This window comes from Mobula birostris, chromosome 1 (genome assembly GCF_030028105.1).
Source record: "Mobula birostris isolate sMobBir1 chromosome 1, sMobBir1.hap1, whole genome shotgun sequence".
Taxonomy (NCBI): Eukaryota; Metazoa; Chordata; class Chondrichthyes; order Myliobatiformes; family Myliobatidae; genus Mobula; species Mobula birostris.
In genome coordinates, this window is record NC_092370.1 from 83423661 (window position 1) to 83567839 (window position 144179).

Consider the following 144179-nt stretch of genomic DNA (forward strand, 5'->3'; position numbering starts at 1 on the left):
AAGCATCAAGGTGGATAAGTCACCGGGACTGGATGAGATGTACCCCAGGCTACCGTGGGAGGCAAGGGAGGAAATCACGGAACCTCTGGCAATGATCTTTGCAACATCAATGAGGATGGGAGAGATTCCAGAGGATTGGGGGGTTGAGGATGTTGTACCACTATTCAAGAAGGGAGTAGAGATAGCCCAGGAAATTATAGACCATTGAGTCTTACTTCACTGGTTGATAAGTTGATGGAGAAGATCTTGAGAGGCAGGATTTATGAACACTTGGAGAGGCGTAATATGATTAGGAATCATCAGCATGGCTTTGTCAAAGGCAGGTTGTGCCTTACGAGCCTGACTGAATTTTTTGGGAAGGTGACTCAACATATTGATGAAGGTAGAGCAGTAGATGTAGTGTATATGGATTTCAGCAAGGCATTTGATAAGGTACCTTATGCAAGGCTTATGGAGAAAGTAAGGAGGCATGGGTTCCAAGGGGACATTGCTTTGTGGATCCAGAACTGGCTTGCCCACAGAAGGCAAAGAGTGGTTGTAGACAGGTCATATTCTGCATGGAGGCCAGTGACCAGTGGTGTGCCTCAGGGATCTATTCTGGGACCCCTGCTCTTTGTGATTTTTATAAATGATCTGGGTGAAGAAGTAGTAGTAGTCGTGGGATTTGCTGATGATACAATGGTTGGGGGTGTTGTGGATAGTGTGGAGGGCTGTCAGAGGTTACAGCAGGACATTGATAGGATGCAAAACTGGGCTGAGAAGTGGCAGATAGAATTCAACCCAGGTAAATGTGAAGTGGTTCATTTTGGTAGGTCAAATATGATGGCAGAGTATAGTATTAATGGTAAGACTCTTGGCAGCATGGAGGATCAGAGGGATCTTGGGGTCCAAGTCCATAGTCCACTCAAAGCTGCTGCCCAGATTGACTCTGTGGTTAAGAAGGCATATGGTGCATTGGCCTTCATCAACTGTGGGATTAAGTTTAGGAGCCAGAAGGTAATGTTGCACCTATATAGGACCCTGGTCAGACCCCTCTTGGAGTACTGTGCTCAGTTCTGGTCGCCTCACTACAGGAAGGGTGCGGAAGCCATAGAAAGTGTGCAGAGGAGATTTACAAGGATGTTGCCTAGATTGGGGAGCATGCCTTATGAGAATAGATTGAGTGAACTCTGCCTTTTCTCCTTTGAGAGACAGAGCATGAGAGGTGACCTGATAGAGGTGTATAAGATGATGAGAGGTATTGATGATGTCGATAGTCAGAGGCTTTTTCCCAGGTCTGAAATGACTAGCATGAGGGGGCACAGTTTTAAGGTGCTTGGAAGTAGGTACAGCGGAGATGTCAGGGGTAAGTTTTTTACGCAGAGGATGGTGAGTGCTTGGAATGGGCTGCCAGCGACAGTAGTGGAGGCAGATACGACAGGGTCTTTCAAGAGACTCCTGGATAGGTACATGGAGCTTAGAAAAATTGAGGGCTATGGGTAACTCTAGGTAATTTCTAAGGTAAGGACATGTTCGGCACAGCTTTGTGGGCTGAAGGGCCTGTATTGTGCTGAAGGTTTCTATGTTTCTAAGTAAATTAATTACAGTATATGTATATTGAATAGATTAAAAATCGTGCAAAAAACAGAAATAATATATATTTAAAAAGTGAGGCAGTCCAAGGGTTCAGCATTAATTAGTTTAGTACGACACTATGGGCTGCAGGTCCTGTCCTGTACTGTATTCTTCTATGTTCTAAATTCAACTGTGTTTTGAGGATTAATTCAGGAGAATGATTTTTACTCTGTGGAGTTTGAAAGCATTACATATATTCTCAATGATGCATAAGTTTCTCAGAGCATTGAGGGAATATGAGGTCATAGGATCAGAGAACAAAGGGATGCCCCTTTTCAGATGGAAATAAGGAAGAAATTCTTTTGTCAGACAGTTGTGAATCTTTGAAATTCTCTATTCAAGGTTGTTGTGTAGATTCAAGGCTTTGAGTGACAGGTGAGTCTGGGGTTATTGGGACTGGACCTGAGGCTGAGATCAGATCAGCCTTCATTTTACAGCAGAGCAGAGCAGGCTCTAAGACTAGCTCCCGTGCTTACCTCTTATTTATTATGTAGAGGCAAGAAATGAGAAAGAGGAAAAGGTCAACATCTGCCATAGAAGGACCTAAAGATGATGGAGGTCGTACCCAGAGGAAGAAGCAAATTCCTTTCAAAAGCAGCAAGTTTTCATGACAGCTGCTACCAGTCTTGTGTTCCTATTCCACTTGGGATACAGCCTGATCACTGGCAACTGCTCTAAACTATGATGCCAGCTAATGCTAACTTGAGTGAATTTGGTATCACTTACTAAGAGAATGCAGTAAGTTCTCAGGTACCAACTCCCTCCCATGGGAGCAAAGGGAGGAATCATCCATGTGGCAACATTTCACATGTTAAGTTCTGTTTTGTTCCACTCAGATGAGTTGGAAGGAGCAAACACAAACTGTCAGGAGCAATCGTATCCTTTGGAGGTCAGAGCTGAAGACTGTCGTTACTAATTTTCCTTCACTGGATACTATAACCTTAGTCTCTTCTAAAAATTTTCAGGCAGCTACCAATTTTGTTAGGAAAATTTCCAGTGCCAGCAATTGTCTGACTTTTTTTTTGTAATTAGGCAAAGTGGTCTTAACGAGCCAGGACTGCCTCAGAGAAGTATTATTAATGGCTGGGGTGAACATAGTGTGCTGAAGGACATGATTCCGTGCTGTGTGACAGTATGGGAGGGATGCTTCTTGCATTCCAACACTAGACTCATAGAGAGTCATCAAATCATATAGCACAGAAGCACGTCCTTCACTTCTTCATGTCCATACTGAGCATTGTACTCATTTATATTAACCCCATATCCCTTCATTTGATCAATAGGAAAGAAAATGGTATGTTGTCCTTAATTACAAAAAGATTTGAGTTCAAGGGTAGAGACATCACACTGGGATTATAATAGGCTCTGGGAAAACCACAACTGGAGTATTGTGTTCAAGTCTGATCGCCTTACTGAAGGGAAGTCATATGTGTGAACAAAGCTTCGTCAGACTAATTCCTTGAATTGGGTTTATCCCATGGGGTAAGATTAAACAGACTAGGCATATATATACACAGAATCAGGTTTATTGTCACTGACATAAATTGAAAAATTTGTTATTTTGGGAAGGCAATAGAGTTCAGGCATAGAAAATTACTATAAGCTACAATAACAAAACAAGTAGTGCAAAAGAGGAATAGCCAGATAATATTCATGAGTCTATGGACCATTCAGAAATCTGATGACAGAGAGGAAGAAGCTATTCCTAAAATGTTGAGAGTGGGCCTTGTCCCTATGCCTTGAAGAGGGCATGTGAGGATCCTTCATGTTGGATGCCACCTTCTTGAGGCACTGCCTTTTGAAGTTGTCCTCGATGGTGGGGAGGTTTGTCCTGTGATGGAGCTGGTTGAGTCTACAACGCTCTGAAACCTCTTACAATCCTGTCTATTGGTGCCTCCATATCAGACAATGGTGCAACAAATCAGAACGCACTCCACAGTACATCTGTAGAAATTTGCACGAGTCATTGGTGACATAACAAATTTTCTCAAACATCTTGAACTCTCTTGAGCTCTGTTCGCCTAGCTGGGGTGCCTGGAGTCAAGAGTCATAGTCACAACGTGTGTGGTTAGCTACTTAGGACAGACATCTTGTCACGTAGAGGACAATAAAACTTTGGAAATCTCTACCCAAGATGAATGTCAAGGTACAATTGCTGAGTGCAGATGACACTGAAAACCTTGTGAGAAATTAGGTGATTCTAGGAATATGGGGTTATGAAAGTCTCCAGAGAATACTGAAGATCAGTTATATCCTTAATGAATAGTGAAGAAGGTTCAAGCAGCCAAATGGCCCACATCAGCTTCTGTATCTTACGTTCTCATGTACCCAGCTGAACCCCACCTTCCAGCATTACGTCCACATCCCTGAAGGTCATCATTCTTCAAGTACACACCTAAGGAACATTTAAATATGATTAGTACTTCTGCCTCTACCACCCTTTCAGACAGTTACCTCAAGGCTCCCGCAATCTTCTTCATTGCTCCCATAGTCCTTCTACCCATTATGTTACATATTTGCCTTTGAGTTTTTGACCTCTGTGATCCTTCCAGACTACTCCTTGTAGACTGCTCATAGTTTTGTACACATCCAATAAGTTTCCCCTCCTCTGCCTGCTCCTTTTCAAAAGACAACAATCCTAGCTTATCCAGTCTTCTAGTTTTACAGTCTTAGCACCTTCTTTAAGTGCTTTGAACACTGGTGCTGGGGGGGAAGGGTGGAAGCAAATACATTTAGCAATGTTTAATAAGCGTTTAGACAGGGATTGGAATGGAAGGATAATAACTACGTGTAAGCAGATGTGCAATTTAAATTGGCATCATGGTTAGCACAGATACTATGAGGCAAAGGGCCCATTCCTATCCTGTACTGTTCTACGTTCTTTGTAAATCTCCCGGACATCCTCTCCAGTGCTATCAAAGTATCTGAAATTCTCTCTCTATCCTGCTCTCTCATTAACATTACTCCCTGCATCATGCCTTGAATTTAAGACCTAAAGTTCACAGAGTCATAGAATAACAAAGCATAGAAACAGGCCTTGTGACCCACTTAGTCAATGTTGACCCTGGTCCCCACCTAAACTGGCTCTATTTGCTCACATTTGGCTGTTCTCCCTCTAAACTTCTCTTATCTATGTACTTATCCAAATGAGTTACATAGAAACATAGAAAATAGGTGCAGGAGTAGGCCATTCGGCCCTTCGAGCCTGCACCGCCATTTATTATGATCATGGCTGATCATCCAACTCAGAACACTGCCCCAGCCTTCCCTCCATACCCCCTGACCCCCGTAGCCACAAGGGCCATATCTAACTCCCTCTTAAATATAGCCAATGAACTGGCCTCAACTGTTTCCTGTGGCAGAGAATTCCACAGATTCACCACTCTCTGTGTGAAGAAGTTTTTCCTAATCTCGGTCCTAAAAGGCTTCCCCTCTATCCTCAAACTGTGACCTCTTGTTCTGGACTTCCCCAACATTGGGAACAATCTTCCTGCATCTAGCCTGTCCAATCCCTTTAGGATCTTATACGTTTCAATCAGATCCCCCCTCAATCTTCTAAATTCCAACGAGTACAAGCCCAGTTCATCCAGTCTTTCTTCATATGAAAGTCCTGCCATCCCAGGAATCAATCTGGTGAACCTTCTTTGTACTCCCTCTATGGCAAGGATGTCTTTCCTCAGATTAGGGGACCAAAACTGCACACAATACTCCAGGTGTGGTCTCACCAAGGCCTTGTACAACTGCAGTAGTACCTCCCTGCTCCTGTACTCAAATCCTCTCGCTATAAATGCCAGCATACCATTCGCCTTTTTCACTGCCTGCTGTACCTGCATTCCCACTTTCAATGACTGGTGTATAATGACACCCAGGTCTCGTTGCACCTCCCCTTTTCCTAATCGGCCACCATTCAGATAATAATCTGTTTTCCTATTTTTGCCACCAAAGTGGATAACCTCACATTTATCCACATTAAATTGCATCTGCCATGAATTTGCCCACTCACCCAACCTATCCAAGTCACCCTGCATCCTCTTAGCATCCTCCTCACAGCTAACACTGCCACCCAGCTTCGTGTCATCCGCAAACTTGGAGATGCTGCATTTAATTCCCTCATCCAAGTCATTAATATACATTGTAAACAACTGGGGTCCCAGCACTGAGCCTTGCGGTACCCCACTAGTCACCGCCTGCCATTCTGAAAAGGTCCCGTTTATTCCCACTCTTTCCTTCCTGTCTGCCAACCAACTCTCCACCTACACCAATACCTTACCCCCAATACCGTGTGCTTTAAGTTTGCACACTAATCTCCTGTGTGGGACCTTGTCAAAAGCCTTCTGAAAATCCAAATATACCACATCCACTGGTTCTCCCCTATCCACTCTACTAGTTACATCCTCAAAAAATTCTATGAGATTCGTCAGACATGATTTTCCTTTCACAAATCCATGCTGACTTTGTCCGATCATTTCACCGCTTTCCAAATGTGCTGTTATCACATCCTTGATAACTGACTCCAGCAGTTTCCCCACCAGCGACGTTAGGCTAACCGGTCTATAATTCCCCGGTTTCTCTCTCCCTGCTTTTTTAAAAAGTGGAGTTACATTAGCCACCCTCCAATCCTCAGGAACTAGTCCAGAATCTAACGAGTTTTGAAAAATTATCACTAGTGCATCCACTATTTCTTGGGCTACTTCCTTAAGCACCCTGGGATGCAGACCATCTGGCCCTGGGGATTTATCTGCCTTCAATCCCTTCAATTTACCTAACACCACTTCCCTACTAACATGTATTTCACTCAGTTCCTCCATCTCACTGGACCCTCTGTCCCTTACTATTTCTGGAAGATTATTTAAGTCCTCCTTAGTGAAGACAGAACCAAAGTAATTATTCAATTGGTCTGCCATGTCCTTGCTCCCCATAATCAATTCACCTGTTTCTGTCTGCAGGGGACCTACATTTGTCTTTACCAGTCTTTTCCTCTTTACATATCTATAAAAGCTTTTACAGTCCGTTTTTATGTTGCCTGCCAGTTTTCTCTCATAATCTTTTTTCCCCTTCCTAATTAAGCCCTTTGCCCTCCTCTGCTGAACTCTGAATTTCTCCCAGTCCTCAGGTGAGCCACTTTCTCTGGCTAATTTGTATGCTGCTTCTTTGGAATTGATACTATCCCTAATTTCTCTTGTCAGCCACGGGTGCACTACCTTCCTTGATTTATTCTTTTGCCAAACCGGGATGAACATTTGTTGCAGTTCATCCATGCAACCTTTAAATGCTTGCCATTGCATATCCACCGTCAATCCTTTAAGTGTCATTTGCCAGTCTATCTTAGCTAATTCACGTCTCATACCTTCAAAGTTACCCCTCTTTAAGTTCAGAACCTTTGTTTCTGAATTAACTATGTCACTCTCCATCTTAATGAAGAATTCCACCATATTATGGTCACTCTTACCCAAGGGGCCTCTCACGACAAGATTGCTAATTAACCCTTCCTCATTGCTCAAAACCCAGTCCAGAATAGCCTGCTCTCTAGTCGGTTCCTCGACATGTTGGTTCAAAAAACCATCCCGCATACATTCCAAGAAATCCTCTTCCTCAGCACCTTTACCAATTTGGTTCACCCAATCTACATGTAGATTGAAGTCACCCATTATAACTGCTGTTCCTTTATTGCACACATTTCTAATTTCCTGTTTAATACCATCTCCGACCTCACTACTACTGTTAGGTGGCCTGTACACAACTCCCACCAGCGTCTTCTGCCCCTTAGTGTTACGCAGCTCTACCCATATCGATTCCACATCTTCCCGGCTTATGTCCTTCCTTTCTATTGTGTTAATCTCTTCTTTGACCAGCAACGCCACCCCACCTCCCCTTCCTTCATGTCTATCCCTCCTGAATATTGAATATCCCTGAATGTTGAGCTCCCATCCCTGGTCACCCTGGAGCCATGTCTCTGTGATCCCAACTATATCATAATCATTAATAACAATCTGCACTTTCAATTCATCCACCTTATTACGAATGCTCCTTGCATTGACACACAAAGCCTTCAGGTGCTCTTTTACAACTCTCTTAGCCCTTATACAATTATGCTGAAAAGTGGCCCTTTTTAATGCTTGCCCTGGATTTGTCGGCCTGCCACTTTTACTTTTCTCCATAGTACCTTTTGTTTCTACCCTCACTTTACACCCCTCTGCCTCTCTGCACTGGTTCCCATCCCCCTGTAGTGAACTAACCTCCTCACGCCTAGCCCCTTTAATTTGATTCCCACCCCCCAACCATTCTAGTTTAAAGTCACCTCAGTAGCCCTCGCTAATCTCCCTGCCAGGATATTGGTCCCCCTAGGATTCAAGTGCAACCCGTCCTTTTTGTACAGGTCACGAGTTGAATGATGTTCTTCTGCCTGCTTCAACCACTTTCTCTGGCAGCTAATTCCATATACGTACTGTCCTTGTGAAGTAGTGGTCCCTTGGCTCTCTTTTAAAAAATCACCTCTCACCTACCTTCATGTCCCTGACCCCCCATTCCCATTATTCCCTCCTCTTTTTCTGCCGTGCTTCTTTTTTCATCGAGGGGCCATTCCTGCAGAAGTCTAGTATCCCTCAACTCTAACTTGTGGTTGTGTGTCCAGTAGTCTTGCAGATTCTCTCTGCATTTTCCTCCTTTAAAATCTGTCTTTATGTCTGTGTTATAGATTGAACACCTCACGGCCTTCTTAAGTGGTTCAGCATCAAACCTGGGCTGCCTAACCATATAGGCCTCTTCATAACTGAAAGCTATTGTTGAATAGAAATGAGTAAGTTACAGAAGATTTCAGCATGAGTTTTGTCTAAATTATACTTCAAAGAAATAAAAAAAACCTATGCCAGCAGATTAATCTTAAATGTTTCCTACACTTCAGTTCATTTCTAATTTGAATCCACTCATGCATTTATCTTCTTTTTGCTTTAGTGCTTGGCAGCAATATATCTTGTTGAATATGTCTTATTATTCTTTAGAGAAGTACTTCCTGGGTTCGTTACACTCTTGACACTTTATGCTCACTGCGTGCTTTGAGACAGTTTGCAGCAGAGTTTTAGCTGAGTGACTGGAAATCAAAAACATTGCACAGAGCGAAATAACGTGGATGCAAGCCCTTCAGCTCAGCCAGACCATGCCAAACACAGTGCTCATCAAACTAGTACAAATTTCCTTTATTTGCCCACATCCCTCCATGAATCTACGGAAGTGCTTCTTAAATGATACTATTATACTTGTCTGGCAGCTCATTCCATATACTCACCATCATCTATATAACTCGTTTGCCCCTCAGGTTCCTTTTAAATCTTTTCCCTTTCACCCTAAACTTGTACCCTCTGACCTGTCTTGGAGAAAAGACTGTTACCATCCACCTTATTTGTGCCTCTCATAATTTTAAACACTTCTACAAGGCCTTCCCTCATTTTCCGACATTCTAAAGGAAAAAGGACCTAGCCTGGCTGAGCTGTCCCTATAACTCAGGCCCCCTAGTCCTGGCATCATCCTTGTAAATCTCTGCACTCTTAACCTCCTCTTTTGTTTAATCAGATGACCAGAACTGTACATGTACAAGATTGGGTCTCCCAATCTCAAAAGGAAAAGCCTGCTTGCATTTACCCTAACTATATTCTTCATAATTTTCCATATCTCTCTCAAATCTCCCCTCATTCTCCTACACTCTAGGGAATGATGTCCTGACTTATTCAATCTTTCCCTATAACTCAGCTGCTTAAGTCCTGGCAACATTCTTGTAAATTTTCTCTGCGCTCTGTCAATCTTACTGATATCTTTCCTGCAGGTAGATGAGCAAAACTGCACACAATTCTCCAAATTAGGCCTCACAACCCCCTTCAACAACTTCAACATAACATCCCAACTCTTGTACTCAATACTTTGGTTGATGAAAACCAATGTGCTGAAAGATTTCTTACAACACTACCTGGGACACCATTTTCAAAGAATTATCGATTTGTATTCCCATATCTCTCTGTTCTATGGCACTCTTTAGTGCCCTACTGCTTACTTTTAAGTCCTACCCTGGTTGGGCCTACCAAAGTGCAATGCCACAAACTTGTCTGCATTAAATTCCATTTGTCATTTCTCAGCCTACTTTCCAGCAGCTCCAGATTCCTCAGCAAGCTTTGATAGTCTTCTTCACTGCATACTGCACCCCCAACCTTGGTGTTATCTGCAACTTTTCCGACCCAATTTACCATATTATCATACAGGTCATTGATAAATTTGATAAACAGTGGACCCAGCACAAATCCCTGCCGTACACCACTTCCAGTTTGGTCGCCGGCCGATTGACCATGGTTTTCAGTGGGGCGCCGGACGCTTGGAGAGATTTGTTGGGGGGCGGGCGCCCAGCGCTCAGCCGGGGGCTGTGGTCGAGTGGTCGGCGAATTGGGCTGGCTCCCCCACTGGACTTAGTCTGGTGAGGAGGGTGTGAGGACACCCAGCAGGACTGAAGAAAACAAGACCTGACAAAGGGCAGATGAGCTCCTTGTGAGCCAACGGCCATCTTCTGTGGAAGAGATTAAAGCCTCACCATGTATCTACGAATCGTATGCTATGCACCCAGTTAGAAGAGATATGATGAACTTGGGTGTTGCACCGAGTGCCTGGACCTGCCCAAGGCCTCGGCCTAAAGAAGGGCCAAGCTCGAAGAAGTAGCCGTAACTGGAAGCTGACACAGCCCTGGGCTCGAGTTCGACGGGGGCGGCGGTGGTGCCAAGGCGGCCAGCGAGAACAAACTGGAGGAGAGGCTGTACTCAGTGCTGTCGCAAGATCAAAGAAGATGGAGGTGCATAGCCACCAACCCCGGATTTGGGACGGCACCCACTGACTGACTGACTGACTGACACAACTAACCACAAGCCTCCAGTCAGAGAGGCAACCACCTACTACCTCTCTCTGGCTTCTGCTGCAAAGCCAATGTCTAATCCAATTTCATAACTGGAATCAGGTTGAATATGTCGTGAGATTTGTTGTTTTGCAGCAGGAGTGCATTGCAATACGTAATAATATTTTAAAGAACTATACATTATATGAGAAGTATATATTTAAAATTATATTAAATAAGTAGTGCCAAAAGAGAGGCAAGTAATAGTGAAGTAGTATACATGGGCTCATTGTCCATTTATAAATCTGATGCTGGAGGGGAAGAAGCTGTTCCTGAAACATTGACTGTGTGCCTTCAGAATCTTGTACCTCATCCTTGATATTAGTAATGTGAAGAGGTCATGTCCTGGCTGATGAATTCCAACTTTTTGAAGTATTGCCTTTCAATGCTGGGGAGGTGAGTGCTAACGGTGTAGCTGGCTGTTTACAATTTTCTGCAGCTTTTTCCAATCCTGTACAGTGGCCGCTCCGTACCAAACAGTGATGCAACCAGTCAGAATACTCTCCCTGGTACATCTGTAGAAATTTTTGAGTATCTTTTGTGAACATACCAAATCTTCTCAAATCCCAAATGAAATATAGCTGCTGTCATGACTTCCTTGTAATTTCATCAATATGATGGGCTCAGGATAGATCTACAGAGATGCTGACACCCAGGCACTTGAAACAGCTCACCCTTTCCACTGCTGATTCCTCCATGGGGACTGCTGTGTCTTCCATCAACTTCCCCTTCCTGAAGTCTACAATCAATTCCTTTGACTTTACTGATGTTGAGTGCAAGGTTGTTGCAACACCACTCAACTTACTGATCTATCTCACTCCTGTACACCTCCTCATCACCATCTGAAATTCTGCCAACGATAGTTGTGTCATCAGCAAATTTATAGATGGCATTTGAGCTGTGCCTAGTCACACAGCCATGGATTTAGAGAGAGTAGAGCAGTGGGCTAAGTATGTATGCTTGAGGTGTACCAGTGTTGATTGTCAGCGAGGACGAGTTGTTATTTCAGATCAGCACAGACTGAGAGGAAGTCAAGGATCCAGTTGCAGAGTGAGGTACAGAGGCCCAGGTTTTGGAGCTTGTTGATTATAACTGAGGGAATGATTCTACTGAACGCTGAGCAGTAATTAATGAACAGCAGCCTGACGTAAGTATTCTCCTGGTGATCCAAGGTCAAGTGGAGGGCCAGTGAGATTGCATTCACTTAAACCTATTGTGGTGATAGGCAAATTGCAGTGAGTCCAGGTCCTTGCTTAAGCAGGAGTTGATCCTAGCCATGATCAACCTCTCAAAGCACTTCGCGGTAGATGTGAGTACCACTGGACAGTCGTCATTGAGACAGCTGACCCTGCTGTCCTTGGGCACTGGTGTGACTGCTGTCCGAGTAGGAACCTCTGGCTGCAGCAGTGAGGAACTGAAGATGTCCTTGAACACTTCCACCAGTTAGTCGGCACAAGTCTTCAGAGCCCCACCAAGAACACCATCAGGGCCTGGCACCTTGTGAGAGCTCACCCTCTCGAAAGATGTTCTGACATCAGCCTCTGACACAGAGACCACAGGGTCACCAGATGCTGTGGGGACTGGCATAGTGTATTCTTTTTCCCCCTTTGAAATGATGAATAAAAGACTGAGATCAGGGGTATGAAGCAACACAGCCATTGTTAGATTTTGCTTTGTAGGGCATACCCTGCCAGAGTTGATGTGCATCCAATTACATCTTTAACTTCAATCTGAATTGATTTTTTTTTTACAAGTAGCCTTCTAAAGGTCGTACCTGGACTTCTTGTATAATTCTGAATCACTGGTCTTGAATGCCACAAATCTAGCCCTCAGCAGACTATGAATCTCCTGGTACATCCACTGCTTTTGGTTGGTTATGTCCGGTATATTCTCAAAGGCACACAGTCATTCACACAGGTCCTGATGAAGTTGGTAAAACTGTGGCATATTCATTCTGACTTGAAGATGAATCCCCGAATATTGTCTAGTGCACTGACTCAGAGCAGTCCTCTAAGCACTACTACCTCATCTTGGACACCAAGCAAATGAACCTTCTAGACCAACCTCTCATGCGGGACCTTGTCAGATGCTTTGTTAAAGTCCATTTAGACAACATCTACTGTCTTGCCTTCACCAACTTTCCTGGTAACTTCCTCAAAAAACTATGAAATTGGTTACACACGACCTACCATACAGAAGGCCATGCTGACTATCCTTAATCTTTCCCTGTCTATCCAAATATGTTGTCCCTAAGAATACCTTCCAATAACTTACCCACTGACATCAGGCTCACCAGCCTATAACTTCCTGATTTATTCTTAAAGCCTTTTATAAGCAACAGAACAACATTGGCTATCCTCCAGTTCTCTGGCACCTCACCCATGGCAAAGGATGTTTTAAATACCTCTGCTTGGGTCCCTGCAATTTCTGCACTAGCCTCCCACAGGGTCTGAGGGAACCTCTTTTCAGACCTGGGGATTTATCCACCCTAATTTTCCTCAAGATAGCAAAGCCCTCTCTTCTGTAATCTTTCTGCTGTCCATGACCCTACTCTGCTTTGCCTCACTTCTATAGACTCTGTGTCTGGCTCCCGAGTAATACAGATTAAAACAATCCTTTTAAGATCTCCTCCGTCTCTTTTGGCTCCATGTATAGGTGACCACTCAGATCTTCCAGAGAACCCTTTTGTTCTTTGCTATCCTTTTACTCTTAATGTATCTGTACAAGCCCTTGATATTCTCCTTTACCTTCTTCCTCATACCTTCCTGTAGCCTTCCTTTCCTTAGGTGTTCTCTTACATTTCTTATACTCCTCAAATACCTAATTTGTTCCTGCTGTCTATAACTGCATTGCATCTCTTCTTCTTAATGACGGCCTCAATATCTCTCAAAATCCAATGTTCCCTAAACCTTTTATGAAGAAGATGAAGAAAGCCCTTAACTCTGAGTGGAGTCATCGGGACGCCATGATGACGGCTTTTTTTTCAGCGGGCTTTCTTATTTTTACGAGGCTGAGTTGCTAGCTCAACGCTCAACCCAACACGGATGGAAAGCATGCAAGGGAGCCAGCTGGATTCAAACTCGGGAGCCTTCACTCCAAAGTCCGGCGCTGATGCCACTATGCCACCAGCCGGTGCTAAACATTTTATACTTGCCTTCTATTCTGACAGGAACATACAAACTCAGTTTTGAGTGCCTCCCATTAACCAAGTACATCTTTGCCAGAAAACAATCTGTCCCAATTTACACTTGCCAGACCCTTTCTAATTCTCCAATTTATTTATGTATTTTGTTGTACTTACTTTATTCAGTAATACAGCATGGAGTAGGCCCTTCTGGCCTTTCAAGATTGGTTGCCCCAGCAGCCCCCAACAAACCTGATTAACCATAACCTAATCACATGACAATTTACGATGACCAATTAACTTGCCTGGTACTTGTTTGGACTGTGGAAGGAAACTGGAACACCCGGGGAAAAACCATACATTCCACAGGGAGGACATACAGAGTCCTTACAGGCGACATCAGAATTGAACTCTGAACTCCAATGCCCCAAGCTGTAATAGCATCATGCTAACTGCCGTGCCACTGCGGCACCCTCAAGAAGGATAAAAGCATTTAGAATCTCAACCCAAAGACCAGACTAATTCTTCTCCATAATTATCTTGAAACTAATGATATTATGATCACAAAATCCAAAGTATTCCCTTGCACAAACCTCTGTCACCTGCACTGTCACATTCCCTAATAGCAGATCCAATATCACACTTTCTCTGATAAATGAAACTTTCCTGAACACTTTTGACAAACACTGTCCCATCCTGCCCTTTTACAGGATGGGAGTCCCAATCAACATATAGTAAGTTAAAATCACCTACTAACACAACCTTATGTTTCTTGAAACAGTCTGTGATCTCTCAGTGGACTGCTGGGTGGTCTTTAATATATTGCAATAGCATAGTCAGCGACCTGACAGCTGTGGCTTTCAGGTCACCTCCCCTAACAGCATCCAAAGTGGAATATGTGTTATTGAGGGGAACTGCCACATGGCTACTCTGCACCGGCTGCCTATCTCCCTTCTCCCTTCTGACGGTCCATCAGTCACCTGTGTACTGTAGCTTGGATGTAACGACCTCCCTGTATGCCTCGTTGCTTAACCCCTCAATTTCCCATATAATCCAGAATTTGTCCCATTCCAGCAACCACTTGTACAACTACAAACACAGGGAATCTGAAATAAAGCCAGGAAATATTGAAAGTACTCAGCAAACATTGATTAAGCTGCTGAGTGTGTCCAGCATTTATTGTTTTTCCACCTATTAAGAGTTTAAACATGTTGCCAATGATTCAAGTCTTCAAACGTGCACCAAATAGTTACAGTATTGCTTCACCTTTTCCCTGTTCTTTAGTCAAAAGTTGAGCCATCTTCACTGTAGTATGGAGAGTCTTTATAAGGAAGAACGAGAGGAGGCAATGCAAATTAAATGGTGTTTTTTTAAAAAGGGGTACAAGGACCAGGAACTGTGATAAAATATTATAGAGATACAGGCCCTTCGATCCATCATGTGCATGCAGATAATTACTACCCATCTATACTAATCCCATTTACCAGCACTCAGTTCGTAACCTAATATACCTTGAAGTTTGCAGATAATTTGCAGATGTTGTGAAAGTACTTGTGTCCACCACCCCCTCAGGCAGAGATGCACTGGATAAAAAAAATTCTTCCTTAACATAGAACGTAGAACAGTACAACACCGGACAGGCCATTCAGCCCATGATGTAGTGCAAGTTTTGATGCCAATTTATTCTAAATCTCCTCCTCCTGTGTATCATCCACATCCCTTTATTTCCTTCATATTCATACGTCTATCAAAGACCCTCCTAATCTCCACCAAATTGTCTGTTTCCACTACTATCCTGGTAAACTATTACAGGCACCCACCTCTCTCTGTCCTTTATATCACTATTAAATTTCTCACAACTCCCTCCCCCCGCCACATTAAAAGTATGTTGTTTGATATTTGATATTTATATCCTGTGGAAAAGTTTCTGACTGTCTACCCTATCTATGCCTCTCGTAATCCTGCCACCGATCCCTGTCGTACACCAACAGCCGGAGATATCCAATCAGAAAAACCCTTCTGACACTACCTGCTTCTTCCTGTCACCATGTCAAAGCGGGCAAAGCACAGGCAAATGGGACTAGCTCACTTAGGCAAATTAGTTGGTAAGGCCTGTTTCCATCTGTTGACTTTAATAACTGTGACTCTATAATGAACAGGAATAGGCCACTTGGCCCCTCAAACCTGCTCTGCCATTCATTAAATGCATGGCTGATCTGATTGTAACCTGTCTTCAACAGTATCTTCACATCCAGCTTCTCAGGACCACGCAGGATTGTATATGTTTCAATCCTGTCTCTTCTCACTCTCCTAACCTCCAGCAGATACATGCTCACTCTGTCCAACTCTTCTTCCTAAGACAACGTACCCATTCCAAACATCACTCTAGCAAGTGTTCTCTGCCAAATATTTGCAGGACAATGGGATTAACTGGATTCACATTACTAACTTGTTACAACACATGCTCTCAATATTATTTTTATTTGCAGTTTATTTTCTTTTGCACATTGCTTATTTGTCAATCTTTGTCTAATCATGTATAGGTTTTCATAAAATTACATTGTGTTTCTTTCTTCCTGTAAATATCTGCAAGAAAATGTATTTCAAGGCAGCATATGGTAGCATATACACACTTCGATCATAAATTTACTTTGGACTTTGAACCTTAAGAAGGGTTAATACATTCAGGAAGGGTTGAATGGTTTTCTTCTGCACTGTTTAACTTTATGCTTGCCTTTCTTTGCAATTTCAACTTGCTTATCAAAGAAGATACATTTTCTTGCAGAGGACCAGATTAAGTTTGACCATCCTAAAACTATACTCTGTGAAGATTTATCATTTTAATTTAGCAGAATAATAATATCTAATGCCATGTTACTGGGATGATGATGACTTGGAAGAGTGACATTATGAGTGGTATGCAGTAAAATGGCAATCATGACATTGGGAAAGTCATCCAGAGATTTCAGCAAGTTCAATTCCAAGTGACTCAATCTCTCCTCAAAGGCTAACCCTTCCTCTCCAGAATCAACCTGGGAACCTCCTCTGTCACAACTCCAAAGCCATATATTTCCTCAAATAAGTCTAGCGATGTGCTACACACAGCGCTAGAATAACCACACGGAGTCGGTGAGTTGGAGTTGCGATACAGAGATTTATTCAAACTTCGTGGCCTCCTTTAAAGCCTTCCCATTCCCACCCTCCCTGGGGCGGGACTGCTGTGGGGAATGCCTATTCCCAGACCCTTTCCGTGACAGGATTTTCCCCCTGCTGGTGAAGATGGCCTGGCGCCCTTTTTGGGGCCAACTCTCTGCCTGCGCGCACTGTTTCGTGAGCCGGTTCGTGTGTGCTAGAAAGTGGGTCACCACATAACCCCGTCCCCCCGAGAACCAGCGATACCTTCCCCAATGTCCACAGTCTGTATCGGCCTCTATTTGGGAGGTCTGCCCCTGCGCCGCGGTGCCTGAGCCTGGACTGGCTGCGCCAAGTCCACATGGGTCGGTTTGAGTCGGTCCACCGTGAAAACCTCCTCTCTCCCACCAATGTCCAGCACGAACGTGGACCCGTTGTTTCTGATCACCTTAAACGGCCCCTCGTAGGGCCGCTGTAGCGGTGCCCTGTGTCTGCCCCGTCGTACAAGAAGAAACTTACAGTTCTGCAGGACTTTGGGTACGCAGGTCGGGCTCTGTCCGTGCTGTGAAGTGGGGATGGCGGCCAGGTTACCGAGCCTCTCCCGTAGTCTGTCCAGGACTGCTGCGGGTTCTTGCTCTTGCCCCTTTGGGGCTGGTATGAACTCTCCTGGGACGACCAAGGGTGCGCCATACACCAACTTGGCCGATGAGATGTGCAGATCTTCCTTGGGCGCCGTGCGGATTCCGAGCAGGATCCAGGGAAGCTCGTCCACCCAGTTAGGCCCCTCCAGGCGGGCCATGAGAGCCGACTTCAGGTGACGGTGGAAACGCTCCACTAGTCCGTTCGACTGTGGGTGGTAGGCAGTTGTGTGGTGTAGCTGCGATCCTAAAAGGCTGGCCATAGCCGACCATAGGCTGGAGGTGAACTGGGCGCCCCTGTCGGAGGTAATGTGGGCCAGTACCCCGAAGCATGCTACCCAGGTTGCGATTAGTGCTCGGGCACAGGATTCGGAGGTGGTGTCGGTGAGCAGGACCGCCTCTGGCCATCTGGTGAACCGGTCTACCATAGTTAGGAGGTACCGCACTCCTCGTGACACTGGCAGGGGCCCCACGATATCCACATGAATGTGGTCGGACCTCCGGCTGGTGGGTTTGAACTGCTGCTTCGGAGCCTTGGTGTGTCGCTGCACCTCGGCCGATTGGCACTGCATGCACGTTTTGGCCCATTCACTGACCTGTTTACGAAGCCCATGCCACACGAACCTGTTGGCGACCAGCCGGACGGTTGTCCTGATGGAGGGGTGTGCTAAGTTGTGAATGGAGTCGAAAACCCACCGGCGCCAGGCTGCTGGGATGACAGGCGGGGTTGGCCGGTAGCTACGTCACACATTGGGTCCTCTCACCTGGGTCTACGGGGAGGTCTTGAAGCTGTAAACCGGAGACCACAGTCCTGTAACTGGGGATCTCAGCGTCTGCCTGCTGTGCCTCTGCCAGCGCTGCATAGTCCACTCCCTGGGACAGGACCTGTATGGTAGGTCTGGATAGTGCGTCCGCCACAACGTTGTCCTTTCCCGAGACATGCCGGATGTCCGTTGCATACTCGGAGATGTAGGAGAGATGTCGCTGCTGGCGGGACGACCAGGGGTCGGACACCTTCGTGAACGCAAAGGTAAGCGGTTTCTGGTCTGTAAACGTGGTGAAGGGCCCACCTTCTAAGAAGTACCTGAAATGCCGGATTGCCAGGTATAGTGCCAATAGCTCCCGGTTGAAAGCACTGTATTTGAGTTCAGGTGGTCGTAGGTGTTTGCTGAAGAACGCCAGGGGTTGCCAGCGACCCTCGATGAGTTGTTCCAGCACTCCACCGACTGCTGTGTTGGATGCGTCCACCATGAGAGCAGTAGGGACCGTCCGTTCTGGGGTGCACTAGCATCGCGGCGTTTGCCAAGGCTTCTTTGGTTTTAACGAAAGCGGCTGCAGCCTCTTTGTCCCAGGTAATGTTCTTGCCCTTACCCGACATCAGAGTGAACAGGGGGCGCATGGCTCAGGCTGCTGAGGGGAGGAAACAGTGGTAGAAATTCACCATACCCACGAATTCCTGCAGGCCTTTGATTGTGTTGGGTCGAGGGAAGTGGCGGACCGCGTCTACCTTGGCGGGCAGCAGGGTTGCCCTGTCTTTAGTAATCCTGTGGCCCAGGAAGTTGATGGTGTCGAGTCCGAACTGGCATTTGGCCGGGTTGATTGTAAGGCCGAATTCGCTCAGGCGGGAGTAGAGCTGGCGGAGGTGGGACAGATACTCTTGATGACTACTGCTGGCTATGAGGATGTTGTCCAAATAGATGAATGCAAAGTCCAGGTCGCGTCCCACCGTGTCCATTAGCCGCTGGAACGTCTGTGCGGCATTCTTTAGACCAAACGGCATTCGGAGGAATTCGAAAAGTCCAAACGGGGTGATGAGTGCAGTTTTGGGGATGTCGTCCGGATGTACCGGGATTTGATGGTATCCCCAGACGAGATCTACCTTGGAAAAGATCCTTGCGCCGTGTAGGTTTGCTGCAAAGTCTTGAATGTGCGGCACAGGGTAGCGGTCTGGCACTGTAGCCTCGTTCAGTCTGTGGTAGTCACCGCATGGTCTCCAGCCCCCCTTTGCCTTGGGCACCATGTGCGGGGGGAGGCCCATGGGCTGTCGGACCGTCGTATGATCCCCAATTCCTCCATCTTCTTGAACTCCTCCTTCGCCAGTTGGAGCTTGTCTGGGGGAAGCCTTCGAGTACGGGCGTGGAGGGGTGGTCCCTGGGTCGGGATCTGGTTCTGTACTCTGTGTCTGGGCATGGCTGCCATGAACTGCGCTGTCAGTACTGATGGAAAATCGGCAGGACCCTGGTGAATTCATCATCGGACAGCGTGATGGAGTCCAGGTGTGGGGCTGGCAACTTTGCTTCACCCAGAACGTTTGAAAAGTCTTGGCGTGGACTAATTGCTTCCCCTGCAGTTCGACCAGCAGGCTGTGGGCTCGCAGAAAATCCCCCCCTCAGGAGTTGTTGGGCCACGGCGGCCAGGGTGAAGTCCCACGTGAACCGGCTGGAGCTGAACTGTAGCCGCACCGTGCAGGTGCCGTAGGTTCGTATTGTGCTGCCATTTGCGGCCCTCAGCATGGGTCCCGGTTCTCTGTTGCGGGTGTCGTAACTCGTTGGAGGTAAAGCGCTGATCTCTGCTCCGGTGTCGACCAAAAATCGGCGTCCCGACTGCTTGTCCCAGACGTACAGGAGGCTGTCCTGATGGCCAGCTGCCGTAGCAACTTGCGGTGGCTGGGCCTTGGCGTTTTCCGGGAGTTTGCAGGGTAGTCTACAGCGGCGGGCCTCTGTGCCCCACCGCTGGTGGTAGAAGCACCATTGTTCGTTGGGCTCTGCTGCTGGGCCTGGTCTGGTCTGCTGTTGGGCACGCGGCTTGGTGATCTGTGCGACGGATGCCCCTCTCTCCTTCTTGGCTTTCCACAGCACATCTGCCCGGGCTGCCACCTCCCGGGGGTCGCTGAAATCTGTGTCGGACAGCAGCAGGCATATGTCCTCGGGCAGTTGCTCTAGGAACGCCTGCTCAAACATGAGGCAGGGTTTGTGTCCTTCAGCCAGGGCCAGCGTTTCGTTCATTAATGCCGACAGCAGCCTGTCTCCTAAACCGTCTCGGTGCATTAAGCGGTGTGCTCGTTCGCGCCGTGAGAGTCCAAAAGTCCTTATGAGCAGGGCTTTGAATGCTGTGTATTTGCCGTCCTCCGGTGGCAACTGTATAAACTCCTCAACTTGTGCAGCTGTCTCCTGGTCGAGGGAGCTCAGCATGTAGTAGTAACAAGTGGACTCCGAGGTTATCTGCCTAATGTGGAATTGTGCTTCTGCCTGTTCAAACCACAGACGGGGTCTCAGCGGCCAAAAACTTGGCAGTTGTAACGAAACTGCATGAACAGATGCGGCGTCGGTCATCTCTGGCCCAAATATCGTTTGGGCCGTCGGGGTCACCAATTGTAGCGGTGTGCTACACACAGCGCTAAAATAACCACACGGAGTCAGTGAGTTGGAGTTGCGATAAAGAGATTTATTCAAACTTCATGGCCTGCTTTAAAGCCTTCCCGTTCCCGCCCTCCCTGGGGCGGGATTGCTGTGGGGAATGCATATTCCCAGGCCCTTTCCACGCGCGGGATTTTCCCCCTGCTGGTGAAGATGGCCTGGCGCCCTTTTTGGGACTGGCCCTCTGCCTGCGTGCGCTGTTTCGTGAGCCGGTTCGTGTGTGCTAGAAAGTGGGTCGCCACAAGTCCATAACAGCGCACAGTATTCCAGGTGTGGCCTCACCAGTACCCTGTACAGTTGCAGCATAACCTCGCGGCTCTTAAATTCAATCTCTCTAGCAATGAATGTGAACATTCCATTAGCCTTCTTGATGACCTGTTCCAACCTTTAGTGAATCATGCCCATGCACTTCCAAGACCCTCTGTACAACAGCTTATAGCAATCCTTCAGCATTTATATAATAATCTGATCTCCTACTTTTCCTTCCAAAGTGGATGACCTCGTATTTACCATCACTGCACTCCATCTGCCAGACCTCTGCCCACTTACTTAATCTCTCTGCATTCTCTCTAGGATTAGCGTTTCCACTTAATTTTGTGACATCAGCACACTGAGATACGTGACACTTGGTCCCTTTTTCCAAATATTGTGAACGGTTGTGAACCCAGAAATGACCCCTGCAACCCACCACTGACTACCAACCCAAGAAACACCTATTTATCCTAACTCTCTGACTTTTGTTGGTTAACCCGTCCTTTATCCATGCTAATACATTACCCCCAACTTCATATATCCTTATCTTATGGATAAGTCTTTTATGCAGCAGCTTATCAAACACATTCTGGAAATTCAGCTATACAACATCCACATGTTCCCCTCTGTCCACTGTTCTTATTATTCAGTTAAAGTATTCCAGTAAATTTGTCACACAGGAACTGCCCTTCACGAATCCATGCTGTGTCTAGTTTGTGATACCGCCTCTATCTAGGTATCTCACTATGTCTTTCTTAGTAATAGCTTCAAGCAATTTCCCAGTTATAGGTGTTAAACCAACTGGCCTATAGTTTCCCACCTTTTGCCTGCATCCTTTTTTTAAACAGTGGTATGATACTTGCTGTCTTCCAGTTCGTTAGGACCTGCCCAGAGTTCAGAGAATTTTGGCAAATTATCATAAGTGTAGCTACTTTAACCTCTGCCATTTCTTTCCGTACCCTGGGATGCATCCTGTCAGGATCAGGGAATTTTTTGCCTTTTTGCCCACTAGTTTGCTCTTCACAGTCCTCACCTCAATCTCATACATAAATCTCTCTTTGGCATGTTATCTCTCTTTGGCATCCAGCGCCATGAAGACCAACACTAAATGGTCAACCAGTGTCTCAACTATTTCCACATTAACCAATATTACTTCCTCTTTCTCATTTTCCAAGGAACCTATGTTCACTTTAGTCACTCTTTTCTGCTTGTTTTATATTTGGCACTAGTTTACTTTCATAATCTATCTTCCCTTTCCTTATTGCTTGCGTAGTGGTTCTTTATTGCTTTTTAAAGTTTTCACAATCTTCCACTTCCCCACTGCTCATGGCGACTTTGTATGCATGAGCTTTCGGTTTGATGTCTTCTATTATTTCCTTAGTCATCCAAGATTGGCTCTCCCTACTCTTACCGCCCTTGCTTCTAACTGGAATATACTTTTGCTGAGCAGTGTGAAAAATCTCCTTGAAAGTCTTTCATTGTTTTTCAACTATCCTACCACTTAGCCTTTGTTCCAGGTCTACACTAGCCAACTCCTGCCACATCCCATTGTAGTCTCTCTTGTTTAGGCAAAATACACCAGTTTTAGATCAAACTGCTGCACCCTGTATTTGTCTTATAACCATGGCGCTACCATATCCTTAAGACTAACTGTGCATGGGCCATATACACTAATCACTAAACTGCACAGATGCACGGCCACACAGTAACTGAAATGCTCCTGTGCACATAGCCTTTATTGTCACACTGCTGGAATTTTCTTTTATGTAATGTTAATATAATTTTGAAATTTATGTGTATCTTAATATAATTGTGAAATACCCTGCAATTAATTATGTGTTAATGAATATAATCCAGAAATTTTCTAAGTAATAAATGTACCACAACCTTTACATTGCAACATTTTAGAGCTTCAGCATACTTACATTGGCCAGTGTTTCAAGGAACAACACTGTTACAAATAGTAACAATGAACACAGAACGGAAGTCAGCAGCTCTTTGTTAATAAACCACTGGCTCACTGAACACCGACATTTAAACAAAACATTTAAATTACCACACAGTTTCCAGGCCATGTAAAAGTTTCCTACACAGGGCAATGGCTGCTCCATGCTGCTGTAACAAAAAATTAGAGAGAACTTTGGTCATAAATGATAAGCCCCTAGCCAAATGGTCTACATAGGAATAAATAAAGGAAGGGGGTCACAGACCTTCTGACAAGATGGGATTGTGTGGACATTGGAAGAGAGAGTTAAGAAGGGAGAACAGTTGTGTAACTTTTGAAAGTCAAGAGTCCTGCGAGCCTCTGCTGCTCGCTGTAGAGTGCTGTGCTTCTTAGGTTTCTCGAGCACGTGCATTTACTCATCGTTATCCTAACTAGAGTCGTCCTTAACTGATCCTGGAGTTGTGTCATTGTCGGCTCTTCCTGTGACTGAGGCTACCTTCCACTGCACCCGAGTTGAGTCGGTGCCAGCAACTGCTGTGACAGAGAGAGCCTGCCGTTCCTCTGCACTCAGGTCCAGTCCTGTGAGCGCACATCGTGACACTGAAAGATCAAAAAAAATATCCTGCTATGTTTGCCAAGGCTACAACTGTCCTCAGTCCAAATACATGAGAGGGTTTTCAGACTTCTGTACTGAAAATATTGCTCAGAACTCTGTGTGGAACAGCGTGAATAATTCAAGCATTTATCCCTGCCGGATATCATGAATATTTTCTGACAGCCTTTTAATATGAGTGTCCATTGTGGTGTAGTGAAGATGAAAACTGAGAATTCAACACAACAAAGCTCAGGCAGAAGATGAATTACACAGCAAGCCGACTGATGCCTGAGTTTCTAAATGGAGAGGGAAAAGCTGGAACATCACAATAATTCCATTTCATGCTCCTAATTGCACAGAACTGGCATGTGTGAACACCAAGTGGAAAGTAATCAGCAAGCTCTGTAAGAAGCAGTATTATATTTACTTGAGTTAAGGGACAATCTGGTTCCAATTATTTATTGGAAATGATAGGGCATACAGGAATAACTTTTTCTTTCAGAAATATACTTTATTTTTGCAAATATATAATTTATGTAATATATCACACTTCAGAGTATAAGAGAAACCATTCAATTAATGCACCTGAATTACTCCTCACTTCTATGCAGTCCATCTCCACAATGTATTGCTTCAGGAAGGCTAAAAGTATTGTCAAAGATAGCTGCCACCCTGGCCATTCCCCTTTTTCTCTTCTACCTTCTGGGAGAAGATACAGGACTTAGAAAGCCTGAGCACCCAGACTCAAGAACATCTTTGTCCCCACTGTTATCAGACTTCTGAACCAATCACCTTGTGAGTGGTGCTGCCGTGTTCTCAGATTCTTAATTCTACCTCATTCTATTATTCTATTTTTGTCACCTTGGCATTTCTCTTGCACTACTTTGGATTACAATACTATACCTTGTAATACTATACCTCAAACATAAGAAAATCTGCAGATGCTGGAAATTCAAGAAACACACACAAAATGCTGGTAGAACACAGCAGGCCAGGCAGCATCTATAGGAAGAGGTACAGCTGAGGTCACATTCCAAAGGTCACATTCGTCAGGACTAACTGAAAGAAGAGCTAGTAAGAGATTTGAAAGAGGGAGGGGGAGATCCAAAATGATAGGAGAAGACAGGAGGGGGAGGGATGGAGCTAAGAGCCAGGAAGTAGATTGGCTAAAGGGAAACAAAGCTGGAGCCACAAAGGGGGAGGGGAGCACCAGAGGAAGATGGAAAGCAGGCAAGGAGTGATTGTGAGACGGAAAGAGAGAGAGAAAGAAGGGAGGGGGGGAGTAATAAATAAATAAAATAGGGGATGGTGTAAGAAGGGGAGGAGGGGCATTAGCAGAAGTTAGAGAAATCAATGTTCATGCCATCAGATTGGAGGCTACCCAGACAGAATATAAGGTGTTGTTCCTCCAACCTGAGTGTGGCTTCATCTTGACAGTAGAGGAGGCCATGGATTGACATATCAGAATGGGAATGGGATGTGGAATTAAAATGTGTGGCCACTGGCGGACAGAGCGTAGGTGTTCAGCGAAACGATCTCCCAGTCTGCGTCGGGTCTCACCAATATACAGAAGGTGGCATACTATACTTCTGCTGCTTTGAACTTGTTGTGGTATTCATTGTTGTATTTATTATTATTATTATCCTATATACTGTTTACTCAATGATCTTCCTGTGGGCAAGGAATTTCATTCCATCCTGGTGTATATGACAATAAACTAATCTGAATCATGAGCATATCACCAACCTTTCTTTCATATAAATTGCGTGAGCAGTATGTTTGAAGATTTTCTACTACAATGATAACAGCCACATTGTTGGTAAAGGCTTTGGGCCAGAAATTGAGGCCTGTCGAACCTTTGCAAGATATTCCTTCAGGACATTTTCCTGTACTTTGGAATGTGACAGTTGGCAGCATTTGGTTGTGGGCAGTTCCTTACAGTGTTCTCCACTAAGCTGATGATCTTCCAGCAACATAGAACATCGAGTAAAAAACACAGTACAGGCCTTTCAGTTCATGACATTTTTCCGACCTTTTCACTACTCCAAGATCAATCTAAACCTTCCCTCCCACACAGAACTCACTTTTCTTTCATTTATTTGCCTATCTAAAGTCTTTTAAACGTCCTTCATCTATGTGCATCTACCACCATCCTTGACAGTGCATTCCACACCCAACCACTCTCTGTATAAAAAAACAACCTCTGACACCCCTATATTTTTGTCCAATCACTTTAAAATTATGGCCTCTCATATTAACCATTTCCACCCTGAGAATAAGTCTCTGGCTGTCCATTTTAACAATGCTTACTATCATTTTATACAGCTCTATTAAGTCACCTCTCATCCTCCTTCTCTTGAAGGACAAAAGCCTTAGCTTGCTCAACATCACCTCATAAGACATTCTGGTAAAACAACTGGTTCAAAGGTTCAATTTAATGTCTGAGAAATGTATACAATATACATCCTGAAATGACTTTTCTTCACAAAACATCCACGAAAACATAGAAGTGTCCCAAAGAATGAGCGAGTTAAACGTGAGAACCCCAATGTCCCCCCGCACCGCATATAGGCAGCAGTAAGGCAACGGTACCCTGCCCCGGAAAGAAAAGTGCACCCACAGTGTTTACTTTCTGAGGAACAGCTGTGGAGTCCTGTGTTACACCTGCTGTGAGCGTTGTCAAAGACCATTGCATCTCCTTCCAAATCAGAGTCAGAATCAAAATCAGGTTTATTATCACTGGTTTACATGATTTGCAAAGACTTAAAATTCTTGTAAAGCAAACAATAAATAAATTGTGCCAAATAAAGGAATAATGACGTAATGATTCATAGATTATTCAGAAATCTGATGGTGGAAGGGGAGAAGATGTTGCTGAACTTCTCGGCAAATGCACACTGCAGATTGTTTCAGCCCCACTGCAACCATGTTAGGGTAGTGTATGGTGGGCCTGTTGTGTGGATAGGATTGGGTAGGGAGCACCCTTCTACATAGCCTTGGTCAGGGGTGCAGTGCTAGCCGGAGCGCGTCTAGCACCTCTTTATGAAAAAAGCCGAAATAAACAAGCTAATTAATTAGGTGCCACCCTGGGTGATTTGAGTATCTCAGAAACTGCTGATCTCCTGGAATTTTTACGCACAACAGACTCTGAAGTTTACAAAGAATGGTGCCAAAAACAAAAAAAAAAATCCATCAAGTGGCTGTTCTGTGAGTGAAAACATCTTGTTCAATCCACTCTTGGATTTTTTTTGTTTTTGGCACCATTCTTTGTAAACTCCAGAGTCTGTTGTGTGTAAAAATTCCAGGAGATCAGCAGATTCTGAGATACCCAAATTACCCTGGGTGGCACCTAATTAATTAGCTTGTTTATTTCGGCCTTTTTCTTAAAGAGGTGCCGGGTGTGCTCCGGCTAGCACTGCGCCCCTGGCCTTGGTGCTGACTTGAATATTCTGGAGATCCTCAATGACTGTGGCAATGGGTTAAGAACACTTGGCAGTATCTGTGGAGAGAGAAAAAGAGTTAACATTTCATGTTGAAGACCTTTCATCAGATTCTCCTGACTTTGGCCTCTTTCTTTCTCCACAGTAGCTGCCTGAGTGTATCCAGTTTTTTCAGTTTTTGTTTCAAGTTACCAGTAGTTTTATTTATTGGAGTTGCACTAAATACTTTTTGCTCCTTCTGAAACCTTTCCCATCCTTTCTCAAGTAACTTGACCGGAAATGGGCAGAATGAATCCAGCTGCACCTTCGTTCTTTATCTGTTTTCCTTAGTCCACAGTGGAAATGTCATTCCTTTGACAGTGAGACTGGGAATTAACTTAAAACCCTAAGTATAAATGCCAAACATTTATTTCGATTGCTTACTCACCATATTATTTCATTTGGTGGCTGTCTCTACTGTAACAATTCAGTCACTCTATCCTTTAACCATATTCACATGCAGATTGATATGAAGGAGCTTGAGCTGCATATATATTCAGAGCCACTGAATAGCACAGAATGCAAATAAGGCATTCATGCAAACTCTTGAATGCACATTTTGTACGATAATGTGGACTCCTGGCCTCACAATCTACCTCGTAATGATTAAGGATTTTATTGTTTACGCGTATTATAATCTCTAGGTAGCTTTTACATTTTATTACACATTGTATTTTTTTTACCTTTTTTTTCAATGTACTGTATGATAATTTGTACTGTATGAACAGTATGCAAGGCACACTTTTCACTGTATTTTGCTACATGTGACAATAATAACCTAATACCAATACCCATGGATCATAGCTTGCTATGACAACCGCAGTGTGCATGATTTTATACACCCTATAAGTCACCCCTCAGTCTCCAATGGTCCAAGGAATAAAAACCTAGTTTGTCCAATCTCTTTCTAGAACTCAGACCTTCCAGTCCTGATAACATTTTCAGAAATCTTCTTTGAACTCTCTAGCTTAATGATGTATTTCCTGTAATTGGGTACCCAAAACCGAACACAATACTCCAGGTGTGGCTTCATCAACAACTGAGACATAACATCCCAACTTCTGTACTCGGTGCCTTGAGTGATGAAAGCCAGCAGGTCAAATACTTTCTCCATTACCCTATCTACCTGTGAGGCCATAGAACAAAAGCCTATTCAGACTGTCACATTTATTTTGCCATCACTTATTTATGACACGGCATCAATATGGACACGGGGCCAGCAGACACCAATTGTTGCTCCCTGTCCCCAGCCTTGTGAAGGATGGCTCTGCCTACATCACCATGAGTGTTTGATCCAACAGAATCATGCTTCTCCACCCTTCCCCGAGAGAAAAGTCTGTGGAGAAGAATGTCGTTGAATACAAGTCATTTGGGATCTGGTCACAGCTGGCGCATCAGCCACCTCCTTCCCATCTCCAAAGAGTGTATGTGTTGAAAGTGAGCGGGGAAATATTTAAAAGGGACCTGAGCGGAACTTCTTCACATAGAGGGTGGTCCATATATGAGTTGAGCTGTCAGAGGAAATGTTTGAGGCAGGTACAATAACAACTGAGATTTTATAAGGCATTGGTCAAATGTATTTGGATTTTTGTGAGCAGTTTCCGGGCTCATGTTTAAGAAAAGTTGTACTGGCATTGTAGCTTACCCAGAGGAGGTTTACGAGAATGATCCTGGGAATGAAGGAGTTAACATGTGGAGTGTTTGATAACTCTGGGCCTGTACTCACTGGAGTCCAGAAGAATGAGGAGGGGTCTCATTGAAACCTGCCGAACATTGAAGAGCCTAGACAGGGTGGATATGCAGCAAATGTTTCAAATAGTGGGTGAGTCTAGGATTAGAGGGCACAATGTCAGAATTGAAAGATATCCTCTTAGAAAAGAGAGGAGGAGGAATTTCTTTAGCTAGTGGATGGTGAAACTGTGAAATTCTTGCCATAGACAGCTGTAGAGGCAAAGTAATTGTGTATGCTTAAAGCAGAGGTGGGTGGGTTCTTGATTAGTAAGGGCATCCAAGATTATGGAGAGAAAGCAAGAGAATGGGGTAGAGAGGGAAAATAAATCAGCCATCATCGAAAGCAGGGTTAGTTCAATAGGGCAAATGGCCTAATTCTGTTTCTATGTCTTATGGTCTAACATTTAAAAGGTACTTTGACAGGTACATGGATAGGAAAGAGGTATATGGGCCAAACCCACAGAAATTCGATTCGCTTAGATGGGCATCTTGTTCAGCAAGGATAGGTTAAAACAAAGGGCCTGGTTCCATAACTCCCGCCTGCTGTAAAATTTTAAACTTTCAAATACAAAAGAAAATCACCCATAGAGAGTTAATAGCCAAGTTATTCCAGCTGTCCAGGAGAGAGAATCCCCTTCCTAAATTTTGACATCTGTCTTCTCTTTAGACATCACAAAAAAAACAGGACCTTTCACAAAGATTTTCATCTACTGCTTGAATATTTGCATGATGAATATGCCTGGGTAATTTTCCTGAGTGGTGCCCTGGGCTGCTCTTTGCTCTGTCTGCAGAGTGATAGATGTGGCAATGGGTAAATGCAAGTTTCTGTGGTGATGAACACCTACCTTAGAGCACAGAAGTCATTTGCAAAGTGTCCGATCATGCAATTCATTATGTCCAACACCCATCTCCCAGCCATCAAGAGCCACCTGCCTCTCCTGGTTTGGCTGCATCTGGAATATTGCATTCAATTCTGATCACCCCATTACAGGAAGGGGATGGAGGCTTTGGAGAGGGTGGACAAGAGGTTTAGATGTATTTATTAATCACATGTATAATGAAACGTACAGTGAAATGCATTATTTGCATTAACAACCAACACAATCTGAGGATGTGCTGGTGGTTGCCCACAAGTGCCAACACACATTCTGGTGCCAACACAGCATGTTCACCACAGCATATCCACCATGTTCAGCAGAACAACACATAACCAACATACAACAAACAACAACAGCAAAACAAAGCCCTTTCCCACTCCCCCACCCAGGACAGGTTGCCCCCAACCTCTAGACTTGTGGACCTTATGGTTTTGGCATCTGAACTTTCCAAACTGGCTTTTGACCTTTGGACTCTCCAACCTCTGGTTCACCAGAATATTGCCTGGATTAAAGGGCATGTGCTATGTGGAGAGGTTTGACAAACTTAAGTTGCTTCTTCTGAAGCTTCAAAGGCTGATGGAAAGCCTAATAGAGGTTTATAGGATTATAAAAGGCATACATAGACAGTCAGTAATCTTTTCCCAAGGCTGAAACATCTAATACCAGACCAAATGCATTTAAAGTGAGACGTAGGTTCAAAGGAGTTGTATGTAGCAAGATCTTTTTTACACAGAGAATGGTGGGTACCAGGAATGTGCTACCAGATGTTGGTGTGGATACAAGTACAATAGAAGCATTTAAGAGGATCTTTGATAGGGACATGAATGTGCAGGGATTGGAGGAATATAGACAAAAGGGACTAGTTTAGGAGGCATTTAATTACAACTTTAATCAGTTCAGTACAACTTAATGGGCCAAAAATCTTGTTCCTGTGCTGTACTGGTCTATATTCTATGTCCCCATGGCTCTGCACGGCATTTTGTCAGCTTATGAAGATCCTCAGGAATGTTCTGGAAACAAGTCACCCTGGATGTTAATTTGATTATAAACTGATCATGTTTAAAAATGCTAAAAGGCAATGTCATTTTGCCTTCCAATCCATTGGAGCTGGTTGTACAGAGCTGGAGCATGGATGATGGGGGTAGGGGGTGGTGATTAACCAAGGTAGGAACACTGATGCTATTTTAACATATCCTGCCAGTTGGTTTGGAGGAATTTTGTGAGGACAGCAATGGTGGCATCTACCCAAAACGCTGATGATTCTTCTGAATGGTGTCTCCATCTCTGACACATACTAGAGAATGGGGATCATGGCTGTCATTCAGGACACAGGTGAGGAGAATTTTTTTCACCCAGAAGGCAGTGAATGTTTGGAATTTTCTACTGAGAATGCTCATAGGTTCACAGATTTCTGGAGATATACATCATGGAAACAAGTCCTTCAGCCCAGCTTCTCGGTGCTAATCAAGGTTCTGTCTACATTAATCCCACTTACTCTAGTCTGGCCCTAGTTCCTCTAAAACTATCTTATCCACATACCTGTCCAATTGTCTTTCAAATGTTGTTTTTTGTATCCCCAGGCAGAGAACAATGGATTGTTAGAGAACCAAACAATATTGGGTTGGAGCAGAAACCCCATAATCATAGTGAAAGGCACAATAGCCGCAAGGAGCAGAATGGCCTTGGCCAAGCAGACTATCCTATTGGTGCTGGTCATATCACCAAGAAAAGCAGAAGCAGAAATTGACCAACAGGTACACCAAACCTGCCCCACCATTCAATATCATGATGGTATTGGTATTGGCATTGTTTTTTTATTGTCACATGTACCAAGATATACAGGTAGATTAGGAAAATTAGGTTGGTGCTGCATCCCAAGAGCAAGAATTTGTAAAATACCTACAAGATTCCCACTATGGGAAAGGCTATTCTGGATTGGGTGTTGTGTCATGAACTGGATTTGATTAGGGAACTTAAGGTAAAGGAACCATGAGAAGACAGTGGTCATAATATGATAGACTTCACCTTGCAATTTGAGAAGGAGAAGCTAAAATCAGATATATCAGTATTAAGGTGGAGTAAAGGGAATTGTAGAAGCATGAGAGAGGAGCTGGCCAAAGTTAATTAGTATGGGACACTAGCAGAGATGACAGCGGAACAGCAGTGGCTGGAGTTTCTGGGAGAGATTTGGAAAGTGCAGGATAGATACTTCACAAAGACAGGATGATGCAACTGTGGCTGACAAGAGAAGTCATAGCCAACATAAAAGCCAAAGAGAGGGTAGATAATAGGATAACAAATAGTAAGAAGTTAGAGGACTGGGAAGCTTTTAAAAACCAATGGAAGGCAGCTAAAAAGTCATAAGGAGGGAAAAGATGAAATATGAAGATAAACTAACAAATAATGTTAAACAGGATGGCAAAAGTTATTTCCGATATTAAAGAGTAAAAGAGAGGTGAGAGTAAAACCATAAGACCATAAGACAAAGGAGCAGAATTAGGCCATTCTATCATAGCTGATTCTGGATACCACTCAACCCCATACACCTGCCTTCTTGCCATATCCTTTGATGCCCTGACCCATCTGGAAACTATCAACTTCCACTTTACATACACCTACAGACTTGGCCTCCACTGCAGTCTGTGGCAGAGCATTCCACAGATTCATTTCTCTCTGGCTAAAAAAATTCCTCCTTATTTCTGTTCTAAAAGGTCACCCCTCAATTTTGAGGTTGTGCCCTCTAGTTCTGGACACCCCCACCATAGGAGACATCCTCTCCACATCCACCTTATCTAGTTCTTTCAACATTTGGTAGGTTTCAGTGAGATTCCCCGCCCCCCCCCGCATTCTTCTAAATTCCAGTGAGTACAGGCCCAAAACTGCCAAACAGTCCCCATATGTTAACCCCTTCAGTTGCAGAATAATCCTTGTGTAGAATAAGCTGTTTCATGGCCCAACTGGTGGAAGTTGCCTGAGCCTGCAAAAACCACTCGTGCCAACTTTCCTAGCTTCTCCTTCTCTGTTATATAATGTAAAATGAATAAGTCCCAACACCGACATCTGCAGAACAGCGTTAGTCACTGGCAGCCAACCAGAAAGGTTTCCTTTTATTCCCAATCTTTGCCTCCTGCCAATCAGCCAATGTTCTATCCATGTTAGTATCTTTGCTGTAATACTATGGGCTCTTATCTTGCTAAACAGTCTCATAATGGCACCTTATCAAAAGCTCTCTGAAAGCTGAAGGACATAACATCCAGCGATTCTTCTTGTTATTTCTTCAAAGAAATCCAACAGATTTGTCAGGTAAAGTTTTCCCTTATGGAAACCATGCTGACTATAGCCGATTTCATCATGTACCTCTACGTGTCCTGAGACCTCATCCTTAACAATCGAATCCAACATCTGCCCAATCACTGTGGTCAGGCTAACTGGCCTATAATTTCCTTTCATCTGCCTTAGTCCCTTCTTGAACAGTGGAATGGCATTTGCAATTTTTCAGTTCTCTGGAACCGCACCAGAACCTAGTGATTCTTGAAAGATCATTACCTATGCCTCAACGTTTTCCCCAGTAACCTCGTTCAGAACCCTGGATGTAGTCTGTCTCATCCAGGTGACATATCCACCTTCAGACCTCTCAACTTGCCAAGCACCTTCTATAATAGCAATAGCAATTGCAAACACTTCTGCCCTTGACGCTCCTTGAACTTCTGGCACACTGCTAGTGTATTCCACAGTGAAGATAAATGTGAAGTACTTATTTAGTTTGTCAGCTATTTCCTTGAACCCTATTACTACTGCTCCAGCACCATTTTCCAGAGGCCCGCTATCTACTGAAGAATGCAGGATTGAAGGTGCTATAATTAAAGTGCAAAGCATTTGGAATAAGGTGGATGAACTTGTGGTCAGTATGACGTTGTGGGCATCAGTGAGTCGTGGCTGAAAGAAGGCCATAGTTGGGAGCTTAATATCAAAGGATATACTTTGTATCAAAAGGACAGGCAGGAAGGCATAGATGGTGGTGTGACTCTGTTGGTAAGAGATGGAATTACTTCTTTAGAAAGAAGTAGGGTCAGAGAATGTTGAATCTTTGTGGGTGAACCTGCAAGGGTAAAAAAACTATAATGGGAATCATATATAGGCCTCCAAAGAGTAGACAAGCTATGAGGTTGAGATTGCAAAGGGAGCTGGAAAAGGCATGTCACAATTGTAATGGGGGACTTCAATATGCAAGGGGAATGGGAAAGTTAAGTTGGTGCCGGATCACAAGAAGAGGGAATTTGTTTAGTACTTACAAAATGGCTTTTTCAAGTAGATTGTGCTTGAGCCTACTCGTGGAAAGGCTATCTTAGAATGGATATTGTGTAATAACTCAGATCTTATTAGGCAGTTTAATGTAAAGGAACCCTTAGGAGGCAGTGATCATAATATGATTGAATTCATACTGCAGTTTGAGAGGGAGAAGCATAAATTGCATGTATCAGTATCACAATAGAATAAAGGGAACTACAGAGGCAAGAGAGAGGAGCTTGCCCAGGTGGATTGGAGGAGAATACTGGTGGGGATGATGTCAGAGCAGAGATGGCTGAAGTTTCTGGGAATAGTTCACAAAGTGTTGCTTAGATATGTCCCACAGAAGGAGAAGTTCTCAAATGGTAGGGATAGGCAAGTGTGGCTGACAAGGGAAGTTAAGGACTGCGTAAAACCCAAGGAAAGGGCATATAATGTAACAAAAGTGAGTGGGGAGTTGGATGATTGGGAAGTTTTAAACTCCAATAAAAAGCAACTAAGAAAGCCATAAGAAGGGCAAACTACCCAATAATATAAAACAGGATACCAAAAGTGTTTTCAGTTATATAAAGAATAAAAGGAAGGTGAGAGCTGATATCAGACCATTGGAAAATGGAAAAAAAGAGTAAGCCTGCAGATGCTGGAAATACGAGCAACACACACAAAATGCTGGAGGAACTCAGCAGGCCAGGCCGAAATGTCGACCTGGACTTTTTTCCATAGATGCTGCCTGGACTGCTGAGTTCCTCCAGCATTTTGTGTGTGTTTCACTGGAAAATGATGCTGGTGATGTAGTAATTGGGGACAAAGAAGTGGCAGATGAACTTAATGAGTACTTGCTTCAGTCTTCACTGTGGCAGACACTAGCAGCATGCCAGAGGTCGGTGAATGTCAGGGAGCAGAAGTGAGTGCCATTTCTATTACAAAGGAAAAAGTGCTAGGCAAACTGAAAAGTCTGAAGGTGGATAAGTCACCTGGACCAGATGGACTACATCCCAGAGTTCTGAAAGGGGTTGCTGAAGAGATAAGGGATGCATTGGTTATGATCTTTCAAGAATCACTTGATTTTGGCATAATTCCAGAGGACTGGAAAATTGTAAATGTCACTCCACACTTTAAGAAGGGAGGAAGGCAAAAGAAAGGAAATAATAGGCCAGTTAGCCTAACACCAGTGGTTGAGAAAGTGTTGGATTCCATTATTAAGAATGAAGTTTTGGGGTACTTGGAAACTAATGATAAAATAAGACAAAGTCATCATGGTTTCTGTAAAGGGAAATCTTGCTTGACAAATCTGTTGGAGTTCTTCAAGGAAGTAACAAGAAGGATGGACAAAGGAGAGGCAGCAGATGTCATTTACTTCGATTTTCAGAAGGCATTTGCTAAGGTTCCACACATGAGGCTGCTTAACAAGTTAAAATCATATGGCTTTACAGGAAAGATACTGGCATGGATGGAGGAATGGCTGAGAGGTAGGAGGCAGTGAGTGGGAATAAAAGGGGCCTTTTCTGGTTGGCTGCCAGTGACTAGTGGTGTTCCTCAAGGGTCAATAAGGGGACTGCTAATTTTCACTTTGTTTGTCAGTGATTTAGATAATGGAATTGATGGCTTTGTAGGAAAGTTTGCAGATGATACGAAGATAGGTGGAGGGGTAGATAGTGTTGAGGAAGCAATGCAATTGCAGAAGCACTTAGACAAATTGAAAGAATAGGCAAAAAAGTGGCAGATGGAATATAGTGTTGGAAAATGTATGATAATGCATTTTGGTAAAAGGAATAAAGATGCAGACTGTTATCTACACAGGGAGAAAGTTCAAATATCAGAGGTGCAGAGGGACTTAGGAGTCCTTGTGCAAGACTGCCAGGTTAATTTATAGGTTGAGTCCATGATAAAGAATGCAAATATAATGTTGGAATTTATTTCAAGGGGTATAGAATATAAAATCAAGGAGATAATGCTCAGGCTTTACAAGACACTTGCCAGGCCACACTTGGAGTATTGTCAACAGTTTTGGGCCCCATATTTCAGAAAAGATGTGTTATCATTGGAGAGAATCCAGAGGAGGTTCACGAGGATGATTCTGGAAATGAAGGGGTTAACATATGAGGAGCATTTGGCAGCTTCGAGCCTGTACACATTGGAATTTAGAAGATTGCATGGGCATCTCATTGAAACCAAATGCTGAAAGGACTAGATAGGATGGATTTGGAGAGGATGTTTCATATGGTGGGGGTGTCCAGAACAAGAGGGTACAGCCTGAAAATTGAGGGGTGACTGTTTAGAACAGAGGTAAGGAGGAATTTTTTTAGCCAGAGAGTAGTGTATCTGTGGAATGCTCTGACACAGGCAGTTATGGAGGCCAAGACCATGGGTATGCATAAAGTGAAAATTGATAGTTTTCTGATTGGTCAGGGCATCAAAAGATATGGCAAGAAGGCAGGTGTATGGGGTTGAGTGGGATTCAGGATCAACCATGATGGAATGGTGGAGCAGACTTGTTGTGCTGAATGGCTTAATTCTGCTCCTACATCTTATGGTCTTTTGGCTTAAGAGGAATTTCCTTAACTAGAGAGAGGCGAATGTGTGGAATTTGTTGCCACAGGCAGCTTTGGAGGCCAGGACATTTGGTGATTTTAAGGTGGAAGTTACTAGGTTCTTGATTAGTCAGGGCATGAAAGGTTATGGTGAGAATGCAGCATATTGGGGCTGAGAGAGAAAATGCATCAGCCATGATGAAATTGTGAAGCAAATTCATTGATCCAAATGACCAAATTCTTCTCCTATCTCTTAAGGACTTATGGCCTTAAGATACAGTGAAAAGTTTTTCTTGTACAGTATGCTGTTCATACAGATCAAATCATTACACAGTGTATTGAAGAATAAGGTATAACAATAACAATAAATTGCAAAAGCTACCAAAAATTGTAGTGCAGGTAAATGATAAATTGCATGATCATAACGAGGTAGATTGTGAGGCCAAAATCCTGGTTCCATATCTTCTTCTGTACACCACTACTCTCCTTGTCCTTGCTCTTTACCATCTGATTATCACACAGTTGTTTACCCATTGATCCCATGAGCAATAGCCTCCTCACTATAATCCACGCCAGGAACCAGCATTAACTGTAGTTACTGGAACAACTTGACCCACTGCTGTGTGATCTGAATGGAACCAAGATGTATTTCATTGAGGGGCTGGTGATCTTCTAAACCTTTCATTACTAGTTTGAAATTTTGCTGTTTTGGCCACACCATCCACCGGCAATACCATTAAAAAAAATAGAAGTCCATTACAACATAGCCCACACACCTCTGATTGTTCAATGTTTTTCCTGAGTAATTATGGTACTGTCCTGACATTTTGAATTGCTTCTTTTGTAATATCTTGGGATCATGAAATGCAGCAATCCACTTCTTTTGTTATCTCCACTCTCCCTTCCTTCATCCATCTATCACCCATTCTCATCCAGATCGACCTATCACCTCTCCTCACCTAGATCCACCTATCACCCCTCCTCATACAGATCCACCTATCAAGCCTCCTCACCCAGATCCACGTGTCACTTGTGCAACACACAGAGAATGCAGGAGTTACTCAGCAAGTCAGGCTGAAAGTAAAGAGGAAAATAAACACCTGCTGCTTTTGCTGAGTCCCTTCATCAGAAAAGGACTGTTTATTCTCCTCCATTGATGTGGCCTGACCTGCTGAGTTTCTCCAGAATTTTATGAGGGGTGATTGATAAGTTCATGGCCTAAGATAGAAGGAGATGAGTTATACGGCTCTCGTTACATGCACATACAGGTCAACTCTTTGAGTGATTATGCAGAAAGTTTAAAGTTAATAACTCATCAGGTGTGATTGATAAGTTCGTGGCTTAAGATAGAAAGAGATGAGTTATTAACTTCAAGCTTTCTGCATAATCACTCAAAGAGTTGACCTGCATGTGCATGTAACAAGAGCTGTATAACTCATCTCCTTCTGCCTTAGGCCTCGAACTTATTAATCACCCCTGCTGTGGACACTTTCTGGAGCTCCAAGATCTGTATGCTCCACGACCGCTGGTCTAAGTGTGTAAATGGAGGAGGGGACTATGTTGAAAAATAAATGTGCTAGGTTTTCTAAAATTGACTCCTTCTACCTTAGGCCACAAACTTATCAATCACTGCTGGTACGTGCTGCTTAAGATTTCCATCATCTGCAAAATCTGTACATCACTTGCCAGCTCTTACTGCATCCCTTCCCCTCGCTCTTTATAGTGATCATCTCTCCTCCAAACTTTCAATCCAGATGAAGGGTGTCAGTCCAAATCACTGTGTCCATTTTCCTCTGCAGATGCTTGGACAGGGAAAGAGAGGGGAAGATGGTAAGTATATTGGGTGCACTAAGGAGAGACAAACTGATGTTGTTTTCTCTGCAGTGGCAGTTAGAAGTTTATAAGATGATAAGAGGCATAAATTTGTGGACAGCCAGTAGCAGGGTCTTGATCTGCTGAGGTCCTCAGGTAGGTTGTTTGTTGATCATTTATTTTTTTTTTCTTTGCCTTAGTCTACAATCAAAATGTCATTTCTTTGACAGTGAGACTGGGAATAAACTTGAAGCTCAAGATATAAATGCCAAGCATTTATTTAAATTGCTCATTCTCCATATTATCTCATTTTTGGCTGTGTTTACTGCTACAATTTAGTCACTTTTTTAACCGAATTCATGTGCAGATTGGTGTGAAGGAGCTCGTTACATATTTATATGATTTTTTAGGGATGACAGAGTCAGAGAGAAAGTAATTTAATGCTTTGTTTCTGGAGTTTGGGCGTCACTGACATCAAAGTAATCTTTAAGGAAGATGTTGTGACATGATTGGGTTACTCTGGCTCCACAGGTCACTGAAGTAAACCTCTTCTTGAAGCTGAGGGAATTAAATTGAAGAGCTGGTCTCAACCCACAGATTTCAATTCAACACATAAAAGAAATGCACATAAGACGGGAGCTGATCAACTGTCTTTGAAAGTGCTATACTATCCATGCTCGAGGGGACAGAGCTTAGAAGAAAGCCAAGGCAGTGTTTTTGAAGAATAATTGAAAATCCATGCTGGGGATGTGTGGGAGGGAGTTTGAATTTTCCAGGAATTTTAGCCAGGTTTCAGAGTCTAAAGAAAAGGTCACACCATTTCTGCCCAGAATACCATTTGATCTGTTACTGTGGTAATGACATAGGTTATAGAACAGTACAGCATTAGAACAGGCCTTCAGTACACAATGTTGTGTTGAACTAATTAAACAAGTATCTAAGTGCCTAACTAAACTAATCCTTTCTATCTAAAAAACGTCTATGTGCCTCCATTCTCTCCACATCCATGTATCTCTCGAAAAGCCTCAAACATCCCTGTTGTATTTTCCTCCACTACCGCCCCTGCCAATGCATTCCAGACACCTATCACTCTGCGTTAAAAAACCTTGCCATGCCCTCCTCTTTTCAACTTACACTCTCTCACTGTAAATGCATGCACTCTCATATTAGACATTTCAATCTTCAGGGGAAAAAAAGAGACTGTCTGTCTGCACTCTCTATGTCTCTCCTAATCCCCAAGAAGATCGAATCTCTCCCAGCGTCCTAGTAAATTTCTCCTATGCCCGCTCCAAATCGCTTCTGCTCTCGAATCAAATTCCTTCTGGTATTTGGCTGGTGGGGGCGATCATGAATTTAATCAAGAGACTGGACCAATGGTCTAACTATAGGAGTTATAATCCAATTATGAAACAGTCAGGTTATTCAATAATTGGGGTATAGATCCAACAATTTGAATCAATAGTGGGGAACATGAAATCACCTGATTGTGGGTAAGAAAACCTATCTAGTGATTGTCATGGAAGACAATCTGTTTTGTCGTCGTCATGGCCCCTTGCACTTCATTTGTATACCTTCACTGTGCTTTCTTTGGGCCTGTAACACTATATCCTGCAGTCTGTTTGGCTTTTCTTTTGTACTTACTCAATCAGCTTACGTGAGAAATGGGTGCCACAACAAAAAGCTTTCCACTGCATCGCGATACATGTGAAACATCAAGCTATTTACCAGTGGCCAGTTATTGCTGTATTTCTTCTTACCATGAATATTGTTGCTCTGTGAGTTTCACACCAGCAAGGAATTTCTTTGCACCCTCATGTATATGACAATAAACTAATCTGAAACAAATATTATTCTTGGAACAATAATTGAACAACAACTGCTTACTCAAAATCACCAAAACCAAAGAGCTGACTATCACTTACAGGAGGAAGAAGCTGAAGGCCCATGAGCTATTCCTCATTTTGGGAATGGAAAGAATCAATAGTTTTAGATTCCTTTGTGTTATTGTATCAAAGGATCTGTCCTGGGACCGGCACATTAGTGCCATAACAAGGAAGGCACAACAGTGCCTCTACTTTCTTATAAGTTTGTGTAGATCCATCAGATCAGCAAAAACATTGACAAACTTCTATATACACACAGTGGGGAGCATGCCAGCTGGCTGCATTACAGCCTGGTATGGTACCATCAATACCCAGCAATGGAAACGGCTACAGAAAGTGGTAGATACAGCCCAGTCCATTCAGATTCATTTATTTATGGCAAATACGTTGAAGCATAAAGTGAAAAGTGTTGTTTGAGTGTACTACCAACATACGTAAGTATGTGCTGTGAGCACAGGCAAAGTCTTCCCCCACCATTCTCATCTACAAGGAGCATTGCCACAAGAAAACAGCATCCATCATCAAGAAACCCCACCTCCCAAGCCATACCCTCATCTTGTTATTACCATCAGGAAGGAGGTACAGAAGCTTATGTCCCACACCACCAAGTTTAGGAACAGTTATTATCCCACTACCAGCAGGCTCCTGAAATGGCCTACAGACTCACTTTCAAGGACACTTTCAAAACCCAGGTTCTCAGTATTATTTTTATTTGCAAAGCTTGTCTTCTCTTGCACATTGTCAGTCTTTATATATAGCCTATTGTATTTATTAATTTTCCCTGTAACTGCCTGCAAGAAAATGAATCACAAGGTAGCATATATGGTGACATATATGTGATAATTAATTTATAGAACTTTGAACTGAGAAAAGTTCTGCTTTGATAAGCCTCCAGAATGGGATTGGAATTTCCAACATCCAGGCTCACAGCTGAATATGTTCTACACTGAGCCACTGCTAACCCCAGGGATAGTCAGCACTACTGGAAGTACAACACCAGGGAGTGGACCATAGTTATGGTGGAATGACAAGAAATACATGTAAATTTGGAAGCAAAAGATCATCAGTGTAGCAGAGCTGTGACGTGGCATGATTTGGAGTACTGCTGAATGTAGCAGATTTGAGACAATGTGCTATTACTTTGCGGGTCAAGGCTGTGGAATTAAATCTGTGCTTAATGATATAATGAGTTCTCGAGAGCTGCACCAGCTTTTGTCCCTCATCCCATGGAGTCTCACAGCAGATGTGTGACACTGGTCTGTGTTCAGAGAAATGACTAAGCTATAACTTTTAAATGAAAAGTGTCTTGTTTCACACCATTATTTACCAGGAATGTGTCTGAAGACACGCTGTTATCCATCACTCTGGTCATCTTGCACTTATATTGCACTCTTATATCAATAAAACATTCAAGGACGTTCAAATAAAATTCAAAAACAAATTTTATACAAATTGGGATCAAGGCTGGTGACAAAAATGGATGGAGTTTATAAGGTGTAAGAGTAGCAATAAGTTATACTTCTTTAAGTCTTCAGCAAGATCATGTGTAAGCCCTTATAAGGACCATCCTTTTAGAACAGAGATGAGGAATTTTGTTAGCCAGAGAGTGGCGAATCTGTGGAATTCTTTTCCACAGGCAGCTGTGGAGGCCAAGTCTTTATGTACATTTAAGGCAGAGGTTGATAGATTCTTGATTGGTTAGGGCAAGGGCAGAAGGCAGGAGATTGGGGCTGAGAGAAAAATTGGATCTGCTATGATGAAATGGCAGAGCAGACTTGATGGGTCAGATGGCCTAATTTTGCTGGCCCTTATCCTTGCAAGCGGAACAAATGCTACACAAGCTCCTACATTTTCTCCCTCACTACCATTCAGGGCATCAAACAGTCCTTCCAGGTGAGGCGACACTTCACTTGTGAGTCTGGTGGGGTCATATACTGTGCCCAGTGCTCCCAGTGTGGCCTCCTATATATCAGTGAGACCCAACATAGACTGGGAGACCATTTTGCTGAGCACCTACACTTCGTGCTCCAGAAGAAGCAAGATCTCCCAGTGGCCATCCATTTCAATTCCACTTCCCATGCCCATTCCGATATGTCAATCCATGGTCTCCTCTACTGTCATGATGAGGGCACACTCAGGGTGGAGGAACAGTATTTCGTCTGGGTAACCTTCAACCTGATGGCATGAACATTGATTTCTCGAATTTCTGGTAATGACCCCTAACACCCCCCCCCCCACCTCCTCCTTCACTAGTTCCCATCTCATTTTCCCTCTCTCACCTTATCTTGCCTGCCCATCGCCTCCCTATGGTGCTTCTCGGCCCCTTTTCTTTCTTCCATGCCTTCTGTCCCTATCTGTCAGATTCCCTCTTCTCCAGCCCTGTATCTCTTTTACCAATCAACTTCTCAGCTATTTACTTCATCCATCCCCCTCCCAGTTTCACTTATTACCTTGTGTTTCTCTTTCCCCTCCCCCACCGTTTAAATCTACTCCTCATCCTTTTTTCTCCAGTCCTGCTGAAGGGTCTCGGCTTGAAACATCGACTGTACTTTTTTCCATAGATGCTGCCTGGCCTGCTGAAGTCCTCCAGATTTTGTGTGTGTGTGTTACTTGGATTTCCAGCATCTGCAAGATCTTCTCTTGTTAGTAATTCTACTCCTATATCTTATGATCTTATTGTCTTAACCCATCTACAAACGTGTACATGCCCATACAAATCCCTTATGTCTTAATTCCCAATTAATGTCTACAGACGTACAGTTGAAAGTATCCTGACTAGTTACCTCATGGTCTGGTATGTAATTTCAAATGAGTAGGAATACAAGAAGATGCAGTATGTAGTGGACTCTGCCCAAAACATCACCAGACCATCTCTCCCCACATTGGTTATATCTACTGGAGGTTTTGCTTCAAGAAGGCATCAAAGATCATCACTATCCTGGCTATGCTATCTTCTTGCAGCCACCATTGGGTAGGAGCTATAGAAGCCTCAAGTCCCACATCACCAGCAGCTACTTCTCTTCAATCAGTTGGCTCTTGTACAACCCTAATTACTTCATCAGTACAGCAACACTTAGACCATTTGGCACAGCAATGAACATTTTATTGATACTAATTGTGCACTTTCTTGTACAATTCTTGTATATTTTATGTTTAATTTATGTTTTCAGTTGTGAAAGTTGTGTCTATGTTTTGTGCCTATGTTTCTGGTGCAGGCAATTTTTTTATTACACCTATGTATGCATGTACTTGTACAAATGATAATGATAACAAATTTGACTTGACTATTGGTTACAGATGTAGTCAGTAAGATGAAAGAGCTGCTTGTGGACTTCAGGAAGGACAAGACAAAGGAACACATACCAATCCTCATAGAAGGATCAGAAGTGGAGAGAGTAGTAGCTTCAAGTTCCTGGGTGTCAAGATGTCTGAGGACCTAACCTGGTCCCAACATATTGAGGCAGTTATAAAGGCAAGACAGCGACTATACTTCATTAGAAGTTTGGAGAGATTTGGTATGTCAACAAATACACTCAAAAACTTCTATTGATGTACCATGGAGCGCATTCTGACAGGCTGCATCACTGTCTGGTATGGAGGAGCTACTGCACAGGACTGAAAGAAGCTGCAGAGGGTTGTAAATTTGGTCAGCTCTATCTTGGGCACTAGCCTACAAAGTACCCAGGACATCTTCAAGGAGTGGTGTCTCAGAAAGGCAGCGTCCATTATTAAGGACCTCCAGCACCCAGGGCATGCCCTTTTCTCACTGTTACCATCAGGTAGGAGGCACAGAAACTTGAAGGCACACACTCAGCGATTCAGGAACAGATTCTTCCCCACTGCCATCCGATTCCTAAATGGTAATTGAATCCTTAAACACTACCCCATATTTTTTAATATATATTATTTCTGGGTTTTTTGGACATTCTTTAATCTATACAATATATGTATACTGTTATTTATCTATTTATGTATGTATGTATTAATTAGTTATTTTATTTTATTTTTTCTCTTCTATATTATGTATTGTATTGAACTGCTCCTGTTAAATTATCAAATTTCACGACACATGCTGGTAATAATAAACCTGATTCTGATTCTGATAGTCAAACTGACTATGAATGTAGTCAATTTTAAGAGAGAGGGAGAAATCAAGAATTTGAGGGAAGGAATTCTGAAGCTCTGGACCCTGGTATTTGAGACTGCAGCCACTATTGAAGGGTTGGCAGAATTGGGGATATTTAGGAGAATAGAATGGAGAAACGTAAGCGGGCTCAGAAGGTGAAAGTAACCTCCTTACAGAAGCAGTGAGGGGAAATATTATAGATGGACTTGATCATGAGAATTATGGTTTTAACACTGTGAGTCGATGTTAGTCATGCCGGTTAAAGAGAGGAAGAAGGAGATGAAGAGAGGGGGAGCTAGAGGAACATGAGTTGCTCTAAGGAGAGAGTGGACAAATAGCTGTTGTTTTCTTTGCAGCAGTGTAGGCTGAGTGGAAAACTGATTAAAGTTTATAAGATTATGAGAGGCATATATAGTGTAAACCAGGGATGGAGAGCCTTTGAGTGTGTGCCCAAGTTGGTAAAAATCTTCCATAAATATACACTCACTTGCTATGGTAACTTTGAGCATAGATTATCAAAGGTTCAAAGTTTCATTTATTATCAAAGTATACAACTCTAAAATTCTTCAGATTTCCAGGTAGCCATGAAACCAAGATGAAGAGAAAGGCAGCTTGACCACCAACCCCCAAATCTCACCTCTCCACAAATAAAATTGTAGGGAAGTGGAACAGACGCATCAACCCCCAAATCCCTCGTCTCAAACAAAAACCAATCAAAATGGATCAGTCACATCGACCCCTCAATCCCTCCTCTCACACAAAAACCAGTTAAAGCTGATCAGGCACATGGACCCTCAAATCCCTCCTCCCTCACAAAAAAACGAACAAAATGGATCACAGAACATAGAACATAGAACATAAAAATCTACAGTGCAGTACAGGCCCTTTGGCCCACAATGTTGTTCCAACCATGTAACCTACTCTAGAAACTGCCTAGAATTTCCCTACTGCATAGCCCTCTAATTTTCAAAGCTCCATGTACCTATCTAAGAGGCTCTTAAAAGACCCTATTGTATTTGCCTCCACCACTGTCACTGGCAGTGCAATCCATGCACCCACCATTCTCTGTGTGAAAAACTTACCACTGACATCCCCTTGGTGCCTATTTCCAGACACCGTGAAACTATGCCCCCTTGTGTTAGCCATTTCAGCCCCGGGAAAAAGCCTCTGGCTATCCACAAGATCAATGCTCCTCATCATCTTATATACCTCTATCAGGTCGCTTCATGCTCCATTGCTCCAAGGAGAAAAGGCCAAGTTCACTCAACCTGTTCTGATAAGGCATGCTCTCCAATCCAAGCAACATCCTTCTAATTCTCCTCTGCATTCTCTCTATAGTATCCACATCCTTCCTGTAGTGAGGTGACCAGAACTGAGCACAGTACTCCGAGTAGGGTCTAACTAAGGTCTTATATAGCTGTAACATTACCTCAATGCTCTTGAACTCAGTCCCACAGTTGACAAATGCCATCACACCATATGCCTTCTTAACAACACTGTCAACCTGTGTAACAGCTTTGAGTGTCCTATGGACATGGACCCCAAAATCTCGCTGATCCTCCACACTGCCAAGAGTCTTACCATTAATACCATATTCTGCCATCATATTTGACCTACCAAAATGAACCACCTCACACTCATCTGGGTTGAACTCCATCTGCCACTTCTCAGCCAAGTTTCATATCCTATCAATGTCGCACTGTAACCTCTGACAGCCCTCCACACTATCCACAACACCCCCAACCCTTGTATCATCAGCAAACTTACTAACCCATCTCTCCACTTCCTCATCCAGATCATTTATAAAAATCATGAAGAGTGGGGGTCCCAGAACAGATCCCTGAGGCACACCACTGGTCACTGACCTCCATGCAGAATATGACTCATCTACAACTACTGTTTGCCTTCTATGGGCAAGCCAGTCCTGGATCCACAAAGCAATGTCCCCTTGGATCCCATGCCTCCTCACTTTCTCAATAAGCCTTGCATTGTGTACCTTATCAAATGTCTTGCTGTAATCCATATACACTACATCTACAGCTCTACCTTCATCAATGTGTTTAGTCACATCCTCAAAAAATTCAGTCAGTCTCATAAGGCACGAGCTGCCTTTGACAAAGCCATGCTGACTATTCCTAATCATAATCACAACACCTTCAACTTTTGTCATCAGCAAACGTACTAACCCACCCTTCTACTTCCTCATCCAGGTTAGTTATAAAAATCGCAAAGAGGAAGGGTCCCGGAACAGATTCCTGCAGAATAGCACTGGACACCGTCCTCCGTGCAGAATACAAACCATCTACAATCAGCCTTTACCTTCTCTGGGCAAGCCAATTCTGAAAGAATAAAGCAAGGTCTCCTTGGATCCCATGCCTCATTACTTTCTGAATGAGCCTTTCATGGGCAACCTTATCAAATGCCTTACTGAAATCCACATACACTACATCCACTGTAATGGATCAGGTACATTGATCCTCAAATCCCTTTCCCAGCACAAAAAAAATCTAAGAAGATCAGGTGAAAGAAAACAGAATGTAAAAACTATAAGACTGAAAAAGAGTATCTATATCCAAAGTCACATCCCAGATGCAGAAAAAGCCGGGGAATACTCTCCAGAGCCAGCGGCTGACCTTTCCCTCTCTGGTACAGAGCGATCAAAAGACAGGCAGTCAGCACTCACCCCTCCGCATTTGCTTCGATGCTTCAATCTCCCTCATCGCTTGAATCAGCAGACAATGGGAGCTTTAATCAGCAAAATGGAGCCAAACATCGGATTGTGCCCTATCGTCCAGCCTGCCCACCACGAGTTTCCTGCACACTGGATTATCAATGGTTAATGAATTATTAACAATAATTATGTACTTTTTAAAGGAAAAAGTGTGAGACCTGTTGCTTGATTATGTATATTCATTGTTTTACTATCAATAAAATTATGAGCGACATTAATAGAAATGTTCAAAAATTATTAATATTAATCCTTTGAAAAATAACATCTCTTCTAAATAGAGTTGTTATTATAAACATTTACAATCCAAATACTGATATGTACGCTAGGTCTGCAAAGCTTTCAAAGCACATCATCCAAAGTCACGTGTTCTCTCAGAATCAGAATCAAGTTTATTATCACCGGCATGTGTCATGAAATTTGTTCTCTCACGTATAGGTGGCACCAAGGTGGTGCGAAACATTTCCTCTGAAAATATCTTAGTATTTCCAGGTTGCAAAAACCATTCACTGTATCATAGCAATAAAGATAATCATTATGTGTCCTCTTATTATGGGTGGGTTTAAAGAATCGGCACTGCATGCCACATGGCAACAACATTTTTGTGTGTGTTATCAGTTCAGCACCCCAGGTGACAGCTGATACCTTTATATCAGGCTGAAAGTGTCTAACACTAGTCAGCATGCATTTAAGGTAGCTTGGGCAGTTTCAAAGTAGATGTTGGGGCAAGATTTATTTTACACAGAGATCTGTGGGTGCCCAGAATGTGCTACCAGGGCTAGTGGTGGAGTCAAGTACTACTATTAAAGTAACCCATTTTCCCGAGCTTTCAAATAAGTGAGATACCATGCAATTGATATTAGAGCTCGTGGTCAAGGACTTACATTACACAGAAACGTGCTCTTCATCCCATCATATCCATACTGAACTTTTAGTCCATCTACACCAATCCTTTATATGGCACGATTACCAGGAATAAGGATAAGCATCCTGCTGCCATGGTCTGGCAGCTCACTCATATTTTTTAATGTATAGCATGATTTGTTCCAACAGCCACACTAGCTGGCATACCTCCGTGCTACAATATGTGCAGGACTGATTCCTCTGATGCCTTACCCATTTATAGAGAACTAATGTGAATACAGAACTTCTCCAATATAATGAACAATATGTGAACAAGCGCACATTATTAATGATCAGTACATTTCTAACAATTTATCCATTTTCCTACCGGGATCAATAAGGTGCAGAACAATCTAATCTCATCTCTGGATAAATATGAATCCATCGTGATATTTTGCCTGGTTCAAAATGACCTTTTTTCTGTTTCTGTACTAAATGTTCTTCTCTTTCCTGAGTAGTCTTTCAGGAACGAGGACAATTTGCTCTCACTCCGGGTTTATGAATTCTGAAGTGGCTGATGTAGGGTCTGGAAACTCTTCCAAAGATGGTTAGGAGGTGCTTGATGAAAGCACCTACAAGAAGCACAGACTCAGGAAAGCAGCATCTATCATCCTGGAGCCCCACTGTCTGAGTCATGCTCTCTTCCTGCTGCTATCCTCAGACAGGAGGTACAGAAGCCTGAAGTCCCACCCTGTTAGGTTCAGAATCTGCTTCTTTCCTACAATTGTCGCATTCTTGAACCAGCCTGCACAACTGTAACCCTATCTCAGCCGTGGAAAACCACAGTACTTAACTTGCACTGTCATGCACTTGTCACTGACCTTGTTTTTTTTTCACATTAACATCCTGTTTTGAAGAGTTTTGTTTCTTTATTGTCTTTTATAATTTATGAATGATTTATGTATAATCTGTTGTGTGTTGCTGTCTGAGCCTATGTGCTGTTACAAGCAGGTTTTCACTGTAGTGTTCTTCACCATACTTGTGCATGTGACAGTACACTCAGTCTGACCTGGCAGGAGCTGGGATTGTTTGGGAGGTGCTTTCATCATTCACACTGGGCTTCTCTGTGATCTGGGCATGGGCTTGAGTTCCTCTGGGCCACCTTTAAAGTCTCTTCTTCACTTTGTGAGGTCATGTGCCAGCTTTCCAAGTTTAACAGCATAGAAACAGGCTCTTCAGCCCAACTGGTCCCTGCTGATCCTGATGCCCATCTGCTAGTGCCATTTGCCAGCATTTGACCCATGTCTCTTTCAATCCTTACCTCTCCAACCACAAATAAGAGCAAATCTGCAGATGCTGGAAATCAGAGCAACACACACAAAATGCTGGAGGAACTCAACAAGCCAGGCAGCATCTCGACTGTATTCTCTTCCATAGATGCTGCCTGACCCGCTGAATTCCTTCAGCATTTTGTGGGTGTTGCATGTACCTGTCTAAATGTCTTCTCAATTTTATTATTGTATCAGGCTCAACCACTCCCTTTGGCAGCATATTCCATGCATGGACCGCCATCCATGCGGAAATGTTAATGGTCAGGTTCCCATTAAATCATCCCTCTTTCACCTTAAACCTATACTGTCTAGTTCATGATTCTTCAACTCTGGGAAAAGGACTGCATGCATTCTTCTTCACAATGTTATACACCTTTTTAAGACTGATGCTTCAGGGAATTAAGTCCCAACCTGCCCAGCCTCTCCCTATAACCCAGTTCCTCAAGTCCTGGAAACATTCTCGTATATCTTTTCTATACTCATTCAAGCTGAATGGCATCTCTGCTGTAGTAGGGTGACCAAACCTGAACTCAACATTCCAAGTGTCACCTCAATTATATTTTGTACAAATGCAACATATCTTCCCATCTTCTGTACCCAATTAAGACCGATCAAGAACAGCGTGCCAAAGGCCTTTTTATCTCCTTTTCCCTCAGTGATGCCACTACCAGGGAACTATGTACTTATACTCCTTGGTCTGTCTGTTCTAAAACAATCTCCAGGATGTTATCATGTGCATTAATTATTGCACTGCATTAATGCACATGACAATAAACTTGACTTAATACATCCTTTAATAATCTCCTCTTTACACTCAATAGCCTCTTCCCAGGGCAAGACCTGGAACAGAATGTCTGTTTTAGAACTGGCCACTTGGCCTAGCTTGTCCATGCCAACCAAAATGTCAATCTGAACTGGTTCCCTTTGGCTCTGCTTGGCAAATATCACTCGGGGCGCTTTCTCTACATGTTGGAAATGGCATTGGTTTTGGTTCATTACTGTCACATGTACTAAAATACAGCGAAAAGCTTGTCTTCCATACTATTCAAACAGATCAAATAATTCCACAGTGGACTGAGATAGAACAAGGTAAACAACAACACAATGCAGAATAATGCATATCAGCTACAGAGAATGTACAGTGCAGGTAAACAGTAAGGTGTAAGAACATAACAAATTTGTTTGTGAGATCAAGAGTCACCTTACAGTACCTGGGAACCATTTAATAGTCTTATAACAGTGGGGTAGAAGCTGTCTTTGAGCCTGGTGACGTGTTCTTTCAGGCTTTTGTATCTTTTGCCCAGTGGTGGTGGGGATAAAAGACAATGTTCAATGTGGGTAGGGTCTTGGCTTATGCTGGCTGCTTTCCCGAGGCAGTGAGAAGTATAAATAGAGTCGCTGGAGGGGAGGCTGGTTACTCTGATGGGCTAAGCTGGGTCCATAGCTCTGCAATTTCTTGTGATCACGTGCAGAGCAGTTGCCATGCCAAATTGTTTCCATCCTAGTAGGATGTTGTCTATGCTGACTGATAAAAATCATTCAGGATCAACGGGGATATACTGCATTATTTTAGCCTCCTGAGAAAGCAGAAATGTTGGTGATATCAATGTGATTGGCCATGATATCAATGTGATTGTACCAGGACAAGAAGGACAAGATGATGTTCACTCCTGGGAACTTGAATCTCTCAACCTCAACACTTGTCTAAACAATATGTGCCTGTCCAAACATCCTTTAAACGTTTGGGGAGTGGTGTGTGAGGTAAACAAATTTTAGCATCACATTGAAGGAAAGCAGTTGTGACTGTGCGGCAACACTCACAACACGCTGGAGGAACTCAGCAGGTCGGACAGCATCCGCGGAAAAGATCGGTCAACGTTTCGGGCCGGAACCCTTTGTCAGGACTGTAGAGGGAAGGGGTAGAGGCCCTATAAAGAAGGTGTGGGGAGGGTGGGAAGGAGAAGGCTGGTAGGTTCCAGGTGAAAAACTAGTAAGGGGAAAGATAAAGGGGTGGGGGAGGAGAAGCAGGGAGGTGACAAGCAGGAAATGTGAAGAAGGAATAGGGGAAAACACAATGGGTAGTAGAAGGAGGCAGAACCATGAGGGAGGTGATAGGCAGCTGGGGGAGGGGCAGAGTGACATAGGGATAGAGGAAGGGAGGGGCAGGGAATTACCGGAAGTTGGAGAATTCTATGTTCATACTAAGGGGCTGGAGACTACCAAGATGGTATATTCTTCTGGTAATTCCCTGCCTCTCCCTTCCTCTATCCCTATGTCACTCTGCCCCCTCCCCCAGCTGCCTATCACCTCCCTCATGGTTCTGCCTCCTTCTACTACCCATTGTGTTTTCCCCTATGCCTTCTTTCCTGCCCATCATCTCCCTACTTCACCCCCCCCACCCCTTTATCTTTCCCCTTACTGGTTTTTCACCTGGAACCTACCAGCCTTCTCCTTCCCACCCTCCCCCCACCTTCTTTATGGGGCCTCTGTCCCTTCTCTCTACAGTCCTGACGAAGGGTTCCGGCCCAAAACGTTGACTGATCTTTTCCACGGATGCTGCCCAACCTGTTGAGTTCCTCCCGCGTGTTGTGAGTGTTGCTTTGACCCCAGCATCTGCAGATTATTTTGTGACTGTGCGGCATACTGACATTACTGCACTCAAGTGCTAGCTTAGGTTTTGGGCTCAGCTTCCTGCAATGTGTATTGAATCTCATTTAATTGTTGGTGTAACACCCTGGTAAAGATTTTACTGCTAACGCGGTAGGGTATTTCATGTAATAGTTTTCTATAGAAGCAGTGAGTTCTGCTGGTAGTGTTTGAGTTACTGTTAAAGATAAGGGATGCTTAGCAATGTTGTGTCATCTAATTAGGGTGGTGGATCTGGGAGAAGGTTGTAGAGAATGCTGGGGGGGAGGTTTTGTGACGGACACTGAAGTGGTCCAAGGTCTTTTTCAGCAGGAGATGGAGAGAGAACCTTGAGCGAACCGGCTGTAAGGTCAATCCGGTGGGAATGCATGATCCAATGGAACCCACGAGGGGAATTCTACCGGGGATCGGTAAATGTGAGTTGGCGCCATGAATACATTGGACACAACAGGTTTTGGAAGATTTGAGCTTCAACCTGTGCACATTTGACTATTTAATTATGATGGACCCTTTTGTTTTTTTTTCTTTCTCTTCTTTGACAACTGTTTGGTTAAGCTAACAATCATAAATATACTTTCTTTATAATTGTATGCTGTCAGATGATTGCATAGGGGTTGTAAATTACACAGTATTCACACAGATTGAGGTTTGGGTGGGTGAGACTTCCCAACCTCATGCGCTTGGCAGGACCCAAGTCATATCTACTCTAGAAGTACAGAGTCTGAGAAAAGTGGTTTTCTCACCACCAAGTCTGGTGGCTGTTAGCAAGGGGTTAACAGGCTGCACTTCTAGAGACGCCGAGTAAAAAGGGGTTTCATTGGTATTAGTTCTGTCTCTTGTTTTCCAGCTTAAAAGAGCTACTTCATTTGGAAATAATTTTTATATTGTATCATTGATAGTGTGCCTTGGAAAAGGTTGAATCAGTTACACTCTAAATTCTACTTTCCCCTCTCTGTGATGAACGCACCACTGTTAGTATTCACAGATAGACTAAAAGGAATTCATATTCCCCGAGAAATCTGCTAGAAGAACTCAACAGGTTGAGCAGCATTTCTGGGGAGGTAGGGAGGGTGTAAGGGACAAAAGCAATAATTGTAATTTTGACAGTTCCTGCCCCCACCACAGATGTCTTTTTCTGGATCACGTGTTGCTCCGGATTCTGTCATCTGCATTTTCTTAGGTCTCCATAATCGTGAAGACCCTTCTCTCAGACCAACCCTTTGAGGCTGTTCATTTTTATATTCAGAGAAAGCAGTCACAATTCAAAAAATAAATCTTTCGGAATAAGATACCTCATCAAATCAGAAGAAGTAAAGTGGATAAGGTATATCCAATGCCCTGGGAGAAATTGCAATAGAAAGGCATCAATTTCTCAGTCGTGTCTTCTTAAAAATCAATATATATTCTCAAAGGCAACAATTACTCTTTGACCTCAAATTCATTCTGACTTTCCAGTCTGAAGGAACAATTTACTGTACATTCAAGCAATTTATCCACTGGCTCATGCTTTTATCTCTTTAAATTGATCTAGGTTGAGGATATTTTCTCTTAAGAATCACTTTGGATTGTAGCCATTCCAGCTTAACTGCTTTTAGATCTTGATTGGCTTTTGCCTGCACAAGTTATTTAATTGCCAGCCTCCAGAAATTGCCAGAATAGTTTTACACTACACTGGAAATATGAGCTGAATTTACCTTCACCCTTATCAATGATTATTGCCTCTCTGAGTTCAGAATCCTCTGTGACATGAAAAGCAGTAGACAAATTATGGGCCACTAAAAATCAATGTGATAATACTTAGATCATTTGTATTTTAGCAATGTCAAATGAAAGATAAGTTGCGGGCAGAGTTTTAAAGATAATTTGCTATTGCTTTCAGTAGCTCAATGAGAATTAATGCCCAGAGAAGGAATTTCCTCATCTTTGTGGATCTGTCACCAGCAAGGTCAGTACTTATCCTCCATCTTAAATGATATACACACATCCTTGTGGTTCTCCGTGGATTGTCACTTTGTCGTGGTGGAGAAGCTTGTGTGGTCCTGTGATCCTGAGAGCAATGCTGTCTGGAGCTATGCTCCTGGTAGGGTCACCCATGGCAGTAAGGTTGAGGGTGAGGTCCCTGACAAAGAACAATCCAACCAAGACCTCAATGGTGGAACAGGTGGACGAAGTTACTTCGAACTCAACAGCTGTGAAGACGGATGAAAGCTGCAACAAATCCATCAGCTCCAATCGTTGTGGTTTCCATGCCATTGGAATCAGTTGGTTGATTTGTGAAGAATCATGTGCTTCTTGGAATGCAACATCAAGTACACATTAAACAAATACATGCATAGGCATCTTCACTCTGTGGGCCACTTCTTCAGAACGAAGACCATTATCCTCGACCTCGAGGGATAGAAACGACACACATACACATTCACACTCACATACACAGTTTTTAAGAGACATTCATTTATTCTGAGGCTAAACCCTCAAACCCTAGACTGTCCCACCAATGGAAACTCTATCCAGGCTATTCAGCATCTGATAGTTTTTAATGAGATTTCCTTCCCCCACCCATTGTTCTGAATTCTATCACTTACAAGCCCAGAGACATCAAATGTTCCTCTTATGTTAAGATTTTCATTCATTACTGGGATCATTGTTGTGAACTTCTTCTGGACACTCTGAAAGAAAATCATTTTAATTTATAAAATATAGGAGTTGGAAAATTTAATGGAACTGATAACTGATGAATCCTCACGTCCTGATGATCTGCAACCCAAGGTTTGGAAAGGAGTGGCTACATTAGGTTCAAAGTTCAATGATCTAGGTACATATATTATCAAAATATGTACTGTATTTGTTTCTATATTACCTTGAGATTCATTTATTTACAGGAATTTACAAGAAAACAAAACAATAGAATTTATGAAAAACTATATGTGAACAGATAAAGACTGACGAACAATCAATGTGCAAAAGAAGACAAGCTGTGCGAATAAAATGTAATACCTGAACGTGACTTGTAAAGTGGAAAGTGAGTCTGTAGGTTGTAAAATCACTTCAGAATAGTGCTGATTGAAGTTATCCACATGGGTTCAGGAGGAAGCGGATGCACTAGTTGTCATCTTCCAAAAATTCCATTGATTCTAAAATAATTTGGAGAGATCAGTAAATGTAAAACCACTAGTTAAGAAAGGATGGAGAGATAAAATAAGAAGCTATGCAGTTAATCTACAGATAACCTAGTCACATTTGACAAGGTGCCACTCCTGAGACTGTTAAACAGGATAAGAGCCCATGGTGTCATGGGAAAGACACTAGCATGGACAGATTAGCTGACTAGCAGAAGGCAAGGAGTGTGACTAAAGGGAGCTTTTTCTGGTTGGCTGCTGGAGTTCCGCAGGAGACAGTGTTGGGTCTGCTACTTTTCAATTTATATGTTAATCAACTGGATGATGGAATTCATGGCTTTTTTTTGGCAAAGTTTGTGGATAATTCAGAGATTGGTGGAGGGGCAGACAGTGTTGAAGAAGCAGAAAGTCCGCAAAAGGACTTGAACGTATTAGAAGAGTGGGCAAAGAAGTGACAGATGGAATACAGTGTAGGAAATTGCATTGCCATGCACTTCAGTAGAAGGAATGAAGGTGCAGACTACTTTATAAGTGGGGAGCAAATTCAGAAATCAGAGGTGCAAAGGGCCTTGGGAGTCCTTGTGTAAGTTATTCCCTAAAGGTTAACTTTCAAATTGAGTCAGTGATAAGGCAACTGCAAAGTTAGCATTCAGTTCAAGAGGACTTTTCTATGACTCTATGTCTATAATATAAAAGCAAGGATTTATTGCTCTGTTATTTTTGAAAACATTCAATGGAATGACCTAAGATTAAGTATAATGAGTTCTTTTGGGCCCCATATCTAAGGTATGATGTGCTGGCACTGGAGAAGGTCCAGAGGAGACTTGCAATAATGAACCTGGGAATGAAAGGTTTAACGTATAAAGAGCATTTGATACTCACGTGAGTTTACAGGAATGAGAGGGGATTTCATTGAAACCTACTAAATATTGAAAGGCCTAAAAAGAGTGGATGTGGAGAGGATGTTTCCCATAGTAGGCAATCTAGGACCAGAGGGCACAGTGTCAGAATAGAAGGACTTTACTTTAGAATGGAGATGAGGAGGAATTTTTTCGGCCAGAAGCTCGTGAAACTGGTATTCATTACCACAGATGGCTAAGAACATCAGGTCATTTGGTAAATTTGAAGCAGAGGTTGATTGGTAAAAGTGTGAAAGGCTATGGGGAGAAGGCAGGAGAATAGGGTTGAGAGGGATAATAAATCAGCCATGATCGAGTGGTGATCAGATTTGATGGGCTGAATGGCCTAATTATTTTCCTATGTCTTATGGTCATGTGGTCTTACAATTGGTGGTAGGGAAACTACTGGAACTTATTATCAAGGAAGAAAATAATTACAGAATTGGTCAGAATCAACATGGAATCATAAAAGGGAAATCACGTTTGACAGCTTTGTGGAGTTTTGTAAGGCATTGCCAAACTGAACAGATAAGAGGAACCCAGATGAAATAGTTACCTTTAGGAAGTCATTTATAAGATGCCACACTAGAGATTATGAAACAAAATTAAAGCTCACGATATTAATATTGGTGTTCCTGGGGACCAATTATTAGATTAGATTAGATTAGATTAGATTATGAGGACATGCAGTCCTCTTTTATTGTCATTTAGTAATGCATGCATTAAGAAATGATACAATATTTCTCCAGTGTGATATCACAAAACACAGGACGGACCAAGACTGAAAAAACTAACAAAACCACATAATTATAACATATAGTTACAACAGTGCAACAATACCATAACTTGATGAAGAACAGTCCATGGCACAGTAAAAAGTTCAAAGTCTCTCAAATGTCCCACATCTCACACAGATGGGAGAAGGAAGAAAACTCTCCCTGCCATGCCCGACCACAGTCCGACTCTGAGTCGTCCGAAAACTTCGAGCCTCTGATCAACCCTCCGACACCGAGTACCGAGCACCATCTCTATCTGAACGATTCGACCTCAATCTCGGTCACCAGCAGCAGGCAAAGCCAGGGATATTGGGGCCTTCCCTCTGGAAGATTCTCGATTGCCCAGTAACAGCAGCAGTGAACCTGCATTTCAGAAATTTCTCCAGACATTCCTCTTTGCTTTCACGACTGTCTCCATCAAATCAGAATTGTCCATGGCACCTATTTAACGGATACGATATCATTTCACCGGAGAGCTACGCGTGCTGCGCCGCGCCACCATCTTCTCCTCCCGCCATCTTCTCCTCCCGATTATCCTTGCATATGAATGACTGAAAACTAGCATGTAGATGGCAGCAAAGATTTAGGAAGGTAAATGGTATGTTTGTCTTTATTACAAAACAATGATTACAGGAGTACTGAAGTCTGATAAAACTGAATTTGAACATTTTGCACAGACCTGATCTGATCACTAGCCTATGGACAGACTTGCAATGGAGTAAGAACAATAACTATTTATCAGACAGATTCCTAGAATGACTGTTAGCAAATGATGAGATTCAGAAAATTCAGCCCACACACTAGGAAAATGAGAGGTAATTTCTTGGAGACATACAATCTTCTCTTAGGATTTGACAGGGTTGGTGCATCAATATGTTCACCTTAGCAGGGCTGTCTAGAATCAGGAGTCACAGTTTCAGAAAAAAAAACTTCACCATGAAGTGAAAATAAATAATACATTCCAGGGAGTAAATGTCCTTGAATTTCTCTAGCTCACACACAAAATATTCTGCAAATTAGGCAGCATTTATAGAGGGGTAAAAAAAAGTGAGCATTTCGGGACGAGACCCTTCATCAGGTCTAGGTGAAGACTAGATGAGCTCTGATGAAGGATCTTGGCCTGAAAGTTGATTGTTTATTTGCCTTGATAGATGCTGCCTGATTAGTTGAGTTCCTCCAGCAATTTGTACTTAAGAGTTCCAGCACCTGCAGAATCTCTTGTGCCTTGGAATTCTCTTCCCAAGTAGGATGTGGGGGTTCAGTGGATAAGCATGTTTGAGACATACAATTGATTGATTGGTGTTTAAACCATCCTCCCTCATTGACTTCACCTATACTTCCTGCTGCTTCAGGAAAGCAGCCAGCATAATCAGCAATGGCTCCCATCCAGATCATTCTCTTTTCTGCTCTTTCCCTTCGTCAGAGATACAAAAGCCTAAGAGCATACATCACCAGATTCAAGGACAGCTCCTATCTCACTTATTAGACACTTAATGGACCTCTCATATGCTAAAAGATGAACTCTCAAACTCTTGATCTGTGATGTCGTGGCTCTTGCACTTTACTTGACTATCTGTATCTGTACTTTCTCTGTAACTGTAACGCTATATTCTGCATTTTTAACTACCTCAGTGTAATTATGTATGAAATGATCTGATGGCACTCAAAAAAAAAGCTTTTCACTACATCTCGATAATTATCCAACGTGACAATAATAAACCAATACCAATACCAGATCAATGAATATCAAGCTAGTGCGGAAAAGTGGTGTTGGGATAAGAGATCATTATTAATTGATGGAGCAGATCATAAAAGGCAAAATGTCCAACTCCTGTTTGGGTTTTGACATTCTTATGCTTGTAACAGGACCCAGTTCAGTAATATTAACTACTATGTTACCGCAATCAGATGGCCTGCTTTTGTGCTAATACCTCAGTGTAAATAGCCCCATTACATTTATAGCAGGATAATATGTATGACATTTCTCGGTTCTACCATGCCTGATTCTTCTATACTTGACAATACCAGTGGAAATGCCCTACAACTTTTGATTCAAGAGCAGTTGTGAATGAAATGCTTTCTTGGCTGTCACACATTTTAATTGATGCACCACTGGAAGCATCCAATCCAGATGCAACACATCTTGGTATGGCTATTGATCTGCCCATGACCGCACGTAGCTGCAGAGAGTTGTGAACATAGCTCAGCTCGTCCCCTCCATGGACTATGTCTACACTTCCCACTGCCTCAGGAAAGCAGCTGACATAATAAACTGCCCCTCTTTCCCTGTTCGTTCTCTCTTCTTCCCCCTTCCATTTTGCAGAAGACACATAAACTTGGTAACGTGTACCACAGGTTCAAGGACAGGTTCTATCCTGCTGTTATCAATCTCTTGAACAGACTTCTTGAACTCTAAATTAATCTCATAGCTTACAATGAAGTGGGCTTTGCACCTTTGCATTGCACTTTCTCTGCAATTGTAACATTACATTCTGCATTTTGTTATTGTTTTTCCCTCAGTGCTACCTCAGGGTACTTACTGTATCCACAGAATGATCTGTATGGATGGCATGCAAAATGAAGTATTTCAGTGTACAGTATCATGTTACACATGGCAATAATCAATTAATTACCGATTAGATTCAACTCCTCACCACCAATCCTTATTTTAAAATAGAAGTCAGTAGTGATGAAATGTGAAAATTCTCCAGTATATTGAATGAAAAGCTGACGAGTTGTCATTAAAGTGCAGCAGATCATGAGGGTCAGTCTATATCATGTGGCTTAATGTTACATCTGCATTGACTTTGAGTAGGTATGTGACGAGTGACCGCTAATAGTGTAAGAATCATTTACTATAACTGCAATTTAGCAAGGCTGTGCTGTTATCTTTCCCCACTGAATGCATGGTTGAACTTAAATCAAGTGCTATATGAAAAAAAAGAGACTACAATTTAATTGCTCCTTATTCTCCATCTCAGAAACACCTCAACAGTATTGACCCACTATTAATTGCTGTCAAGAACAGCCTCTGTTCAAAAGTAAATGCCAAGCAATAACATAGAGAACAGAAAAAGACCAATCAACCTTGTCCACAGTGCCCTACAGGGAAACCTCTTCCTACCTTCCCTCAACTCACCACATCCATGCTTTGATTAGTTAGCAGCAAAAAAAAAGCCTGACTGCTGGAAGTACTCAGCGGCTTGAGGAGTGGCTGTGGAGGGAGAGAAACTGCCGATGTTTCATATGAGACCCTGTATCAAGACTGAGTGGAGGGTAGGGGTGAGACAGAACTCAGTAGGTGATGAGTGGACCATGGAGGGCTGAGTGATAAAGGAGAGGTTATCTGGAGGAGTGCGGATACAGAGGCAAATTAAGGATAGGTGCAAGCAGACAAGGAAAAATGAGGACAGATGCATCCAGATGCGGAGAAGGGAGGGTGAATGTGGAGCCAAGAGTTCAAGTTCAATTATCATTCAACCGTACATGAACATAGGCAAGCAAAACAGTGTTCCTCCAAGGCCAAAGTACAAGACACATCACCAACAGCACACAGCACACAGCACACTGCGCATAACACATTGGCTAAGATTTCAGAAAAACAGTCACAAAAAGAAAAAAAAGAGCTACCAGTGGTGGAATCTGATAAATAAGGAAAGTGATAATGGGAACAACTAAAAGGAAAGATGAAGCCTTACCAGAGCAATTGTAACACTATATTCTGCATTCTGTTTTTCTTTACTTTAGCTACTTCAATGTAGATATGTGTGGAATGATCTGTCCGGATGGCATGCAAACAAAAACTCTTCACTGTGACAACAATAAACCGATTACATACCAGATGGAATCAGGTATGGAGAAGATGTTTCCGATAGTGGGAGAGTCTAGAACTAAAGGGCACAGCCTCGGAATAGAAGGACATCTACTTAAAGCTGAGATGAGGAGCAATTTCCTTAGCAAGAGGATGGAAATGATTCACTGGAGATGATGGCACCAGCAAAGAATGCAACCAAGGGAGACAGCCTTCAGACACAAAACAGCTTCTTTCACTTCTTATGCCTCTTCTTCATCTTTCAAATGTGATTATGCTGCTATTGAAGCCTGCAATTGACATTTTGATTGTGTGGTCTCGGGCTGATTGAGTGGTCCGGTGCTTTGCTGTTTCCAAGCATGGAGGTGGGGAGGAAGTCCATGATCAACTCTATTTCTCACCGATCTTACTGATTAAATTGTTGAGGAAGGCACGCTCTCTCTCTCTCTCTATCTCAATCTCTCTCTCACACACTCGCTGCTACTGGAATAAGGTGCCTTTGTTTGTTTGATCATCCTCTCCCTCTTGCTCAATGCTGTTGGAACAAGGTCTCAGAGACTTGGGTCTTAGACAAGGTTTAAACACTGCAGTTTGTGGATTGGACTCTGTGGCTCACGTTGTGATGTGTTTCTGGCTTGTGGTTGCTCCTTTTTTTCACAATTTTGTGTGGCTTTGATCAGGGCAGACTGGTGTTGCAGCCTGCAGTCAATGAACAGCATGATGCTGGATCGAACTGAACTGAGCTGAATTGAATATTTCTGGATTTTTTTGATGACTGGTTTGATAATTTACATTGTGTTTTTTGCTCTTTTTTGTGCAGATTGTACAATTTGTTCTCTGCACATTAGGGGTCTGATGTTTTTCTTTGAACAGGTTCCATGGTTTTCTTTGTTTTGTAACTGTCTGTGGGAAGACAAATATCAGGGTTGCAGACTGCATACATACTTTGATAATAAATTGACTTAGAATCTTTGAAATGCATGACATGATCAAGAAAGAAATTTTGTTTCATAAATTAGCTTCAACAAATAGAGTGGATAAAGGTGAACTGGTGGAAGTAGTATGTTTGTATGGGTAGATGGTCTTTGACAAGATATCCACAGAGATGTAGGTGGGGGCTAATGGATTGTCATGGTAGGGAATGGATTGTCATGGTAGGGGATTGATTAACTAAATTGAGATTTGAGATGCACATGCTGGAGTCCAGAACAAAAACAAGCTGCCTGTGGAATTTAGTGGATCAGGCAGGATCTGTGGAAGGAAATGGACAGTCAACATTTTGGGCTGAGACCCTTCATCTGGATTGAAGGAGTCGAGGGGAAATCATCTATATATAGAGATGAGAGGAAGGGATAGAACAAGAGCTGGGAAGCGTTGGTTGTGTCCAACCTCCATCCCTCATCACCCTGTTCCCACACCTACTCCACCTGCCCTCAGCCCAGTACTTGTCCATCTTTCTTCCCTATTCCCACAGCCCACCTCTCTGTTCCCATTTGTCCACTGCTTTGTCTTATCTGATTCCACCATCTGCAGCCCTTTGTTGCCTCCACCTTTCACCTCCCCATCGCTATCCTTCCTACCCCAACCTAACTCACTTTGCCAATCCCAAGAAAGCAAAGAAGTAAATGCACATCTGATCTTGCTTGCTTGCTTTGTTTCCCTGTGGTTTTCCTGCTTTATTTGTTTCTCTCACGATCTCTCTCTCTCTCTCTCACACACACACACACTCTCTCTCTCTCTCTCACACACACACACACACACACACACACTCTCTCTCTCTCTCTCTCTCTCTCTCTCTCTCTCTCTCTGACACACACATACTCGTTCTCACCTGCTCACTCACTCTCTGTGCTTCTCTATATATATATCAGCCACACACACATCTCTGCAGGACTGAATAGCCCCAAAGTGTCCTATCATTAGTGTAATTCTGCAGATTAAACATTCAGTGCAGCAGGGTCACTATGTGTGACTTTGAACCAGTGGTGAAGTGGATTTGGAACCTCTGCAACCAAGCTTCAAGTAGCTGCTGCTCCCTGAAGTTTTTAGTGTGTATATTTATTTTCCTAAATGCTTAGATCCCTTACAATAGTTTCAGTCTTTTGGAGCTAAACTGGAGGTCATGGGGTAGGGAGACCTATCAAGAATGGTAGCAGAATAGGACTGCTGATTATTGAATGCTTCATTCCTAAGGAATAGCTTCAAGATGGCATAATTAGGTTCCTTTAACAAATTTATCTATCAAGCTTATTCTATCTTCATTCAAGACGTGTGGGCGTTGCAGGCTGAGTCAGCATTTAATTACCCTTTCTCTGGAGTGGAGGACATTGAGGGGATCCTGATAGAAGTTTATACAATTTGAGAGGCATAGGTAGGGTAGACAATCAAACTATTTCTCCTTGAATAGAAATGTCAAATACCAGAGGGCATACATTGAAAGTGAAATAGGGAATGTTGCTGTTGTTTATTTTTAAACAACAAAAGTGGTGGGTGCTTGGAGCAGGCTACCAGGAGATTGGTGGAAGCTGATCTGACAGTAGTGTTCAAACGGCTGTAGATGGACACATGAATGGCAGGGCATGATGGGATATGGATCATGTACAGGTCAAAGAAAATGAGTTTAATTTAGCATTGTGTTCAGCATAGACATTATAGGCCGATGGGCATAATCATCTCCTGTACTGTGTTTATTCTATCTCTTCTATTTGTAAAAAGCAGAACAAAATCAAACAGAGCCATATGCCATCTCATAAGTCAGCTCCCAATCAACTGCGCTGTCAAGTGGCAGTGATAGTCAACAGTTCAATAACCCTCAGTTCAAACCAGCACACTCAGACCCAGTTCCAATGTCAGACAAAAGAAATGAATTCCAGATGTGAAGCGTAAATTAGTGGCTCTGACAGGAGTTGATAGTGTGTGACATTGAGGATGGCTGGTCTGGTAAGAGGAGGCATTGGAAGTAAGCACTGCACTGACTGGGGTAGTACCTCAGGGAAAGGTTGGTGAAGCCATTAATCACTGTTCCAGGAGGAATTGCCGGTGCTAGCAGCTGTGGCTTAGTTAGCAATGCCATGATCTCTGAACCAAGTAGGCTTATACTCCATTCCGAGCTTTGTTTTCCTCCAATCTGGTTATCCTCTGACCCATTCTCTTCTCCTCTCTCACCCTTATGGCATGCTCATCAGCTCCCTCAGGTTCCCCAGCTCTTTCTCTTTATTCCAAGGCCTACTGTCTTCTCTTGTTAGATTCCTTCTTCTTCAGCCCTTCACCTCTTCTACTGTTCACCTCCCAGCTTCTTAAGTCATTCACCCACCCCCCCTCACCTTATTCCCCCTCATCTCATATATCACCTGGCAGCTTGTATCCTCCGTCTCCCCTCCACTTCCCTCTCCTTCTTATTTTGGATTCTGCGTCCTCTCTTTTTAATCCTGATGAAGGGCCTCAGCCCAAAATGTTGACTGTTTATTCCCCTCCCTAGATGCCACTCGATCTGGTGAGATTTTCCAGCATTTTGTGTGCATTTCTCAAGATTTCTAGAATCTGCAGAATCTCTTGTCTCTGATTTGCTGCATCATTATGCCACTCAATTCTAGAATTCCCTCCATCCTTCGGTCTCCTCTTTCAAACCTCCTCAATCCAATCCTCCTGTGATATCCCCTGATGCTGTTCAGGAAAGCGAGATTTGATACACACAGCGTGCTGTTGCTGGAGAGCTGAAATGACTTTAAACTAAGGGGAGAACATCTGGATCAATGGGGAAATGAACCTATAGCCAGGCGTCTAGAAATTAAATTGCGCAGCTCAAGTAAACAGCACGGAATTGATTTACCTTTCTATACTCACTCATACCTTGCCTCTCAGACCCTGGCAGACAGCATATTGCTTGGATCTACTGGGATAGCTGCACATCAGTCAGAACCCAATCAAATTCAGGAGGAATATACAGGATCAAGAACTGAAGCATCACCAGGAATTAGTATAATGAGCACGAAAGACAACATAATTCTTAAAATTAGGATGTCATATGAATCAATATCTGTCTGTAAAATGCTTCACATTGTCCTCGGTACAAGCAGCACTGAAGTATATTTTTAGACCATGTTTTGTTGAGAATGATCACAGTTGGTGATGTGAGTCTAATCCTTTGCTGTAATATAGTGAGACTGGTTAATGAATGGATTAAGCATGGAGCACAGTGATTATTTGATGCCAGGGAAAGCTAGATCAGGGTGCACTGAGTTATGTTGTACAAATTCATACTCCCTCACTCTGCAGAAGCCTACTATAAAATAAGCATTCACTACTTTGACCTAATCTCTGATTTCAAGCAACCTACAGCCAAACATCTGGCAGTGCAGTGCCTAACAGCTCCAGTGTTCCGCCTTTATTACTGACCTCCAGGTTTGACTGTGTGGAGTTTGCATATACTCCCTTTGACTGTGTGGGATTTCTACAAATACTCTAGATTTATTATGCACCCTAAAGATAAAACCATAATATATAGGAGCAGAATTACAAACACGAGTAAATCTGCAGATACTGGAAATCTAAAGCACCACACACAAAATGCTGGGGGAGCTCAAGCAGGCTAGGCAGCATCTATGGAAAAGAGTAAATTGTTAATATTTCAGGCCGAGGCCCTTCATCAGGACTGGAAAAAAAGATGAGAAGTCAGAGTAAGAAGGTGGTGGGGGGGGGGGAGGTAGCGGATGAACAAGTACGAGGTGATAGGTGACAGGTGAAACCGGAAGAGGGGGAGGGGTGAAGTATATTGTTGGGAAGTTGATTAGTGAAAGGGATAAAGGGCTGGAGAAGGGGGAAAGAGATAGGAGAGGATAGAAGACCATGGATGAAAGGGAAGGAGGAGGAGCATCAGAGGGAGGTGATGGGCAGGTAAGGAGATAAGGTGAGAGAGGGAAACGGGAATGGGGAATGATGAAGGGGAGGGGGAATGGCCCATTGAGTCTGTTCCACTGTTTAATCATGGCTAATTATTTTTCTCCCTCAACCCAATTCTTCCACCTCTCCCCTGAGCCCTTAACCCTTTTACCTAGGAAGCTGTGCTGCTAGGTTAATTATCCATTGCACAGTACTGCGCAAAAAAATTTAGGCACATTTAAAAAACAAATCTGTGAAGTGAAGATATTTTCAAAAGTAATGAAAAGTTCCTAAATATCAAAAAATTACTATAAAGATCATGAACAGTAAAAAAAACCTAAATTAGATCACTATTTGGTATGTCCACCTTTTCCTTTTAAAACAGCATCAATTGTTGAATACACTGTTGTGCAGTTTTATAAGAAAATTGGCTGGTAGGTTGTTCCAAGCATCTTGGAGAACTTGCCATTATTCTTCTGCAGACTTTGGCTCTCTCACTTGCTTCTGTCACTCCAGGTAATCTCAGACAGACTCAACGATGTTGAGATCAGGGCTCCAAGGAGGCTATATCATCTGCTGCAGAACTCCTTGTTCTTCTTTATGCTGAAGATAGTTCTTTATGACCTTGGCCATGTATTTGTGGTCATTGTCCTGCTGCAGAATGAAGTTGGGACCTATCATATGCCTCCCTAATAATATTGTGTGATGAATGAGAATATGCTTGTACTTCTCAGCATTGAGGATTCCATTGACTCTGACCAGATCATCAACTCCATTTGCATACAGTCCCAAACCTGCAAGGAAACTCCACCATACTTCATTGGTGGCTGCATACATTCATCCATGTAGCACTCTCCAGCTATTCTACAGACAAACTGCCTCCTGTTTGAGCCAAAAATTTCAAATTTTTTCTTATCAGTCCAGAGCACTTGCAGCCATTGTTCAGCATCCAAGTCCTTATGTTTTTGTGTTTAGGTGAGCCTCTTGGTTTTGTTCCCACTTTGGAGTAATGGCTTTTTGGCAGCAACTCTTCCATGAAGACCATTTCTGACAAGACTTTTTTGGACTGTAGAGGGGTATACATGGGTTCCATTGAGTTCAGTGTCAATAGCAGTGCTGGACTACTTCCAACTTAGAAGGGGTGTCAGTTTGATGTATCTCTCATCTGCTGCACTCAGTTTTCATGTCCATTCACTGCATTTCTGGTCCTTAGTCTTGCCCATTTCTTTATACTTTATCAGAAGAGTCTGGTCAGCACATCTTGAAACTCCTGTCTGCTGCAAAATTTCTTCTTTGGAGAGACCTTGCTGATGGAGGATGACCACCTTGTATCTTGTTGTTATGCTCACCCTTCCCATAGTGTAAGAATTGATGATTTGAAGGTTAAACTGACACATCTGTTACAACCTAACCTGTTAGTTTTTTTTGTCCTTTGCTCAGATTGATTCCTTCCACATCCATTTCTGTTTCAGTTCATCAGTTTAGTCCATTCAACTCATTATGTTATTGATCATTAGTACCTGTTTGTTATCTTTGTTTAATCATGCAGTGGGCTACATACCTACAAAGTAAACAAGTTTTTGTTTGAATATGTTACTTTCTTTAACAAAATAAAAAAATCCTCTGTAACATTTCATATTTTGGAAAATGACTGGAAACCTAAAATTTACTCTTTTCTACTGACACACTAATGCAGAAGACAAAAAACTCTAAAACAAAACTTACATTAAAAAATCTAACGTGCCTAAGACTTTTGCACAGTACTGTAAATTAACATTGTAGGTCAGCGGTCCCCAACCACTGGGCTGCAAAACATACGCTACCGGGCCGTGAGGAAACGATATAGTTTGGCGATAGGAGTCAGCTGCACCTTTCCTCATTCCCTGTCACGCCCACTGTTGAGCCATTACGCATGCGAGGTTATTACCCGCTCATCATCCATGTCAGCGCGGGAAGATCAACTCCTCGAGCTCGCAAATGATGGCGGGCTGAAAAGTATGTTTTACATAACATCTCTGCCGGCATTCCGGATCAAAGTCAAGTCTAAATATCCTGAGATAGCCACGAAAGCACTGAAAAAGTTGCTTCCAACATATTTCTGTGAAGCGGAGTTTTCTGCAATGAATGCAATGAAAACTAAATTGTGGAATAGACTGGACATAAGGAACCCCCTTCGAGTATCGCTGTCTCCCATCACCCTTCGATAGGACCATCTTGTTGCAGGGAAACAAGCCCAGGGCTCCCACTGATTCAGCGATATTGGTGTGTTGCAATGATTTTATATGTTCATACGGGGAAACTATGTGCTGTGCATTTAATATCCAAACGTTACTTAAAATGGTATGATGCTATTGACTTACTTATTTAACCATATAACAATTACAGCATGGAAATAGGCGATCTCTGCCCTTCTAGTCCGCGCCGAACGCTACTCTAGTTCCACCAACCTGCACTCAGCCCATAACTCTCCATTCCTTTTCTGTCCATGTACCTATCCAATTTTTCTTTAAATGATAATATCGAACCTGCCTCTACCACTTCTACTGGAAGTTCCTTCAACACTTACTTCAAACTCCCCTGTCCTCCCCTGATAATTATCACTATATTCATGCAAGGAAAATATGCGTTGTGTGTTTAATATTAAATTCGTTAGATAAACCCTTTTAGAAACGAAACTGACGAAGGGTCTCGGCCTGAAACGTTGACTGTACCTCTTCCTAGAGATGCTGCCTAGCCTGCTGCGTTCACCAGCAACTTTGATGTGTGTTGCTAGAAACGAAACTGAGTGTATTAGCCACTTATCACCGATATTCCGGTCGTGATTAACACACTACCACCGCCCCCCCCCGACAAGAATCGCCAAAACAATTTGCAGGAAAAAAAGGGGAGGCGCACGCATGCGCACTGGTGCCCGCGCAAAGCTTCATGGTCATTGTAGTCTTTCTCTTGGTAAACACAACGTATTTGACTGCTACTCTTGTCCGTTGGCAACCCTACCCCCCCCCCCCCCGGGTCGGCCGGAACGCAAGAATATTATCAATATTAAACCGGTCCACAGTGCAAAAAATGTTGGGAACCCCTGTTGTAGGTGGCTGGGCAGGAGCATCTGAGGGGAAGTTGATTAGAATGTCTCATTTTAGGTTACAGGAAAATTGTTATGGAGGTCAAAATTGGTCTGTGAACCAGCATTGAGTTGATGGGCCAAATGACAGGTACTTACGTCATAATGAATATGGACATATTGTCTTATGGATACTGTAGATGGGCCAAATCCAGCTGGACCTTGCCCAGTATTTGAACTTACTGCCCATGATTGTCACCCATCAACACACATCTGCGCCAGATGTGGAGGTTGAATGAGGTGGCCTTCTGAATCTGGAGCTGTCTGGTGGCGCAGTGAGGCCACAGCTGGTGTAACCCTGAAACTCCTCGACAAACTTTGACACAAGGCAAGGTTGGGGGTGGGTATTTTTTAACGTGGAATTGGTTTATTATCATCACATGTACTGAGATACAGTGAAAAGATTTATTAGTGTACCATCCAGATAGATCTTTCCATACATTGGACTGTGATGTAGGAAATAAAAATCAGAATGTGGTGTTACAATTGAAAGTAGAAATAAGGTACAGGCGCCATAAGATTCAGTGATCAATAGATCATCTTTTAAGTACAAGAGGTCCATACAAGAATCTTATCACAGTGGGTTAGAAGCTGTCCTCAAACCTAGTAGAATGTGTTCTAAAACTTTTGTATTTTCTTTCTGATGGGAGAGGGGAGAAGAGAAAATGACCGTGGTGGAAGTGGTCTTTGTTTATGTTGACTGCTTTTCTGAAGGCGGTAGGAATTGGTGTCATTGAAGGAGAGACCAAACTTCAAACCTGTAAGAGCATTCAAGGCCACGCATCCTCTTCTGAGGTGACATGGTCAACCAATGACTGTTGTAACTCCTCACTGCCCAACCCGAAGTCTGCACTGCTGTAGCCACCCATAAGGGGAGAGGTCCATAATTGATGACTAGGCATCAGGAGACAGATCCAAAATTCCCTGTGACCTCTGAGCAGATGCAAGCCTAAGGCATTTCTCACCTCCTGCCTAAAGTGGTGATTCAATGCATTTAAAGACTATTAAGTTGCTTTAAGTAAACACTAATGATAATAACTATTACAAAATTACTCTCCAATGGCCATTCTAATTTTTCTGCCTCTCCAGTTTCAATTGTCTTCAAGGCCTTGTTGCTATGGTGATCCTTTGCTGGCACTAACTGGTCCTCAGGCATTATCCTCATGTCCACAATGTCATTTCAATAGCTTGTGTTGTCAACGACATTACAAACTATTTCTGATGATTAGAGACCTTTGCAAACAGTTGCAATGGAATAAATAAGCAAAAGAAAAAATAGTTTCAGGTAAAGAAAACAAAATAATACATTTTTTTGAAAAACAGACCTAAGTATGTACAGGTCGACCTTCACTAATCTGGCACCATTGGGACCTGAGGAGTGCCGGATTAGTGAAAATACCAAATTACAGAAGGATCACATTAAGTATAATCAGTGCCAGATTATCGAAGGAACCGGATTACAGGTAGTCGGATTAGTGAAGGTCGACCTGTATATGTTAATTGAACACTATTGGAATTAAAATTAAAAAAAAAGAGTTACTCATCTTTTCAATCCAGGTTGGTAGTGAGTGAGCAACTCAGTGATGTATAGGATCTGGATGAAGTGCTTCTGAATACACAGCTCGGTGTCATGGATCATTCACTGGGACCAATGGTGGAAGTCAGGTAGAAGTGTTTGGGAGAGTGGAGATGGAGTTTTGGGAGGGAGCAGCTTGAGGTGGCATGTTTGGGTGGGTAGAGGTGTGGGTGGAGGTGTGGGAGGGAGGAATGGAGGTATAGAAGAGCGGTGTGGGATGAAAGGAAGTACCTGTGGCTGAATGTGTGGATCGTCCCCATGTGGAAGAAGTCTTCAGTGTCCTGCCTCAACGACTACTGTCCCGTTGCACTCACATCCATCATCATGAAGTGTTTCGAGAGGCTCGTCGTGCGGCACATCAAGACCCTGCTGCCCCCCTCACTGGACCCCCTGCAGTTCGTGTACCGACCCTACTGCTCAACAGACGACGTCATCGCTAGCACCCTCCACCTGGCCCTCACCCACCTGGACAAAAAAGATGTACGTTCGAATGTTGTTTATAGACTTCAGTTCAGCATTCAACACAATCTTTCCTCAGCACCTGATTGGAAAGCTGAAACTGCCGGGCCTGAACATCTCACTTTGCAATTGGATCCTAGACTTCCTGATTGGGAGACCTCAGTCAGTCTGGATCGGGAGCAGCATCTCCAACATCATTACCCTGAGCACGGCCCCCCCCCCCAGGGTTGTGTGCTCAGTCCACTGCTGTTCACTCTGCTGACCCACGACTGTGCTGCAACACACAGCTTGAACCACATCATCAAGTTCGCCGATGACACGACCATGGTGTGTCTCATCAGCAAGAACGATGAGTCAGCATACAGAGAGGAGGTGCAGCGGCTAACGGACTGGTGCAGAGCCAACAACCTGTCTCTGAATGTGAACAAAACAAAAGAGATGGTTGTTGACTTCAGGAGAGCACGGAGCGACCACTCTCCGCTGAACATTGACGGCTCTTCCGTTGAGATCGTTAAAAGCACCGAACTTCTTGGTGTTCACGTGGCGGAGAATCTCACCTGGTCCCTTAACATCAGCTCCATAGCCAAGAAAGCCCAGCAACATCTCTACTTTCTGTGAAGGCCGAGAAAAGTCCATCTCCCACCCCCCATTCTCACCACATTCTACAGAGAATGTATCGAGAGCATCCTGAGCAGCTGCATCACTGCCTGGTTCAGAAATTGCACTGTCTCAGATCGCAAGACCCTGCAGCGGATAGTGAGGTCAGCTGAGATCATTGGGGTCTCTCTTCCCGCCATTACAGACATTTACACTACACGCTGCATCCGTAAAGCCAACAGCATTGTGAAGGACCCCACACACCCCTCATACAAACTCTTCTCCCTCCTGCCATCTGGCAAAAGGCATTCGGGCTCTCATGACCAGACTGTGCAACAGTTTCTTCCCCCAAGCCATCAGACTCCTTAATACCCAGAGACTAGAGTGATATTTACATAATTTATTATTATATTGTAATTTGTTCTCTACTGTGCCTATTCTCTTGTTTATTATTTATTGTACTGCCCTGCACTGTTTTGTGCATTTTATGTAGTCCTGTGTAGTTTTTTTGTTGTCTTACGTAGTCTAGTGTAGCCTTGTGTTGTCTCACTTAGTCTAATGTGGTTTTGTGTTGTTTCATGTAGCACCAGGGTCCTGGAGAAGTGTTGTTTCATTTTTACTGTGTACTGTACCAGCAGTTTATGGTCAAAATGACTTGACTTGACTTGGATGGAGGTGTGGGAGGCTTGGGTGGGTGGAGGCTGACTCAAGATCTCCAGCATCTGCAGGATCTCTTTTGTTTATAATGAGACCATCGTATGTGTAATGCGTTGCTTATAGCAGGACTGTGGGATAAGGTCAGCCGTACAGTTACAGTATATTTAATGTGAACCATAGCCTTGGTAATTTTGATTGACCCCTCAATCTCAGTAGCACTTTGGGCCCCTTCCATTGCCTGGTAGCTATTATCCAAGGTGTGCAATACATCATGACATCATCTCTGCACACATGAGTTGCAAAGTAATACAGACAAGAACAGGACCGTTAGCTTAACTCACACATGCTGACCAGGATGTCGATCTAAGCAAGCCCCATCTCCCTATATTTGACCCGTATTCTCTAAACTTTATATTGATGAACCTGTGCAAATGTTTTTTTAAATGTTGCAGTTGTATACATTTCTACCACTTTCTCTGGGCAGTTCATTCCATATTCTCATCACTCTGAAAATCTTGACCCTCAGGTCTCATTTAAATCTATCCATTCTCACGGTAAGCCTATAATATCTAGTTTAAGACTACCCTGTGGAGAAGACTGTGACTGTACACCTTATCTATGTCCCTCCTGATTTTATATACCTCTACACGGTCACTCACAGCCTCTTGTGTTTCAGGGAAAATAACCCCTACCTATCCAGTCACTCCTTAAATTTAATGCTAAGGTAACCCTCTTTTTCAATAGATTTCACGCATCAAAGGACCTGTTTACAGTCCAACATTTCAACCAATTTAAATATCTTAATCAGGGAGAATGCTGATTATTTTCACCAGCATAGCTGTACTTGTGTAATAGTTAGAAAATATACTAATGTCACTTGTCCAGACAATGCTGACAGCAAACTCTCAAACCTGCAGTTTCTACCATCAAGGACAATGACAGTAGACACATGTGAACATCATGATCTGCGGGCTCCCCTTCAAGTCATAAACCAGTCTGAGTTGGAAATGCATCGCCAGTCCTTCGAAGTCGAATCCTGGAAGGAGTGCAGTGGTTGAAGAAGGAGGCTCATCACCACCTTCTCAAAGGCAATTAGGAATGGCTGATAAGTGCAAGGCTTGTGAGCGAAAACTCATGACCCGTGAATGATAATTGAAGATGCATAACACATTGGCACTGCACATTATAAGTGATGACACGCAAATAATGGATCAGCTTAGAATCTCATTTTATCTTATTGGTACGAAATTCAAATGAGTGTTCAACAGTTGTTTCATTAACAAAACCATTTACAGCTTCGGTTAAATGTATTAAAAAGGATCACATTTTAATGACATTAAATATATATTTCTGGTCGAGTGAAATTAAACTCTAACTTGCTCTTTTCCATCATTGCTACTACTTTCAGGCATGAGGTTGGGATACATCATTGTTTGGCTACATTTCCAGTCAGTCTAACCTTAATGTGGTTGAGAGTTAACCTATTTATTCTGAAGCTAGATGTGGTGCCACCTAGTATCAATTTATGTACATACATTCAGTCTGTGCACAGTATATAACGGTTGCTTATACATTGTGTTTTATAGGATTGCTGTTATATTTCAAAATCAGGTTTAAATTCACTGGCATATGTTGTGGAATTTGTTGTTCTCAGCAGCAGTATAATTAGATTAGATTATGAGGACACGCAGTCCTCTTTTATTGTCATTTAGTAATGCATGCATTAAGAAATGATACAATATTCCTCCGGTGTGATATCACAGAAACACAAGACAGACCAAGACTGAAAAACTGACAAAAACCACATAATTATAACATATAGTTACAACAGTGCAAGCAATAACTAGATGAAAAACAGGCCATGGGCACGGTAAAAAAAAGTTCAAAGTCTCTCGAAAGTCCCACATCTCACGCAGACGGGAAAAGGAAGAAAACACTCCCTGCCATGCCCGACCAGAGTCCGACTCTGAGTCATCCGAAAACTTCGAGCCTCCAACCAGCCCTTTGACACCTAGCACCAAGCACCATCTCTGCTGTGCGCTGCGACCCCAGCCCCGGCCACCAGCAGCAGGCAAAGCCAAGGATTTGGGGCCTTCCCTCCGGAGATTCTCGATCGCACAGTAGCAGCGGCAACGAACCGGGCATTTCAGAAGTTTCTCTAGATGTTCCTCCGCACTTCTCACAGCTGTCTCCATCAAATCAGAATTGTGCACGGCCCTCTATTTAATAAATACGATATCATTTCACCAGAGAGGCTGTGCGCGCTGCATCGTGCCGACATCTTCTCCTCCCGTATAATGTAATATATAATACTAAAAATGCTATCTATTACAATAAGAAATACACAGAGTATATAAAAATTAAATTAATTAAGTAATGCAAAAAAAAGAGAATGAAAATAGTGAAGTAGTGTTCATGGGTTCATTGTCCATTCAGAAATCTGTTGGCAGATGGGAAGATGCTGTTCCTGAAACGTTGAATATGTCTTCTGGCTCCTATACCTTTTCCTTGATGGCAGCAATGAGAGGAGGGGATGGGGGTCCTTAATGATGGATGTCACCTTCTTGAGGCATCGCCCTTGATGCTGGGAAGGCTGGTAAACATGATGAAATTACAACGTCCTGCAGTTAGTTTTTTCTGATCCTGTGCAGTGGCTCCTCCATGCCAGGCAGTGATGCAACCAATTAGAATGCTCTCCGTGGTATACCTGTAGCAATTTTTGAGAACCTTTGGTGAAATATCAAGTTTCCTCAAATTCCAAATGAAATATAGCTGCTGCCATGCCATTGTAATTGCATCAATATGTTGGCCCCAGGATAGATTTTCAGAGATGTTGACACCCAGGAACATGAAACTGCTCACCTTTTCCACTGCTGATCATTGATGAAAACTCGTGTGTGTTCACTCAACTTCCCTTCCTGAAGACCAAAACCAGTTCCTTGGCCATACTGACACTGAGAGCAAGGGTGTTATTGCAACATTACTCAAACAGCTAATCTGCTTCACTCCTGTCGTGTATATATTTATTGTGTTTTTTAAATGTTTTTTAATTCGATTATGAAGACACGCAGTCCTCTTTTATTGCCATTTAGTAATGCATGCATTAAGAAATGATACACTATTTCCTCCGGTGTGATATCACAAAACACAGGACAGACCAAGACTGAAAAAACTGACAAAACCACATAATTATAACATACAGTTACAACAGTGCAACAATACCATAACTTGATGAAGAAGTCCACGAGCACAGTAAAAAATTCAAAGTCTCTCAAATGTCCCACATCTCACGCAGACGGGAGAAGGAAGAAAAACTCTCCCTGCCATGCCCGACCACAACCTGTCTCTGAGTCATCTGAAAACTTCAAGCCTCCGAATCAGCTCTCTGACACCGAGTACTGAGTGCCATCTCTGTCCGAACGATTCGACCTCAATCTCGGTCGCCAACAGCAGGCAAAGCCAGGGATTTTGAGGCCTTCCCTCCGGAAGATTCCCGACCCAGCAGTAATGACAGCAGTGAACGAGCGTTTCAGAAATTTCTCCAGATGTTCCTCTGTGCTTTCACGTCTGTCTCCATCAAATCAGAATTGTCCACAGCCCCTATTTAACAGATACATTATCATTTTTCACCAGAGGGCTGCGCATGCGTGGCGCGCTGCTCTCTCTCCTCCTGCCTTTTGGGTTCCTAATGCCTATTGTGAGCAATTAATGCTGTCTAGAATCTGGAGTAACAATATTTTCATTCTCTTTTACACCCTGTGTACTGGAGAATGACAATAAACAAGCTTGAATCTTGAATCTAGTTCAGGAACATGACCACATTGTAACAGCTCTCAAGCAGAATCTATGGAAATGCTATTTCAAAGGTTCCAGTGATCCAACGTAAGCAACAAAGATTCCAGTGATCCAACAAAGACATTGGGAAAGGAGGAAACTCTTCATTTCCTATCAGAGATACTGCCTGACCTGTTAAGTTCCTCCAGCAATTTTGTACATTTTGATGAAGATTTCCAGCATTTTCAGGATCTCTTGTATCTCTGTGTAAACCTTTCAGTCTTCTGAGCTAGTTCCACTAATCAATAACAGCACAGCTGGATGATCCCCTAACTCCCATCGTCTGCCATTCTATTACTCTGCTCTGACTGTCTTTTATCTGGCAAAAGCCTTCATATTTCCTTATATCTTTGTGTAAGACCATTTTGGCCCATTGAGCCCATGTTAGCTCTGAGAGCATTTCTACCACACTCCTAACAATTTTCTCTGTGACCTTTTCCAATTAACTCTCCTGTTGCCCTACCTCTCATCTGTGCCAGGAACAATTTTCAGAGGCCAATTAACCTTGTGGGTTTCCTTTGGATGCACCAGCGTTTTCCTGTGATGTGCTACTTAAATGGAAGTGATGCAACACGATCCCATCCTGGGTAATGCTCAGGAGGGATATGGAGAGTATCAAGACACACAGTGCACCACAAGGAAGTCTAAAGGCATGGACCATAAAGGAAGTGCATCAGCCAATGAACCACTTCTCGGAAGCACAGTTCTCAGGTGGGTTGGGGCAGTCAGCTGACTGAGGAGATTGTTTTCACCCTCACTCAATTGGAATACATTTGCAATCACTTCTTTCTGCTCTCTTCTGATTGTCAAGGTTATTCATGCTCGGACAATCAATGAATCTGCCTTGTACCGGATAATGTGTGCAGAGGGTTACATTTCATTTATCTTTCTGATGATACCGGAGAGAGTTTCTTCTTTCAATGCATTTTCTGAGCAAAATTGCTTTCAGTGGTGAGTATAACATAATCATTGTGTGCAGCTGTATTAACACAAAATCACGGAACAGTCGCTGCCATACTGGATGCATATAACTGTAGTCCAGCTAGTCTGCTCCCTGCCCTGTCCACAAAGCCCTGCAAGTTCTGATGCAATCCATCTGGCTTTTAAAGCCATAAATTAATCTGCCTTCCTTGACGCTGCATTCCAGGACACAAACTCTCACTATGGAAGGACACGGCTCCTGTTGTCATTTTCAGTTCTATTGTGGTTCACCTTCATTCTACATCCTGTGGTTTTGACCCTCTGCCAATAGAAACACTTCCTCTCAATTGAAAGGATGGGTGGTGTGCTTGAAGGTAGAGGATGTAAGCCTCATCTTAAATGAGTACTCTGTGTCAAGGAAAAGTATGTTGAGGATAGTAAGATCAGTGTGGAGCATGCTATATGCTCAGCTGTTTTGAAATAAAGAAGGATGTAGTTGAGTCTGTATCCCAGGTTATTGAGAGAGGCATTAGATGAGATTACTGGGGTCATGGCCAGTACATTTGTGTCTTTCCTAGCCACTGGTGAATAACTAATTTTGTTCAATTATTCTAGTAGGGGAATAGGGACAATCCTGGAAACTATAGACTGGAGAGCCTCACGAGAGGATTCTTAGGAATTAGACTTCTAAACATTTGCAATATTAATGGCAATCAGTATGGCTTCATGCAGTGCAAATCCTTTTTTACTAACTTGATTGAGATTTTCAAGGAGGTGACAAAGATGATTGATGAAGGTGAAGCTGTGCTCTACATGGACTTTAGTAAGCCGTTTGAAAATGTCTCTCATGGGACGCTCATCTAGACTGTTAAGGTGCATGGTATTCACTGTGACATGGCCACTTAACCTGAGAGTGGCCTCATTGTAGCAGTAGAAATAGCCTTGGACTGACATGTCAAAATGGGAATGAGGATTAGAATTAAAATGACTGGCCACCAATAAATCTTGCTTGTTGCAGATGGAGTGAAAGTGCTTGACAAAGCAGTCCCCCAATCTATGCAGGTCTCAGCGATGTAGAGAACCTGCACCAGGTACAGTAGTTGACTGCAGCAGATTTGCAAATGAATTGTTGCCTCACTTGGGAGGACTGTTTGCGACTCTGAATGATGGAGAGGGAGGGGGTAAATCAGCAGATGTCCCACTTATAGAGATATGTGTCAGGAAGGAAATTAGAGGGAAGGAATGAATGGACACAGGAATGACAGAGGCAGTAATCCTTGCAGAAAATGTAAAGTGGGATGGGGATAAAGCTGTGTTTGGTGGTAGGATCCCATTAAAGATGGCAGAACTTGCAGGGAATGATGAGCTGGATGTGGAGGCTCAAGGGGTGATAGATAAGGACAAGAGGAACTTCATCCTTGCTAAGTCAGTGGGAAGATGGGGTGAGGGCAGAGGTTTTGGAAATGGAGGAGATGCGGAAAAGGGCAGCATCTATGATGGAGGAATGGAACTGAAAAAAGAGAATGGTATTTTTACAAGTGACAAGGTGGAAGGAAGTACAGTCAACATAGCTGTAAGAGTCAGTGGGTTTATAAAGGATATCAGTCGCCAGTGTGTCTCTAGAGATAGAGACAGGGAAATCAAGAAGTGGGAGAGATGTCAGAAATGGACCAAGTGAATTGAAGAGCAGGGTAGAAGCTGGAGGTAAAGTTGATTAAATTGATGAGTTCATGGGTGTAAGAAGCAACACCATTACAGTTGTCAATGCAGCACAGAAAGAGTTAAGGAGCACTACCAGTGAAGGCTTGGAACATGGACTGTTCCACATAGTCAATGAAAAGGCAGGCATAACTGGGGCCTATTTGGGTGCCCTTGGGTTGGAAGAAAGTGAGAGGAACCAAAAGAGAAATTGCAGAGTTCCACCAAACAGAAGAGGGTAGTAATGGAGGAGAATTGTTTGGGTCTGTTGTCTGGATAGGATTGGAAAGGTTTAACAACTTCCTGAAAGCGGTAGAAGTGTATAATAATTGGACATCCATAATAAAAATGAACAATCAGAGCCTAGGAACTGAAAGCTGATGACGAGATTGAGAGCATGTGTAGTGTCACAGATGTAGGTGAAAAGGGTCTGAACCAAGGAGACAACATAGTGACGAGTTCATTGAGGTAGGAGCAGGTAAGATAAGGGAACTATGAGGTTGGTGGTAGTGGATGGGAAATGTCCAGAATTGATGAGGTTTGTGATGGTGTGCTAGACAATGTGTCGATGGTCCTGAGTGAGGTCCTTTTAGTAAGAGGAGGTGCCTCAGATTTGCTGCTTGGATTCAGTCTGCCAGACTACACAGCATACCTTTTGTCTGTGGGTTTGATGGTGAGAGTGGGATTGGTGCACAGAGGGTGGAGGTCAGTGCATTCAGAGAGAGGGGTGCTGAAGAGAAGACAGTTGATGACTTGCCAGCAAATAGAGATGAGAAGATCCAGAGCAGCAGAAGACCAGAGTAGGGTGTCCAAGAAGAGGAGGAGAATGGATCATAGTGCAGGATGGAAAATTCTCACCAAAGAACTAGGTTCGGAGATGGAAGCACTGAAAGAAGAGCCTGGCTTTGTGCTAGGTGCAGAACTCTCTGACTGTGGGTGCAGAGAGACAATGGTATGGCTTTGCTGAGGACAGAATGTTCCACCTCAGAGTGGGGCAGGTTGTTGGGGATGGTGAAGTCATGGCAAGGCTTAGAGATGGGATCAAAGACCGTTGGAGGAGTCAGAGGAGAGAGGAGGATTGGTTCAGGGAAAGTAGAATAGGAGGAAGATGAAGTCTCTAAGGAATGAGGTGATCAGAGACCTGGAGTTGGTGCATAGTAGTGGTGGGGGGAGGGGAGCTAAGGGGCCCAGTGTCAATGAGAAAGGTGCCTGGAAGTGAAGGTGGCTGAGGTCAGAGCTGGAGCCGGAGATGGAGGCTGCATGAAGATTGGTGGTGTTGTGGATAATGTAGATTATAGCAGCATATAGAACAGTTGCAGATATGGTGGAGAATTGGCAGATGGAGATTATTGAACAAATGTGTAGTGTTGCACTTGGGGAGATCAAATATAAATCAAAGACAAGACCTTTAATAATGTTGATATACTGAGGAATCTTGGGGTCCAAGTCCATAGCTTCTGAAAGTGGCTAGATAGGTTGATAGGGTGATAAAGTAAGTGTATGGCAGGCCTGCATTTATTAGTTGAGGCAGTGAGTCCATGAATCAGGAAGTTACATTGAAACTTCATCAAATTCTAATTAGGTCATATCTAGACTATTGCATTCAATTATGGTCCTTGAAAGTGACTCAGTAGGTTGTGGGAAGAGTTCAGTGATGAGACAAGTGAAGTTAAATGAAGTTATTTGAACTGGTTCAAGAGCCTGATGGTTGAGGGTTAATAATTGTTCCTAAACCTGATAGTGTGAATCCTAAGGCTCGCATACCTTCTTTCTGGTTGCAGCAATGAGAAGGGAGCATGGTCTGGGTGGTGGGGATCCATGATAGTGGATGCTGATTTTCCGTGACAGTACTCCATGTAGATGTGCTCAATGGGGGAAAGGGCTTTGCCCATGATAGACTGGGCCATATCCACTACTTGTAGGATATTCTGTTCAAGGGCATTAGTGTTTCCATACCACGCTGTGATGCAACCAGTCAATATACACTCCATCACACATTTTTAGATGTTTGTCAAAATATTAGATGTCATGCTGAATCTTTGCTAACTGAACAGTAGAGGTACTACTGTCGTCAAATTTGCTGGTGAACGCAGCAGGCCAGGCAGCATCTCTAGGAAGAGGTACAGTCGACGTTTCGGGCCAAGACCCTTTGTCAGGACTGACTGAAGGAAGAGCTAGTAAGAGATTTCAAACCATGCAAGGACTGCTTAACAAAACATGCGCAGTGAGCCAACTACCAGGCTGGTGTATGGAGAAGATGTTGGAGAAGGACGCACAAGTGCCAAGCCCTGTTGGCAGAGGATGGAAGATGGAGAGAGAAGAGGAAGCTGAACAGTTGGTGGTGCACTGGATGGAAGGCCAGCCAGCACCCGATGCCGTCCAGGATCTACTGGCCTGTAACTGTCCAAAAAAATGTTCACTCGCAAGATGTATGTGTGTTGCAAATGGCCTCAGGTGTACTGACATGTGTAGACTGGCAGACTCTGAGAACCAGGCATCCACCTCAGAGAGTGTGGAAAGTTCAGATGAAGAGGTGGAAGACGGGGAAGACGGAAAATTATTATGATTATTAATAGGTTATGAAAGTATGGAAAACAAAGTATGGAAAGCAGTCTTTGATTAAGTATGTTCATTTTACAACCAAATGGGGCCTAGGTTATAGCCATGTGGAACTCCACATTTGAATTATTGTACTGTAATTCTATATGCTATGACAAAAGCTTAGGAATGTTCTGATTTGACACAACAATATGGAAAATATCATGACATTGATAAACAGAAATCTCTCCAAATGAGGTTTTTTACCTTTTGGAGGGTGGGGTAACATTTTCTGCTGTACTGATGTTAATATGGAATACGTACAAAAAGTGATTACTTATTTGAAGTAAATAAAGCTACCACTGGTGCAATGCTATCACATATTTTCTAACTCTAGAGATGTATACCTTGCCAAAAATCTGTATGAGCATTATTCTCCTCAGATGGTACCGACTAGCCCTACTGGCTCACGGACTTCTTGCTGACAAGAAGCCTGCACTTCCTGCTGCCCAGCAGTCTGATCAAGGATACAAGAATTAATGCACCCTGCTGAATTCTGCCATACAGAACAGCTGGCATGTGAATAAACATCTGAACATCTGTCATTGATTATCAATTCAGCTAAATTGTTTCTGCTATCATTCAGCAGTAAATAAATTCCTGCCACACTGAATTTAAGCATAAAAATAAACACAATGCACTCTGGGTAGCTATCTCTCCATATCTTAGGCATCTATTATCTCAGGAGGCTGAGGAAATTCAGCCTGTCTCCAGTGCACCATATTTTACAAATACACCAATGTAATATTCTGTTTGACATAGCAATTGCTCTGTGCAGGGCCACAAGAAATTTCAGAGAGTTGTAGATGGAGCTCAGTCTATCAGAAAAAAACAGCCTCTTTTCCATTGGCTCTGTTTACATTTCCTGCCCAGCCTCAGTGAAGCAGCCAGCACGATCAAGGACTGCTGCGCCCATTGTCATTCCCTTTTCTTCCCTCTCTGCAGAAGGAACAAAAACTTCAGCACATGCATCACCAGAGTTAAGGACAACTTCTATCCTGCTGTTATCAGACTCTCGAACTAACTTCTTGTACAATAAAGATAAACTCTTGATCTCCCAGTCTACCAGATCACGGCCCTTGCACTTCATTTGTCTCCACGCACTACACTTCCAAGAGAACTGCAGCATTATATTTTACATTCTTTTTCTTTCCTTTTGTACTACCTCAAGGTACGGAATGCTCTGAACGGCATGAAAACAAAAGCTTTTCATTGTACCACAGTACCTGTGGCAATAATAAACCAGTTACTATCTTGATTGCTTCTTCTGCACTTTGGGTGGTCACAGGATAGCAGTTCCCAAGTATCAGTGGGAATGTTGCACTTCCTTGAGCATAGCCTGGAATATTTTTCTCTGTACACTTGGTAATTCGCTTTCATGTCTCAGAATAGAGAGTCTTGTTTGGAAGTCTGCTGCTGGGTATGTGAATGACCTAGAGGGTCTGGCTTAACCATCTGATAGTAACTAGGCTTCAGTGCTGACAATCTTGCCATAAAGAGGATACTGGTGATGGTTTGCTTATCTGGATGACTTAGCAGCGGCAGCACTTGCTGGTGTCTTTTCAGTGCCTTGAGGTGCCTGTTGTAAGTAATCCAGGTCTCTGAGGCATACAGGAGGGCAGGAATCTCTGCTGCCCAGTACACCAACATTCAAAAAAAAGTAAATTTATTATGAAAGCACATATATGTCACCACGTACAAGCCTGAGATTCATCTTCTTGTGAGCATTCACAGTAAACACAAAGAAAAACAATAGATTCAATGAAAATTTGCACGCAATAAGATGGCCAAGCAACAAACATACAAATGCAACAATCTGTGAAAATAAAAGAGAAAAAAAATCAGAATAATAAGTAAATAAATAAATAGGCAATAAATACTAAGAACATGAGATGAAGTGTCCTTGAAAGTGAATCTGAAGGTCATGGGAACAGTTTGGTGATGGAGTGACTGAAGTTGAGTGAAGTTATCTCCACTGGTTCAAGAGCAGGAAGGTTGAGGGGTAATCACTGTTCCTGAACCTGGTGGTGTGGGTCTTGTACCTCCTTCCTGATGGCAGCAGTGAGAAGTGAGCATGACCTGGATGGGGAGAGGGTCTTGAAAGATGCTGCTTTTCTGCAACAGCACTCCATGTACTGTATGATAAATGGTGGGGAGGGCTTTACTGTGACGGACTGGGCTGTATCCACTATTTTTTGTAGGTTTTTCCATTCAAGGGCATTGGTGTTTCCATATCTGGCCGTGATGTAATCTGTCAATGTACTCTCCACTGCACATTGATAGAAATTTGTCAAATTTTTAGATGTCAAAGCAAACTTCGCAAATGTCTATGAAAGTAAAGGTGAAGTCATGCTTTTTTCATAATGGCTGGATGGAGGACAGATCTTTTGAAATGATAACACTGAGGGATATAAAGTTGCTAACCCTTTCCCCCTTTGATCCCTGATGAAGACTGGCTGAAAGACCTTTGGTTTCCTTCTCCTAAAGTCAATAGTCAACTTCTTGGTCTTGCTGGCATTGAGTGAGAGATTGTTGTTATGATACCACTCAACCAGATTTTCAGTCTCCCTCCTAAATGCTGATTTCTCACCACCTCTGATTTGCCCAATGACAGTGATATCATCAGCAAACTTAAGTATGGCATTGGAGCTGTACTTAGCTTCACAATCATAAGTGAAGTGAATAGGACTTCTTGTCATTTCTGAGGACTTGGTCCTCCAGTACCCTTTTCCTTCACTGACAAAAGGCAGTGCTGACAGTGTTCAAAATATGTTGTGAGAAACATCTACAGTTTAAATCGTGATATATCAATGCCCCATTACACTCACACTTTGCCATGCACAAAACACTGGCTTTTATCCCTTGCAGAAAAATTGAAACAGGCTGCATTCCGGTTACCAATGCGTTCCATGTTTATAAATGTCCATAGGTCAATAAGTTGTCTGCAAGTTGGGAAGTGCACAAAACCTCTGGCAATGGTATTGTAATGAATGATGTTGATGAGTACCAATTAACGTGAACATTTGTGTATTTTCTTCCTCTGCCTAGTTCAAGTGGTACTGAATGATGATGCCCCATGCTTCATGGCTGGTTTTGATAGGCTTGAGGTAAAAAGACTGAATATCATTTCAATTTAATAATGCTTATAGGAGTTTGTTTGTACTTATGGATGTCTATAGGTCAGGTGTTCATAACCTGGGAAGCCTGTAAGTTTCAAAATTCCTGAACTTCCAGAGAAAATGGAGAAGATGTTGGAAATAAGCAACAAATCAGGCAGCATCTGTGGAGAAACATAGTTAATACTTCAGGGCAATGATCCTCAAATGGACATTCTACATGGATTAAAAGCAACTTGCTCATAGTCTTGCTTACTGCCTCTTGCAGGTGGCAATTTTCAGTTACATGACTTTCCTGGAGACTGTGTCAGCTTTTCTGAGTCATTTAACCTGCCATGCCTACATAGTTGTGCAAAACAGAATATTTTGTCTGTGATTACTGAAGCAGATGTTCTAGTATGAACCCAATCTGGAAAAGTAAGACTGATAATTACACTGAAAAATCTCCCCATGATTTTCATGGAATTACTACTTTTGTCTGTTAATTACCAGTTAAGCTCAGGTCTGGCAGTTAACAGTGTAAGCACCTTTTTAATAAGGGATGTATGCTACAATGATCTTAATTGTTCCATTCTAGAAAAAGTCTGCTTGAAACTGTTCTTACCTGGAGAATAATTATGAGGTATTTGAATGTACTTAAATTTAAGAGCAACTGCCATTTAATACAGTAAAAACATTCCAAGTTACCTACATAGGTATAACCAAAACAGAAGATTGGTTCTAAGCAACACAAGCGGACTTTGAGAAAGCAATGAAAAAAATCAGTTGAAAATTTAAGATGCATCTTACGGGTGAGTGAGAGTTTGGAAGTTGAGGTAATTCAGGGAGGAAATTCCAGAGCTTCAGATGGTCCATAGGAGTGGAGGGAGTTGATATGATGTGATTAAGAAGCAAAAACTGGAGGAGAAACTTTCTCCCAATCCCTTTGCCTCTCTTTGAGTATCAGATTTTTGCTTGAAGAGTTCTCCTTTATTTTTCTTCATCGTTTAATTTCATAGTTCAAGAAGTTAAGGAGGCAAGTAAGCTGCAATAGAGGCAGCTCAGAGAACGTTTTCTGGTTAAATTCCTGGGATGAAATGAATTGTCTTATGAAGAAGCTTTGAGCAGATTTCATCTGTACTCAGTGAATTTTAGAAGAATGTGAAACAATGAGACTTTATGAGAAACAAAATTCTGAGGTGTCTTGACAGGCAGATGTTTCACCCCAAAGAGGAATTAAGAACTGGATATGTGGGTTCTGAATAATATGATGCAGCACAGTGCATGATGTGAAGAAACTGTGCACAGTTAATATGAATACATAATTAAGTCATATTTCTGCTTTGAATCCATTAATTGATATGTATATTTGTGCAGATGTTAATAACACTCTTCTTTCTTGCATAAACATGATTAATAATGAAAGGACATTTTTATTACTCATGGGAACATACTGCCTCATTATTCTCTCTCTGAATTGTCTCAACACGTACATTCAGCAGGCAGGTCCACCACAATATTTCAACTTTCATGGTCTGAATCTTTATTCTTTCCAAACATTAACATGCAAAAAGTCTTATGGAAGGATACTAGAGGAAGAAATACTTTATTTTAATTAGATCTTTTTCACAATGTCAGATTAACATATTTATAGTTTCCTGAAGCATTTTCATGCCTTTTTTCAAACTACTTTTATGTGTGAATTGTACATAATATTAGAATAGTCGGCCTGGAGAAGAAAGGGAAAGTTTATTTCACATACTTAAATTACATATCTGTTTTAAAGACATCACGCTCTCAGTCAGCTGTTGGTTGGCATTTCTTGAAATTAACTTCTAAAGTGCAGCTGTAGCAATAGCAGATGTTGGACGAATTGCTTGGCATATCAATAAGCAATTTTTCCTTAGCCACAATTCAGCAACTCTGTTGTGTGCCAAATTCTTAAACCATCAGTTTTTCAAAACATTTTCCTTCAACCTTACACTTCAATTTTTAAAAATTTAATCTCGGGCAACTTTTTAAAAAATATATTCTAAAGTCTGTCCGATGGAAGATTTACAAAGAAGTCCTGTGATCCACTTAAATCTTTAACATGTGCATTAGTGTCTGATAGAACAAATCATTACAAGACCCTCAAGATCTTCACTCTCAAGATCTATGGAAAAAAATGTATTGAAGGTGAAATGCCAAAAAAGCTCTGAATGGCTATCTTCATGAACAGTTTTGTTACTGTTATCTTCTCCTGTCTGTAGCTTGAAGGTTACAAAGTGGTTCCCTGCTTTCTTTTCAATTATAGTTGTAACTTTCAGTTTGGCTAGCAGCTTAATCCAGGGGAAGACAGTTCTCGGCCCAGCAGAACTTAGAAAATCCTGTTTGGGTGGATGCTGTGTGATGTGTTCCCCTGTTACATATCAGTAGCATGAAATAACAAACTGTAGACAATATGCAATTAAACAATTGAGCTTTATAATTCTTAATTTGACTATATGGTTAGTAAAGAAACAGAAAAGAAAAGGGCCCATTCTCATGAAAGTCTAATGCACAACGCTGGAGCTCATGGTTCCATTTATTTGTTCCCTGTCGCCCTCCGCCGCGCATAGCCGACCCTCGGACCCTCGCTCCAAGTCCACTCCGCCCGGCAGTCTACCAATTCTCTCCATTCGTGTCTTCTTTCCTCATCTCTCCCCAACAAAAGACCATGAAATCCCTGCTCCCAGACCCACAAGAAAGAGTAACATCCCTCTCATTGGATAGCACACATTTCAAAGCTCCTGTTATCTCTAGTCATAACCCAAACATTGCTGCTACAGAGAAGCCATTACCTTAGGAGTGAAACATTACAGAGAGGCCATTACATTAGCAGTGAAACCTTACAGCGCGTTACATAGTAATAGGTAACTAGTTTATTGTTGTCACAAGTAAAACTTTTGTTTGCATTCTATCCAGACAGAATATGCCATATACAGTATAAGAACTTTGAGGCAGTACAAAAGGAAAAAGTTAAAAAAAAACAATAACAGAATACAGAATGTAGTGTTAGAGCTATAGAGAAAATGGACAAATAGCGATGGACAAATAAAGTGCAAGGGCTATGATTAAGTGTTCATTTATATTGTATGAGATGTCCATTCAAAATCCTTATAACAGTGGGATAGAAGCTGTCCTTAAGCTTGTTGGTACATGCTATAGTGATATAGTCAGAGATTTATGCAGCTCAGAAACACACCCTTCAGCCCAGTTAATCCATGCCAACCAAGATTCCTATCCAATCAAGTCCTATTTGCCCATATTTGTCTCAGTTCGCTTTAAACCTTACCTGCCCATTTCCCTGTATAAGTGTCTTTTAAATGTTTTTTTTTTTATCATACCTGCCTCAACCACTTCTCTGGCAGTTCATTCCATATAAAGTCCACTCCGTGGTTGAAAACCTTGCCCCTCAGGTTTCTGTTGAACCTCTCCTCTGACCGTCAAGGTTTATGATTTCCCAACCCTGGGAAAACGAGTGTCTGCATTCATCATTTTGATGTCCTTCATGGTTTCATACACCTTTATAATATCAAACTCTTCTCCGGTTTCTGCCCACCAATGAAGTGTCAACCTATTCAAACTCTCTCCATATCTCAGTCCCTCCAACCCTGGCAACATTCATGGTGGAAGCGAGAACAAAGGAGGCATGTAAGAGCATTTAGACAGGCATTTAGAACATTTAGGAAGTGGAAGAAAATGAACCATATGTAGGCAACACACAAAAAAAACACTTCAGGAACTCAGCAGGTCAGGCAGCATAAGACCTTAAGTCCATAAGAGATAGAAGTAGAATTAGGCCATTTGGCCCATCAAGTCTGCTCCACCATTCCATGATGGCTGATTTATCACTCTCAATCTCATTCTCATGTCTTTACCCCATCACTTACAACACCCTAACTAATCGAGAACTTATCAACTTCTGCTTTAAATACACTCAATGATCAGGCCAGCACAGCCATCTGTATTAATGAATTGCACAGATTCACCACGTTCTGGCATAAGAAATTCCTCCTCCTCTCTGTTCTAAGTAGTTTGCCCCTCCTTTCTGAGGCTGTGCCCTCTGGTCCTTTCTTAGATAAGGGACCAGAAACTGCTCACCATACTCCAGGTGCAGTCTGGGTAATGCCTGACTGAAGCATCTATAGAGAGAAATGTACAGTCAATGTTTCAGACCAAGTTCCTTCACAAGACTGGTACACAGAATGTTGACTGTTTACTCTCCTCCACAGATGTTGCCTGCCCTGCTAAATTCCTCCAGCATTTTGTGTGTATTGCTCCAGATTTCCAGCAACTGCAGTCTCTCTTGCATCTTCATGTGCAAGTAGATAGGTTTAGTTTACTCTGGTGTTATGGTCAGCACAGATATTGGGACCGGAAAAGCCTGCTCCTGTACTGTATTATTCTGTATCTTCTATATGTTTCTGTTGAGCCTGTGTTCTGCAAATGAATAAAACCAACAAAGGGGTGCTGATTATGCCTGAGTTGTGTATTTAAAAATCTTTCCAATTAGTCTCCCACTCCAGCACTTCCGTAAACCCGAAAAGTACATAGAACATAGAGCAATGAACACAGCACGTAGAACACCGAACATACGTCACAGGAAAAGGGCAAAACTGCAGCAAAATTAAACTAGTTCCTTCTGCCTGCACATGATACACATCCTTTCATTTCCTGCACATTCAAGTACCTATCTAAGAGTCTCTTAAATGCTTTTATCGTATTTAATGAATATGTTTAGGATCAGTGATCACAGACTTAAAGCTAACAGTTTCTGCTTTTAATATACTTGGCAAATGAACATCTATAAACTTCTTAGGCAGAAAATTCAAAAGGCTGAATCAGAATTATTAACAAGTTTCACATCATCTAAGTTGAGGATAATAAATCTAATTCTGATTTAAAGTAAGGACTGTGGTAAGAAGATATTTCTTCACCAAAGGATTGAATGTCATGGTGTGCACTGACAGATGACTGAACCTAGGAATCCATAGGAATTAGAATAGTGTTGCATAGAACAGGGCGAACCCAAATGCAGGAGACTGGCAGGGAGATTGAGTTAGGATGCAGACGAGGCTGTGAGAGTGGCTGGAGATGAACGGCGAATAGGAGGGTGAACAGGAAAGCAGGAGGCAGGCGGAACTTATCTTGACACAGGGCGTTGCTGGTGCTGAATGGCAAACAGGAGACAGGTGGCAGGAAAAACTTATCTTGACACGGAGCGTAGAAAGGCAAGTGATAGACAATACTCTTCTTGACACGGAGAGACAGAGTTACCCAGGTAAACCTCGGTACTGAAGTAAAACTTAGAATGCAAAACCCTGAGCGGCGGGGAACGTTAACTACCACACTGGCTAAAGCAATGATATGGCAACGAGTGGATACAAAGCCGGGGTTTGTATGCTGCAGGTTTTGATGAGAACCAGGTGTGCCGCTATCAAAGAGAATTAGGAGAAAATGGGGAATTAATGGTTGGGACCGTGACACAATCAAAGGGAATTAGGAGAAAATGGGGAAATAACGGTCGGGACCATGACAATACCACCCCACCCCCCCCCCCAATGTGAACCTCCAGGCGAACCTCCAAGCTTGTCCAGATTGTCACAATGGAAATCACGGATGAGGCAAGGGCCCAAGATGAAGGAGCGGAGAATCCAGGTGCACTCCTCAGGACCGTATCCCTCCCAATCGACCAGGTACTGGAGACCCCTGCCTTGGCGGCGCACATCCAGAATTCGCTTGGCCGAGCAACAACAGGAAATGAATCATTCTCGAACACAAGGACCCCATGAACAGCACTAATTGGGAGTCCGATTTAGATAATCACAGTAAATGGAAAACCAGTGCCAGTCACAATAAACTTGACAATGTTAAACAGAAAGCACAAGCGCTGCCAGTGACTAGTAGTGCTCCATAGGGGTCTGTGTTGGGACCGCTTCTTTTTATTCTGTATATCAATGATTTAGATGATAGAATAAATAGCTTTGTGGCCAAGTTTGCAGATGATACGAAGATTGATGGAGGAGCAGGTAGTGTTAAGGAAATGCGTAACAAAAGGACTTAAACCAAATTAGAGAATGGGCAAGAAAGTAGCAAATGAATTGCAGTGTTGGAAAATGCATGGTCATGCACTTTGGTAGAAGAAATAAATGTGCAGACTATTTTCTAAATGGGGAGAAAATCCAAAAATCTGAAATGCAAAGGGACTTGGGAGTCCTTGTGTAGAACACCCTGAAGGTTAACTTGCAGGTAGAGATGGTGTGAGGGAGGCAAATGCAATGTTAGCATTCATTTCGAGAGGTCCATAATACAAGAGTAGGGATGTGATGCTGAAGCTTTATAAGGCACTGGTGAGGTCTTACCTTGAATATTGTGAACAGTTTTGGGCTGCTCATCTAAGAAAAGATGTGCTGGCATTGGAGAGGGTTATTATATGACGAACGTTTGATAACTCTGGGTCTGTACTCATTGGAATTCAGGAGGATGAGGTAGGATCTCCTTGAAACCTTTTGAATTTTGAAAGACCTAGACAGAGTAGATGTGAGATGGATATTTCCCATGGTGGGGGAGTCTAGGACAAGAGGGCATAGCCTCAGGATAGAGGGGCCTTCATTTAAAACAGAGATGTGGAGACATTTCTTTAGCCAGAGGATGGTGAATTTGTGGAATTTACAACCACAGGCAGCTGTAGAGGTCAGGTCATTGGGTGTATTCGAGGCAGAGCTTGATCAGTTCTTGATTGGACATGGCATCAGATGTTACAGGGAGAAGGCTGGAGAGTGGGGCTGAGGAGGGAAAAAAAGGATCAACCATGATTAAATGGTGGAGTAGACTCAATGGGCCAAATTGCCTAATTATGCTCCTATGTCTTATGGTCTTATGGACTCCAGATAAGAGAACAATTGACATCTTGGGTACTAGCCTACAAAGTACCCAGGACATCTTCAGGAAGCGGTGTCTCAGAAAGGCAGTGTCCATTATTAAGGACCTCCAGCACCCAGGGCATCCCCTTTTCTCATTGTTACCATCAGGTGGGAGGTACAGAAGCCTGAAGGCGCACACTCAGTGATTCAGGAACAGCTTCTTCCCCTCTGCCATCCGATGCCTAAATGGACATTGAACCCTTGGACACTACCTCACTTTTTTAATATACAGTATTTCTATTTTTGCACATTTTAAAAATCTATTCAATATATGTAATTGATTTACATGTTTATTTATTATAATTTTAAAATTTTTATTTATTATTATTATAATTTTTTTCTCTGCTAGATTATGTATTTCATTGAGCTGCTGCTGCTAAATTAACAAATTTCACGTCACATGCCGGTGATAATAAACCTAATTCTGATTCTGAAATATGGGTGCCCAGGCCTGCAGGGTCCATGACATTGTAAAATTTTCTAAGGATATGGAAGCTCAGTTACCACGTATATTAAAGGGAGAAGCTGTTTGCTTCTTGAATATTAAGGATAGCCAAGGGAGAATGGGGTCAGTGCAGGAAAAAAACTGAAGCAATGGTAAAAGATCAACCATGATGGCATTAAGTGACAGAGGAAACACAAAGTGCCAAATAGACCATTGCACCTTCTGTTCAAAGTTAATGCCTCAGATGTAGGGCACATTCAATCATCTTTACCAAAGCCAGAAGCTAATTGTGTAGTCAGAATAGCTTGTCTAATTCTGCAATAAATATTGGTGCTTTGCTGTAAAATTGTCAGCAGTATTTATTATCCTGGCTTACTCACCTCACTGCTAATTGCAAAGATTTACTGTTGTTCAATGAAGTGGAGCATATCTTTCTATAAATCATTTTGGATTTTAGTAGTAAAAGAGGCAGTTCTTTATCTCTCTATTACTTCTAGCTGCTGCTCATAAGAAGTTACATCAGTTTTGATGCATGGTAGAATACAAGGAATTCCTTGTCATTGTGTCAAGGTCCCTTAGAAGAAATCTGTCCTCAACTTTGTCAGAACAAGAACAATTTGGCCTTGATTATTCTAATGTGGAAAATGAAATTATTAGCATTTGAAGCAGTTGTATGGAGATTCACTGGACTAATTCCTTGGATGAGAGGAATTCCTTGTACTATCAAAAGAGGCTAGACAGTTTGAAGAATAAAAGGTGATCTTTTTCAAATGCACAGGATCCTAAGCGGTATTGACAAGGTAGACAGGATAGATTCCAAAATCTTTACACTAGTGGAAGTCTAGTGAGTTAGTCAATTAATAGTGAGATGTTTAGAAATTTCTTGTCCCAGTAGGTGGTGAGTCTCTAGAATTCTTCCCACCTTAGAAGGTAGAGCAGGTTGGGTCACAGTATGTACTTAAGGTGAAGAAAGCTAGGATAAAGCAGAGCCAGAAAAGAACTCAAGTGAATTAGGAAAGGCAGGAGGGACTATGAAAAGTCCTTGGCAAGGAGGAGTTAAGAGAATCCCAAGGCATTCTAAGTAAATTCCAGCAATTTACTGTGGAAGGCTACTCAAAACACTTGACCCAAGTTAAACAATTTAAAGGCAATGCTACCAAATACTAACAAAGTGTATGTAAACTTCTGACCTACTGGGAAAGTGATGAAAGAAATAAAAGCTGAAATAAATCATTCTCTCTACTTTTATTCTGACATTTCACACTCTTAAAATAAAGTAGTGATCCTAACTGACCTAAGGCAGGGAATGTTTTCTAGGGTTAAATGTCAGGAATTGTGGAAAAACTGAGTTTAATTGTATTTGGCTAAGGTGTATGTAAACTTCTGACTTCAACTGTATATCATGGATAGTTTCGGAGACTGCATATGGATACACATAGGGTATGAACAGGGGCACAGCTAATAAAATATACTGATTAGCTTTATTTGTCACCTTTACATTGAAGCATACAGTGAAATGCATGGTTCTGTTTCAATGACTAACACAGTCTGAGGATGCGCTGGATTCACCGCTCTTCTGGTCCAAACATAACATGCCCACAACCTGTTTACACATACTAACCCATACGTCCTTGGAATGAGGGAAGAAACCAGAGCAGTAGGAAGAAGCTCATGTGGTCGTCGGGAGAACATGCAGACTCCTTACAGACAGTGGCAGGAATTGAACCCTAATCATGGGTGCTGTAGGGTTATGCCAGCAGATCTGTTACCTCATGCTTCAGTGAACCCGGTTCAATCCTGTCTGGAATTCGTAAGCTCTCCCTCTGGATTTCTTCCAGGTGCTGCTGTTCCTGGGCTTCAACATCTAAAAATGATCTATAATTGCTCCAACATACAGATACAATTGCAAAATAGTCAAGAAGAAAGCCTTTAACTCCGAGTGGAGTCATCGGGACGTTGTCATGATGCCGTTTTTTTTAGCAGGCTTTCTTATTTTTATGAGGCTGAGTTGCTGGCTCGACACTCAACCCAGCACGGATGGAAAGCGTGCAAGGGAGCCGGCTGGATTCAAACTCGGGAGCCTTCGCTCCGAAGTCCGGTGTTGATGCCACTATGCCACCAGCCGGCCAGCAAAATAGTCATGCCAGCAGCTATACTTCATTAGGAGATTGAGGAGATTTGGTATGTCCCCAAGGACCCTTGCACGTTTCTATGCATGTATGGTGGAGAGCATTCTGACTGGTTGCATCACAGCCTATTATGGAGGCTCCAATGCACAGGACCACAGGAAGACGCAAAGGGCTGTAGACTCAACCAACTCTGTCATGGCCAGAACCCACCCCACCATCGAGGACATGTTTACGAGTCAGCAGCGCAAGAAGCTGACATTCATCCAGTGTCAGGGACATGCCCCTTTCTCATTACTACTGTCAGGAAGGAGGCACAGGAGCCTGAAAACATACACTTAATGATTCAGGAACAGTTTCTTTGCTGTGTTCTTATTTATGTCTCTCATAATGTGATTTGGTTGTAAAAGGTTTGTGGGGTAAACCTACGATGCTGGTGAACCAGTAAAGGACACACTAGCAACTTCTTGACACACCATTCCCCTGAATTTGATAAACTGCGTTAATAAACACGTTAGTTGGTCTTTCCACATATATTATGACTACCCATAAATTATTTACTGCCAGCAGCACGTTAAGCCGCTGAATGAATCAATTCTGTATCCCGTATTGCACCTTTCACGGCATTACTGACATCTGAATTCTCATTCAACATGATATATGTGTGACCCAGCTCTCTCCTCTGTTTTCTGTCAGCAGACAGTTCTTGTTGTACAGTATTCCAGTTAAAGTTTCATTTGATAGGTTTTATCCATTTACACTTCAAATCAATTCTCCATTTTCATATATTGATGCATATTTTTTCAATGAGATTTCTGCTTTCTCTTGGGGAAATTACTTCAGTTTTAAAAAGCCAAAATAATTCTATATTTCAGAACTAAATATTTTTGCATATTGTTTATGAAAACATGTTTTTAGAACACATCAAAAAGGTGATGAACTCTCACCTTTCTACCAGAAAGAAATGGACAGACCCTTCTGCCCATTGAGTTCATGCTGACCATCAACCACATAATCATATGTGTCCAGGGTTTCAACCTAAAATGTCAAAATCAAAGTCACGTTTATTGTCATGTATATACTACTCCAAGGAAAAACTTACTTGCTACAGTATCACTGGCAAATAGCATCATACAAGCACATTCTCAAGAAAGGCATAAATTAAACATAAATAAAACACTTTTGTTACAAGAAAGAACACAAGTAGAGAGAAACAAAAAGGAAGTCCATTTTAGTGCAATGTGGTCATAATGTTGATGAACTATAGTCATTATGATTTTGCCAGTTGACTCAAGGATGGTTGAAGGGAAATGGCTGTTCTTGAACCTGCTGGTGTGGGACTTTAGACATCTGTACCTTCTGCCTGGTAGTAACTGTGAGTAGATAGCATGGCCCAGATGGTGGGGATCTTTGATGTTGCATTTTTGAAGTAGTGCTTCTGTTGATACTACTGACGGTGGGGAGGAATGTCCCTGTGAACCATTCCTTTCAACAGATGCATTTAAAGTGAGAGAGGGTAGATTCCAGAGGCATATGTATGGCAAGTGTTTTACACAGAGAGTAGTGGGTGCCTGGAAAGTGCTTCCAGGAGTGGTGGTGAATGCAGCTGGAGCAGAAGTGTTCAAGAGGCTCTTAGATGGGCATGTGAATGTGCAGGAAATAGAGACATATGATGACGTGCAGGCCGAAGGGATGCATTTATTTGGACAGTTGATTATTAATTTATTTTCTTCTATTTCATGGAGCAAGGGGCCGGTTACTATGCTTACAGTTCTGTGCTCTATGTTCTGTTCATGCTGGCTGTTGCACCCAACTACACTAATCCCATTTCCCCGCATAAGCTCCTGAGCTTTCTATGCTTCAGTGAACCTCAAGTGCTGTCTAAATGCTTCTTAAAAGTTGAGGATGTCTCTGCCTCCATCACCCTCATACAACGTAGTCCAGATTCCAACCACAAACTGTGTAAAAACAAATCCCCCTCAGATTGTCACTAAGCACCTCACCTAAAACTCATGCTATCTTGTCTTAGACATCACAGCCATGGAAGAAAAGTATTTGCAATGTTGATTATGTACCCCTAACTTTCTTTTTGGTCCTCCCCTCAGCCTCCTCCGTTCAGCCTATCCAGAATCCCCTCATAACTGAGACATCCCATCTAGGCAACATTCTGGTGAACCTCCTCTGCACCCTTTCCAATAGCGTAGACAGCAGTCTCTACAAATGGCCTCTATAATTCAGAAGACCATAAAGTGGAGGGACGGGTAGTGTTGGGGACGCGAGGAGTCGGCAGAATGACTCGGACCAATTAGAACAGGCAAAGAAGTGGCAGGTGAAATGCAGTGTAGGGAAGAGCATTTATTCATTTATTGACATACAGTGCGGAGTAGGCCCTTCTGGCCCTTCCAGTTGTGCTGCCCAGCAATCCTCTGACTTAATCCTAGCCTAATCACAGGACAACTTACAATGGCCAATTAGCCGACCAACTGGTATGTCTTTGGACTGTGGGAGGAAACCAGAGCACCTGGAGGAAACCCAGCGGTCACCTGGGGAGAACGTGCAAACTCCTTATAGGCTGTGGTGGGAATTGAATCTGGGTCACCTGTAATGTAAAATGTTGGGCTAACCACTACGCTACCGAGCTGCCCCCGATATGACAATACACTTTTATAGGAGGAATAAAGGCATTAGAAAATAAACAGGGAGCAAATTCAGAAATCAGAGGTGCAAAGGGACTTGGATGCCCTAGTGTAGTATTCCCTAAAGGTTAACTTGCATGTTGACTCAGTAGTAAGGAAAGCAAATGCAATGTGAGCATTCATTTTGAGAGGACTAGAATATAAAACCAAAGATATAATGCTGTGACTTTATAAGGCAGACCACATCTGGAGAGTTTTGGGCTTCGTATCTAAGAAAGGATATGCTGCGATTGGAGAGGATCCAGGGGAGATTTATGAGAAGGAACCTGGGAATGAAAGGGTCAATCTATGTGGAGCACTTGATAGCTCTGTGCCTGTACTTGCTTGAGGGATCTCATTAAAACTAACTGACTATTGAAAGGCCTAGATAGAATGGATGTGGAGAGCGTGTTTGCTGCAGTGAGGAAGTCTAGGGTCAGAGGTCGCATCCTCAGAATAGGACATCCCTTTAGAACAGAGATGAGGAGGAATTTCTTTAGCCAGAGTGTGGAGAATCCACATCATTGATTCTCATAGATGGGTGTAGAGGTTGGGTCACTGCATGGATTTTTTTGTGGAATTTGATAGTTTTTTGATCAGGAAAGAGCATCAAATGTTACAGGGAGAAGACAGGGGAGTGGAGTTGAGAGGGAAAATAAATCTGCCAAGATCAAATGGCAGAGCAGCCTCGATGGGCTGAATGGCAAATTTCTGCTCCTGTGTCCTAAAGATATGTCATATGATCTGGAACTGAAGTAATGGGGAAGCAGTATTAATTTGTGACTTGAAAAGGAATTCAATGGAGTCAAGAAGGAATGATATGCAAGACTATGGGAAGGTACAGGGGCAGGGACTGAACAGATTGCTGTATATGTTGCTGGGAGGTTTGGTGGCCTGAATGCCTTCCTCTCTGCTCCAATAGTACCATGATTCTTTGATTCAAATATTTTTCACTGATAAATTAATTCATGAAATGCCCTATACTAGAAAGATTGTGTTGAATAGAGAACTGGAGGTTATCTCAGCACCTTACTGTTAAGGGTGGATTCGTGAGGATGTTACTGTATCTAAAAGGGTTTGTAAGGAGATCTGGGATAAGCTGGGGTTTTTTTCCTTGGAGAGTTAGAGGCTGAGGGGCGACCATATCGAGGTTTACAAAATTGTGAGGGGCAGCGATAAACTGAATGGTCACAGCAATTTTACAGGGTGCAGGAACCTAAAACTGGAGGTCATATGTTTAATCTGAGAGCAGAAGTTTTTAAAGGGGATCGGAAGGGAAATATTTTTACATAGAAGGTCATGGGTATGTGGAATGAGCTGCCAGAGGAAGTGGTGGGGGAGGCAGTTACAATTACAATTATAATATTAAAAAGACAGGTGGATGGATAGGAAAAGTAGCAGGAAAATGTGTAATTCATTGCCATGATCATGTCATTGGGTGCATTTCAAGCAGAAATTGATAGGCTCCTGATTGGTAGGAGGATTATTGGTTATGAGGTGAAGGTGGGAGAATGGAGCCTAAACTTTTTAAAAAATCAGTTGTGATTGAATGGTGGAGCAGCCAGATGGCCTGATTCTTGGTCTTATGGTCTTAAGATGCAGTGAAGTGGGACTAGCCTAAGTGGACAGTTTGTTTGGAATGGACAGGTTGAGCTGAATGGCCTGTCTCCATACTATATGCCTCTATAACTCTATGACTGACAAAGCTTACACAACATGCTCAGTATAATTACTAGGCTTCGTGCTTAGTGCCCCATGTATTTTAAAAAGGAACAGTCAAGCTTTTCCTCGAGCACTTCAGCAGACTGGAATCATAAAGTTTCACCCAATCCATTAACTCTAAGTAACAGACTTTTTCCACAACACCCAAAGGTGATACAACCATTCTGTAGCATCTGTCTCCACCTATTACCCACCTGTTCCCCTTCTCTTAGTCCATTCAAAGTACACTCTCACACTTTTGTATTCATGCATTATCCTTTGCTTCTACCTGTAATTACAATTCAATTCTTTATTCCATAGCCATACCACAGATGGACCATGAGATCCTTACACTCAGATCACAGATCAGCTGCATATAACTAGGAAGAAGTTTCCCCCACTCTCAATCTGAAGACCTGTTCCAGATATTCAGCATAAGAAGAAGGCTTAACACTCAGTCACTTAACATCTGTGAAATGATGAAATAGTAAGTAGTGGACTTTGCCTGCTACTTATCATGGGCATATTCCTCCCTACCATTGGCAGTATCTACCATGGGGTACTACCCCATGAAGGCTGTAACTGGCACAACCCTAATTGTTGTGTGTTTAATATTTCGGTATTATTTGAGTAATATTGCAAATATATTGTTTGATTAAACATTCTTGTTCATTTAAATAAATCATTATGGGTTATATGTAAAAATAAGTGAATAGCATACGTTATCATGCCACCACGTCTAACGTCCATGCCTCGCTTTAAGTAAAAAATGAAACTAACAGACACAAGTCATCCTGGCCTTGTGTTTTATTTCAATTAGTTTTTATGTTTTGGAGTTACAAAACATGACACTAATCTCTGCAATTTCACACCATGATCACTTTGATCACTTTGCACTAATTTCTTTTTTTTGCTTTAATTGTGTTATTTCTTGTAAAAGTTGTGATTAACAAGTTTAATTTATGCTTATCTTGTGAATGCTGCTTATATGATGCCTTGTGTCTGTGATGCTGCTACAAGTAAGTTTTTTATTCCATCTGTACATGTAATTGTGCACATGACAATAAGTTCAACATTGACTTCAACTTTGATCAGTCTCAGCCTTGTAATCACAATGGCTATTCTGTGATGAAGGCTGATGACCTGTAACATTACAGAGGAAGAGTTGCAGTGTTATAAGAAAGGTCTTCCATTTGAATTCCACACTTTTTTCACTGAGTAAGGGAATTATGAACTGGAGGACATTGGTTTAAGGTGAAAGCAGAGATATTTAATAGGAAAGTGAGGGGCAACTTTTTCACCCAGAGATGGCATAGGGTTGGGGCAAGTGCATTAACCACACTTAAAAGACACTTTGACAGGTACATGGAGCGGAAATATCTTAGAGGAATATGATCCAAACATGGGCAAAATCAGACTGGCTTAGATAGGCATCTCGGTCAGCATGGAAGAGTTGGGCTGAAGGGTCTGTTTCTGTGCTGTATCATTATGTGACTAAGGGAAGCCTGCTGCAAACATTGAATGTAAGAAACTCCCATGTTACTCATTATGGAGAGTGCAAGAGCTGTCACTAGGCAAACTTTTGACAGCTGACTAAAGAGCAATTAGTGTGTAGCATCTTGCTGTGTAATTTGAATCAACATAGAGTGTGCATCATTCCCTGTGGAGTGCTCTGGTCGGGGTTACAAGACTGCTGAGCCTTTCTTTCTGGGATTGGTTACATTGGAAGGGTAAACGGCGTATTCAGTGATACTATAGCTCCCTCTCATGCACATTCATTGTATGACATCCAAGGCACACATGGCTCATCCTGCTTGTTTATTAACCACTGCCCTCCACTCTCTCCTCACCAATGCCAACCTTACCATCAAACCCACAGACAGAGGGAGTGCAGTTGTAGTGTTGTGTGCTGCCCTCTACCTTGCTGATGCCAGGCAGTAACTCTCAGACACCTCCTCATATCTACTCCTCAAAGAAGACCCCACTCCAGTCTAGCAGAAATCTGTTTCTGACACTATCACTGACTTCATCCACTCTGGAGAACACCTATCCACGGTCACCAAACTCATAGATCCCTTATTCCACGCTGCTCGCTTCTACATCCTACCCAAGATCCACAAACCTGACTGTCTGGGTAAGCCTATTGTCTCTGCTTGCTCCTGCCCCACTGAACTTATGTCCTCATAGCTCAACTCCATTCTATCCCCCTTGGTTCAATCCCTTCCCACCTACGTCTACAGCACTTCTCATGCCCTCGATCTCCTCAGTAACTTTCAACTCCCTGGACCAAACAGCCTCATCTTCACCATGGATATTCAGTCCCTATTCAGGTCTATCCCTCATCACGGAGGCCTCAAAACCTTTCACTTTTTTCTTGACAAAATAATCAACCAATCCCCCTTAATCACCACCCTCCGCCATCTGGCAGAACTGGTCCTCACTCTGAACAATATTTTCTTCAACTCCTTCCACCATCTCCAAACCTAAGGGGTAACCATGGCCACTAGCATGGCCCCCAGCTATGTCTGCCTATTCACTGGCTGCGTAGAATAATCGATGTCTGAGTCCTTCCCTGGTAATGCTTCCCAACACTTACTCCACTACATTGGTGACTGCATTGGTGCTGCTTCATACACCCATGCTGAGCTCTTCAATTTAATCAATTTTGCCTCCGAATTCACTTGGTCTATTTCTGATACCTTCAAAGGTTTCAAAGGTACATTTAATGTCAGAGAAATGTACACAATATACATTCTGAAATATTTTTTCTTCGCAATCATCCACGAAAACAGAGGAGTGCCCCAAAGAATTTATGACAGTTAAATTTTAGAGCCTCAAAGTCCCCCCCAGCTCCCCTCCCTCCAGTGTGTAAGCAGCAGCAAGCAATGATACCCCCTCCCTCCACAGGCAAAAGAAAAGCATTGGCACCCATCACTGAGCACTCAAGTGTGCAGCGAAAGCAACAGCAAAGACACAGATTTGCATTACCCCAAAGACTACACGTTCACCTGGTATTCGCCATACCACAGGTTCTCTCTCTACCTAATAAGGGAGAAAGAAATGTCTTCGTTTCACAGTGAGAGGGGAGACACAGCAAACAACTTGCTGGTTTATGATGTTAAAAGTCTGTTGCGTTGTTTTTTCTGAGCTCTGGGCACACAGCCTTAGATCTTCCAGCTCCCACGACACACCCCCTTCCCTTTCTCAATCTCTTTGTCTCCATCTCTGGAGTCAAACTGTCAACCAACATCTTTTATAAACTTACTGATACCATTATCTCGATTATACTTCTCCCCCCCACCCCCCTCATCTCCTGTAAAAATGCTGTTCCCTGATGACACAGTAGCATAGTGGTTAGCACAATGCTTTACAGTACAGACACGCCTCTGCCTGTGAGGAGTTTGTATGTTCTCCCCATGACTGCATGGGTGCTCCAGTTTCCTCCCACAGTCCAAAGACATACTGGCTAGTAGGGTAATTGGACATTCTAAATTGTCCCGTGATTAGGCTAGGATTAAATTGGGAGTTTGCTGGGCAAATTGGATCGAAGGGCCAGAAGGGCCTATTCTCAATAAATAAATAAATTCTCTCAGTTTTTTCACTTCTGCTGTGTCTGTTCTCAGTACATGACTTTCCACTCCAAGACATCAGAGGTGTCCTCATTCTTAGAAGAACAGAGCTTATCTTCCTCCACTATTGATGGAGTTTCTCTTGTCCTTACCTACTACCCCAACAGCCTCCACATCCAATACACAATATCTTCCACAACTTCCACTATCTCCAAAGGGATTCTACCACTAAACATATCTTTACTAAACCCCACTGCTTTCCGCAGGGATAGTTCTCTAGGCGATTCCTTTGTCCATTTCTCCCTCCCGGCACTTATCCCAGCAAGTGGCCAAGTGCTACACTTGCCTGTTCACCTCCTCCTTCACCTCCATCAGGTCCCCACACAGTCCTTACAGGTGTGGCAACACTTCACTGGGGTTGGCTGCGGTCATCTATTGTGTCTGATGCTCCCAACGTGGCCTCCTCTATATTAGTCAGACTGTTTTGTCGAGTATCTCTGCACCATCTGGCACAAGCAGGACTTCCTGGTGGCCAAACACTTTAATTCCGATTCCCTTTTCCATTCTGATGTGCTGGTCCATGGCTTTCTCTTGTGCCAAGATGAGGCCACCCTCAGGGTGGAGGAGCAACACCTTTTATTCTGTCTAGGTAGCCTCCAACCTGATGGCATGATTCCTCATTCCAGTAAACAAATTTCTCCCACCACCTACCCCCCTCCCCCGCATTCTCCAATCTGACCTTTTACTTCTCACCTTCCTATGACTTCCCCCTAGGTCCTCTCCTCCTTCTCTTTTTCCTATAGTCCATTCTCTTCTCCTATCAGATTCTTTCTTCTACAACCCTTGACCTTTCCCACCCATTTGGCCTCACTTATCACCTTTCAACTAGCCTCTTTCCCCTCACCCCCCTCACCTTTTAATTCTGGCCTGTTCCCTATTCCTTCTCAGTAAAGAAGGGTCTCAGGCCAAAACATCATGTCAACTATCTATTTATTTCCATACATGCTACCTGAGCTGCTGAGTTCCTCCAGCATTTTGTGTGTGTTGCTGTTTATCAACCACTTCCTTTTCTTTTCTTTCTATGCAAGTGGTTGACAATCCTAGAATGATCAGCCAGGCATATCCTCCTTTTTTGCATTTTGCAAGCCTTATGTTCTTCTGTCAATTTTCTCAATAACCAAATGTTCCCAGTCACTCATTGACCAGTCAACATTATTTACCGCTCATCCCCCATGGTCCTCAGTTTTACTCAATCCTTTCTCCTGCTCTCTCTGCAGCTGAATAAGCTTCTTTAGTCTCCTACCACTTCTGCAGGGCCTTCAACCTGAATTGTTGACTCAATTACTCTCCCTACACATGCTGACTGACCTGCTGAAATTTTCATGCATCCACTGCTTTTATTTTACATTTCCACCACCCGTTTTGCTTTTATTTTCAATGCAAAGATGGACGAGTGCAATGTAAAAACAGTACCCATGGGCTGGTCCATTGTAGGTTCTTATTCCTAGCATTTAATTGCCTGTCCCTAGTTGCCCTTGAGCAGGTGGCGGTGAGCTGTCTTCACGAACCGTTGCAGTCGTTGAGGTGGGGGTACACCCATATGTTGTTTGTCTTCCATTGCGGTGTAAGACAGAACATTGGATATATTGAAGGAGACAGATGAATGAATAGACTCTTCTTGAGCTTCCAGCTGGGTACAAGTAGTGATTATAACCAACGTTTCAATGACAAACTCTACCATCTTCATCAGGGATGAAGCCTGGGCATGACTAGTCCAGTGGTGTTTCTACCCTCGTCATCCATCCCTCCTGAATAGTTAGTCCTTGTCCAATCAGGTTGCCGCTCTCCCTCCTTGTTTACAATTGAATTCCAGCTCTTATTAAAGCCAGACTTCATCTTTGTTAAAATTCTTTTCCTCTAGTTTTATTTCACTGGCTTCCTTTACCAGGCAGTCCCAAAAGCTATTGGTGTGGTGCAGTTGTTTGGTGCCGTTGAAGTCAATCCTATGGTCATTTCGAATACAATGTTCTGCTACCGCCGATTTCTCCAGGTAACTCAAATGGCTACACCTTCTGTGCTCCTTGATGCAGGTTGTCACATATATGAAATCTGGTATTTCTTCAGGATCCTAGCGATCCTTCCAGAAACCATGGAAATATAGGGAAGACAGGTTCCTCCTTGTTGTTAAGTTTCCTGATTTTTCCTGTTGGCCCTTTTAAGGACCGATTGAATTCTTTCAATTCTGTAGGAACTTTGTGTGTAATCATTTTATTTCCTCGGGAAGATTCCCTGGGTCTAAAATAGTTTTTGCACAAGTAATGCAAGTAGAAAGAACCATTCTACATTGCTCTGGGGATTTGGATCTAAGGATTCATTCTGGTTTGAAATGCTGTTGCTCACTTCTGTTGTTGGCATGATTTGCGTTTTCTTCTCTTTCTCTGCACATTGGGTGTTGGTCTTCAGTTTTTTAAATTTTGCTCTTTCAGGTTTCTTGCTTTGCAGCTGCCTGTAAGCAGAAAAATCTCAAGGCTCTATAACTTATACTTTCTTTGATAATAAATGTACTTTGAATCTTAATGAAGGTCAACACACCATACGCCTTCTGAAAGATTCAGAAATTGAGGGTGGTGGGGAACTGACACAGAGAGGAAGCTGAGATAAGCTTAGGAGAGCCATGATCATATTGAATGGGAGGGTTGAATTGAAAAGGCTTGGAGTGGCTTAGTGGTTTCGTCCTGTTCCTTGTAATCTTCGTGCTGTCTCTGTGGAGTTTACACATCCTCCCTGTGGCTGCATCGGTTTCCTCAAGGTGTTCTAGGTCCCTCCCACGTCCTAAGAAGTATGGGTTAACTGGCCATTTTAAATGTAAGGTGGCTGATAGAAACTAGAGAGAGTTGATGGGGAGAATTGTTTACAGGTGAAATGATATGGGCAATGTGATTGCTCTGTGCTCAAATTTAGACTCAACGCACTGAAAGGTCTGCCCTGCCAAGGAATTACAGAAATTTGAGTTGCTTTCTTTTAGCTGAGAGTGAAGTTGAAATAACAAGAATGAGGCATGATCTTATTTGGACATATAAATCCTAAGGATAGTTTGATAGGGAGGATGTTGAGATCACTCGAGGAAGAGTCACAAACAAACAGAAACAGCCAGAAATAAGGGGCCTATAATTTGAAACTGAGGGGTATTGAAATTTTTTCTCTCAGAGGGCACTGAATCTTTGGAGCTCTCTGCTTGTTGTGAAAACTGATATCATTTTCCAATTCCAGATCAGACCTGGACCTTGAAGAAGCAGGACCACAAAGGTAGTGATCTCGGGATTACTGCCTGTGCCACGCGACAGTGAGAACAGGAATAGAATAAGTGGAGGATAAATGCGTGGCTGAGGGATTGGAGCAGGGGGCAGGGATTCAGATTTCTGAATCACTGGGACCTCTTTTGGGGCAGGTGTGACCTGTACAAAAAGGACGGGTTGCACTTGAATCCCAGGGGGACCAATATCCTGGCGGGGATATTTGCTAAGGCTACTGGGGAGAGTTTAAACTAGAATTGTTGGGGGGTGGGAACCGAACTGAAGAGACTGGGGAAGAGGCGGTTGGCTCACAAATAGCGAAAGCTTGGAGACAGTGCGAGAGGGAGGTTAGGCAGGTGATAGAGAAGGGCGCGCTCAGATGGACGGTTTAAGATGTGTCTATTTTAACGCGAGGAGTATTGTGAACAAAGCAGATGAGCTTAGAGCATGGATCAGTACTTGGATCTATGATGTGGTGGCCATTACAGAGACTTGGGTGGTTCAGGGACAGGAATAGTTACTTCAAGTGCCGGGTTTTATATGTTTCAGAAAGGACAGGGAGGGAGGCAAAAGGGGTGGGGGTGTGGCACTGTTGATCAGAGATCTCTCTCTCTCTGGCTATCCATCCCATAAGACAATGATGGTTCCTTTCAGTCAGTTAGTGAGGTTTAGGATACCTCACTCCTCAGAAAGGAACAGCGTGTGCGCGAATGGATTTTAGGTGAGTAGGGGGTTGCACAGGTCCAGACCGACCCTCTCGACATCCCCTCCCAAATCCAGCAGCGTGGTGAGGTCCAAGACGGCTGGGGGAAGTTCTATTGAAGTGATGGCTAGACCAAGCTTCGATGCAAGGGATGCCCTTTCCGCACTTCATGGCACGTGTTTGCTAGATGGCCGTTGACCCTACAAGAGGGTTCATCCGCCCTTTGACAGGTCTTGTTTTTCGTCTGCAGGGTGTCTAGCCACCCTCTTCACCAGGCAAGCCTGGTGGGGGAGCCGGTTTGGTCGCCAACCACCCAACCATGGGACAGATAGTACTGGTTACATGGTACCAGTAGCACTCAGATGATTGACCTGACCTGAGATAGTATCACGGCTGCAGAAAAGGTGGATGTCATGGAGGGATTGTCTACGGAGTCTCTGTGGGTGGAGGTTAGGAACAGGAAAGGGTCAATAACACTACAGGGTGTTTTTTATAGGCCGCCCAATAGTAACAGGAATACCAAGGAGCAGATAGGGAAACAGATCGTGGAAAGGTGTAATAATAAGAGTTGTTGTGATGGGAGATTTTAATTTCCCAAATATCATTGGCATCTCCCTAGAGCAAGGGGTCTAGATGGTGTGGAGTTTGTTAGGTGTGTTCAGGAAGGTTTCTTGACACAATATGTAGATAAGCCAACAAGAGGAGAGGCTGTACTTGATTTGGTATTGGGAAATGAACCTGGTCAGGTGTCAGATCTCACAGTGGGAGAGCATTTTGGAGATAGTTATCATAACTCTATCTTCTTTACAATAGCATTGGAGAGAGATAGGAACAGACAAGTTAGAAAAGTGTTTAATTGGAGTAAGGGGAATTTATGAGGCTATCAGGCAGGAAATTGGAAGGTTAAATTGGGAACAGATGTTCTCAAGGAAAAGTACAGAAGAAATGTGGCAAATGTTCGGGGGTAGAGGGTGACAGAGTAGGAAGGCTTTGTCTCAAGAGGCTTCGGCGAGCAGAGGCTGAGGACGAGCTTCGCTCCAAGTGAGGTAAAGCCAGGTAAGTTCCTTTAAAAAGAGAATGGTCTGCAGCAGTGTGAGGGGATCCAGGAGTGCCCCTGTTAACTGATTGAAGAGAGACAGAGAGAGACATTCATCATTGCTGGTTTATTTGGAAAGGAGAGAGAGACGAAGATTAACAGTTGGACTGTCACTGTAAGGCATTGGAAGTATCTTTGGATTTTTAGTGAGTTTGGAGTTGGAGACAGCACCGAGCAGCTCGAAGGTTGCTATGGTGACCAAAGGCAGATTGTTGATGTTACTTTCAAGGACTTGTTGCCTGCTTGCACTCCTTTACAGATAAAGGAGGGAGGGACTCTTTGAAAGACAAGTGATGCTCAGCCTGGTGAAATAAATGAGAGGTCAGATGATACAGACCTCAGACACATGATCTGGACACTGAATGAGCATTGATGTGCCAGCAGAGAAAGTGGGTTTTGGAGGCTCGATCAGGCGGACCGATCCAAATTGCTATTCCACTGCTGAAGAAGGGGTTGACTAGTGGGGAGTTGTCTATGTGTCCACCCTTGCCGGGGTGATAGCTCCACCACAGGAAAACCGGTCCCCCAGTTAAAGTCACAGTCGGTGACTTGTAAAGGATTTCGGAGGACAACGAGAAGATCGACGGCATCAGCTGACCTGAGGACTCAACTCACTCTCTCTCCCTCTCTCTCTCCATCACTACTCAACTAAAGACCACGAACTGAACTGAACTGAACTTTACTCAACATCGTAAGACTGTATCTTTTTACCCCTAGACTTAAAGAAGCTTGGTTTTCATACATATATTTCCACACTTACTGATTTATGTACTTATATATATAATCATTGCTAACCTGTTTGATTTATCTACATTTATATTACTGTATTGCGTAGTTACTAATAAATATTATTAGTTTATAGCAATACTGGACTCCAAAGTGGTTTCTATTTCTGCTGGTCTCTTTATCCCCGTCATGGGGTACATGACAGCGGTATGTTATTTGAAGCAAGGAAGGTGGCGAGGCTGTAGCGTATTGGGTAGGTCATGACAGCTGAGATCGGCCCCGTGGTTTGTTCCTCCTGCAGCATGTGGGAAATCAGGGATACTTCCAGTGTCCCTGACGACTATGTGTGCAGGAAATGTGTCCAGCTGCAGCTTCTGGCAGATCGCATTGAGCAGCTGGAGCTGCGATTGGATTCATACTGGAGCATCCGCGATTCTGAGAAAGTCGTGAATAGCACATTCAGTGAGTTGGCCACACCGCAGGTAAAGACTACACAGGCAGAATGGGAATGGGTGGCCACTAAACAGCGTAGTAGTAGGCAGGTAGTGCAGGAGTCCCCTGAGGTCATCTCCCTCCTAAACAGATATACTGTTTTGGATACTGTTGGGGGAGATGTCTCATCAGGGGAAGGCAGCAGCAGCCGAGTTCATGGCACCATGGGTGGCTCTGCGACACAGGAGGGAAGGAAAAGGAGTGGGAGAGCTATAGTGATAGGGGATTCGATTGTAAGGGGAATAGATAGGCATTTCTGCGGCCGCAAACGAGACTCCAGGAGGGTATGTTGCCTCCCTGGTGCAAGGGTCAAGGATGCCTCTGAGCGGCTGCAGGACATTCTGGAGTGGGAGGGTGAACAGCCAGTGGTCGTGGTGCACATAGGTACCAACAATATAGGTAAAAAACAGGATGAGGTCCTACAAGGTAAATTTAGGGAGTTAGGAGATAAACTAAAAAGTAGGACCACAAAGGCAATAATCTCTGGATTACTGCCAGTGCCACGTGCTAGTCAGAGTAGAAATAGGAGGATATATCAGATGAATACGTGGCTTGAAAAATGGTGCAAGGGGGAGGGATTCAAATTTCTGGGGCATTGGAACCTTTTCTGGAGGAAGTGGGACCGGTACAAACAGGACGGTCTGTGCCTGGGCTGGACTGGAACCAATGTCCTGGGGTGGGGGGAGCGTTTGCTACTGCTGTTCAGGAGGATTTAAACTAATGTGGCAGGGGGATGGGAACAAGTGCAGAGAGACAGAGGTGTGTAAAATGAGGGAAGAAGCAAAAAGTAGTTAGGTGAAAAGTAAAACTGGCAGGCCAGCAAATCCAGGGCAAAAATCAAAAAGGGCCACTTTTCAACATAACTGTATAAGGGCTAAGAGTGTTGTAAAAGCAAGCCTGAAGGCTTTGTGCGTCAATGCAAGGAGCATTTGTAACAAGGTGGGTGAATTAAAAGTGCAGATTGTTATTAATGAATATGATATAGTTGGGATCACGGAGACATGGTTCCAGGGTGACCAAGGATGGGAGCTCAACATTCAGGGATATTCAATATTCAGGAGGGATAGACATGAAAGAAAAGGTGGTGAGGTAGCATTGCTGGTTAGCGAGGAGATTAACGCAATAGAAAGGAAGGACATTAGCCGGGAGGATGTGGAATTGATATGGGTAGAGCTGCATAACACTAAGGGGCAGAAAACGCTGGTGGGAGTTGTGTACAGGCCACCTAACAGTAGTAGTGAGGTTGGGGATGGCAGTAAACAGGAAATTAGAAATGCGTGCAATAAAGAAACAGCAGTTATAATGGTGACTTCAATCTACATATAGATTGGGTGAACCAAATTGGTAAGGGTGCTGAGGAAGAGGATTTCTTGGAATATATGCGGGATGGTTTTCTGAACCAACATGTCGAGGAACCAACTAGAGAGCAGGCCATTCTAAACTGGGTATTGAGCAATGAGGAAGGGTTAATTAACAATCTTGTCGTGAGAGGCCCCTTGAGTTAGAGTGACCATAATATGGTGGAATTCTTCATTAAGATGGAGAGTGACATAGTTAATTCAGAAACAAAGGTTCTGAACTTAAAGAAGGGTAACTTTGAAGGTATGAGACGTGAATTAGCTAAAATAGACTGGCAAATGATACTTAAAGGGTTGACGGTGGATATGCAATGGCAAGCATTTAAGGATCGCATGGATGAACTACAACAATTGTTCATCCCAGTTTGGCAAAAGAATAAACTGGGGAAGGTAGTGCACCCGTGGCTGACAAGGGAAATTAGGGATAGTATCAATTCCAAAGAAGAAACATACAAATTAGCCAGAAAAAGTGGCTTACCTGAGGACTGGGAGAAATTCAGAGTCCAGCAGAGGAGGACAAAGGGTTTAATTAGGAAAGGGAAAAAAGATTATGAGAGAAAACTGACAGGGAACATAAAAACAGACTGTAAAAGCTTTTATAGATATGTGAAAAGAAAAAGATTGGTTAAGACAAATGTAGGTCCCTTACAGTCAGAAACAGGTGATTTGATCATGGGGAACAAGGACATGGCAAACCAATTGAATAACTACTTTGGTTCTGTCTTCACTAAGGAGGACATAAATAATCTTCCAGAAATAGTAGGGGACCAAGGGTCTAGTGAGATGGAGGAACTGAGGGAAATACAGGTTAGTAGGGAAGTGGTGTTAGGTAAATTGAAGGGATTAAAGGCAGATAAATCCCCAGGGCCAGATGGTCTGCATCCCAGAGTGCTTAAGAAGTAGCCCAAGAAATAGTGGATGCATTAGTGATAATTTTTCAAAACTCTTTAGATTCTGGACTAGTTCCTGAGGATCGGAGGGTGGCTCATATAACCCCGCTTTTTAAAAAAGGAGGGTAAGAGAAACTGAGGAACTATAGACCGTTTAGCCTAACATCGGTGGTGGGGAAAATGCTAGAGTCAGTTATCAAAGACGTGACAACAGCACATTTGGAAAGCGGTGAAATCATCGGACAAATTCAGCATGGATTTGGGAGAGGAAAATCATGTCTGACGAATCTCATAGAATTTTTTGAGGATGTAACTAGTACAGTGGATAGGGGAGAACCAGTGGATGTGGTATACTTGGATTTTCAAAAGGCTTTTGATAAGGTCCCACACAGGAGATTATTGTGCAAACTTAAAGCACACGGTATTGAGGGTATGGTATTGATATGGATAGGGAATTGGTTAGCAGACAGGAAGCAAAGAGTGGGAATAAACGGGACCTTTTCAGAATGGCAGGCAGTGACTAGTGGGGTACCGCAAGGCTCAGTGCTGGGACCCCAGTTGTTTACAATATATATTAATGACTTAGATGAGGGAATTAAATGCAGCATCTCCAAGTTTGCAGATGACACGAAGCTGGGCGGCAGTGTTAGCTGTGAGGAGGATGCTAAGAGGATGCAGGGTGACTTGGATAGGTTAGGTGAGTGGGCAAATTCATGGTAGATGCAATTTAATGTGGATAAATGTGAGGTTACCCACTTTGGTGGCAAAAACAGGAGAACAGATTATTATCTGAATGGTGACCGATTAGGAAAAGGGGAGGTGCAACGAGACCTGGGTGTCATTATACACCAGTCATTGAAGGTGGGCATGCAGGTACAGCAGGCGGTGAAAAAAGTGAATGGTATGCTGGCATTTATAGCAAGAGGATTCGAGTACAGGAGCAGGGAAGTACTACTGCAGTTGTACAAGGCCTTGGTGAGACTACACCTGGAGTATTGTGTGCAGTTTTTGTCCCCTAATCTGAGGAAAGACATTCTTGCCATAGAGGGAGTACAAAGAAGGTTCACCAGATTGATTCCTGGGATAGCAGAACTTTCATATGATGAAAGACTGGATGAACTAGGCTCATACTCGATGGAATTTAGAAGATTGAGGGGGGATCTTATTGAAACGTATAAAATCCTAAAAAGATTGGACAGGCTAGATGCAGGAAGATTGTTCCTGATGTTGGGGAAGTCCAGAACGAGGGGTCACAGTTTAAGGATTAAGGGGAAGCCGAGATGAGGAAAAACTTCTTCACACAGATAGTGGTGAATCTGTGAAATTCTCTGCCACAGGAAACAGTTGAGGCCAGTTCATTGGCTATATTTAAGAGGAAGTTAGGTATGGCCCTTGTGGCTAAAGGGATCAGAGAAGGCAGGTACAGGGTTCTGAGTTGGATGATCAGCCATGATCATACCAAATAGCGGTGCAGGCTCAAAGGGCCGAATGCCTGCTCCTGCACCTATTTTCTATGTTTATAAGTGACCTGGATGAGGAAGTGGAGGGATGTGTTAGTAAGTTTGCTGATGACACAAAGTTTGGAGGTGTTGTGGATAGTGTGGAGGGCTGTCAGAAGTTACAGCGGGACATTGATAGGATGCAAAACTGGGCTGAGAAGTGGCAGATGGAGTTCAACAACAGGTAAGTGTGAAGTGATTCATTTTGGTTGGTCAAGTATGATGGCAGAATATAGTATTAGTGGGAAGACTCTTGGCAGTGTGGAGGATCAGAGGGATCTTTGGGTCCGAGTCCATAGGACGCTCAAAGCAGCTGCGCATTTTGAAGCCGTGGTTAAGAAGGCTTTCATTACTCAAGGAGTTGAATTTAGGAGCCGAGAGGTGATGTTGCAGCTATATAGGACCCTGGTCAGACCCCACTTGGAGTACTGCTCTCAGTTCTGGTCGCCTCACTACAGGAAGGATGTAGAAGCCATAGAAAAGGTACAGAGGAGATTTACAAGGAAGTTGCCTGGATTGTGGAGCATGCATTATGCATAAAGGTTGTGTGAACTCGGCCTTTTCTCCTTGGAGCGACGGAGGATGAGAAGTGACCTGATAGAGACGTATAAGATGATGAGAGGCATTAATCGTGTGGATAGTCAGAAGCTTTATCCCAGAGCTGAAATGGTTGCCACAAGAGGACACAGGTTTAAGGTGCTGGGGAGTAGGTACAGAGGAGATGTCAGGGGTAAGTATTTTACTCAGAGCGTGGTGAGTGCATGGAATGGGTTGGCGGCAACGGTAGTGGAGGTGGATACGTTAGGGTCTTTTAAGAGACTTTTAGATAGGTACATGGAGCTTAGAAAAGTAGAGGGCTATGGGGAAGTCCAGTAATTTCTAAGGTAGGGGCATGTTCGCCACAACTTTGTGGGCCGAAGGGCCTGTATTGTGTTGTAGATTTTTTGTATGTCTACGTTTCTAAATTTCTATTAGTGTCCTCTGAGTTTCCCATGTTTTAGAGAAGATAAACAAGTTTGTCCAAAGTCTCCCTATAGTTAATTCTTTCTAATCCAGGACATATCCTGGTGACACACTTCTGCACCCTTTTCAAACCCCTAAGTCACTCCTGTAATTGGATCACTAGAACTGAATGAAACTCCTGAGATAATGATTCCCTCCGTTCAGTATTTCTGTTAAGGGTTTAAGCTTACAAACAAAGAAAAATTGTCATAGATATTGGCTAAATGGAACATTGCCAAACAGTGATTTATCCGTTGTGTAGTTATATTACCAAGCAGATTATCTGTTAGATTTAATTCCAAACTGTAGACATGTCAGTTTGTAAAGTAATGAGATAAAATGAGCAATGGCAACTTCCTGAGTATACTTCTTAGTGCTACGAAGACACATGAGACTTGTAATGGAGGTAGAATACTGCCAGTATATTGAACTGTCTGTATTGATTAGAAATTTATATAGCTTCTTTCACATCACTTTCAGGATATCTCAAAGTGATTCACAGATAATTAGGACCCTTTCTGAAGTATAGTCAAAGTTGTAAAGCAGTAACCAAGGCACTGTGTCTGCAGTGAGATCCACAAACATCAATGTGATCATGAATAGAAATTGCTTTATCTTTATTGACATTGATTGAGGAATATTAGGGAGAAGTATTATTCTTTTGTTTAAGACGATGCCATGGAATCATTTACAGATGTACTATAGAAATAAACCTATCTGGATGCACTACACCTTCATATGGCAACAATTCTGGCCAATACTCTAAAAAGTTGTAGAGTGTTGTGTACGCAGTCCAGTCTATCATGCAAGACAATCTCCTCTCCAATAACTTTGTCTACACTTCCTGCCGCCTTGGGAAAGCAACTAACATAACAAAGGGCCTCTCCCACCCCAGTCATTCTTTCTTTTCCCCTTTTCAATATGCAGAAGATAAAAGCACATGCACCAACAAGGATAGCTTCTATCTCGCTGCTACAGGTTGAGTATTCCTTATCCAAAATTCCAAAATCCCAAAGCCTTTGAGATCCAAATTTTTTTTGAGCTCTGATGTTGATATCACAAAAGAGAAATTCCATAAGGAAGATTTCCAGGTGATATGCATCACAGACAGTTCTGAGAAGTGACTTCTCAAATGTAATGAACAGGTTAACGAAAAATAGAAAAACACTCCATCAAGTGAAAAATGAAGATCTTGATCATGTATCATCAGCGTCAGAGTGAACATATGCCAATTAAAGCTATGCTAATCATCAAACAAGCAAAGATCAATCACGACAAACTGAAAATTGAAGGTAATTTGAAAGTTAAAGTTTCTGCTGATCACGATTCAGCAGAGAAACTCATTGATGAGTTTGTGAAGACTCACTGAAGGTCTCGGCCAGAAACGTTGGCTGTGATGTTTTCCATAGATAATGCCTAGCCTGCTGAGTTCTTCCAGCATTTTGTATGTGTTGCTTGGTTTTATGATGAGTTGAACAGTTGACCCCTCCTCACAGTGAACTAGAGCTTCTTAGACAGATCCTCTCAGGATCGAGTGTGACTTGCTTCTGCTCTGGTTCTGTGTGTACTAGGGTGACGGATGAGGCCAATATTAGAACCGCATACTATCCTGTGGGGGGTGTGGCTTATTCTGATTTTTGAAAGTCACTTCCATCATAATTGGTTAGATTAGAAACTGCATCCGCTTTTCCCATTGGTTAGCTGCCTGGTGTCCAGTTTCAAATACCTGGGTATGTAGACAGCATGTGTAGAAAGTTCCTTCTCTCTTCCTTTAAGGCAAGTGGTGCACATAACCATTGGGAAGGTAAGCTCTACATGCGCTTTTAGCTAAGTATGTTTGTTGAATATTCAGTTTTGTAGTTTCTATAACTTGGGGAAGATGAATGATTGGTTGAATTTTAACTGTTTGTAAATAAATGATTACTGCACTTATTCACAGTCAATGGTTTCTGTCTCACTTGCCAGACCACAAACCTGATTCACTGTTACACAGAATCTTCTACAAATAGGGTAGGAGGTACCTGATTGGACATGCAAGTTGGTAATTTGAGACATGGTGTTTTACTCCGCTATTTAACCTGGATTTCTGCATGGTCCTGATTTACCGCCTTGAGATACCTAAAGTTCTTTCATCACTTTGATGTATTAAAGATACTCGGTAATCAAGAGATAATTGGTAAACACAAGCGATCCTGCAAATGCTGGAAATTCAGAGCAACATACACAACTTGCTGAAGGAACTCCGCAGGTCCTGCAGCATCTATAGAAAAGAGTAACAGTCAACATTTCAGGCTGAAATCCTTCATCAGGACTGGAAATGAAGGGGGAAGGTGCTATAATAAAAGGGTATGGGGAGTGGGAGGAGGACAAGCTAGAAGATCATACGTGAATCCAGGTGGGTGGAGGAGGGGGTGTGAAGTATGAGGTTGGGAGCTGATAGGTGGAAAAAGCAAAGTGCTGTAGAAGAAGGAATCTGATAGGAGCGGAGAGTGGACCATGGGAGAAAGGGAAGGAGGAGGGGCAGCAGGGGCAAATGATAAGTAAGTGTAGAGAAGAGGTAAGAGGGCAAGGGAAGAATAGAAGATAGGGAAGGGAGAGTAAAATATACCAGAAGGGAAATCGATGTACATGCCATCAGGTTAGAGGTTACCTAGGAGGAGTAGGAGGAGCAGCTCCTCCACTTTGAGAGTGGCATCATCATGACAGGCCATGGACCAACATGTCGGAACGGGTATGGGAATTGGAATTAAAACAGCTGGCCACCAGGAAACTCTGCTTAACGTGGATGGAGAGGAGATGCTCGATAAAGCAGTCCCCCAACCTTTGTCAGGTCTCACCACTGCTGAGGAGGCCTCATCAGGATCACCTGATTTTGTAGACAACTCCAACAGATTCACAAGTGAAGTGTTGCCTCACCTGGAAGGACTATTTGGAGCCCTGACTGGATGTGAAGGAGGAGGTGAATGGGCAGGTGTAGCATTTCTGTTGCTTGCAGGGATATGAGCCTGGAGGAAGATGGGGAGGCTTGAATGGACAAATGAATCATGGAGGGAGTGATCACTGTAGAAGGCGAAGAGTAGGGTGGGAGGTAAAGATATCTTTGGTGGTAGGATCCTATTACAGATGGCAGAAGTTCTGCAAAATGAAGTGTTGGATGCAGAGTCTCATGGGATGATAGATGAGGACAAGAAAAACATTATCCCTGTTAAGGCAGAGGGAAGATGGGGTGAACACAGATGACTGGGAAATGGAGGAATTATGGGAGAGAATAGCATCAATGGTGGAGGAAGGGAAATCCCATCTCTGATGTCCTGAGAAGGAAAGCCTCATCCTAGGGACAGATGCTGCAGAGATGAACTGAGAAAAGGGAATGCCATTTTTATAGGAAACAGAGTGGAAAAGGAACAATGGGTCTTGGCCTGAAATGTCGACTGTATTCTTTTCCGTAGATGCGACCTGACCTGCTGAGTTCCTTTCTGTGTGTGTTGCTTGGATTTACAGCATCTGCAGGTTTTCTCTTGTTTGAGGGTAGAGAAGGGATAGTCAAGTTCGCAGTGGGAATTGATAGGTTTATAAAAGGTATCAGTACACAGTTTGTCTCCAGAAAAAGAGACAGAGTTCAAAGTTCCAAGTAAATTTATTATCAAAGTACATATATGTCATCATATACAACCTTGAGGGTCATTTTCTGGTAGGTGGACTCAGTAGATCTAAGAAACATAAAAGAATCAATGAAAGACTGCACAAAACAGAACGGACAAACAATCAACATGCAAAAGACAACAAACTGTACAAATACAAAACAAAAAAATAGCAATAATAATAATAAATACCTAGGCAATCAATAATCGAGAACGTGAGATGAGTCCTTGAAAGTGAGTACATAGGTTATGCGAACAGTGGAGTGACGTTGAGTGGAGTTATTCTCACTGGTTCAAGAGGCTTTATGTCTGCGAGCTAATAATGGCTGTACCTTGTGGCGTGGGTCCAGAAGCTCCTGTACCATCTTCCTGATGGTAATAGCGAGAAGAAAGCTGACCTGGCTGATGGGGGTCTTTGATGATGTATGCTGCTTTAATGCAACTGAGTTCCATGTAGATATCTGAATGACGGGGAGGGCTTTACTGTCTCATGGACCTCCAGTTTCCTCCTCCTGGTCAATAATCAGCTCCATGGCCTTGCTGATATTGAGTGAGAGGTTGTTGTTGTGGCATGAATCAATCAGATTTCCGATCTTCCTCTTATGTGCTGATTCATCACCACCTTTGATTTGGCCTACGACAGTGGTGTCATCAGCAGACTTAAGTATGGCATTAGAGCTATGCATAGATTCACAGTCATAAGCAATGTTCCCTCTAATTTTTAGTAGTCAGTGTGCGCAAAAATCTTATGTTGTGCAAATTTTTCTCCTGTGACAAAAGTATGTGCGCACTGAATGCACACATTGCACAGTTTATGTTAGGTTTACAAAATATTTGACATAAAACTGCACAGAATAACAAGAAAATAACATACATATTTAAATCACTCTGTTATTTTTTCTCTCTCCTGTCTTTTGATTCTCATTAATATACCCAAATGATATTCACCTAAACGGTTTCTCAGCTTGTTTTCGAGTTGATTCATTAGGCTAAAACCTCACTCACAGTCCGCACTAGACACAAGAAAGGTTCCCTCAATGTCCATCAACTGTGCAAGGTCGCAAAACTGTTCATTTTGAAGTACAAACGACACCATTTGAGCAAAGTTTGAAATGCGTTTGAATTTAATTTTTTCTTGCACGGAAAATTTGAAATAATTAAACTGTCTAACTATTACAATATTTTCAGCTAGAAAATCATGATATTTTAGACATAAAGCATTAACTTGCTGATCATCAAATGTGAAGTCCCAATCTGCAATTACGGAGAAATCAAAAGCTGACCATTCTTGTACCTCAACTTTGATCTCCTCTGGGTTTGATCGTCTTCGCTCTCGCTCATCTGCACTCAACCGTAACATGCATAGCACTCCTGTAAAAGGTAATGACGGGTTCTATTGCCTGAGCTTTTGTACACCATCCAAATGTGATTTACTTGCCAAGTGATGCTTCAAAAAGTCAAGTTTCCAAATATCATCCCACTTCTTTCCACTAGCAAATTCTCCAGCAACTTTCGCATCACAACAATACAGTTTCCGAATCATACATAAATATTTCTCGTAGCTGAATGTTCATGAGCTTATGAGCTTTCAGTGTAGCAGTTTCTACTATTTTGTTAAGCCATTCAACTTTAAACAAATTTGCAGTTCTTTTGCGCTTCACGTCCTTCGCTTCTTTTGAATTCGACATAGTGAATCAGTATTTTTTTCCAATAAAAACTTAGTAAGCTAACTACAGGATTTGAAACAGACCTTTATAAACTTTACAATATGAACACTGTCCGCCAAACATGGCTGCTGCCGTGATGCAGCTGTACGAACCGGAACAGGAAAAGTGAGGTGACGTAAATTAGTGATGAGCATTGTGGTATTTGAAAATCTAGTTAACGGAAACAGTTAGCTAAAAGATTACTTCGATAAGTATAATTATTAACTACTACATTATTTTAGGTAACTAACCTTTTGTGCACACATTAATTTCCTTTGTGCGCTGGTTGAAAAACGTGTGTGCACGTGCACACGTGCACAGCTTAGAGGAAACTATGGTCGTAAGTATAAAATGAATAGAGCAGGGGGCTAAGCACACAGCCTTTCGGTGCGCCATTGCTGATGTAGGTCGTGGAGGAGTTGTTGTTGCTAATCCTAACTGATTTGCAAATCAAGAATCCAATTGCACAAGGAAATATTGATCCAAGTTCTTGAAGCTTATTGATTAGTTTTAAGGGGATGATAGTATTGAATACCGAGCTGTAGTCAATAAAGAGCAACCTGATGTATGCATCTTTGTGATCCAGATGTTCCAGGGTTGAGTGAAGAGCCAATGAAATGACATCTGCAGTAGACCTGTTGTGCTGGTGGCAAAATGGAGCAGATCCAAGTTGCTTCTCAGGCAGGAGTGAAAAGTTTCATCACCAACCTGTCAAAGCATTTCATCACTGTGGATGTAAGTGCTACTGGGAGATAGTCATTGAGGCAAGCTATCACATTCGTTATTGGCACTGGTATAACTGAAGCCAGCTGAAAGCAAGTGGGTACCTCAGATTGCCAAACGGAGAGGTTAACGATATTGTTGAACACTCCAACCAGATAATCAGCATAGGTCTTTAATACTTGGCCAGATACCCGACCTGGGCCACGTGCTTTTCGTGGATTTACCCTCCTGAAGGATGCTGTCACATTGGCCTCAGAGAATGACATCACAAGATCATCGGGGGCTGTGGGAGTTGGTGACAATTCCTTCACGTTTTGATGGTTGAAGTGAGCATAGAAGGCATTGAACTCATTTGGGAACAAAACCATGTTGTCACCTCTGTCACTTGCTTTCACTTCGAATATTTAATACCATTTAATCACTTCCACAGCTGTTGAGCATCCCTCAGTGATTCAAGTTTAGTCCAGAATTACCACTTCACACATGAGATGCTTTCAGGCAATCGTACTTGGTCCTCTTGTGTCTTACTTGGTCACCCGATCTGATCACTACTGATCTGGCCCTCAGCAGATTGCAAACTCATGGTTCATCCAGGGGCTCTGGTTGGAAAAGACTGAATGATTTTGATTTTAGAAAGTTGAGAAAAGTTTTTCTCGTGAGATTGAGTAAGAGGAAAGAGGTGTTAGAAATGGACCAAGTGAATTCAAGGGCAGAGTGGAAGTTGGGGGAAAAGTTCATGAAACTGATGAGCTCAGCATGGGTGCATGAAGCAGCACCAATTCAGTTGGCAATGTAGCACAGAAAGATCTGGGGAGCATTGCCAAGGAAGGCTTGGAACATGAACTGTTCCGTGCTACCAATGAAAAGGCAAGCATAGCTAGGGCCCATGTGGGTGCCCATGGCTACCCCCTGTGTTTGGAGAAAGAGGGAGGAGCCGAAGGAGAAATTGTTGAGGGTGAGGACCAGTCCTGACAAATGGAGGAAGCTGGTGGTGGAGGGGAATTATTCGTGTCTATTGTTGAGAAAGAATCCGAGAGCTTTAAGGTCGTCATGATGGGGGATAGAAGTGCATAGGGACTGGACATTAATGGTGAAAATGAAGCAGTCAGTGCCTAAGGACTGAATGTTGTTGAGGGGGGACAGGATGTGTATAGGCAGATGTGGCTGGGAAGGGGCTTAACTAAGTGGGATAGAATGGAGTCAAGGTATGCAGACCCAAGTTCAATGAGGCAGGAGCAGGCAGAAACAAAGGGCCGACTCACACAGTCAGGTTTGTGGATCTTGGAGAGGAGGTAGAAGCGAGCAGTGCGGGGTAAGGGAACTGTAAGTTTGGTGTCAGTGGATGGGAGTTCTTCAGAGTTGATGAGGTTAGTGGTGTTGGAGACAATTTTCTGATAGTCTGGAGAGGGGTCCTTTTCAAGGATAAGTAAGTGGAGTTAGCTGAGTGTTGCTGCTTTGCCTCAGCAAGGTAGAGGTCAGTTTTCCACCATACAACAGCACCCCTTTTATCGACAGGTTTGATAGTGTGGTTGGGATTGATGTGGACAGAGTGAAGGGCAGTGTGTTCAAAGGGGGTAGGTTTGAGGACAAGAGAGGAGTGCTGGCATCGAGCCTGCTGAATCAACAATGAGAGATGAAGAGATCTGGAGCAAGCAGAGAAACAGAGGGGCGTGTCCAAGAAGAGGAGGTGGGTTGAAGTGATCATTGGTGTGTGCGTGGGTCTCTGACACTGGTAATTAGTGATTGGCGATTGATTTATTATTGTCACATGTAGTGAGATACATTAAAAAGCTTTTGTTTGTGCACCATGGATTCAGATCATTCCAACCATAAGTATGTTGATGTTGTACAAAAAGAAACACAATAACAGAATGCAGAATATTGTGGTACAGTTACAGAGACAGTACAGTTCAGGCAGACAAATAGGTACAAAAGCTCTCATGAAGAATTGAGAGATCTTTATCGTGTAAGAGGTCTATTCAACAGTCTTGCAACAGCGGGATAGAAGCTGTCCTTGAGGCTGGTACTGCATGCTCTCAAACTTCTGTATCTTTTTCCTAATGGAAGGGGGAATAAAGCAAATGACCAGGGTGTAAGTGGACTTTGACTATGTTGGCTGCTTTCCCAAGGCAGCGGGAAATATAGACAGAGTGTATGGAGTGGAGGCTGGTTAGCATGATGGAGTTCACAACTCTCTGTAATTTCCTGTGGTATTGGGCAGAGCGTTTGCCATACCAACGTGTTGTGGTGAGCTTTGCATGGAAGTTTTAAGCATGTTTTTGAACCTTTTCATCTGATTGTTGGGCCACTTCTTCTCCTGATGGAGCTTGGAAAAGAAAGTTAGATCCATTTGTTACTCAACCCCTTACATATATCTGGACCCTCATCCCAAAATATGAACAGTCCCTTTGTTTCCAAGGATGCTGCATAACACACTGAGTTCCTCCAGCAATTTGTTTCTTGCCACTGAAGGTTTGGATAGTTGATGTTTAGTGTCATCTAGTGGTGAATTTACAAATTTAAAACTGGTAAAAATCAGATACTTGCATCATAACTAGACTTGAGTATTTTTAGTTTTAACCAATAAACAAAACAGAATTAACCACCAATCCTACTCTTGTTCACCATTATTGTTAATGTTTTACCTTGTTCTATCTCAATGCACTAGGAAATAATTTGATATGTATGAGCAATATACAAGACAACATTTTCACTGTATCTTGGTACATTTGGCAATAATAATAATTATAAACCAATAACTTGATAAAACCCCATGATGATAATGAAGGTCAACAACACAAACAAGATTGTATTAGATTTATTTGTCACATGTACATTCAAACATACAGCGTAATATGTCAATTACAGCCAACACAATCTGTGGATGTGTGGGGGCAAGTGTCACCATACATTCCAGCGCCAACACAGCATGCCCACAATATTCAGCAGAACAACGCGCAGCCAACAAAGCAACTCCAAAAGTAGCACCCTTGCCACTTCTGAAAAGTATGGATCTATGTGCTGTTGTCTACACATGCGCATTGTTCTCTCTCTCTCTCTCGCTGCAATGTGAATACACCAGTTAAAACCACCTCCTGTGTGTGTGCTTTTATTTAAATATAGACAGGTAGTTGTGTACTGACACAAAAAATTGGTGATGAGTACGAACCTGAATGTCAGAAAATATCACAAGCTGCACCAACAGTTACGGGACAGAACAGTGAGAGTTAAACAGCACGAGACAGCTGAAGGACCTGTGAGTAATAGTGAAAGACGCGCTAAATTTAAATTGAAAATAATGTGCTGATGGCTTTAGTCAGGAAAGCTGATGAATTTAACAGCACTGATGAAGGCTGGGAGTCATATATCGAGAGGGTTGAACTGTATTGTAATGCGAACAACGTGGAAGAGCAAAAGAAATCTCTACACTTCTTAGCTTAATGAGTCCAAGAAGGTAGACTCTCATACAGATTAGTGTAACTCTTAGGGTCAGTGGGCTGTGATAATCTAGGGAAAGATACTCTCCAGCGCTGCCAAACCGAAGGAATCTCATTTGAGTAGATGCTGCATGATGTGTTCCCCTGTTACAAATCAGTACCACAAAATAACAAATAGTGCACAATATGCAATTAAACGATTGAGCTTTATAATTCTTAATTTGACTATAGGGTTAGTAAAGAAACAAAAAAGAGAAAGGGCCCATTTTCATGAAACAGTCTAATGCACAATGTTGGAGCTCACGGTTTTCCCATCTGTTCATTCTCCATCGATTTCCTCTGGGCGTCGTCGACTCCCGACCCCATTCCACATCCATACAGTCCTGCAGTCTATGACCTCTCTGTTCTGGCATCCTCTCTCTCCATCCGCTGAACAAAAGCCTGCAAATATCTCCTCTCAGACACACAAGAAAGAAACAACGCGCCTCTCATTGGATGGCGCATATTCCAAAGCCCCCGTTATCTCTAGTCATAACCCAAACACTGCTGCTACAGAGAAACCGTTACATTAGGAGGAAAACGCTGGTAATCACTGAAAGATTTAGATTGTACAAAAGGAACCTGTCAGGAAATGGAAGCAATTCTGAATACATTGCAGAACTGCACAAACTTTCTCAGTAATGTGACTTTAGAGATGGACTTTCTGATGCATTAAGGGACAGGCTTGTATGTGGCATGCATAATCAAAGCGCTCAAACAAGGCTACTGACAACAAGAGACCTAACTTTATAAGGGCATTGATTCTTGCAATACCATCAGAGACTGCAGCAAATGATGCAGCAGAACTACAGAAAAGGAGGTTAGAATGTGAAATGCACAAAATGTCCCTGAAAGGTGCAAAAAGCCAAAGAGATCATCGATGTGGCAAATCCTTGCATGATGTTGATTCAAAGAAACATTCGGCAGAAAATGTGACAGACAAGGTCACATAGAGAGAATGTGCAAGGCAGACAAAAAACTCTACTGAGTGAAAAGTCTCAAACACAAAACTAAGCAAATTTGGACACAGCATCAAAAGTTATGGGGAGAAGGCCGGGGAATGGAGATGAGGAGGGGAAGAAAGGGTCAGCCACGATTGAATGGTGGAGTAGGTTCAATGGGCCAAGTGGCCTAATTCTGCTCCTATACCTTATGGTCTTATGGCCAAATACATAAAGTTACCAAATGTAAAACAGAATCAGACACCATAGAGTCTGACAAAGGTGAACTGTCATGCCTAGAACTGCTTAGTAATACTGAAGCAGGTCACAAAATCATCTGGAGCACAATCGATGTGTCCAGTGTAAAGCTAAAAATGGAGCTGGAAACAGGGTCAGCTTAATCCATAATTTCAGAGACTGACTACAACACACATAAAAGTTGCTGGTGAACGCAGTAGGCCAGGCAGCATCACTAGGAAGAGGTACAGTCGACGTGTCGGGCCGAGACCCTTCGTCAGGACTAACTGAAGGAAGAGTTAGTAAAAGATTTGAAAGTGGGAGGGGGAGGGGGAGATCCAAAATGATAGGAGAAGACAGGAGGGGGAGGGATGGAGCCAAGAGCTGGACAGGTGGTTGGCAAAAGGGATATGAGAGGATCATGGGACAGGGAGAAGGAAAAGGGAGAGGGTGGGCAAATCCCAGAGGATGGGCAAGAGGTATAGTGAGAGGGACAGAGGGAAAAAAAGGAGAGAGAGAAAAAGAATGTGTCTGCAACAGACTGTTTTCTAAGATACTATTAGCGAAGACCTCAGTGATGCTAAAGACTTACACAGGCGAAAAGTGCAAACTGAAAGTAAATGTGATGTATGGAGGCCAAACACAACAGTTGGAGCTTTATGTATTGAAAAGTGGAGGCTAGCACTTTTCTGACGTGAATGGTTGTGAAAAATCCAACTGGACTGGCACTCAATCAAAGCTCTCAGTGTGACATCAACAGGCAATGGCAGCCCAAATGGTAGCACTAACCAGAGACTGGCACAGCTGCTTAACGCTAATGAGAAGATGTTTGAGGAGGGGATTGGTAAACTCAAAGACATGAAGGCCAGAATTGAACTGGATGAAACAGCAACACCAGAATTCCACGAAGTGCACACAGTGCCTTATGCATTATGTCCTAAAGTGGATGCTGAACTGCAGAGCTTGGAGGCATCTGGAATTCTTTACAAGGTTGAGTGGAGTGATTGGGCCATGCACATTGTCCCGGTCATAAGAAAGGGAAGGCCAGAGCTGTTCACATATGTGGGGATTTCAAGGTGAGCATCAACCTGGTGCTGCGTACTGTGTAGTATCCCCTGTCATAAACAGAAGACATTATTGCATCTTTGTCAGGCGGGGAGAAGTTTTCAAGGATTGATGTCACAGGCCTACCTGCAAATAGAGATTGAGAAGTCAAGCAGGAAGTTCCTCATAATCGACACTCACAAGGGAGTGTTCCAGCATAATTGTCTTGTCTTTGGCGTTGCATCAGCTCCAGCAATTTGGCCAAGAGCAATAGACCAAGTACTCCAAGATATCCCAGGAAAACAATGTTACCTTGATAACAACACACATAAAAGTTGCTGGTGAATGCAGCAGGCCAGGCAGCATCTATAGGAAGAGGTACAGTCAATGTTTCAGGCTGAGACCCTTCGTCAGGACTAACTGAAGGAAGAGCTAGTAAGAGATTTGAAAGTGGGAGGGGGAGGGGGAGATCCAAAATGATAGAAGACATGAGGGGGAGGGATGGAGCCAAGAGCTGGACAGTTGGTTGGCAAAAGGGATATGAGAGGATCATGGGACAGGAGGCCCACGGAGAAAGAAAAGGGGAGGGGGAATGGGCAAGGGGTAAATGAGAGGGACAGGGGGAGAAAAAGGAAAGAGAGAAAAAGAATGTGTGTAAATAAATAAATAAATAATGGATGGGGTACGAGGGGGAGGTGGGGCATTAGCGGAAGTTTGAGAAGTCAATGGTCATGCCATCAGGTTGGAGGCTACCCAGACGGAATATAAGGTGTTGTTTCTCCAGCCTGAGTGTGGCTTCATCTTTACAGTAGAGGAGGCCGTGGATAGACATATCAGAATGGGAATGGGACGTGGAATTAAAATGTGTGGCCACTGGGAGATCCTGCTTTCTCTGGCGGACAGAGCGTAGGTATTCAGCGAAATTATCTCCCAGTCTGCGTTGGGTCTCGCCAACATATATAGAAGGCCACATCGGGAGCACCGGACGCAGTATATCACCGCAGCCGAATCACAGGTGAAGTGTCACCTCACCTGGAAGGACTGTCTGGGGCCCTGAATGATAGAGAGGGAGGAAGTGTAAAGGCACGTGTAGCACTTGTTCCACTTACAAGGGTAAGTGCTTGGAGGGAGATCAGTGGGGAGGGATGCAGGGGACGAATGGACAAGGGAGTTGCGTAGGTTGCTTATTCAAAATGTCTTAGATTGTAAAGGACGTGGACAAAGTGGATAGCCAGTGCCTTTTCCCCAAGCCGGCAATAGTTAATAAATGGCAGACGGGGTATGAGGGGGAGGTGGGGCATTAACGGAAGTTAGGGAAGTCAATGTTCATGCCATCAGGTTGAAGGCTACCCAGACGGAATATAACAACACCTTATATTCCATCTGGGTAGCCTCCAACCTGATGGCATGAACATTGACTTCTCTAACTTCCGTTAATGCCCCACCTCCCCCTTGTACCCCATCCGTTATTTATTTATTTATATGTATGTATATATATATATATATATATTCTTTTTCTCTCTCTCCTTTTTCTCCCTCTGTCCCTCTAACTATACTCCTTGCCCATCCTCTGGGCTTCCCCCCTCTTTCTTTCTCCCTAGGCCTCCCGTCCCATGAGCCTCTCATATCCCCTTTGCCGATCACCTGTCCAGCTCTTGGCTCCATCCCTCCCCCTCCTGTCTTCTCCTATCATTTTGGATCTCCCCCTCCCCCTCCCACTTTCAAATCTCTTACTAACTCTTCCTTCAGTTAGTCCTGACGAAGAGTCTCGGCCTGAAACATCGACTGTACCTCTTCCTAGAGATGCTGCCTGGCCTGCTGTGTTCACCAGCAACTTTTATGTGTGTTGCTTGAAATTCCAGCATCTGTAGATTTCCTCGTGGTTACCTTGATAACATCATCGTGACTGGCAAGTACGATGAAGTACCTCCAGAACCTTGGTAAAATGCTTACCAGGCTGAGTGAGTATGGTCTGTGTGCAAAGAGAGACAAATGTGAGTTTTTCAAGAATGAAATCTCATATTGTGGATTCGTCATTGACAAGCATGGCTTACATAAATCACAAGAGAAGACTGAAGCAGTGCTACAAGCACCCAAACTGGAAGATGTGTCACAACTCAGGTCATACTTGGGCCTTGTAAACTTACACCACCGGTTTCTCCCAAACATTGCTACAGTACTGCATACATTGAATACACTGTTACAGACAGAGCAAAGTGGTGAGAAAGAAGTGAAAAAGCATTCAAGGAAACAGAGAAGCTAATAACACCCAATGTACTGCTCGCCTATTATGAACCATCCCTGCCCATCAGATTGGCATTGAAGCCATTTGGTCACACATTATGAAAGATGAACCTGAATGCCTGATTGGATTTGCTCAAGATCACTGAGGAACGCCTCACTTGGAGCATTATGAGCAGTTTTAGGCCCGTTATCTAAGAAAGGATTAGCTGACATTGGAGAGGTTTCAAAGGAGGTTCATGAAAATGATTCTTAGAATGAAAGCCCTATCATATGAGGAGCATTTGATGGCTCTCGGCTTGTACTCCGTGGAATTTAGAAGAATGAGTGGATCTCGTTGAAACTTATCGAGAGTTGAAAGGCCTAGATTGAGTGGATATAGAGAGAGTGTTTCCTATGGTAGGGGTTTCAGGCCAAAGGGCACAGACTCGTAATAGAGCGGCATCCATTTAGAAAAGGGATGAGGAGGAATTTCTTTAGCCAGAGGCTAGTGAATCTGTGGAATTGTTTCCACAGGCGGCTTTGGAGGTCAGGTCATCGGGTATACTTAAGGCTGAGGTTGATAGGTTCTTGATCAGTCAGGTGATATGTTATGGGGAGAAGGCAGAAGAATGGGGTTAAGAGGGAAATGAATCAGCCATGATCAATTGGTGGACCAGACTTGATGGACTGAATGGCCTAGTTCTGCTCCAATGTCTTATGGTCTTATGGCCTTAGTCAGACAAAGTCATTCCTCTCACTGGCTTCCCTCTCCCACTACTTCCCTCTGCCCATGCCACTCCTCTTATCTAGTTCTATGCTCCACAACCTTTTCCACAATCTGCAGCCCTCTGTTGCCTCCACCTATCACCTGCCAGCCTTGCCATTCTTTCCACTCTCTCTTCCTCCATCTTCCTGTGACCCCCTTCCTCACTGGATCATTTATCACCTGCCAGCTCTTGCTTCATCCCATCTCTCCACCTCTTTATGCTGATTATCTTCCCTCTTTTTTCAATCCAAGTGAAGCTTCTGAATCTAAAGCATTGATAGTCCATGTCTATCCACAGATGCTGACTGATCCACCGAGTTCCTAAAGCATTTTGTGTGTGTTGCTCGGGCTTCCAGCATCTGCAGTCTGTTGTGTCTCCAGAGAAAATGAAGCTGTAGATTTCAATGAGGCCTTCAATTGGTTGGGTTTGACAGTGGATGTTGCAACCTAGTCTCTACATGATTCACAAAGCAGGGCAGTACGATATGAACAGCGGGCTGTTGCCCATGCAGCAGGTTTCCCCTTTCCATTCAGCTGATGAATCCAAAGGAATGGCAGAGATCGATACAGTTTTGCACCAGCGATGTCAGAGGAGTTGCAAATCAGTACTGAACTCAGTGTTGGACTGTCTTAGGGACTCCAACTCCAGATTTTTCTTTGGGTTTACTTCCAAAGCCTTCTCTGTGAGTGGGTATAGCTGCAGGTTTTGAGATCAGAGTTTTCATTCTCTTAGATGTGCTACCAACAACAGCTAATGAGCCCCATCTGCCTAAAGTCACTAGTTTTAAGGTGTCAGTTGCCCACCTTTGCCCCTTCTCCTTCAGTATGAGTGGTTCCATCAGGCTTAGTAGCTAAGCCACACATGGACGTCAGGAGCTAGACTTGGTTGTCAGAGATTATTTGAAACTCACACCACTGGGAGTATTTAATAGGTAGAGGGAACTTATCCCCACTAACTCCCCTGACTATGACAACCTTAAGGAACCATAGAATTCAATAGTGATACTGGGAAATTTATGATTTATTTTGCCTGTATATGTCTTGGCCTACATCCCACATAATGGTCTGGCCTGTTTGGTCTCTGTGCCACTCGTTATCTCCCCTCTTTTTTTCTAGTACCTGTTATCTTTTGTCATTTTTTACAGTCCCAATGATAGGTCTTGATCCAAAACATCATCTGTCCATTTTCCTGCTATCTGGCCCATTGAATTCCACCAGCATTTGGTGTATTGCTTCTTTATTAACTTGCTCTAGGACTTGCTTTGTTGTGAGTGACAAACACAGGTTTTAGGTTGCATTTGATCAGCTACTTCCATCAGTCAAACCTGAAATAGTTTCTGTGCAACTGATAACACTGATAATTGAGTTACACACACTAAGTACTGGAGGAACTCAGCAGCTCAGGCAGCATCAATGGAGGGAAATAAACAGTCGATGTTTGGGGCTGTGGTTTTTCATCTTCCTGCTTTTTTTTCCAGAACTGGCCATCTCCCCTCTTTCTTGCCAGTCCTAGTGAATGGTCTAAATCAGAAACGCTGACTGTTTATTCCCTTCCAAAGAATCTGCCTGACCTACTGAGACCCTCCAGTATTTTGTGTGCGTTGCTTAAAATTTCCAGCATTTGCAGAATCTCTTGTGCTATCAATCAATGACTGTCTGACACTGGGCAAATGTTACAATGTTAAGATGAATCACTCCTACAATGCTATATCGATTTCTGAACAGCTGATCAATACAGCGAGTATTACTGTTGTCACCTAACATGCACAAAATGGTTTTCACGTGAGATTTCACATAAAGAATGTGTGCAAGTGGACACTTAAGTTGCATCTTGGCACTTCAGCTTCTGCACAATAGCATCAACACAGTGACCTGTGGGAGAAATCGTGAAATACCACGGCTGTTAACTGAAATGACTGCAATTCTCCTGAAGCATCTGAAATAAATGGTGGACCAATTGTCTCTTCTCTGTAAGAGGGTTTCCTTGTTGTCTACGGTAAGGGCCATTCACTAAATCTATACAATTGAAAAGGTATCTCTTCATGTTCCTCAGTAAAGTGACAATATCCTGTAAATCTTCAGTACTTGTGTGAGTTTGAGCATCGTGTTCGAACTATAGGGAGAACTCATCAAGCTTGTGTTCTGGGCCATTTGAAGCTGCAGTCAAGGGCTGATGTGATGATGAAAGGTTCACATTCACATTTGAGGTGACTACTGAGTGAATGCATGGCATTGATATGTACAGCATACTCACTGCGACTGTTTCTGAATGAAAAAAGGAATAGTGATAAGACTTAGAAGTAAAAAACTGGAATAAGGATTAGGACTGTCAATCTTAGGGGAAAATGAATAATGTCCAACTAGACAATAATGTAGCACAGTGATCAAAGAATGCAGTGAGAACACTTGAGATTATGGCATCATTTGTGAGAAGGAAAATTAAAAGGTTAGTTATAACTTAATTGTAAATTGCTAAATCGGTTTATTATTTTCACATGTATTGAGATTCTTTTGTACTTTTCACAAAGATCAATTCATTGCCACAGGGCACTGACGAGGTGCAAAATAAAACAATAATAGAACAGAGAGTAACTTGTTTCAGTTACAGAGAAAATGCGGTTCAGGTAGATAAAATGGTGCAAGGCCATAATGAGGTAGACCGTGATACCTTCTGAAATTGTTGTGTTGTTTTTTTTCTGTTGTCCTTCATTCATTCGGAATATTCCACAATGTTTTAAAGCCAACTTTTTGAACTGTACTCACTGTTATAAGAATGTGGCATTTTTTTAATATCAAAGCAAGCTCCTACAAATAGCAAAGTAATGATGACCACATTAACTTTTCTTCATTGATTAAGGGCTAAATACCACGTAGGGCATTAGGTGGGAACCTCCTTGCTCTTGTACAAAATAGTGCCAAGGAATCCTTAATGAGAAAGCAGAAAGGGGGTTGCTCAGTGTATGGGTACAAATGACAGACACGAGATCAGTTGGAGCAGTAGAAAACTGAACAGGCAATCAGAGATCATGGTGGTGCAGCTGGTGGAGTTGCTGCCTCACAACATTGGAGAGCCAATTTCAGTCCTGATCTTGGGTGCTGTCTCTGCAGAGTCTGCACCTTCTCCCTGTTGCTGCATGGGATTCTTCTGGGTGCTCTCTAGTTTCCTCCTTTATCCCAACAGATTGATAGATTTATTGATCCCACTGTAAATTGTCCTATTGTTTAGGGTAAAATCTGGAGTCATTTAATGTGATATTGGTTCCTTAAGGTTCCTATAGCCAGGTTGGTGGGCTGTGCTAATAGGGATAAGCTCCCACTTCCTATTAAATACGCCCAATGGAGTGCATCTCATAACTGCCTCCAACACCTAAGTCCAGCTCCTGGTCTTCATGTTGTGGCATGTGTGGCTTAGCTATTAAGTCTGGTAGACCCATTTCTACTGACAGGAGAAGGGGCAAAGGTGGGTTACTGGCCCCTTAAACCAGTCACTTTGGACAGATGGGAGTAGTCAGCAGCTCATCTAAGAGAAGAAGGACTGACCACTGTCTTGCAGCTACACCCACTCATGAAGAAGGCTTCAGGAGTAAACCCTGAGTAAAAATCTGGAGCTGGAGTCCCTGAGGCAGTCCCTAGTTGAGCTCTACGCAGACGGACAACTCCTGCGATGCCACCGGTACTAAACTGTATCGGTCTCTGGTGTTCCCTTGGACTCACCAGCTACGTGGGGGGGGGGGGGGCTTCTATGTGGGCAATAGCTTCTTCACATCGTACTGCCCTGGCTTACACATCATGTAGACATCTGAGATACAGTATTCATGGCTGGCCCCAATCAGTGGAGGGCCTCACTCACTTGAGGAAAATGGAATGGGATTGTTGTTGTTGATGAGTGCCATTGAGTCATCATTGACTCATAGCGACCCTACGGATGGTGTAGTTTTCTGTAGGGCTTTTGTGGCGAGATACAGAAGTAGAGAATGTGCAAGTACTGCTGCTGCCCAGGCTGGGACCCCGTCAGATTTGAACTCAGGACCATCTGCCTCAAAGTCCAGTGCTGATGCCACCACATCATCATTAGTGCTGGCATGGACTCAATGGGCTGAAGGGCCTGCTTTGGTGGTATTGTGTGCAGCTTTGATCACCCCACTACAAGAAGAATATGGAGACTTTGGCGAAGGTGTAAAGGAACATTACTAAGATGCTGCCCAGATTAGAGTGTATGAGCCTTAATAGGAGGAGGGACAGACTTGGGTTCTTTTCTTGGCGGGGTCTGAGGGGAGGCCTGATAGAAGTTTCCAAAAATATGGGCGGTATAGGTTGATTAGACAGGCAGGCTAATTCCAGGGTACAAATGTCAAATAGAAACACATGGCTTTAAGATGAAAGCAGGAAGCATTTAAAGTTGATGTGTGGGGCAAGTTATTTACATAGAGCATGTTGGGTTCCTGGACTGGTCTACTGGGCTACTGGTAGAAGTGGACATGACTGTATATTTAAATTGAAAGCAACACAGAAACATTTTCAAATTGGAATGGCATTTGGCTTGGAAACAAAGGAGTATGCCTCAAGCACTAGGGCTATTTTACTTTCCAACATTTGTCTTTCCCAATGTTAATTCCCTTGATATGCATTTCTGGCTTTTTAGGTCAATTAAGAAACAAAAAAATCTATTCTGCTGTGAACTTCCTGAGCAAATGGAAAAGATCCTTTCTGATAATCATGCAGTCACCAGATGGAAATCAGAAATGGGAGCTTGTACCCACCAATTTAGCACAGGTCTTGAAGCTAAGCCTTTGGCTTTGTGACAACTCTGCTGACGCCTTCCCACAGTTAATTATTGAGAGAACAGAACCTTTCCAGACTTAAATAGTGGCCACAATCCAGAATTACTTCAATAGCTGAAAGAAGTTTTGTAATGATCAAAGTGCTCCATTTGTGCCAGTCTTCCTTATTTTCTTCACTCACTTTTACCCATTTTGCATCCTCAGATGACAATGTTAGGTTCTATGATACAAAAACCTTCACTGCTTGAGGCATAGAATCATGAAGCATAGAAACAAACCTTTCAGCTCAGCAAGTCCGTGCTCACCATCAAACACCATTTACACCACTGAGTTTTCCAACATTTCTGTTTTTGTTCCGTGTGTGGGTTGGAGGATTAACTGGCTAGAATCTGGGAAGAAGTCAATAAGAATGTGAAGAGAATTTTAGGGATTATTGTACTGTAGGATTAAGTGGATGTTTGATGGTCAGCATAGACTTGCTGGGCTGAATGTTTTATATTCATGTCACGAGACTTTATGAGTCTATTATACCTCACACAAAAGGAATACAAACAACTTCAGTCTGTGCACAAAGATGCCTAGAGATCTGTTCTTGGTAGTGTGACAACAAACCAAATTATCAGAAGATTGATGCCGATAAGAGGACAATGGGGGAACAGATTACCAAAAGGAGACACAGTTCCGAGTATTGTCAGAGACCGGTTGCTTTGAAGTTTGATGGACAGGCGATACCCCAGCAGGGGGATAAAAGGAACAGGTTCGCTAAGGCAAGACACACGACACCACGAGGTAACGAGACCCTGGAAGCGGTGTGCCCCCACAAGTTGGTGGGAGTTTTGGAGATCTGGTCGCGGGACCAGCCATAGACGCACAGGGTGGAAAGGTGCAGTCGGGCGGGAACCCAGTGTGTGTGTCCGCCCTTGCCCGGGTGCCAGGTTCACCACAGAAGAACGATCGTATCTGGAGCGGAGGGGTCACAGTCGGTGAACTCAGAAGACATTCCAAAGGGCTCGCCCGAAAGCTAACTGCGAGGAATATCGAAGGTCTGTTTGGAATCCGATTTGCATGTTCATTCGCTCTCTCTCTCTCTCTCTCTCCCTTTCTCTCTGCCCAACGGCACGACGGCGATTACTGCGAACTGAAATTGAACTGAACTCTGTGTCACTTGAGACTGATCATTTTACCCCTAGACTGCGATAGAGCTTGATTAATCCTATTCTCCTAGTTCTGTGTACATGTGTGTTTTATCATTGCTAACCTGTTGCATTTATATCCTTATGATTAGAGTACTGTGTTGTTTATTTCTTTAATAAAACTTTCTTAGTTCCAGTAATCCAGACTCCAACTAAGTGGTCCATTTCTGTTGGTTTGGCAACCCAGTTACGGAGTACGTAACAGTAGTAATAATAAAAGAGCTGCATTGTCAAGGCATTGTATTCTGCTACAGAAACGGAGACACCTCTTCCTCGCTTATTAGGGAGAGAGATAGCCTGTGGTATGTCGAATACCAGGTGAAACATGAAATCTTTGGGGTAACTGAAAGACTATTTCCTTACCATTGCTTGCTCATGCTTGACTGCTTGGTGACGGGTGCCAACCTTTTTTTTTGCTGGTAGGGGGAGGGGGCATTGTTGCTGCCACTTACGCAAGGGAGGGGGGAGCAGGGGGATCTTTGGGGTTCTAACATTTAACTGTCATTCATTCTTTGGGGCACTCCTTTGTTTTCGTGGATGGTTGTGAAGAAAAAGCATTTCAAGGTGTATATTGTATATATTTCTCTGACATTAAATGTACATTTGAACCTTTGAAACCTTTGGAACTCACCTCAGTGAAACTAATAGAATACATTTAAGAAACAGAGAATAATGTGATTATGATTCATTTATGTATAATATGTAAGTAAGTCATGTGAGTATAGGAGGTAATGACATCACAGCATATAGGTACCAATAATGAGGTGTTCTGTGAGAAAAGAGTAAATTACACACACTTATTTCAAGTCCCTGGTGTCCTGTTGGCATTATTCCAATTCAAGGTCATGAGCACTCACAGAAAAGACCAGTATCCATGGCAATTGGCAACGAAGATAGTCTACAGTTCTGACATTGTTTGGCCCTAACAGAAAGATGCATTGAGAAAAATCCTCTGAAGAGTTCTTGGCCTGAAAGTTTTAATGCTGTTGGTATTGACAAATGGTTTATTATCGTCACGTGAGCTGAGGTGGAATGAGAAGCTTTGTTTTGTTTGGCATCCATGCAGATCAATTGAAAGCATAAGGACATTGAGGTAGTACAAGGAAAAAACAACAACAGAATGCTAAACTTCCAGAACAAATGTTTTCAGGTAAACGATAGGATGCAAGGGACATGGTATGGTAGATTGTGAGGTCAAGAGTCCATCCCTAACGTACAAGAGGTCAATTCAAGAGTTTTATAGCAGCAGGGTAGAAACTGCCCTTTAGCCTGATGCCAACCCCGGCCCCCAAATGAACAGACTTGCTTCTGCCCCCTCCTCGGCCATGCCAAATGGAACAACAAGCCTGGTGATGCCTGCTGTCAAGCTTTTGTACCTTCACCCCAACAGGAGAGGAAAGAATGATGAGGGTGGGAAAGCTCTTTGATTATGTTAACTGCTTTCATAAGGCAGTAAGAAGTGTAAGCAGAGTCAGTGGATGGAAGGCTGGTTTGTGTGATGAACTCAGCTGTGTCCACAACTCTTCAATTTCTTGTAGTCTTAGACAGATCAGTAGCTATACCCTGTTGTGATATTTTCTATGGTGCATTGTAAAAATTATGAGGGTCAATGGGAACATGCTGAATGTACTTATCCTTCTGCCGAAGCAGAGGCATTCGTGAGCTCTCTTGGTATCTATGAGATTGGAACAGGACAGGCTATTGGTAATGTCTACACTTAGCAATTTGAAGTTCTCAATCATCTCCACCTCAGCATCACCGATAGAGGGGCATGGGTTCCTCCCTGCTTCCTGAAGTCAGTGGCCAGCTTGCTTGTTTTTCTGACATTGTGGGAAAGGTTCTTGTCATGATACAATGCCACTAGAGTTCTCTGTCTCTTTCCTGTCCGACATCTCATTATTATTTGAGATCAGGCCCGCCACAGTAATGTCATCTGTAAGCTTGCTCTCTCCACAGGGAGTACAGCTGCCTGACCTGCTGACTGTTTCCAACATGTTCTGCTTTAATATCAGACTTGCAATATCTGCAATATTTGTCTTAATTTCATGTCTGAATCTCTGAACAGCCTGTCCTAGATTATAGTCATTGTAGGGCTCTGGAAAACGTTATGGTTGTAAACAGCAAAGAGGGAAAAGATGGTCCCAAACACTGAAGTTCACAAGTGCTAACAGAGGGAAATCATCTTCTTGGGTACTCAGCCCAGCTTAGAAAGAGATTCAGGGAGAGACAGAGAGAGACGTAGAGAGACAATCAATATTAACACTATTTCAGCTGATTTCAAAGTCAAACAAAAATAAGGAATTATTTATTTTGGAAATATATCTCCGCAACAGGCCCTTACACCCCTATGAGCTCACACTGCCCAGTTACACCCATGTGACAAATTAACCTACGAACCTGCATGACTGAGAAATGTGGGAGAAAACCACCGCACCTAGAGGGCACCTTAGAAATCGATCACTGAGGACCCCCATCACCCAGGACACACCCTCTTCTCATTGCTACCATCAAGGAGGAGGTACAGGAACCTGAAGACACACACTCAATGTCTCAGGAACAGCTTCTTCCCCTCCGCCATCAAATTTCTGAATGGACAATGAACCCATGAACCCTACCCTCACTTTTTTTTCCCTTTATTTTTGCACTGCTTATTTTTTAAAAAAATATATATACTTATTGTATTGTATAGTTTTATTATGTATTGCGCTGTACTGCTGCCACAAAACACCAAATTTCAAATTTCATATGCTGGTAATATTAAACCCGATTCTGATGTTGATTTACTTTTATTTAGAAATACAGTATGGTAATGAGCCCTTCTGGCCCAATGAACCCCGTGTCGGCTAGTTACACCTCTGTGGTTAATTAACCTACTAATCCATGGGTGGGAAGGAACGAGAGCAACAAGAGGAAACCCACATGGTCACGGGGAGAATATACAAACTCCTTACAGACAACGGTCTGAATTGAACCCGGGTCACAACTACTACTGCCACATTACTGCGCCACCCCGAATCAATCAATCATGGTCAAAGGGCAGAGCAGACTCGATGGGCCAAATGCCTAATTCTGTTCCTTTTTCCCTTTGTTCCCTTTCTCTGCCCTTCACTTTCCCCACCCCCCCCGTCATTTGCAACTCAATACATGCTTGTCCCAGTTCGAATAAAAGTCATACAGTCACATGACACAGAAAAGACCCTTCGGCCCATCTGATCTCTATCAGTCAAGATGCCCACTTAAGCTAGTCCAATTGCCCACATTTTGTCCATATCCCTCAAATTTTTCCTATCCATGTTCCTATCTAATTATTTTTTTAAAAGTTGCTATTGTACTTGCCCCAACCACTTCTTCTGGCAGCTCTTTCCTCATACATACCACACTTTGTGTTTAAAAAAAACACAACTTTCTATTAAATCTTTCCCTTCTCACCTTAAACTTATGCTCTCTAATTCGTGATTCACGTACCTTGGGAAAAAGACTGAGTGCATTCACCAAACTCTGCCCCTCATGATAAAGTGCTTCTCGCTCTTGCTGACACACTAGAGAGGGAGAGATGCAAGAAGAGGGCGGCTGGCACAGATTTGAGGAAGGCCATCACCTTCATCAAAGAGGGAGCCAGACCTTTCGTAACCAAACAACTAAAGCCCAATCTGCTGCTAATAGCCAGGTCCTGGGAGATGAGGGTCGAAGTGGGAAGGAGGTTGCAGTTCCCGGATATGGTGCACACAACCCTACGCCCGGACTTTGTACTGTGGTCAACCGAAGACAAGAAAATAATTCTGGTTGAGCTGACTGTGCCGTGGGAAGAGGCCCACGAGAGAAAGGCCTTGAGTACCAGCTCTTAGTGCAGGAGTGTAAAGACAAGGGATGGCAGGCATGGTTGTTCCCTGTGGAGATCGGCTGCAGAGGTTTCCCAGCCAAATCAGCATGTTGGTTGTTGTCAGATCTGGGCCTGGACGAAAGGAGCAAAAAACAAGCAGCCCGTAGGATGGGGGAAGAGGCAGAACGAGCCTCTTGTTGGATTTGGAGTAGGCAAGAGGAGGGAAGCTGGAAGCCAGGAGCAGATGGGCAGTGATTTGGCCACCACTGCTGGCCCACGAACTGGAGAGTGCTGTGGTTAAGGGTCGAAACACTCGGTGAAGGTTGGGAACCACCTGATGACATCTGCTTCTGGCTGAAGGCTGCGCTTACCTTATAAGGTAACTAGAGAATGCACCCTAACAGGTGTATGTAACAAGTCTATTTATTTATTTAGTGATACATAGAAACATAGAAAACCTACAGCACAATACAGGCCCTTCGGCCCACAAAGCTGTGCCGAATATGTCCTTACCAGAGAAGTTACCTGGGGTTACCCATAGCCCTCTATTTTTCTGAGCTCTATGTACCTATCCAGGAGTCTCTTAAAAGACCCTATTATATCCGCCTCCACCACCGTCGCAGGCAGCCCATTCCATACACTCATCACTCTCTGCGTAAAAAACCTACCCCTGACATCTCGTCTGTACCTACTTCCAAGCACCTTAAAAATGTGCTCTCCCGTGCTAACCATTTCAGCCCTGGGAAAAAGCCTCTGACTATCCACGTGATCAATGCCTCAAACAGCATGATGACAGGCAATTCTGGCCCAACAGACCCTCACCACCCAAGTACACCCCCCTACAGCTTTGGAATGTGGGAGGAGACTGAAGCAGCCAGGGAAAACCCACAGGGTTACGGGAGAATGTACAAACTCTTTGCGATAGTGCAGGCAATTGAACTCAGGTCGCTGGTGCTGTAATAGCATTACATTAATTGCTACATTACTATGCCACCCCTATTGTTATACACCTCTATGACGTCACACTTCAAACCCCTGTGCTCCAACGAAAACAGTCCAATAAACTTTCCTTTAATTCTGTCCCTCAAATTTTTGAAATGTTTTTCTGCACTCTTTGTCATTTATTAACATCTTTCCCACAGAAGATACAATGAAATCAGTTTAAAATTTTTCCAATATAAAAAGTGCTTGAGAAGTAAGGTTTCCTTGGATGCTCTGCTTGGCCTTCTGAATGTTTCCCGTATTTTCTGTCTTTAATGCATATTATATTTCAAGCGTCTGAAGATGCTTGATATTGAGTCCCACAGTAACACTCTGGTTGGCAAAGAATGACAACAGGGTGTTGAGCATAAGCAAGGTTTGAAGACAGGCAATATCTAACAATGCTGAATTATTCACATACCATTTAAAGGGGATGGAGATGTTTTACAGGGCCAGTGATATTATTGAGCTGGAAGAAAATCTGGGAAATGGGTAGGCAATGGTTGTACAGCAAGGGAGAAAGACAATACAATTTTACCTCAGAAGTAAGCTCTGACGCATATCACACAGTCATTAACTGAAGTTCTGCTGGAAGCAAATGATCCACCGCTGGGAGATGTTTCACTGTGGTTAAATCACTGGACCAGCAGTTAGAATTCCAGACCTTTGACCAATGTCATTAGTTCAAGCCCCGCCCCCCCGCCCCAGATCCCCATTGGCATCCGAAGAAACCAATCTCAGTTCATTAAGTTGACCTGCCGTTTAGAAAAAATACTAAATACAAAATACAAAAGTTAACGGAGTGTTTCAGCGGTTCAGTGGTTTCTGATAGTGAAGGGCTATGATTTTGACATATATAATCTGATTAGTGGTTCTATCATGATGCAGGAAGAATAATTAAGGCTTTCAGAAAACGTATAATGTGTTGTAAAATTCTGGCTGAATACAACCAGATCCAATCAATAGGACTGAGAAATTGTTTTAGTTGTCACATATAAGTGACCGGTAACAAAAGAAAACAAAAAAAAATTTGCACTCAAGTGAATAAATGCAGTTTTTATTTCTGTTGTTGGTAACTCATAAGAACAATGGACACAACAGCCCCTGACCCTGCACACAATTGAATTTGGAGTATAAGTTCACACAATCAGTCCAGGAAACAAAACAGTGATCTCACCTCCTTTCTGCTGTCAGGACATCAGAAACAGAACACCTAAAGAAAACTCTCCCTGTCATTGCCCTTTGGCAGACTCATTGTCCCAGTCAAAAGGAGAAGTCCACTGAATCAGTGGAAATTCACAGTCTTTGTGCAAAGGTGGCTTTTAGTCACATGATAAGTACGAATAACATTTAACAAATCACTATAGCAAGTGCCTTTAATCACAATATTTTAACACATCTTTGGTACATTATCCATCATAATTTAAGAGTGTGGATTTTACATTGTTCATTACACATAAACACAAAGATTCACATAAGTTTTAGTGAATTAACAGTGTATGCAATAGTACTATATTATACCAATTACTGAATAATGTTCAGTACTTTGAACATTAAAAATCCTGAAAGCTAAGAAAATGAAGTGAGGTGCCTTAACAATTACCAACCAATGGCTCTAGCATTTATCATCATGAAGTACTTTGTGAGACTGGTAATGGCATGCATCAGATAACCATGACCAACTGCAATTCATCTACCATTGAGCAGGCTACCATCGTCAACCCCCACAAAATGCTGGAGGACCTCAGCAGGCCAGGTAGCATCTATGGAAAAGAGTATAGTCGGAATATCCGCTGAGACCCTTCATCAGGACTGAAGAAGTGTGCTGGCCTGAAACATCAGCTGTACTCTTTTCCATTGGTGCTGCCTGGCCTGCTGACTTCCTCAAGAATTTTATGTGTGTTGCTTGGATTTCCAGCATCTGTGGATTCTCTCTTGTTTGTGATTAGGTTAGCATCGTGTCTCCTTGGACTTACATTTATCTCTGGAGCGTCAGTAAAGGCACTGGCAATAGACTATTGTTTGTTGACTATAGCTTCCCTTAATATATAATTCCTTGCAGATAAACCTCCAAACGCTTAGACCTCGAAGTGAATATTTCCCTGGGATCCTTGACTTCCTGACCAACAGACCACAACACCTCTGCCACGATTATCCCAACACATGTGCCCCATAAGGTTGCATCCTCAGCTACCTACTCTACTCTGTGCTGTGTGGCTGTGTAGCCAGATTCTGCTCAAATTCCATCTGCAGGTTTGTAGATGTCACCATAATGTGCAAATCCCAAATAATAGTTAATTGGAGTACATAGAACATAGAATAATACAGCACAGTACAGGCTCTTCAGCCCACAATGTTATGTGCCAACCCTCAAACCCTGCCTCCCATATAACCTCCCCACCTTAAATTCCTCCATATACCTGTCTAGTAGTCTCTTAAATTTCACTAGTGTATCTGTCTCCACCACTGACTCAGGCAGTGCATTCCACGCACCAACCACTCTCTGAGTAAAAAACCTTCCTCTAATATCCCCCTTGAACTTCCCACCCCTTACCTTAAAGCCATGTCCTCTTGTATTGAGCAGTGGTGCCCTGGGGAAGAGGCAAGGGCTGTCCACTCTATCTATTCCTCTTAATACCTTGTATACCTCTATCATGTCTCCTTTCATCCTCCTTCTCTCCAAAGAGTAAAGCCCTAGCTTCCTTAATCTCTGATCATAATCCATACTCTCTAAACCAGGCAGCATCCTGGTAAGTCTCCTCTGTACCCTTTCCAATGCTTCCACATCCTTCCTATAGTGAGGCGACCAGAACTGGACACAGTACTCCAAGTGTGGCCTAACCAGAGTTTTATAGAGCTGCATCATTACCCTGTGACTCTTAAACCCTATCCCTCGACTTATGAAAGCTAACACCCCATAAGCTTTGTTATCTACCCTATCTACCTGTGAGGCAACTTTCAGGGATCTGTGGACATGTACCCCCAGGTCCCTCTGCTCTTCCACACTACCAAGTATCCTGCCATTTACTTTGTACTCTGCCTTGGAGTTTGTCCTTCCAAAGTGTACCACCTCAAACTTCTCCAGGTTGAATTCCATCTGCCACTTCTCTGCCCAGTTGAGTACTGGAAGAAAAGAGAGAGAGAGAGAGAGAGATATTATATATATATATATATATATATATATATATATATATATATCAGTTGCATGGTGTCATGGTGTCCCTCATTGTTAGAAAAACAAAAGATTTGGCCAAAGACTTCAGGAGGTGGGGTGATGCACATGCTCCTGCTTACATCAACAGAGCTGAGGTCGAGAAAGTTGAGAGTTTCAGGTTTCTAGGAGTGGACATCACCAATAATCTGGCCTGGTCCAGCATATGGATGTTGTGGCTAAGAAAGCTCATCAATGCCTCTACTTCCTCAGGAGGCTGAGGAAATTTGGCATGTCACCAATATTCATCAATGCACCATAAAAAACATTCTAGCCAAACGCATCATGGCAACTGCTCTGCCCAAAACTGCAAGAAACTGCTGAAAGTTGTGGACACATCTCAGCACATTCTGACCTCATAATCTATCTCATTGTGGTCTTGCACCTCATTATCTGCCTGCACTGCACTTTCTCTGAAACTATTATGCGCTGATCTGCATTCTATTATTGTTTTCCCTTTTTGTATTGTACTACCTCAATGCACTGATTTAATGAAATGGTCTACATGGATGGCACGCAAAATGAAGTTTTTCACTGAACCTTGGTACATCTGACGGTAATAAATCAACTTACCATGTACTAACTTCTTGTAACCTTTTTGTTATTACAGATGGCCCACACAAAGATAGGTTAATGTAGTATGTTCAAAGGCATGAAAGGATCTGTCTAAATTGTTCCATTTGCAGGATTATGACTTTCAGTTGAGATGGCAGCACAATATTTCCGAAAGTGTTGCCCTTCACAAGTCATAAATGATATGAAGCCCTCAGTCAAAGGATTATGCCTGACACATGCAGTAAAAAAACTGACGTATGCGGTAGGGAAATTCTAGGCAGTTTCTAGAGTAGGTGACGTGGTCGGCACAACGTTGTGGGCCGAAGGGCCTGTAATGTGCTGTAGATTTCTATGCTTCTTCTGTGCAAAAGTCTTAGGCACTTAAGTATTATTTCTGCATCCCAACCACCTTCCTATTTTAACCCGTATACATTACTGTGTACGAACGTGTTGACGCAAAAGACAGCAGATCTGGAATCTGGCGCAATGCGCAAGATGCAGCATCTGTGACGTGAAGAGGACAGTTCACAGTTCAGTTTGAACCCTTCATCTGGACTGAAAGATAGAGGGAAGGTCGTGGGTATAAAGAGCAACACGTACAAAATGCTAGTGGAACTCACCAGGTCAGGCAGCATCTGTGGAAATGAATAAACAGTTAAAGTTCAGACCGAGACCCTTCATCAGGATACTTCTTCCACTATAAAGATGTGAGAGGAAGGATTGGAGCAAGGGGTGATAGGTGGATCCAAGTGAAGAACTGCTAATTAGCAGATTGAGTCCGGTGATCAGGGGAAGTGAGGAATTACCGACAGATAGAACATAGAACATAAAAGCACATTACAGACCCCTTGGCCCACAATGTTGTGCCAACCATGTAACTTACTCTAGAAACTGCCTAGAATTTCCTTATCGCAAAGCTCTCTATTTCTCTAAGCTATCCACGTACCTATCTACAAACCTCTTAAAAGACCCTATTGTATCCACCTCTACCACCATCGCTGGCAGTGTACTGCATGCACCCACCAGTCTGTGTATGAAAACTTACCTCTGACATCCCCTCTGTACCTACTTCCAAGCACATTGAAACTGCGCCCCCTCATGTTAGACATTTCAGCCCTGGGAAAAAGCCTCTGACTAGCCACACGATCAATGCCTCTCATCATCTTATACACCTCTATCAGGTCACCTCTTATCCTCTGTCTTTGCAAGGAGAAGAGGCCAAGTACACTGAAACTATTCTCATAAGGCACACTCTTAAATCCAGGCAACATCCTTGTAAGTCTCCTCTACACTCTCTCTATAGTATCCACATCCTTCCTGTAGTGAGGCCACCAGAACTGAACACAGTACTCCAAGTGCAGTCTAACTGAGGTCTTATGTAGCTGTAACATTAACTCGCGGCTCTTGAACTCATTCCCAAAGTTGATGAAGACCAACACACCATATGCCTTCTTAACAACACTGCCATCCTGCGTAGCAGCTTTGAGTGTCCTATGGATATGGGCCCCAAGATTTCTCTGATCCTCCACACTGCCAAGAGTCTGACCATTTTTATTATATTCTGTCTTTAAATTTGACCTACCAAAGTGAACCATTTCACACTTATCTAGGTTGAACTCCATCTGCCACTTCTCAGCCCAGTTCTGCATCCTATCAGTGTCTCGTTGTAAACTCTGACAACCCTCTAGACTAACCACAACACCCACAACTTTTGTGTCATCAGCAAACCTACTAACCCACTCCTCTACTTCCTGATCCAGGTCATTCATAAAAATCACGATGAGAAGGGGTCCAGAACAGATCCCTGTGGAACACCACTGGTCACCGACCTCCATGCAGAGTACGAACCATCTACAACCACCCTTTGCTGGGAGGAGACAAGTGGAACCTGACAGGGAAAGGTGATGGAGCATGGAACCATATAAGGCAGATGAGGAGGACAGATTAGAACAGGTGGGGGGGTGAGTTCAGAGAGGACTAAATGGGAGGATTGTGTGGGTGACAGACAAATGGTGTGGATGGAAAGGGGGAAACAATTGTTGGAGTTTAGTACGGGTTCAGGGGAACTAGTTGATCAGGAGGAGAGAGAAAGAGTTCAGAGGGGGAGCACTTTATCTGAACTGGAGAATTCAGTGCTCATGCCATCAGTTTGCAGGCTACCCAGACAGAATATCTCTAGCTTCACCTGGGCAGCGGAGGAGGCCGAAGACAGACAGGTTGATGTGGGAATGGGGAGGAGAAATAAATGGCTGGCCATCATTAGCTCCAGAAAATCGTGGTGGACTGAGTGCAGGTGGTCAGCAAAGAAGTTGCCCAGTCTGCACTTGGTCTCACCAATGTAGAGGAGGCCATGTCAGGAGCACTGGATGAACTGGAAAGGCAGGGTGTCGGACTGGAGGCGAGAGT